This window comes from Rhipicephalus microplus, chromosome 2 (assembly GCF_043290135.1).
Source record: "Rhipicephalus microplus isolate Deutch F79 chromosome 2, USDA_Rmic, whole genome shotgun sequence".
Classification (NCBI taxonomy): Eukaryota; Metazoa; Arthropoda; class Arachnida; order Ixodida; family Ixodidae; genus Rhipicephalus; species Rhipicephalus microplus.
Genome location: NC_134701.1, coordinates 292,663,121 through 292,785,016, shown reverse-complemented (window position 1 = coordinate 292,785,016; position 121,896 = coordinate 292,663,121). Strand labels below are relative to the sequence as shown.

Below are 121,896 nucleotides of genomic sequence, written 5' to 3'. Positions count from 1 at the left end.
AGTTTACCCCATAACAATATATACAACATGTACCGCTGGTAAACCTCAAAGCTTAGCAACTTCGGCGCGTTTTTGTCATCGGTAGCGATATGGCATGACGGTCGCATATTGGGAGCGCGCGCGCCTCCACATGGCGTGGCCGTAGTGCTCACAAGGTCAATCTTGGTGCTCACTCGCGCGTGCGCCTACTTCGGGATTCGGGCGCTTCGTACCTCTTGTGCTTCCAGCGCAAGTTTGCTTTGAAATTACAGTAGCTAAAGAACGCGCGAAGGTCACTTCGCTCGCGGCCGCGGCTATGAAAGGAGCACGCTGCTCAGTCACGAAGAATTAAAAACTGTGACAGTTGTTCGCGCTTGTCCTCTGTATATCGGTGCGTTCATTTCGTGCGTATTTCTGTTTGAGCAGTGTTTTGTCCGTGCTCGTCCCGTGTATGCTCATTTCGTGCATGCTTTCTGCCTGAGGTGTGCTATGTAAGTTTCGTGCTCCTTTCCGTTCTTCGCGTGACATTTCAATTTGTTGCTGTAGCGTTCATCTCTTCGCCCTTGTGGCGAAACAATGCACAGTGAACGCTCATTGCAACTACCTCTGCGAGGACATGTTTCGCTTTAAGAAATCAGCCATGATTTTTTTTTTTATGTACGGACAAACAGGTTTATAAGCGTTAGTATGAACTCCGTGGAGCATGGTATTTATTTTATGAAACTCTAAGCAAGCCAACCAAACTTACAATAGTGCTGGTACACAGCCTCCTAGATTTCCCTTGCCTGCCAGATTACGGGCGCTCAGTACTGCGCTCAGTGCGCTTGGGAAGCGGCCGTCGTCGGAACTGTGGTGGTAGCACTACTTAAGTAGGGTTGGCTTCAAATAAATTTTTACATTTTTGGAGCTTGTATGCAACAAAATAACGTGAAAAAGTTTTTAAAAGGCGTAAACGTAATTATAATTAATCCTACGTAAGTGCCGTCGTCATAAATGACGGGCGTTTTGCGCTCATTCAACAGGCAACCCCTTCAACACAAGGCATAGCCATAGAGAAATAAAAAAAAGTATTCTTCTTTCTCTATGACATAGCCTCTGAATCACGGAGAAAGGAAAGGTGCTCTGAATTTAGCAAACGCCGAAGTTGTTAATCTTGAAAAGGCCAAGTACAAAGACCCCTAACCCTACGTAGGCAGCGCCGCCATAAATAACGAGCGTTTCGCACTGATCCGGCAGGCAAAAAATATACATATATAGGAGGTTATGACTGGTGCTGCCCTCACGTGGCTGCCCACGGCCTGCTCCAGGCTGCCAGTGAGGTGTTCTGTGGTGCTGCGCTATCCATAGCTGCTCTCAGTGCGCTGTTTCGCTTGGCGTATCTTCGTTTGCAGTGTGCCCGTCTGTCAGTCGGCTGTGTTTTTTTGCACCTTGGACGAGCTATTTGAAAGATACAATGCCTGAACGAGGGGAAGGTATGCGCGTTACCATTGCTTTCGGTTCTTGTTGCATATACCGTCCCATCTTCCATGCTCCGTCGTTCAACACTACGTCTTTGCTGCGTAGACCGCGTTTGTGTTGTATTCCTTTGCAGTACGAGTAGCCGTGTTGTGTGAGGTGACCTTAGAGGAATAAATGTAAGCTTAGTTGGCGCGTAATTGTTTACTTTTGCAGGTGGTGAGTCGTACTCGAACCCGATAGCTCCACCGGGCTTAAATGTGTCCTCAACGGAAAGGTATACATTGAAACTGATTATCTGACAGACTAAACAAAATGTTGGATTGACTCAATGGAAGGTACTCTTTTTTTTTTTCCTAGCCATCATCCCATGACCAACGATGACTTTCGGAAACTTATTATGACACCTCGCGCCGCTCCTCAGGCGACACCTACTCCAGCGAAAGAAGAAACATATCGGTGAGACGACGTCCTACATATATTCCCAAGCTTTTGTGATGTTCTCCGTGACACTATGGTCACGTTTGTTTGAACGGTTTGCCCGCGTACCGCAGCGTTAAACTACGGTTTTGCGAGCCGGAGTTTAACAAGCGCGTTGTGTATACATCTTTCTTCACAGCTTCACTAAGTGTAATTCGTCGCTGAAACTGTTCGCGCCGTATCCGAGCGATTGTACGTCGAAGACTGCTCTGCAGGGACATCACTCCTTCCTGCAAGTGGCTTGCCTTTTGGATGAAAGAAAGAAGTCTAAATTTATGGGCTTGTTTTCTTTTTTATGCACAGAAGAAGGCATCATTGTCTGTTAGCTCTCATTGATATTGTCCCTTCTGTAAAGTTAGCTTTATCCGAAGGCACGAACTTTAACGCATGAGCACACTGAGCTGTTGTGATTTGCTTGTGGTGTTTGCCATATTTCAGAGGAAGAAGGACCTACCGTTGTAGAAATAGTGCTGACGATTGCTAAAAAATAGCGCATACTTTACAAAGGAGGACATAGGGGGCACTTAGGCTGTGCCTCATGTTCCTGTGAAGTGTACTCTTTTTCTGCTTTGTGATGAACTACCAATTAGCTCGAGATGCATTAAAATTGATTAGGCAAGTTAGTTTTTGTTACCTGAACTTGTATAGTGTATCATGTGAAGTGAAGAAACAGGCAAGTGGTATCTGAGCTCACAGCCTTCAATTACTGTAGTTTTAAGTCTACTTTAATTCCTTTGTTTAGCTCTCAATAATTACACTATTGTCTGTTGGTTTCATTGGTTGTGTCTAGCAATGCAACAAGCTCCTTGAAACTCCCCATCATTTTTAGATTTAACATGCGAACTTGGTTATTGAATAAGTGATATGTAGCATTGTGCAAGAATGCTTTTCTATACATCTTATAGTCTGGAAGATTTTGCTATTTATTCGAGAATTGTGAATGGCACGCAGGCCTTCGTAGTGCATTGGTTGGGGATCTCGGTTGGGGCGTTTTAAATGCACCGGACAGCGTGCTCAAAGAACTTTTCTTTTTTTAGAAAACCCACAGCTGAGGATGATGACAAAGGTGACCAAAGGCGGAAGAAAAAGATGTAAGAAGAGTCTCTGCGTCTTGCATGCACCAGTGTGTGAGCACTGCCTCAGAAGCTCCCTCTGTCTTCTAGGTTTTATGCCTCACTCAAGAAACAGGAGGAGGACAAGTTGGCTGAGCTGGCTGAAAAATACCGAGACAGAGTAAGGGCGCTTCTGTTCAAGTCAATACGATTGAAAGCAATCACTGTGACCACAAGTTTAACCCGGACTTCTTGGCTGGTGCCAGGCCTTTTCTTGGTGTAAAAAAAAAAAGTGGAGTCGAACCACAGGCTGTTTAAACTGCAGTGCTGGATCTTTTAGAAGCGGCATCTCTTGTGTAATATGCTTTGTTTTCTATAGTGTGTATGTGTATTTGAAATGTGCAGGCTCGGGAGAGAAGAGAAGGCGTCAACCCAGATTACCAAAATGAAGACCCCATTTCATCGACAGCAGGCTACAGAGCCGTTGCTCCTGATGCAAAATCGTACGTTCATGTTGTTCTCTTTAATGCTTACAGAGCCAGTAAAATAAGAATTGCGACAAAACAGTGATGGCAGTGTATTCATCCTGTCTCGTATTAGCAGCAGCGGTTAAAAGTTAAATTGAGGAGCCCGTTTCATAGCTTGCCTATAGCTTTAGTGGGCCAGTAACACTCTCCCTCAAACCATAAGTTCATCGATTTTGCTGTGGTCAATACATTCTTTGTAGATATGAGTTTATTGTACCATAATAGGCAAATGCCTAATTTGTTGCTCGCTTTGATAGCAAGCCTTTTGTATGAATTGAAAGTGCAGGGACACTAAAGGCAAGTAACAATTTATGCTATAGTGAAAGGCTGAAGCTTGAGTAAGTCTAACAGTAAAACTAGTTAATTCGAACTAGAACACAACTATAAAATTGTTTCAATTAAGTGCAGTTCGAATTTAATGGACATCACACCACTGTCCAGTGTGTTGCAACGGAACAAAAACCAAAAATGTGAAACAGAAAAAAAAACAACTATATTTTTGATAGAAACAAAAGTGTACCCAGAACATTATTTATTATTTCGTTCCAGAGTAAAAACCTAATATCTTTTATCATTTTTCGGTTCACGGAAAACTTGGCAAAACAGAAAAACTGAGGTCATGCAACGTGAGCATAAAGGCATAACTCGGGGTACATCGCACACTTACTGGAAATGCTGGACAAGTATGTTTATAATGAATTTTCCAATATAGTGAAGCATTTTCATGGCAGATGTGACTTAGTTATAATGAAATTTGACCGTAAAAAAAAACAAATACAACGTGATGTATTCTTGCATGTGTGTCTGCTGCAGGCACAAAGTTACCAGAGAATGGAAAGCACCGGTATGGCATTGTCCGCAGCTGGGCTTGGGGTGGGGCACGTCCCCATTATGGAGGGGAGTTTTAGGTGTTCCAATAGTATGCAGAACATGAAAATGTGATCTTTCTTTTTTAATTGGATTTTTCCTAGCACGAAACAAGCACTACAAGGTTTCTGGAAACCTATCTCAAGATTTATTGTGACTTAATATTTGCCTTTGGTGTCCCTTTATGTTCTCTTTCCAGCAAGCAGGAGAACTTTACTGTGAAATACACTACTACACAATGGGGAAAGATTCACGTGTTAAACTTGAAGTGGTGTAACAAAAAATATTTGAGTGTCTCGGGTGCAATATGCAGATTGCAGAAAAGCCCATACTGTAATAGTACTTGCATAGCACGCTGTTTTTTGAACATCACCACATCCGTTTGTTGCCATGGAAATGGGCTTTACATGTTCAACACAAAACAAATTATGATTTGTGACTAGTTTAGTGTGCTTATTTACGATTTTCGATGCTTAAAGGAAGCTTTAAGTGACTGCAAATTAGCTCCTCCATTACCACGCCTATTCAAATTAATCACCGGTCATCTATACTTTGAATGCATGATTTTTGCATGTTAATTTTCTCGAGTACCTGGCATTTTCTGGTACTTAGTCCAGCCATTTAACTTTCAGCATCGGTTTGAATTTGGCTGTTTTGACTACATCATGATTTTCGACAGACATTTTTACAAACCAATGTGTATGTGTTAAGAAAATGACTCGAGCTGACGAGCTTGAAAGATATGCGTGCCACTCGTAATTATGCTTCTGTAACATGAAAGTTCTGTAATTAAAAGAACCTTTGCAAGTCAAACATCAAACTATATGACATCAGATTCGGAGTCTCACAGTGTTGAGCGGTAGTAATTGCCTGAAATTTACTCCAGCTATTCACTAGAGAGCTGTTGTTTGGAGTGGGGGAAGACTTTGTATGCAAAAGGTCATTTTATTTTCGAGGGTTCGCTGCATGTATAACGTGTGAAGGTAGCCTTTTTCGCCAGTATGCAGCAGCTATGTTTCGTTTTTATTGTTATATTAGACAAAGGGCTACATCCAGTGTCACTAGTTGCTCCCATGGCATCGGCGCCCATGGATGTGTAACTGCACCATTAGAAACGCGTGCTGCTTGAAACTATCTTGCAACAGCACCTCAATTGAGTGATAACGAGCTTTCAGTCTCAAGATGACAGCACCTCAGCTTCAAGCACCTATTGCGACAGTGTTTTGCGTTAGCCTGGGGCATGCGCTATTCAGGAGTTTTTTTTTTTTATTTTTATTTATTTTAATACTGCCAACTTGCTTTACAAGCCATAGGCAGGAGTGGATTGTACACAAAAGAAAATGATGAACAATCTGTGAGAACGGTTCCAAACAAATCTGTGGAATAAAACTAAAAACAGTGTTGAACAATCTTTTCAGTATGTGAAACAAGAAACAACAGGTTCCAGTAAAACACACACGATAATACAGTTGAAAATACTGGTAAGAAAATACATGGACCACAGGGTGAAAAAAAATGTTTCAGTTTAGGACAAATAAAATAACTACAAGGGGAAAAAAAGAGAAGAATGTGCAAAAGAGCGCATGTTCACGCAGTAGTCTGCTCGACAACGATAAGAAGGGTGTAATGATTTTTGTTTCAATGTCGCACGCCATCTGGAAAGCGACAGACGCCACAGGAAACATCTCGGTCATAGATGAGCGAGAGCGTGCATAAACGACGACATGGTTGGGCTCTGTAATACATTTTCAGGCAATGCGTTCCATTCATGGATTGTACGAGGGAAGAACGATTTTTTGAACATGTTGGTTCGGCACGAGTATTCGATTAGTTTGAACGAATGAGATGAACGGGTTGGGCGCCTACTACACGGTTTAATATACAATTCCCTATCTATTTTGACATGTTGTCGATAAATCAGGTATAACATCTTGAGCCTGTCTCGATAGCGTCGTACCTCTAGAGTTTCGAGGTTCGCGTCCTGTAAAAGAGCACTGACGGATGTATGACGACGGTAAGAATTAAAGATAAATCTGACTGCTTTCCGCTGTATGTTTTCGATTTCGCTTACGTTTGATTGGGTGTAAGGGCCCCAGACAGGAGTAGCGTATTCTAGTAATGGTCTTATGAATGTCTTGTAGGCCAACAATTTTATATTGCTCGTAGATTTAGCCAAGGTTCTTCTCAGGTATCCAAGTTTCTTCATGGCCTTATTTTTAATGTGAGCTACATGGTTACTCCACCTAAGGTCCGACGTGATCACTAAACCGAGGTATTTATATTGCGTGACAGACGATAAGTTATGGCCATTAATGCTGTACACAAAAGGTAATGACTTCTGTTTGCGTGTTATGGTCATCGATACTGTTTTTCTGAGGTTAATGCTCATTTGCCATTCTAAGCACCAAGTAGCTATAACTGATAAAGATGAATTTAGGATAGCCTGATCTGCCTCGCTGTGGATTTCATTGTAGAGTATGCAGTCGTCTGCAAACAACCGAATTTTAACTGGTATGTGTTGCACTATGTCATTAATGAACAGTAGAAAAAACAGGGGACCCAAGACTGATCCCTGTGGTATTCCAGACCGCACATCAGATGAGTCCGACTTTGCGTCGTCGACAACGACTGTTTGCCGCCTGTTTGTCAGATACGCCTCTGTCCATTGAAGTAGCTGGTCGTTTTTGAGAATGGGTTTTAGTTTTAATAGCAACTTTTGATGGGATACACGGTCAAAGGCCTTTTCAAAATCCAAAAATATTATGTCAATTTGACCTTGGCTGTCCAGTGTTGCCGCAATTTCATGTACGGTTTCCAGTAGTTGCGTTACGGTTGACATTCCGCGACGGAAGCCGTGTTGACGTGTGTCGCAGAGGCCATTATTTTCAATGAAGACTGAAATGTGCTTAAATATAATGTGCTCCATCAGTTTCGATGAGGTACAAAGAAGAGAGATAGGGCGGTAGGAGGACAGCAGTGAGCGGTCTTCTGATTTAGGGATGGGAATAATCTTTGCATGCTTCCAGTCGTGTGGTATTTCTGCACGTGAAAGTGATTTGTTGAAAATAATGCACAGATATTTGGCGCACCATTCCGCATATCTCCGGAGGAAAGCATTAGGTATTTCATCGACGCCTGGCGATTTTTTCACGTCAATGCCAAGAAGCAAGGACAGTACTCCCGCTTCGTTTATGTCGAGGGAGCTTATGGGCGGAGTAGCGTCTAGAACAGATATGCGTGGTATCTTGCCATCATCACTCGTGAACGCGGAGCAGAAGTACTCGTTCAGTGCATTTGCAATTCTGAGTTTGTCAGTCAACATGATACCATCAACACAAATATCAGACACGTGGGTCTTCTTTGGCGATAGATATCTCCAGAACTTATCCGGGGATGACTCAAGAAAGTTTTTCAGTGATACATTTTGATAGTGATCTTTAGCTTTTAATATGCCGTTTTTAAGCTGTCGGCGCAGGTTGGTTAGCTTATCAGAGTTTGCTTTTGATGGTCGTACCGTATGCTGCTTTCTCACTTTTTTTAATTTTCGCCCAAGACGCACAAGGTTTCTTGTCATCCACGGATTCGTTTCACACACGTATTTTCGCTTTTTGGGCACAAAATTGTCGATACAGTTGTGAACAAGTTTTTTAAAGAAGCACCATAAGCTATGAACAGAGCCGTCATGTGATTCCGAAAGACATACAAATTTGGAAAACTCATTATCTAAAGCATCAAGTATGTCGACGTCGCTAGCATGTGAGTACACAGGAATTAAGTGTTGGCTTTTAGATGGTTTTAATCGGAAGTTTAACTCTAACGTAAGAGATGCCATTCTGTGATCTGAAATTCCCTCAAATATGTCGACTCTCGGATTGCGCTTGAGGACGTGGTCGTTTACCAGGAAAAGATCTAATATGTTAAGTGCGCGAGTCGGTTGTTTTACTAGTTGCGTCAGCCCATGAAAAAGAACGATATCGGTTAAAGGTTCTGCTGCTGCGCAAAGAGCATTAGGGAAATCAGTTGACCAGTCAACTGACGGGGCGTTGAAATCACCAGCAAGCAAAATGTTCTTACAATGCGTGCCAGCTGTACACAAAAATTCATTCAAATTGTCAAAAAATATGTCACAGTTTGGTGGGCGGTAAAAACCGGCGATTACGAGATGGAAGTCGTTTAAAAAGACTTTCGCAATGACGCATTCGGTGTCTGCTATGTCAGGGGATCTTTGAACATGCATGGACTCTTGAAACAACAGAGCGACTCCGCCCCCTCGGGAATCTCGGTCCTTCCTATATATTTTGTACCCTGGTGGTGTTATCTCGAAGTCTAAGATACCTGAGTGCAGCCAAGTTTCAGATATTATTACGACATGCGGCTCATGCGCCACTATAATACTTTGCAAGTCGCTAACTTTGTTTACGATGCTGCGAGCGTTCAGATTAATGATGCGGAAGTATTTTTGAGTGACCGAAGAAGTTCACTGTTTCTTCCTAGATTTTTTGTTGGCTGCTAAAACGGGAATTCTTTTCATCTCAGCAGCATCCCAAGCATATGTATCTCCATTTATGATGACTTTGTCGTGTACAAGTTTCACTTTCTCGCCCTTTTTCCTGATATTTGCAGTGCTTTCCCATAAGTACCTCCTGGTCTGCCTAGTTTCTGGTGAAAAGTCTTCGGCAACTGAGATATCTTTTCCCTTCAGTTTAGAGCAGTTTCTGAGTACATTAATTTTTTCACGGTGATCAATTAACCGGAGCACTACCGGTCTGTTTTTGTTTCGCCTCTTTTGTCCTATTCGGTGAATTCTTTCGACTGTTGACACCTTTACACCGAGCATGTTTTCAAATATTTCAGAAACCACCGAATTTGTTAGTGACTGGAATGTTTCATCAGGACGTTCCGGTAAACCGAACACAAGAAGATTATTGCGTCTGCTCCTGTCTTCGAGGTCGATCAGTTTGGTTTGTATGGTCTGGATAGTTGCCTCAAGGCTGGAAATTTTGCTTGTGAGTTCTGTAAATGCTGCTGTCGTATTTTCGACCTTGGATTCAATAGTGTCAAGCCTTGCTTGCATGGTTTTTTGACCATCAAGGATTTGGCGCAAAAGCTCCTCTGTGTTCGGCCCAGGGTTCGATTCCACATCACCACACATTATCAGCAATGAGCATACAACATCTTGAACAAAAAAGTACAACTTATTCAGACATGTGGGGCACGTCAGCTGGATGAAACAACGGTTGCTAGTTTTGACAATGGAGTAATTTTTACTAACCTGCATGAAATACAGGAAGGGGTTCATGTTTGCTGGGGAGCAGCCGACGTGCCCACTGAAGAAATTGCAGCTCGGTCCGTCTCTTATAGTCGGCCGCACTGATGACGTCGAACTGGGGGGTGGGTAGATCTGGTCAATGTGGCCGTCGAAGTAACAGTGGCCGTCGAAGCAACAAAGAAACCCATCTGAGTTAGCCTTGTTTACAGCCTCAGGTGAACTCCTGCGCCACATGTGCATAGCTGCTAACCTTTGTGCACAATCTTATAGCTACCCTGGTTACGTGCGAGCTCCACATGTGGCTAGGGTGCGATGTGCCGATACTGGCTGCCGAGGTTCTGCTCATGACAAAAAGGCCACCAAAGCAAATCACGCCCCTGCACTAAAAAGTGGCGCTAGAGGTTATAGGACAGTGTGCAATTTCGTTTTTCTTTGCAATACTATTTGCAAAAGACAAAATAATGTTCTGGATGCATATTTTACAACGCCATCATATGCAGAGAGTGGTGGTGCACGGAAAGAGGTGCCACCTTACGAACAGGCGAAGTTAGGAGGACATTTGAATTACGTAGGCGTTCACGTTGCGGGCATTCATCTGTATTGGAACAAAAGAAGGCTGTTCACGTGAAAAAAGCAAATTTTATGTGAAAAGTGCACAGGTGTGCTTGGTTCTCGTGAAAAACCAGGAAATACTTCCATACATGGCACGAACAACGAAGCAGTACTTTGGTTCAAATAATTATTGTCTATATTAATAGAAACATTGTGTTGAACATTTAATTTTTTTAATACTATTCCTGGAACATTTATCTTCCGAATGTTTATTCTGAATTCTCGTTGTTTTGAATGCTTTTGCCTAAATTATGCTTTTTATTGCACTGTTCATCAGTTAGCAAAAGAAAGTTTCTCACTTTTCAGATTTTACACATATTAGCATACTTTTGTTACTCTACAACATATATCGTTTAAAAATAGCATTTCATTATGCATAATTTGGTATAATACAATGTGTACTGAAGTGATTTGCCAACTGGAAAAAGCATTCTGGAAAAACTGGAAAAAGCATTAACGAAAAAGTTAATGTCCTAAAAATATGTGTTTATGAGTGAACATATATGTCTATTAGATAATGGCCAGTCTGCTCAGCTGTCTAGACAAAAGTGTAGATGCCATGTTTTATTTCATGTGATGTAAGGGAAGGAATTTAATTTAGTATGAAATTTTTCATTGACATTCCATTGAATATGGGTGGTAACAAATTGTCTCCAAACTGGTGTTTGTTCAATTTAAGATCTCTGCTGCTAATTGCCGATATTTACTTTGAATCTCAGTACCCCTAGGAAGCAGATTCTTTCTTGTTAAATTTACTTGCACACTCATTGGTAGCTGTGGGAATTCAGTACCATTTAGGATCACAGTGCTCTGAAAAGGCGTTGCATAGCCATCTTAAGAAAAACAAATGACTCGTCGGCAGGGGTTTGGATGCTGCTGAACGGCGTCGCCAGATGATCCAGGAATCCAAGTTTTTGGGTGGTGACATGGAGCACACTCACTTGGTGAAAGGTCTCGACTATGCTCTTCTGCAAAAGGCAAGAACCGCTCATTATTCTGTGCATGTGTGCATACCATATTGTGGGCATTTCCACTTGTTCATTAAGTAACATTTGTAATCCAGGTCCGCAGTGAAATCTCCAACAAGGAAAAAGAGGACGAGGAGTTAGAGCAGACGCTGACACGACACAAGTAAGGTTCTTGTTTTCTCATAAATACCAGCCATAGAGACCCGACCTGTGCATTGGCTTTGCAGCAAGGATGAACCACAGGAGGAAGAAATGCAGTTCAAGACAGTTTTGGGTAAGCACATTAGATTTCATTTGCTTGCATGTTGTTTCATAGTTTGTGCAATGATGGCCTCATTTTTTGGCAACACGAGTGCATGTTGTAGATGTATGTTTTTTGGTGTTGTAATGTAGTTGCACTGAGTGAAATTCAGGAACAATTAACTTGAAACAAGAGGATAGGACAGGTGGGGCCCAAGCTTTCAACTGTTCATTTTTGCCAAAGCTCGTCACGGATTTACACGAAAACATTGAAGATAACCGAGACTATGTTACAAGATGTTCATAGAAGCAAATGATTTTGGGTCGATGATGTTCCGTGTATGTGGACTTAACTAATCAGGGGGTTATCGATAAAGCTAAAAGCTGTCTCCCTGAGGACGTTGTATACAGAGCTCACATGATTGTGTGATTAAACATGAAATATGCCTCCATAGTTTCGCATGCTGCTTTAGACCTGTAATGCGCCAACTTTTGCATTTGGTTAAACATGGCATCACATCCACATCTTGCACAATGACTTTACTTAGGTGCCCTGATGATTGCAGCATCTCTGTGGCATACCTACCTTCTTTTGACCTTGTATTTATGCAGTTCCCGGTCTGCCCAGTAGAGCATTTTTCACATGTGATATAAATTTGATAGACTATGCCCTCATTGCAATAAATACATTGGCTTGCATGCTTGATGGTGCACTTTTCTGCAGATGTAGTTTTGGGGAAATTGTCTTTTGCAAAGGCCTTTAAGCTTCAAAGAGACACAAACAATTTTCGCACCATGCTTTTCCCCGATCTTCTTGAGAATATTACAAGTCTTGTGCATGTATGGAGAGACACATATGTTCTTAGTTTGCTAGTGTCTAGTGGCTAAGGCACTCGGCTGCTGACTCGCATGTCGCAGGATTGAATCTCAGCCGTGGCGGCTGCATTTCCGATGGAGGCCAAAATGCTTGAGGCTTGTGTGCTTAGATTTAGGTGCATGTTAAAGAATCCCAAGTGGTTTAAATTTCCGGAGCCTTCTACTACGGCGTCTCTCATAATCATGTGGTGGTTTTGGAACATTAAACCCCAACAACATTGTTTTGGTGCTTTCTTACTGCTGTCAAGCAAACTATTTAGCGCCTTTTCAGTGACCGAAGCTATTAAAAATTCTGGGTATCCGCTGTTTTTAAGCTTCGTGGCTTGTTGCTGCATGCTATCACTGACCTTGTTGTCACATGATCATCTGACTGCCAGTTTTAAGCCTGAAGAAGCTGTGGTCTCATAATTAAGGTTCGTATAGCCCGAGTCATACAGAAGCAGGGATTTTTTGCTCCTAGTTCTTTATTCCCAGCAAGTATGGGACGAGGGGAAAGATGGCTGCAAATCTAGAAATCGCATGCAGTCTTGGCATCCGAGACTTCAAGCCTTCGTTTGTCTGTCTGAACAGTTTCAAGCATTTGTCTTATTTATCCTCTGTGAAACATTAATTCGAGGAAAAAACCATGAAATAGTCCACGTAAGCAAAGCATTTCACAGCCTAAGTCCTGCAAAGTTGCAGTGAAATCAGCCACTGCCTGCACCACACTGTATGCCATTTGATTTATGTACATGAAAATTTACGATGGATATGTTTTTATTCTCGCCCCTTTTGAAGCAATATTGCTTCTGGGGTACTCGCTGAACTGCACTCATGCATTCACCGTGATAGTATTCTTTGTACCTGCTCTACTCCTGACCATGCACAGGTACCACAGTTATTGCATTGGGTCAATGTGCTCACAAGCAATTATACGTTTCTACAAACAACGCTCATGCAGCATAACCATTGCCCACACCACAGTCCTGACCAAGGAGGAACCAGCACAGCGAGATGTCTCGTATTGGATGTGTGCTGTACATTTAACCTTTTAAATGCCGCACTAAGAAGCAACTGTAAAAAAAAGTCATAATTTTGTTCATAATATGCATTGGCCTTTTAAAGAACTGTGATAAAAAATTCAGCCACATTCATAATGACTAAGTACGTTTTTTCTCATGTTCCATTTTTGGAACATTGGTGTTTTCCATAGGCAAAACACAAATTCTGTCAAGAAAAACATTTATTGACATTTAGGTAGGGTTTCCTTGCTCAGGATAACTGAAGAATAATATTTAGCGTCAAACAATGTTTCTGGAAAGTGTTCGTATAAATAACAAAACCTTCGAAAATTTCTTCTTTTATAGTGAAGGCTGTACTACAGTGAGCAATTCACAAACTGTGGTAAGCAGCAAAGCATTTCTTGTGCAGCCGCTTCTTGCACTCTTGGCACTGATTGGTTGTGTTCTTGCATTCAGCGCACCTCCCCTGAGTCCCTGAGACGATGTAATGGCCATCAGTCTTTCTGTCCCCACAGCGTGGATGAACCCGAGGTCCCGGCCGCATAGCTAGTTTCTGCTTGAGCTGCAGCAAGGACATGGTGACGTCTCGTCAAAATGGGATGTGTGTCATGGTGGCATCAGTTCCCTTGTGAAGCTCGCAGTGGAGGAGCCATCCTGCAATGGCAGCCATGTTCATACCATTGCTGAAAAGGTTCCACCACCATTTTTTGCTTCTCAATCTTGGTCGATAGCTGCCGAGGAGGCGGTCCATGACATCTACTCCCCCCATGCCCTCATTGTATTTTTTTATCAATTGTGGTTGAGGAATGTCTACCTTCTTGTTTGAGTGTCGTGAAAAGCGTTTCGCACTTCCAACAGGCTCATGGCTGAGGTGGTTTGAAGAAACTGTGACGACTGCGTTGTCGTTCCACCTGCATGTGTAGACTGCCCCATCGCACTTGTAATGAAAAGATCCTCTTTCTTCCTTTTTCTTCCTTTCGACACCTTTCACGCTCTTCAATGGACAGCCACCAGTTCTTGAATCTCGCACAGTCCCCGTCGCTCGAATAACCTGGTCAGCCAGTTTCGTGAAAAGCCTGTGTGAAGTAAAGAAGTTGGCAAAGTAGACCTCGTGCTGTTCAGGTGTTCAAGGGCTTGCTGGACCGATATCATGTTGCTAACAACCCTGATTCCGAGGGGTGTCTTGTCATCCTTTTCATTTCTTCCGCAATATATTTCCATTGCATACGGGTACCCATTCGATGAGCACATCATCCAGATCTTATAGCCAAACTGAATGGGTTTTCCGCTGATAAACATTTTGCACGAGTGGTGGCCATAATAGGGCACCATTGACTCATCGATGCTGAGATTTTCATGGAAAACTCCAAACTGGCGGAAACATTTAGAGATTTCTTCGTAAAACAGCTGAATTTTACCCATCTTTTTGCCTGCTTGCAACTGAGTGTTGTCAACAACATGAAAAACCTTTTCAGCTGCTGGAACCGATTGCGGGCCATCACTGTCGCGACTATAGGCACACAAAGGTCTTCTGCTGTGTTTCAGTACGAGTCCTCTGACAGAACCGAGGGATAACCGCTGAATAGTAAGAGGCCAAAAAATTGACCTATATCCGCTTCTGTGACATCCACCTCCTCCCTCTTTTGGAGTGCGTATCTTGCAGTCAGTTCAGCCAGTGAAGCAAGATATTCTGGAGAAATAATTTTGCTGAAGAGTATAAAGGGACTCATGCTCGCAAGCTCCGGAAATGCTTCCAGCAACAACGGAGGCCTGTCGCTGAGAAGTGTTTTGTTAAACGTAGCATGGTCACCCCATGCTGGCGTATGAGAGTGCTTCAGCCTTTTTGTTTTGCCAGCCTTCGTTGATGCTTTGTGTCCTTTTGCAGTAGTCAGTTGCCTCAATGCCGGTTGCTTCCGCCTTGGCTCAGGGTTCTAAGATCTAGAAGACGAATGAGTCTTCATCGCTGCATTACTTCAACCTGCCCGCAAACATCATCGGGAACAACTTCAGAAAAATCGTTTTCGTTGACGTGCTCCTCGTCAGTAATGTTGCCATCTTCATCGGGTGGCAATTGGCATATAGACGCCCCTTTGCGCTCATCATCGGGGAGGCTGAACAGAAGGTCAATCACTGCCTCCAAAGTTAGGAACCGCTTTGCCATGACCTACAACGAAAGGTATTGCGTTTTTAAATAATTTACTATAAGAATAAAATCCGTCGCAAGGTAATTTTCTACTTACATTTACAGGGACTGATGTGGCTGTGCGCTTCAGTTGAATGCTGCTTCTTCCACGTGCCAGGCTGTCTCATAATGACGCCCAGGATAACAAATGTTTGTTTTTGCAAAGCGCCAGCTAGACGGCGCTATGAACAAGCCATTAAAACAAAAAGAACAAGGTGAAACGCTTGCGCGCGCCTACGCTGTTTTTGACATTGCAAAATGCCAATGTTCCAAAAATGGAACATGTGCATAAAACTCTCGAACCTGACAACTAGAGTGCCTTTGTTTTTGTTTCTTTTTGGCCATCTAATACTCAACTATATTCCTATATTTTAGTTCTCGTTTGCTTACTGCAACGTTACTTTTTCTTGCCAAATAACACAACAAGCACGTGGTGGTGAAGGAGCACAAAATATGCCTGTTGTTAAACATTTTTCCAAAGACTGCACAAGGGTTCATAATAAATATCAACATTGTTCTGTGTTCCAAGCATCAGTGAGTATACCAAAAAAATTTTAAAAGTGTGGTATATGGAGGAAGAAATGAAAGATCGTGTTTTGTATGTTCCAATTTTGGAACATTGGCAAGTAAACATTGGCACGTTCACACTAGAGCGACACGACACCTACGCAGGCAGTTGGTTGACAAGTTGCCCGCCGACGATGTCGCTGAACCATCTGGTCACACTAGACCGACAACGATGCCTCAAAAGATAACATGTCATCGTAGTGCAACATGATGACCGAAAATACCAGCAAAACGTTTAGATGGAAAACTGGGCGAGTTGGTGCTGATCCATTGCATCTAACAGCACGAAAACACAAACATAGAGTAGAAGTGGACAATGCAAAGCGCTGTGCCGGGTCCACATATAGTCTCGATCTGTTTTCGCGCTGTTAGACATAGCAAAACGTGTCGACAGACTTGTCTTCGGCAGATTGTCAGGAGATTCGCTGTCGAGCGAAAATTTGCCCGTGTCATTGAGTTGAATGACGAAGGGGGAGATTCGGGGGGAGATAAAGAAGCCCCGCATGAGACCCTAGAGGCATCTTAAAGGAGCAGTGACATCAACTTGGCGCATGTCTCGTTTTTTGCGTGGACACGTAGTTGTCGCGTAGTTGTCGATCTCCTAGTGACGATTTGGTACTAATAATGCAACAGAGGGATGAATTATTATGCGATATCAATCGGTATGACCACTATTGAACCCGATTCAAAACTGATGCAAAGCCTGCCAATTTTGCAGCACTGCCAGAGCTGCCATATGGTCACCTCCCGCGGTCCCGCCCCATCTGAACACGGGTCCACACGAAATGGTGACACGATTTTCAGTTGACATTTCGTCTGCTCGGCGCGCACTTGTGTAGGCATGTCTTCACCACACCCATTGTTGTCACCTCCATGATCAGCCTTCACCAACGATGATCAAGACACTGAGGAATATGAAATCGCAACAATTAGCTCAGTGGCAAATCATTTTCGTTCGATCCTGAGCAGTGATTCTGAAATTGACGCCAAACTGGGCAGCGACGAGGCAGCTGAAGACACGCTTGGGCCAGGCTGACTGGTAAGACATGTGAATGCTGCGTGCGTATTACTTGTTGGTGATGACCTTAGCGTCCGATAATCGCATTCACGCTCACTTGCCCGCATGAATCCACAACAAATAAACCGATGTGGCGCAACGCAAACACAGGATTCACACAAACGTGCTGTACAAACCAAGCAAAACGAAGCAAGTGAAGCCGTTCCCAGGTAGCCAAGCATCGCCGCCAGATGGCACCTCATGTAGACATTGCGATGACAACACTAAAACTGTCGACATCATCTCTGCTCGCTTATCGTCACTTGGGGCCTGAGGTGTAATGTAGGAGCTTGCTGAACGCGTCAAAATACTGTCGATGTCCCATGGCTGGGGAGGCGCCGATGAGCCTAGTACGCTCTTTGCGCTTGAAATAGAATAAGTTGTATGTAACGGACATGATTCATACTTCGCTAAAAAAAACTTGTGCATACCAAGCAAGCAAATGAAAGCCATATCTCGTGTTTTAAATTTGGTGTCACTACTCCTTTATTGGGTATCTGTGCACTGCACGGATATCTTTTCTTCACTTCACTGTCCACACACTGTGGGGTATGCAGCCTAAGAGGGAGGATGGCTGAAAACAAGTAGAGCAGGTGGTTCCCAGTTTCTTTGGGCAAGTTATGTTGTTGTCTTGCGCCCCTCTAGTGGGACTAGAGAATGGGTCGATGAAAGGCTACGAGCACAACAAGACGGCATCTTCTATAGACCATCGGCATGGGACAAAACGTGTTTCCAAATACAGGCGGCCGACCGAAATCGATGTCCTGTCACGTTGGTGTAAACGTGCCTTTTGTACCACATGCACTTCTAGGAGATTGCCGAAGACTCTTATCGTTATAGGGTTGTTGGTAAACTATAGTGGCACTCTCATGGAGCGTTTCACATTCTCTGCCAGGGCTAGGAGTAGTGGTCAGGAGTAGTAGAGGAGCAGACGACAGATGACAACTTGCCCTAAAGTGTGTTCTTCAGTCTAATGCGGTAGTCTTCGTGCCCCAAATGATAAAAATTTGTTATAAATCGTTTATGAACTCATTCAACATTCAAATCTCTTACGCATTGTGTTGCAAACACATCGCCGTCACAGCAGCTCCATCTGTGTGTCAGTAATTGAGAGGCACCACATATTAGAAGTCTCATCTGCTAAAATTAGAAGTCTCATCTGCACATATTAGAGTTCTATCTGCTAAAACAGCCTTTCTTCACCAAATGCGGTCACGTTTACTCGGGTTTGAAGCTCATTGCCGCTTTTCCGTTCCGATTTCTAGATTTCTCAACTTATCAGCGCATTCTTGAAAAGCTCTGATTTGTACCACGAATATTGTCGCTAAAAACAAAATAATGCAACATGTTTTTCTATATTACTTTATGATGGCCTTCGGTTGTCTATTTACGAGATTTTAAGAAAAATTGAAGATGGGGTTTTTTTATTATTTGAATTTCAGTGGAGTACACTTTTGCCAATATGAGAACCTTGAGGCAATATATAAAAATTTACATTTGCCCTACGGCAGCAATAATTTATGTACCTAATGAACACACTATATCCTTAAAACGTGTCAAGTTTGAAAACGCTGCTTGCATTACTTTCGGGGAAAAGAAAGAATGGAGAACATGTAACTTATTTTAAACTGTCGCAAAATTTGACATTTTAAAAAGCTATTTTCTTAAGGTCTACAAACTTGAAACCGTATGAATTCATTCTTCATTAGACATGCATTTCAGGTAAAAAATATCTTCCTTGAAACAAAAATATTTGTCTTTTTATAGCATCTGCAATTTTCGAAAATGACAGGTGATGAAATTGGTGCCTCCGTGTTGGTGAAGTTTGATATTTTTTTCTTGTAAGTTATGCCGTTAATCATAAAACGAAGTTGACTTTCGGGCTACCTGGTGAGAGGTGCACGAAATATAAAATACTCAATGAAATCTAAAATATCAGTTTTGGGACCCATGTCGATCTCTCGTGGAATCACCCTATGTAAAAGTGTATGAGGGGGCACTATTCATTATAGCTCACATAGTAGAGCACCGAATGCTTCATTCCAAGTTGTGGATCTGGATTCCACCGGCAGAAAGGGTGATTTTTGTCCACGTTGACTTTTTTGAAAATAGGTGAGAATGATTACGATACAGTGAGGAAACCACAAGTAGTGTACCCTACACTTTTCTTGGCTTAATTGCCTATTGATTTCAGTAGTTTGTAACACAAAAATTAGCCCCTCAGACCATTCTTCTAGATCACCTGTGTGGCGTCTTTAGCCTTGCATTATCCCTTTGGGGGCAGTGTAATGTATTGGTGCAACTTATCTGGTCAACATCACTCTGTCCTAGCAGGAATGTAACATCTGCAATGGAATGTTCTTGTGTTGTTGTTACAGACCTTGAAAAATATATAATTTGTTGATGTTTTATTTCGTATTGAGGAAGAACACTAGCACATACTTTCCATTCCCTTTCTATTTGGCACTATGTATTGCTTTTTGTGTTTGTTTGTTTTCCCTTTATTTTAGTCATCTAAAAAAGGAATGATATTTCTCGTGTATATTAGAATCTGTGTACAATATCGTGTCAGAATCTGTGTGCTATCATCCCAGTATGCTACTAGTGTGCGGCATTATCAGCTCTAATCTCGTTTATGCAAAAAGAACTGACATATTAACTGCCATAGCTCACTTGGCAGCTTTCTTCTTTTTTTTTTTTTCCAGCTAGACATGCAGGCTAGAGTGGTGAAATGTAAAAATGAGCAGGATTGCTTTTATCTCGGGCCAGTTATCTACTGCTTATTTGGCAACAGGTACGGGGGATTGTGTTTACTTCTAAAATGTGGTGCTCAGCTTTACTAGTTTGATTTGATTTCCGGCACAAATTCTAGTAGTTCATACATATAGTTCATTTTGCAGCCCATTTTTGACAACCAGCCATCCTTTTAATTGTTTGCTTCTTGAAATGTAAATATATTTCATAATCAACATTAATAATTCACGAAATGCTTAGACAATGCTTTGTACTCCATTTGGTGTATGGCAAATTTTGTATCTGCCCCCGAAGCACTATTACAGCTCCAAACTATCATTTTTTTCACCCTGAAAACACTTATGGCTTTTCCAAAGCAGTACTTTTGCTGCTCCAAGGTATGCTCCAAAAAGTAAGAAGTCACTTCTATCACTGTGTATTGTCAATCTGCTAAAAGCCAGTCTTTCACTCACTACAGCAAAACTTGCCACAGTGTTGTGAAGCAAGCAAACGGCTTGATCGGAACTCCCTTGTTTTTTATGTAAGCACAAACACTGTGTTGGAAACTCATACAGAGGACTTCTAATAGACGGTTTTGTGTACCTATATAGCCATTCTGAAAAAGCAAAGCTTTCAGTCGCAGGAGTCGCGAATATTCACACTATAAGTGGTACTGCACTATAACCAAAACAACCATTTCAATGGCCGAAGTTGTGCAAAACGTGTTGAGCATGCAGGCTCGCGCGTCCTAGAACAAAAACATGCGATGCGTGGTGCTTACAACCACTTAAATTTTTGAATGTTTAAATAGTAATTTATCGTCCAAAGACCTGCATTGCCAACGAAATGAATGCAAAATGCGGGGGGGGGGGGGGGGGGTTATCTTAACAAAAGAAAGCATCATTGCAGGAATTCGCTGACTACTTATCAGACCGCCTTGATTATGTGCATTACACAGAAACTATGTCAAATCGCATCAGAAATTTTGCACGCTGAGAGACACCGTTTGTTTGATTTCACCCAATTTCAAGACATCACAATCAAATTGCAAACCACCATTAGACTGTTGCATGTGCCACCATCGTTTTCATTAACGAGATGTATCCCTTCCCTTTAAGTGCTGCCACCGTAAAGAGTTGATTCCATACGAAACTTAGATTGCATGCGACCGCTACCGTATTGTGACCAACACTGATTAGGCCTAGTCTGCCGTTTGGCATGTTGCGGAAAGTTTGTCCAAGGCATGAAGATTAAACCTCGAAAATATTGCACTGAACTATGAAAAGCGTTTGCAGCCGAGAGATTAAAGACAACGAGAATATAACTGAATATATGCTGCTGCAAGTCAGCGCTGTTTTCTATTTTTGTTTCTTCGCTTCCATAGTTACACTGTAACTACTTTCAAGTTTCGCTGTTCGTATATTCAGTTAATGTCCTACCAACTTGTCCAAGTTTCCACGCTTCATGACAACGAGAACCTGCCAAGTTTATGTAAGACCGCACACTGGCAGCAAAGGTGAAAGCTTTCATTATAAAGCCCTAAAAGTATTAAATTTATGGGCGAGATAGCAAACGCAAATCTGTAGCAAGCCCAATAACGACTGCGCTTTTTCTGACGGGAAACCATTGAAAAAGGGAGTGTATGACGAAACTCTAAGCGCAGTTGAGGACGGGTCGCAGGTGCCATGTTGAGCCGCACGCGGTCGGCAGCAAGTGGCTGGAGCCACACTGGCCACGGTAGTGTACTGTAGTCGCGCCAGTGCAAAGATCATCTGTCGCCTAGGCAACCGCCCTCTCCCTCACTAGGGGAGCCTGCGTAGCGTGCTGCGGTCTTTATAGGAGCTAAGCTCCTTAGGATTGCACTCCGCAGTCACCATTGAAGCTCCGTCCAACATAAATGGGGTGCCGGCGCAAAAAGACAATGAAACGATTCATAATGTCAAACACCTTCTCAGGCACTCGGCCTGCCAAGTAAAACGACAGGTGCACACTCCGGCTGCAGCGAAATGCATTCCTGCACTGAAAGCGGGAGCCCTCTTTCTTTGCCTCTGCCCTCTCCCCTCAAGATGGCCAACGCATGCAACCAATGCTTCGCCCTGTCGTCTGCCCAGTGGTTGGTACGTTGCTTGGGCTGGCTCGCTTGCTCGCGCTGTGCTGTGCGTGAAGGACACTCAGTCGCTGAATCGTTCCCGCCACCGAGCGCCCCACCCTCGCGCCTTCATGTAAGCCAGTAGCGAGATCACGCACATAGTTGTTTGCGTCTAATTTCTGAGGAGCTTCGCTCATTGGTTGTATTCGTACACTGAACAGCTGCTAGTCTTCTCTTTTTTCTCTCCATTCTTCATTTGTTCACTCTGCGTCACCTCCTTCTCTGTAAAGACCTCGTCATGTGCTGCCCAGCGGTGCATCAAGTGCATCTGCTTTCAGAAGAGCACTCGCTATGCACTTGTCACAAAGATTTCCTGGCAAATGCATTGTAACTGGTCTTTCATCTTGGGGTACGGCACAATAAGTGGTATGCATATATGTGGGGTTTTATGGAAGAATAGACGGGAGTTTAAAAAGATCGTATTGTATCCGGTCCTCCACTCTGAGCATTTACACTGTAAGTGGTCTGTCTGCACTGTATATGGGGTCATTCCACATCAAATGTCCCAGTCATTTTGGCGACCATCTCAAATGTACTTAAAAAAAATCGTGCCTGAAAACAGTGAATAGGAGACAGCAAAATTTTTGGTCAAGTAAGTGACTTCTGAACTTCTCAAAATATTGTCTGGATATTGTTTGGGAAAAAATTTATTTTAAAAGTAGTGCTCCTTCTGTATATACCAATTATGGTCTACATATCAAGTGAAGGAGCTTGTGTAAGGTGTTTGAAGCTCAATAATACTAGCACAATTTATCTGCCACATATGCCTCCAAGAATTTACCCAAATTGCGTTTGCATTTTTTTCTATTGCAATACTGCAGTTTGTATGAATATCTGAGCAATGAGCACTTACCACACATAATGTGTACTTACCATAAAAAGTTATTTCTAGACATCTCAAGCGGCTCGATTTCAAAAGAAAAAAAATCACGAATTTCACAAAACTATTATTTTTGTCCACATTTAGACGCAACTTGCACCATGTGGTGGTCCAAATAAAAATTGGCTTTACACCTAAATCAAAAGCAAGTAAACAATTCTTTTTATATGGCAAGTTTTATCATTACAATTTTTGTTTTAGGGATGAAAATAATTTTTGAAGTTTTCCGTTGATGGCAATGGGGGACACCAAGGGGGAAGCTGTCGTATGACCAAATGGGAAGATGACCGTCAATGGAAAACTTCAAATTATTTTCTTCCTTAAAACAAAAATTGTAATGATAAAACTTGCCATACGAAAATAACTGGTTATTTGCTTTCAATGTAAGTGTAAAGCTAATTTATAATTGGACCATCGCATAGTCGGTTCCTACGTGGGAGACGCCCACTAAATGCATCCTGCAGGACTGAAATAAAGTTTTTTCATGCCATTCCATAGTGCGAATTGCATCCCAATCTGTACAAAAATGACAATTTTGTGATTTTTTCTCTTGAATCTGAGCAGCTTGAGGGATTTTGAAGTATTTTTTACGAAAAATATACCTTCTGCGAACTAAGTATTCATTGCTCAGATATTCATGCAAAGTGCAGTATTGCAATAGAAGAAATGCAAACAAAAAACAATTCAGCTAAATTCTCGAAGACGTATGTGCCAGTAAAGTTGCACTGATTTTACTGAGCTTTAAAGACCTTACACAAGCCCCTTCACTTAAAGTGTACACCAAATTTAGAATAAAAAAAAAAGGAGCGGTACTTTTGAACTACATTTTTTGCCGAAAACACCCAGACAACATTTTGAAAAGTTCAGAAGTCATCCACGTAACCAACATTTTTTTTGAACTCTGAAATAATTCTAGCAATTCACTGTTTTCAACACGGTGAATCAACATGATTTTTTTATCATTTGAGATGGTTACCAAATTGGCCGGGTCATTTGCTGTGGAATGACCCTATATGTCAGGCTGGAAACTTATGAAATTACCTGAAGCGAAGTGAGAATACTTTGGGGCATATAGAAAAGTTGATTGCCTAGCAGCAGTCATGTGCGCAGTGCCATTGTTCTGAAAGGTTGTTGTCAGGAAGAACTTTCTGTTTGTGTGCAGGGCGGAACATCTATCGATTGCTTTTCCGGCCACGAGCAGTTGAACGCAATGACCTGTTCTTGCCCAACCGGATGGCGTACGTCATCGAGTTGGATGATGAATATGCCGACAGTGACATTCCCACAACTCTCATTCGCAGCAAGAAGGACTGCCCAAACCTGGAGGCAATTGCTTCTCACTTATTTGTTGTTGACAAATGAGCTTTGGTTTGTCTTTTTAAACAAACCTTCCATGTCACAGATGAGCTGGGTATGCTTGCGCATTTCTGGGGGAAAAAAAAAAATTGTAGTCTTCATGGCCTTGTTGGTATGACATGTTAAAGTTGAGCACAGCCCTGAAACGACGAGGATGAGACAGGGAGGGAAAACACACACAGAAGTGCCAATTTTCAACAGTTGAAAGTCGAATCACTGGATATATACATGAAAATGGCAAACTTTAAGGCATGTGCAAACGTGGTGGCATCAAGAAATCAATTGTTTTCTGAATAACGATAGGGAACTGACGCATTCTTAGCCTATCTTTTGTATTGACTATGATCAACTGCATAGGTAGTTTCATCATGCATACAACCATAGTCGCTTAACAGCTGCCTGCTCCGTTTAATGTAGAGCCTGCCCCACCTCGATAAAAGAAAGGCCACCCAGCGGAGTGGCCACTGCAGGCGATGCTGGAATTTTGTCTTCGCAGTTATGACGCAGCTGAAAGGCCCACTCCTTTTAGACAATACTTGTATTTTCTTTTGTCATACAATTATATAGTATAAATTGACTTAAGCTTGGAACTTTGAGAATGTTTTGGTAACGAAGGCAGGGTGCATACAAAAAGTAAACAATCTCACATTCACCTGGTGGCACAGTGTGCCCGCAGACGACGTGCATAGATTATTTTGTCACTGCAAAGTTTCTTTGGTTGGTCCAACAGGCCTCGTATAAACATTAAGAAAACTGATGTGACTGTGATGTGCTGTAGAGAGACTTAAGATATTAACAGAGTAATACTGAATGGGGTCATTCCAAGTAAAATGTCCCAGCCCAAAATTAGACGACCAACGATTCTGCTGAAAAAAATGACAGCATATTCACAGGGTGAGTGATGAAGAGCGGAGCGAAGCTGGGTCCGCACGCCGCTGCTGCGCTGCTTCAACCTCTTGTTCTCGTACGCCGGGATCTTGTCGGCGCTGCCGCGCAGCTTCACAGCATGCTTCTGCCTCGTGCACTCGCACATCGGGGTTCCGTCTTCAAGCGGGAGCAGCTGCTGCCTTGCGCGAACGCTGCTCTGCAGCCTTGTCGATCTGCCGACAACCTTCTGAACGTGCAGGCAGAATAGCCGGTTCAAGAACTAATGAGAGGTGGCTACATATGATTTCGACGGGACGTTCAGCCCACGCCTTAAAGGGACACTAAAGTGAAATAACAATTTACGTCAGAATTGAAGGTCAATGTATGACGTCTAAAACCACAATATTATCAACAGCAGTGCCATACTTATTGAGAAATTAAAGTAAATGCACAAGAACACAAGCGCCGCAGTAGGACATTTTCATAATAATCCTGATGACATCAGATGGACCACCTACAATTAATCACTAGTAATTGATCTAACTGCACTAAATAAAGATTGTTCTATGCATTAAAAGATGCAATAAAATGCTGCTGGTTCGTTTCTGTTTGATTGTTACTATGGGCAATGGGGCGAGTAATTCAAAAACTTACTTTTCGCGTGGTTACACGAGACAGGTGGTACCATCTAGCCGGGCGCAGTTGAAACAGAAGTACCTGCGATCTCGAAGTTAGTGGTGGGAAATTGATCAATGGCCGTTGCTTCTGCGGTGGTTCCTCTGCTTTCGCTCTGCTGCTACTAGCGCAGTAAAGCCGGCCAACGTTGTGCACGGCAACAGTGACGTGAGACGGTCCAGTCGATCCGCTTCTTAAGGCGGGTAATTTGAAGTGAACTAACCCGATGTGGACTACTAAAACATGATTTTATTTCAAAATAGGCCCTTCCTTGACACAAAAGTAACACTACGAAGTTTCTGGACCACCATTTAAACAATCAACGTCGACTTAATAGTTGACTTCAGTGTCCCTTTAAGGAGCTTCACTTTTAAAAAAAATTTAGCTGAATGGTAACTGCATGGGAGTAATTTTAGTGAAGTTTATTTGTTAAAAAAAAATTGTGTGGTCACGTGACCACTTCTCGAATGTGCTGGTGAAAAGGAAACGTTAGGTGGGATTCAATTATGTATATAAAAACCTTCAAACTGGGTACGGCGAGACATTTGGTTTTAAAGCATCATGTCATTATGATTCTTTCATGTGACGTCGCAACTTTCATCCAAGTAATAAGTAATCATCGAATGGTAGCTACAGTGTTGGAGTATGTAATGGGGCATTCTATGGCTTGTTTTTGACTGCTCAATGAAGTTTGTTGCATTGGTTGCATTCTCTTGTGGTCTGAAGATGGCGTTTCTATTCTTTCAGAGCCACACCACCCTCACCACCAACGACATTGTGATCAATAAGCTGACCCAGATCCTGTCGTACCTGCGCCAAGGAATGCACAATCGTAAGGGCAAAAAGAAAGGCAAGGGGATTGACAAGCCATCTGGCAAAGTGGAAGTGGCACCAGATGATGTGTAAGCACATGCTTCTGCATAACAAGAATGACCGAGAAAAAAAATGTGAAGGCCTCTGTAAGGAAGTTTGAATGACATTGGAGGTGTAGTGCCAGCATTCATTGCTTGTAGCAGCAGCTCTGCAAGCAAGTTATATGTCTGGTGATTCGACACCACGGCTCCTTGTCAGGACTATGGTTCAGTGCTGTGCATGGGCGTATGCAGGAATGGGTTGGCATGTGCAAGTGTTTCTCTCGCGTCGAGAGACAACACAGCTGCCGTGTGTTGCGAGCTGTACAGAGGCAGCTGTGTGAAACTCACTGCGAGCATTCCCATTGCCAGTGTGGGTCAGTGATAGTGAGGGGCAGCACAGCAGGCAACAGGGCCACAAGCCAGGGGTGAATCTGCTTTATATGTGCTGCTTGTACGCTGGTGTGGCGATTTTTGCTTATTGTCATACACTCATATTGACGTATTACTGCTAAAGCAGGGCGAGAGAGAGACACTGTGGGAAATGTCCGCATGTTATAATGTCTGGCATGCTATAGTAAAACTACTGGGCAGCTTTTTTGGTGCCGAGTTCAGATGATGAGAGGTTGGTTTGTTCCATTCTTGGGCAGTGCAAAAACATACAACAGCATGCGTGCACACACACACTCACACACACACACTCTCACACACACACACAAACAAGTGCTGGTTGAACTACTGAAAGGGGTATTTGAAGGAAGGCAGAACTTTTTTCCATGTGTATTTTACGCATGTGCACTGGCCGAAAATGGGTAGGGTCGTACTCACCAGCTTTTTAAATCTGCTACAGTTACCTTTGAGTCAAGCAATGAATTCATGCATGAAATGAACGGAAGTGTTGGAAGAAACTAATATGAAGAGTGAGTTGTGCTTGCCAGACATGTCATGACTTAAGGGGACAGACTGGTCTTTGGGACCAAAAAGTGACAAAAAAGTTCATTTTCCAAAATTGACATATTTAGTTTCCGCAAGTATTATCTCTCTAGAAATTTTAACACACCAGGAAGTGGTAATTTTTTTGTAATGTCATTCTAACTGTCCAGATTCTTGGTGCTGTTAGCATGCATAACTTGCCAAAAAAATGGGGAACAGACTTCAAGGCTTCTTTATAATTTGCCGGCACCTGCATTAGAAGCTCTGCTACAAATTTATAGCCCCTTTATGAGGGTTGCAAAACATGGGCACCATGATTGTTGCTTTTCGAAGAAGCTGTGTGTCTTCAGTTTTTTTCAATTTTCTCAAAAAAAGTAAATTTACGACTGTTCAATTTCAAGGCCTCAATATTTCTGCAGCTAGGGCAGGTACTACTATAATTATTTTTGTAATGGAAACCTGTATGTGTGTAGAGTGCAAGTATGGGAGCAGAATTTAGAGCACAAGCCTTTTTAATTAATTACTCATCAAAATTGTAACACGATTTCAATTGCTTTTGAAAATGTATAGTTAATTTTGCTGTAATATAACCAAGAAAAGCCTAAAACAAATACTTTTGCATAATTTCTATATATAGTCATTAGTCTGTGTAGGGATATCTTAAATATCACTTTTTATTAAGCACTTTTTTTTCTATGGCGTCCTTAAACAATAGGGGGTGAACTTAAGTTATCTCAGGAACAAGAAGAGTTACACGAAAACTAATTAAATATTTGAAATGAGCAGGAAAAACTGCATAATTTTGGGCAGTTTGATCAAGATCACTGAAAAAATAAACAAAAAAATGTCTAAGACCAGTCTGCCCCCTTAATTGGATGGCATAGTAATGCACTAGTGGATCCATAGATTCCCACAGAAGAGAAAACAAGTTACTCTTTCATCCAAAATCATGCACAGGGAGTTCTTGATTAGTGGGAGTCCAGCACGTTAGATGAGAGGGGGAATTCACAGTGAATGTGAAAAAATGAAAATGAAGCATTGACGTGCTGCTCTAAACAGGCTGCTTTTGGTCTGTGGCTTCAAAGGGTGACAAGTGCGACATATCAAGGACCTTGGGCAACTATCATTGTCGAACAGCTGCGCAGTTGTAATTTGGCGAATTAACTGTTTTGCTGCTATAATAAAAAAAGCAAAGCTTGCCAACATTATCGAAATTTTTTCCCACTCAATTCGTAGAGGCCTCCTCTCCCTTATAAAAAAAATGGTGTGATTCTCGCAATTCAGTGGGGTTCCTTTATTTTGCTGATCGTGTAAAAAGAAAGATAACTCGAAGGCAGCTTCACCACTAGGCAACGCCAGTCGAGCCCACATATAACGGCCCCGCTTAAAACGAATAATATTCGCATGACCGTGAAAATATACATTGGTTCAATGGCACAAAATCGCACTTACAAACGTCTCCGAGCGCTGCTGATCGGTTACAGCGAACGGAGTCGGTGCTCTGCCGACATCTCGGGAAACAACTTTCGACCGCCGTTCAGCCATCGGCGAGGTGCCCATACATTCTTATTGTTGAATGCCAACCCTGCCTCCGCACCCCTCTCGTTGCCGCTCTCCCCGACCGCCTTTTGTTACACACCCCTCCGTCCTTTGTCCCCCCACTACTCTGAGCACCTCGCATCGCCAGACGTGGCCCGTGTTTTCACACTGGCACCCATCTTTTGAAGACTGGTCGGCCATCTCCCCTGTTTTTGATCGCTGGTACTGTGTCGTTGGCGTCACCGGCCTGGAGTGACCAGACCATTTTGCAACATCGTCGGCCACCGACTGTATCAGATCGTCTGCGTCTAGTGCACGCGTGTACACTACCCCACTGACTCTGATAATTTGCAATTCGTTTTGTGTTTAGGACTTGTTTTCGCTCACTGCGTACTCAAGTTGGCATGCCTTCCGCGTGCGTGCGGAAGCGCGAAAACGGCTGTTAATTTGGGCGGAATGAATTGTAAAATATCAAAGTTTGTGAGACACTTGCGATCGGCGGCACTTCTTCAAACCCCCAAAATTACCCTGCAGTTTTCAGGACCTGAACAGCTGCTATTCCACGAAAAGCCTTCCTGGTGACAATCAAGACATACATTTAGAATACGAGGACCTGACCACTTCTGCGAGCACATCGTAAGGAGAAACGTGAAACTTTCATGTAGTATGTGGACACCTAAGCCCGGAGCGTTTCCTCAGATTTTCCCGAATATTCTTGCACAGTTGTATAAACCAGCAACATTGAAGAGCTAAAGGAAACCACCGAAACTTGGAGAAACCGCAAATTTCGAGGGCCGTGTGTCTGCAAGTGGTGGCTATGTGTCGAAGTTAACATAAAAAACAGCGATGTTGACGCAGCTACTGCCGTCCCCTCCAATCCTGAGTTGTGTCTAGAGGTAGCAACTTGGTTCCCTGTATTACAAGACCGAACAATGTCCTAATTCTGGAAGGCCGAGCTTATCCAGGCAGAAGTTTTCTTTTTTTCAAATTCGCTCTTTGTGCTGCGCTGAAAGCTTCAAAGCAAAGTCAGCCAGAGAGTTGCGCTATGGAGCCGAGTGACTGATTACTTGCCTGCTCCTTAAAATATCGAGGCCTGCTGCTGCTTATAGGTTGATGTCAAAAGTGAACATGCTGCCTCTGCCGACATTTTCAAGCCTTATACAAATAAATTATCGAGGGAATGCTTTGCAAATTTAGGTTCAGAGAGGTTTCGGTCAGCAACATCAGTTGTTGTGCTGGAGAAAGGCCGGTCATCAGTTAGTCCACTTGACTGTGTGGGAATTGAGGCTAGCCCGCTGCCTTTGCGCGGGCTTTGCCGCCTTTTCTGCTGTTCTCATGTCCCGACATGTCTGCCCTCCTTTGCTGTCTGCCGTGGTGGGTGAGCGGAGTGACGTTTAACTCCCTCACCCGGTAGCGGATGTTGACTGTGGCGCCGCGCGCGGGGACTCCCGAGAGGTTTTCGCGCGCTGCGTTGGGAGCGGTCAGTACTCTCCGGGACAGCAAACGGTGAGCCACGCAATCTTTTCCGTCCGTCGACTCCCGTTGCTCGAGGCTCGTCGGACTTCGCTGACGGCGCCTCGCGCCCGAGGCGAACGCTCACCTTTTGTTGCCCCACTGCGTACTCACGGCCGAAGGGCGGTACGGTGTCCTAGTGCGTGGCCTAGCTATGCCGACCCGTCTCCCTCCGAGGCCAACGCGAGCGCCTTTGCCCTCGCTTGAGCAACCGGGCCGTGGTCCCGGTGTCTCCGTGGATCACCTTTACCGCGGAGACGTGCTCGTGGCACCCTGTGTAGTACTTTGGTGCTCGTGGCGTGGATAAGCCTATTTGCTTTCCCGCCGCGCCTTTGCAACGGGCTGTACTGCGTTTGGTGTTGCCACAATAAAGTGTTGCGACTTTGAGCAGTATCGTGTTCTCGCCACGGCGACGGTTAACGCGTGCCCTGCGGCTCGCTAAGACCGGACCCATGCTGGTGGTCGTACTCCTTCGGGATACGTGTACACCACAACTGGTACAACCTTTGGAAAGCCGTGTTTTCACTTTCCGAATGTCGTTCTACACTCAAAAACTGTGGCCCCATTAACCGTCTTCTTAGTTTTTAGTAGACGAGCGTAATTTTTCGTGAAGCTTCGTTGGTCTTGTAGATTTTACTTTTTTTTTTCTCCTACTGAGCTCACCGGTTCTTCCTTGTGTTCTCGCATGGTGGGTATAAGTCTTTCCTGGACAGCCCAAAAGTGATCCTCCACACGTCCCAAATCTTCAGGGCTGATGTTGCGGTCGAAATCGAAGGGAATTGGCCGCTATGACAGCTGGTGTGTATCTCAGGTGATCAATATAACTGAGAAAAGTTAATATCATCTGCAAGCTCGTGAGTTTCAGCTGGCTTCCCAAACCATGTTCGCTGTATGCACACGAGAGAACAAGCTTCCCCCTAACTGAGCAAGTATTTTGTTACCACCACTGCCTCTTCGATTTCGAGGATACCTTTGTTTTGAACAACTTTAAAAGAAAAAAAAAGAACATCCTGGATAAGCTCGACATTTCTGGATTGAAACTTTCTTCGGTCTTGTACTGCAGGCAACCAAGTACCTACCTCTGAACATAACTCTGGATCGGAGGGCACGCCAGTAGTTTCATCAACATAGCAGTACTCCATGTTAACGTCAGACACATCGCCACCAACGGCCGACACACGGCCCTGGAAATTCACGGTTTTTTCTAGTTTCGGGGGATCCCTTTTGCGCTTTAATCCCATTAATTTAGCCAAGTGTGCAGGAATATTCGAAAAATTTTGAGAAACAGCACTGTGCTCTAATGCCAACGTACCACAATGAATTTTGAGAACGTTTCCTCCTACTATGTGCTCGCAGCAAGACTTTAGGTCCTCGGATTCAAAATGTAGGTCTTGACTGTCACCTGGAAGGCTTCTCGTGGAATAGCTTCGTATCCCGGCTGCGGCGGCTGCATTTACGATGGAGGCGGAAATGTTGTAGGCCCGTGTGCTCAGATTTGGGTGCACGTTAAAGAACCCCAGGTGGTCGAAATTTCCGGAGCCCTCCACTACGGCGTTTCTCATAATCATATGGTGGTTTTGGGACGTTAAACCCCACATATCAGTTCTCGTGGAATAGCAGCTGTCCAAACCTTGAGAACTGCAAAATTGTTTGGAGTTTAAACAGGTGCCGCTGATCACAAGTGTTTTCCTCGGAGGCATAGCAACTTCGACAGCCCAGCGTGCTACAGGTTGGCATGTTTACTATGTTAAACTGCTAATTCACTCAAGCATGCTTGATCGTCGTGTCAAGTGTGAGACACAAAATGTGAAAGAGCTTTTCCAAATAAAAGTTATTTAATTACTGGCTGTATGTCATATATCAAACTGTGTTCTATTTTTTCTTGAATTAGTCTTCCATAACTTAAGAAGCCCTAACTCCTGATAATTTCAGCTGCAATCCAAGGAGTTTGTGTATGAAATGCATCTTTACATAAAATTTATACCATATATGTCAGCTGTCCCAGCATGAGGCTTGCAAGCTCACTGATATAAAGCACAGCAAGATTGTGGCGCTGTGGGGCCTGTCTATTTTTCTATAGCTGTTCAAAAAAAAAAAAAAAGCGTAGCCGTTTCTAAATATGTTCTTACACGCAATTTACACAATGTGTAATTATGACAGGCTCTTTCGCTTAGAATCGTTCGCAACCTGAAGGCGCATATGAACCCCATTTATTGCAGAGGCGCAGGCAGAATTGTTTTTCGGGGGGGTAGGAGCACGTCCTTGATCTGAAGAGCGTGCTGGACAGATAAGTGTGGTCGAGGGTCACTTTTTGCTCTGTAAACAAGAGCGAAAAGATTTTTTGGGGGGTGGGGTGGGGGGGAAAGAACGGCAATGGCGTGCCACCTGCTGGCCAGACCACTAAGTCATTGCAGGCAAAGAAATAATCATACATCTCTTGGGTACAGGCGCGGCTCTTATTTATCACTAAGTAGTATTCCTTCGACCCTCATCAGGCTGCTTTAACTACAATCCACGTATTTGGAAACGAATTTCCTGCTGTTTCGCATGCAGAAGTAGCAGACGATGCTCCTGCGCTAATCCCAAAACGACAGCACCGCCGACGCTGCGCGAGAAACGGAAGGGGGCCGCTCTTCGCGGCTGCAACCACACGCACTTTCCCAACTGACAGTATCCAAAAACACTGGATAAAACACCACAGTACAAAAAAAAATTTTATGGCCCGACATAATAATCTGCTGGCTTGCCATCTGTGGCATCGCACTGCTAAGCAAGAGGTCTCATAAGAGATTCCTGACCACAGTGTCCACATTTCAAAGTAAATGAAGTGCAGTGATATGTGTGTGCGTCTTTAAATTTAGGTGGATGTTCAAGAACTCCCGGTAGTCAGAATAATCTGGTGTCCCACTCTACAGCACAACTGAAAATCATACTTTGTATTTTGGCATGTGAAAGCCCGGAAAGTAGAATGTCTTTACAAGTGCAGAACTTTTATTGTCATTAGCAATGGCATTCAACTTATGAGCTGGCATAGTTTTCCAGGCAGTAATATAACTTAGGAAAAATAAAACTGTGCAGAAAAAGCTGGACACACAAAAAAATGCAAAGGGCTTTATTTGTGCTGCTTGTACGCTGGTGTGGCGACTTCTGCTTATTGTCATGTTTACAGTTTTCTGTGCATTGTAGTTATTTGAATTGTATCAGATGGCATAAAAATTCGAAATAACCATGTTTGGGCATAATTGTCATGTCGCTCACCCTCATGAATCGGTTGTACATGTGGATGACACTTGTCTGTGCTGCAGCATTTTTGAAGACGCTGGCGAGTACGTGCCCGAGGTGAGCACAGAAGGCGGCAAGCATGGCAGCCGGAGGGAGGGCGAGCGTGACCGAGAGCGCAAGCGATCATCCTACTTCGAGAAGCCCAGCTTGGAAGATGAGAGAGCGGCAACACGCAGCAGTGGCAGCAGTGGACACCGCAGTCATGACACACGTTGGTCCAGTGCAATCGACGCAGCCGCCCAGCAGCGGGAGGACAGTGGCCGCCTCAAGGCCAAGTTGACCAGCAAGCTGGAACGGGACTTGCCCGAGAGCTATGCAGAGTGCTACCCAGGGTGAGCATGATTGCTACAGCCATAAAAGTCTTCATGACTCCTGAGTACCAAAAAAAGAAAAAATAGGCTAAAAAAAATAGATGGATTATGCAAAATTTTGTTTAAAAAAAAAACACTGGGACGTAAATTTCATTTTTAATAGGTGGAAAGTTAGGATGAAAAAATACTGATAAATATGCATTCTGATTTTCAATGCGGTGATTAGTTAATAGATGATAACCAAAGACCTACAGCATGAGCTTTGTTCACACAGGTTAATTTAGGAAGAGAAATTGAAAACCATCAGGACCCCCGACAGCCAAATTCTTGTTTTTGACATTTATGCCTAAATCGGTACCTTTATGTCTGATAATCCCAATAGTGATTGTAAAGGCCTGACCAGCTTTTGCAATCGCTTCAAAACGACTACTCGTAAGAAGCTAGCGCCCCCTTCCAATGCTGAGCCATAAGATCACATGCTTTCAAGCTTTGGTGAGGTTGAATATAGGACCTGTTTGTCGGAAAGGATGAGACATGGGTGTTGGTGATGCACCAGGCATGTTCTTTGAAATGGCATGCCTGCCGAACACAGTCTTCTAGACTAATAAGGGTGTATCCTCATAAAGAAAGCAGAAAACGTGCTTTGTTGTGGAACTTAAAAAGCCACTGGCTGAAGTTGCCAGTACCCGAAAACAGGGGGTTGAGGGTGAGGTACTCTAGCCTTGATCAGGCACCAGTTATTGTGACAACACTCGCTTTACTCATGGAACATCACTTGAGGTGCCCAAACCCACTCCATACTAATAGCGATGTCATCATTTGCAGCCAACTCATATGAGCGGTCATATGTATGTTAACGCCAAAATAAATTATCTTTCACATTGCAAAAAATGTCAAAAATCACACTTTCTAACTTCCTTTTCTCATTTCAAAATATTTCTACTGAAAGCTAGAGCTGTGCAAATAGAAAAATTTTGGTTTTGAAGTGAATTTAAATGAGTGAGCATAATTTAAGTGAGCAAAAGTACCGTAAACACCCGCGTATAATACGAACTCGAATGTAATATGAGGCCAATTTTTAGAGGTGCGAAATGACAAAAAAAATTTAACCCGCGTATAAAACGACGTAGGAAAGGTCGCCGAAAACACATTTATTGATCACACATCCGCCATGTCAATCACTGTTGCCTTCAACTGCGCTTTCGTCAAACATTTCATTGTCAGACAAATCTTTAAAAATGTGCTCGTCTTCTGTACCATCGAGGGCATTAGAGATGTTGCAATTCTTTAAGGAACGACGCACAAGGTCCTCTGGGATGCTTGCCCAAGCGTCCACGATCCATTTGCATAGCCACACAGACTTTACCCAGTATAGAACAAAGTCTTCGTTCATCCAGCCTTTATCGTGACATCTCTCGATGACATTCTTTGGCAGCTCTTCTCCATTCAGCATTGTCTTGTGCTTGAGGATGACATAAGGTGGGTGCTTGTGGCTGTCTGCCGTGCATGATAACGTGACTGTGACACGCGTTTTTTCATTGCTGGTGGTACGGACACTAACTTGTTTCGAGCCCTTCTCGTGAACTCTAAGGGGCGATGGCATGTCCAGGTAAAGTGGCATTTGATTGGAATGGCCGATTTGTACCAGCTGGAAGTTCTGCGACCTGCGCAATGTAACCACATGGCGTTGAAATGAGATAAGCTCTTCAAAGGCTTCAGGGAGCTTCTGAGAAACGGAGGTTCGCCGGCGCAGGGAAAATCCGGCTCCGCACATGTAACAGCAGATCTAGTACTTGCTGGCTTCAAAGTCTGAGCTCAACATCCCCTTTCCTCTCGCCAGCTCCTTCGCTTTCATCTGCATCAGCTCCATGTTGACTGGCACGTGCGCCGCCCACTGTTCTTGAATGAACTCTGTCAGTGCAAGTTCAATCTCTGGGAAAGCCCCTTTCTTTGGACTGCGAAAAGTGCTTCTTCCTGTCGTCGCCATCCACGGACACTTTCCTCGGTGATTCCGAATTGTCTTCAGGCCACACTGTTGCCGATTTCCTCGGCAGCTGCGATGACCTTTCTTTCTTTTCAATGCTGCCGAGTAATGGTTTCGGTGCCCTGGCATGTTGCACTTTTGCGAAGCGAGGCACAGAACACAGCGAGGTTCACACATACACATGTCGCTGTCAAGGTACACGCTCTAATAACTCAACAAAGAAAGAAATGGTGCTAGTGCTCACTTTTACCACGCGAGGGCGCGAAGGCAACGAAGCCAAGTCGTAGCCAAGCGACAGTTAGGATACAGAAACTTGAAGCACTAGTTCGTTTTTCAAGCCCCGTCACGGTGGTCTAGTGGCTAAGGTACTCGGCTGCTGACCCGCAGGTCGCGGGATCAAATCCCGGCTGTGGCGGTTGCCTTTCCGATGGAGGCGGAAATGTTGTAGGCCCGTGTACTCAGATTTGGGTGCACGTTAAAGATCCCCAGGTGGTCGAAATTTCCGGAGCCCTCCACTACGACGTCTCTCATAATCATGTGGTGGTTTTGGGACGTTAAACCCCACAAATCAATCAATTAGTTCATTTTTCAAGCAAGTTTTCGTTCCGATTCGCACATAGTACCAAACGGAAATTCGGAACGCTAATATTAGGAAAAAACCTTGCAAATATACCGTATAAACCGGAATATAAGTCGAGATATTTTCAATGAAATATTAACCTAAAGTCGCCCCTCGTCTTATATAGCGGTGTCTAGCCGAAAGTGCACCGCTGTCTGGCAACATGTCGCTTGCATGTGCTTGAGAAGCCGGAGGCTGCCATAACCACATCCAAATCCAATCGCAGGCTGTTTTTTTTCTCTCTGTTTTCTTGTGTTCGTGATTTGCTTCCGATCTGTTCAGAGTTTTTGCTCCGCTTGAAATTGCGCTGCATCTTTAGTGTTTTTTTTTAAATTTCGTTCAGTCAATATGAGTAGCGGTACGAGGAGGCAGTTCTCAGCTTGCTAAACTGAATGTTGTTGAGTTCGCAGTAGCGAACGGGAATATTGCTGCTCAGCGCTGCTTTGGTGTATCGGAAAAAAAGTGTGCGCTATTGGAGGGCGCAGAAAGAGAAGCTGCAGATGTGCGATCTTTGAAAAATGTCGTTTTGTGGACGAAGTGCCATTCATTCGCAGCTGGAGGATAAGCTAGCGCGCTCTGTGCGGGAAGTTCGTGCGCGCTCGCTGCCAGTGACCGTGGATACCATTCGCAAGAAAGCCGTGGAACTCACTCGAGAAGCGAGGCTCACGAAAGAAGAGTTTCGTGCACCAAATTTTTGGGTGCGTCGATTTATGCGATGCAAAGGATTTTCTCTTCGGCGGTGCACATACATTTGTCAGAAGTTGCCCGAGGAGTTCGAGGACAAGCTTATAACTTTCAGCGCTTCGTGAACCGGCTTCTGGAGCAGAACCACTACATGATGGAGTAGATTGGCAACACCGATGAAACCCCCATGTGGTTTGGCATGTCTTCGTCGACCACGATCACGCAGCACGGCGCCAAGGATGTGAAGCTGTTCCACTGGCAACGAGCACTCGCGCTTCACCGTCATGCTGGCATGACTGGCAGATGGTAGAAAGCTTCCGCCCTTCATCATTTTCAAACGCAAAACAATGTTGAAGGAAGTGTTCCCGCCCGGTGTTGTCTTTCGCGTCAACAAAAAGGGACACATGGACGAGGCCATGATGCTCGAATGAATAAGAGTAGTGTGGAACCGTCGGGCAAGTGCACTGCTGCGTCTTCGCAGCATGCTGGTGTTGGATGCGTTTTGTGGTCACTTAACCGACGCTGTGAAATGCGCACTCGGGGACGGGATAATGGACCTCGCCGTGATACCAGGTGGTATGATGTCCACCCTCCAGCCACTCGACGTTGCGCTGAACAAGCCGTTCAAGGACCGGGTGCGGCTGCAGTATCAAGAGTGAATGTCCAGCGACATCCCAGACACCGACGGGCTGCTGCCTACAAAGGCCTCCACTTGTGACTGTTTATGGCTGGGTGCTTTCTGCCTGGCGTTCCTTGCCAGATTCCATGGTGGAAAAGGCTTTCAAGAAATGTTGCTTCAGCAACTCGCTGGATGGCACGGAGGGCGCCACACTGGGAGGCGGCCAGCGACAAACTCTCGTCTTTGGAGGACAGTGGTGCTTCGTCGGATGAATAAGATCCAGTTGCGATGGTGGTTGAGGGGAGCTCCGACGATCGGGGTGAGGTGCACCCAATTCGCGAATAAATGTGGTTCGGCAGTTTTGGGTTGTTTTCCTTTTTTTTCTTTTTTGGTAACCTGAACTTGGGGTGGTCGACCTATATACCCACACGACCTATAGCCCGGTTTATACAGTACGTGGGTGTTTACGGTAATGCTCACAATATTTAGGTTGTAGTGCAAATCGAATAACATATTCTTTGCATAGTTGCTGAATATTCGTTCATGATTTTTCGAATACTTCAAAGTGAAATTAGAGAAAAAAAGGTCGCAGGTGATCCTTAAACACATTATTAAAAGACAGAAACATGGAAGTGTTTCTTTTCACCAGATTAGTGAAGTGCTGGAGGGATGGTGTTCCCTAGCTGTTTTGGTGCAACCTATGTGGTGTCTACTACACTAAACACATGAAAGATAAAGATGCTATTTTCCCCGCCTCAACTTCTGTGGAATCCCAAATGATTTGATGGACAAGGGTATGCTCTCTTTGAATTCTGAGTTGCTAATCTGCCTTGTAGACATAAAAAAACATGAAATTTTGAACGCTGAAAAACCTTAGTTTGATTGCGTCCGACCTTCTGGTTCGAAACTCATTAATTAAAGCCCCACCTCTGCCAGGTACTTCTGAATTTTGAATAGGAGCTTTCGCAAGTCCACGTGTTTACGACTGTATAGAAGCTTTAAAGGCAGCTTTGCCGTAATGCCAGAGTGTGATGCGGTGAAGCATGTGTATCTTCATGTTCGAACCAGTCATGGTTACATTACTAGAAAAAAGTAACTGTGTTACAGTTACTGCATTGACAAAAGTAACTTTTTACAGTTACAGTTACCGAGAAAAAGTAACTTCAACACTTTTCCGTCCCCGAACAAAATAAGGCACGGATTACATGCCAAATGATTGAATTAAGGGCCATACATGTGTTTTCTACCAGGCAGTAAACGCAATCGAAGGGCTTTAGATAGAATTAATTTAATAAAAGTGTACGGTTCAACCATACTTCATGTATGTTTGTGCGTGCATTTGTATGTGTGCATATGTATGCAAGCAAATTCACACCCTAAAACAAGTAACATTGGGGTACCGCAGGGATCAATATTAGGACCTCTCTTATTTTTAATATACATCAATGATCTTTCACAATGCCTAAAATCATCTGACTGTATTCTTTACGCTGACGACACTACTATTTTCTGCTCAGATAACCACCTTGATTCATTAATCTACAAGCTTAACCACGACGCGGACAGCATAGTTACCTGGTGCCGGCAAAATAAACTACAGATAAATGCTACAAAATCTCAGTTCGTCATCTTTTCTTCTAAGCATAGGATTTATTCAGGTTCACCATCTTTAACTTTCGCTTCAAACACACTTTATCCTACTGACAGTGTCATGTTTCTCGGAGTCACATTAGATAAGCACCTAAAATTTGATGAGCATGTTTCATCGTTAACAAAGAAGACAGCTTATGGCATTAGGATATTAATTAAAGTTCGCAATTTTTTCCATATGAACACACTAATATCCCTTTATTACGCTTTCATTCATACGTATATTAATTATTGCATATCATCATGGGGAAACACGTATCCAGTCCATTTATCTCCATTGCAACACACTCAAAATCAGGCTATTCGCATCATGACACATAGCACCTACACATCAGAGGCATTGCCTTTGCTCACCTCTAACGGTATTCTGTCGGTGGGAAAACTACATAAATATTCCCTCGCAATACTAATCCACAAATCCATCAGCGGAAAGCTCCCGTTCCCTATAATCATCAAAAGCCAGTATCCTTACTCTTTGTCAACACGTTTCGCATCCAGCAACAGCTTCTTATTACCGAAACCCAGAACTAATTATGGTAAGTTCACTACTAACTTTTCAGCCACACAGCTATGGAACTCATTACCATGCCATGTTAAAAATATCTCCAATTTCCACGCATTCAAAATCAACCTTCGGAATTATCTGCATTCAGCATAGTCATTTCATCATTTCATCATCTCTGCTTTCTTTTGTAATTTTTAAATAATCCAACGATGTTTCAGTGTTAATTGCTTCTTTTTGAGTGTTTACTTTGTGTACACATCTTTGTTGCGTTAAAGTACTTTTGTTTACTCAGCTCTTATGGGAGGTCCCCTGTACAGTCTCTTGACTTTGGGACCTCCCTCTGTATCAGTAGTAAACCCCATTGTAACCACCATTTGTAACCAATCAATTTCAATAAACTTTCAAACTTTCAAACTTTCAACTTTCAAATTAAAAAATTTCGGGAAGGGTTTGAACTCCCCCTTGCCTCCATGTTAGATGGAGCTTGTTCAATACTGCTGGATGGGGCATAGCTTAGTTCTAAACAGCGCAACAACACTCCTTCAAGTGTGCAGAACAATCTAGCAATGCAAGCATCACTGAGCAAGCTCTCACTACAGATGCTACTCGCCATAATTTCTGTTTGTGTGCAAACCAGCTTCTGCTACACTCTTCGGTGTGGGTGCTCCCAGTGACAGAGGTGAGGGTTTTTAATGAGACTGAGCAGTTTTCTTAAGAACTCATGTTATGGATCATGAATGATGGTCGCGAGTAGGTTAAATTTGAACAGCACATTTATGAAGCAGACTGCTAGTGTCAAGTGTGCTCTCACATGACAAGCCAGCACGTACAACTTGGAAAATGGTGTTCGAACAGGGAGTTTTCAGCCATGCTGAACACTCTGTGCACAAATGGAAGCCTGCAATAATAAGTTAGTTACTTATTTCTCAATACAAGACTAGGAACTTTCCAAGCTGAAAGACCTATAGAGATGCAATGAAAGCAGTGTTCGGGTGTAATATCCAGAGAAGGGCATTTTGTTCGAGGCTGAGGGCATCGCTTTAATAAAGTGCCAGAATGATTCTGGACAAACCACTAAAACAAGTGGGAAACCATCACAAGATTATGACAAAAATGTCTCAAACTCGTGCTGTTATGAAGCGGCCGCACTGAACATCGTGCCGATCACTTGCCCTCCCAATTGAGAAAATGAGCTTAGTGGAGTAAACCATCACATGACTAGCACATCATCGCCAATGTGTCTAGTGGGCAGCTGTTTTCGTTATATGGGGTGACCTGCACATATTTGTTGCTGTTTTCTTCAACATATGAAGTAGCTATCCGTTAGTTAACTGCACATATGGAGCTGTAAGAGAAATAGTGTTGTACGAAGTAGTATTTTCTTTATATTATTCACTGTACAACAAACTTGTGTCTGATAAATGAAGAAAAAAGTTTTATTTCACTAGAGTGAGTAGTTGTACAAGGCATATTTAAATGTATTATTTAAAATTAGGTGATTTGAGGTGCACTTGGTTCTCTATATTTGAAATTCATTTTAAAGTTAAAAATTTCATATTTGTGCACCTAGTTTATTATTGCCTACCTATTCTGCAGTAGGCAAAAGCAGAGAATAGTTGACTGCTCACACAGAAATGTCTTTCATTCACTAGCACCACAGATTCCACCCAAAACTGATTTAACATCTGTTATTTCAAAGTATTCTTTACAAGTAATTTGGAAACGAGTGTGTATGAGCTGCTTATACACACACTGTGTTGAATGTGTGGCAAGCAGCTTGCAGTACATGTCATACAAGTCTACATGTTTTGCAGTGCAGCTGCACTTGATCTATTACACTTTCTAAACTGTTTCATCTATTTCAGCAACAGCTAGTTCATGTCAGGTTATGTAATTTTTGGGCTTCTAGTATGTGGCCCATTATGTGTTTATTGTGAGTGCTAATGATGCACTGGTCACATGAGCATACCCATTTTGCGACACAAGTTCTGCGAGCACCTTCCACTGGTGTTGATGGACTAGACTTTTCTTTTCCAAAAGCATGCTGCTGCTTGCAGGTATTTTGCAAATGATATAAAGTGCAAATATTTATTAAGCTGTGTTTACATAAGTGCATTGTATCAAATTTCAAGCTTACCAAGCCTGTTGTAAAGGAGGCTATTTGCTATGCTGGCGTATTGCACTAAATGCACCAAGCAATGGTTTAAGATTGAGTATGGGCATTTTGAGGGTACGTCCAGATAATGTTGAGATTGTTTTAGGAATTATATGGGAATGTATTCGTAGTGGGTAACTTCAATAGGATCGGTTGAAACACGTTGCTGTGGGACGCTTATACAAACATTAAACTAAAGAAGGAGGCACCTTTTTATTTCCTGCCGTTCTTGAAAAAGAGATGGCATTTGCTTGCCAGAAAATGTCTTCATTATTTGCAATATTCAAACAGTTGCTTGATTTAAGTCGTCAACACCAGCACTTGCAACACTCATAGTAAAGAAGTGCTGTAGCAAAATAGATGACACTCAAACAGTGATGTTCCATGCAGGAAATTTTCCCTTTTTCGGGCAGTTTTCGCCTGTCATTTTAAGCCAAAGGGGAAAAAAATTCTTTGTGATATTGCAGGGAATTTCAGGACTGGTTAAGTTCTCCTATGACAACCGATAATTAGTGGCCACAGTGTGCCTTCATTTGCTGTAATCGGTTCTGCCACATGCACCACGCAAGCATAGCCCTTGAGATTGTTTCTGATATTTACATGGAGCAATATCTAGTTCTCTATTGGTGCTAGACTTGAACCCCACAATGTGCAGTGTACTAACAGGACATGAAATAATAAAAGTCATGCTTTTGTTTTGCCGCAGTGGCGGGGCTAGTCATGATTTCGCCCTGCCGCGGTGGTCTAGTGGCTAAGGTACTTGGCTGCTGACGCGCAGGTCGCAGGATCGAATCCCGGCTGCGGCGGCTGCATTTCCAATGGAGGCATAAATGTTGTAGGCCCGTGTGCTCAGGTTTGGGTGCACGTTAAAGAACCCCAGGTGGTCGAAATTTCCGGAGCCCTCCACTACGGCGTCTCTCATAATAATATGGTGGTTTTGGGACGTTAAACCCCACATATCAATCAATCAATCAGTCATGATTTCAAAAGTCGCCATTACGTCAGATACGTGTAATTATAGTATGAGCATGAGTGAACGGGGGCAGAAATTAGTACTGTTGCGCAGAGAAATATGCTGGGAATTTCGTCGTCTGCTGAGAAAAATCTTCAAAATAGGGAATTTTCATGTCTGGGGGAATTCTTCGGCGTAGTAGGGAACATCATTCGTTCATGCCGACGAAAGACAGAATGTGGAGATTTTCCAGTTCTTTGGCAGTTCAGGTGCAAACATGGGGAACATGTTTGTTGGAAGTAGTCAGCGCTTTCCATTGCACTTCGAGGTTTTAGCTTGCATTCATGCAACACAGTGCTCTTCCTAGCTATGCTGTTGTCATCCACCGCTCCAGTCTACCGCTCACCCGTCACCATATACACCTTTAAGGTTTTACACGCTCAAGTTACTGAAGGTAGTCAACGTCAGATTTTTTGGGCATTGTAGGGACCATGACAACTCATCAAGTGAAAAGTTGTATAGTATGACAAACTGAAGGTAGTCAACGTCAGATTTTTTGGACATTGTAGGGACCATGACAACTCATCAAGTGAAAAGTTATATAGTATGACAAAATTGTGTGTGCTTTCTTACTTCTCTTTTTCACAAATAAAACTGATTGCACAACACACTAACTGGTTGGCAGATCATACAAGCCAATACAGCACAATGGGCAAATACATTAGAGGCTGTGTCAAGAGTTTAGCAGAAGCATGTTTTAATGATTAGTATGTTATAAATGAGTTGGTATAAATTATATTTTGCAGGGACAATGCCGCAAGTGCTTGTAATAAAGTATTTTCTTTTTAGTGTTGGTAAGCTTCAGTGCATAGCAGTGTTGCGTAGTGTCAAATACGTATCTTTGGGCCTACTTCTGCAAATGTATCGTGCGTGAGAGCACTGGGTCAAGTGTGACAGATTATTAGCGTAAAATTCAGTTTTTCAAATCATGTCCACATCTCATTCCTTGTTCGATACGTTTTTGTGGCACTTATGTTTCTTGCAATGCCTCGCTCTTACTTGGGCATCTTCTTTTCCTGCGTAGTGCCCCTGAAAATGAAGATGCTGTAGCAGACAGTGATGATGAAGTGGACTACACAAAGATGGACCTTGTAAGTTGGTTGAATGTCTGTTTTCAAGATGTGCTGTCTTGCATCCACCAGAGTACAAAATGCAGGTGCATTTGTGCATGAAATTTCATCCCAACTAATTGCACTGTGTGCGTACCTTATATTTATTCATTGGAGTAGTAATAAAGAAGTGGAGAATGCTGGGATAAAGAATAGGCACGAGGTAGCAGAAGTGCTTGGTAAACCAACAGAATGCATTGGCGGGCCATTTGGTGTGAATCCATAGTGCTTCTTTAACGCAAAATGACACCACAAGAAACAAGACAGAACAAGGAGCTTGTTCCGTCTTCTTTCTTGTGGTGTTGTTTTGTGCTAGAAAAGTGCTTGGTAAAGCAGTTGGGACAAAATGTGGAACTTGTTCGTGTGTGCAACATGCAGGCATGTTATGAAGTTTGTGTATTTCGTATGAATGGACACATACTGTAGTGCTGGCTGTCTTGTACTGAGCAGTTTGCAGTAGCTTAGTATATGACAAAAAGGAGCCACTTAGGTAGGAGACAAACCCTGCACTTTCTCCAAAAGCACCAGCTATGTTTAATGCGGTTAGTATGTGGTTGCTGAGCAGGTGTCAACCAATGAGAGTCCTAGACACAGATGTATTTGCTTTTGGTCGGCTTGCTTGCTAGATTGTGTGGATGGCGTGAGTGGTGGCCAATGTTGGTGCATGCGTGCGTTGTGCAGGGCAACAAGAAGGGTCCCATTGGACGATGGGACTTTGACACACAGGAGGAGTACAGCGAGTACATGAGCCACAAGGAGGCCTTGCCCAAGTAAGCACTGCATGTAAAGGGACTGCGCATACGTCTGTTATATGGAAGTAGTGCACTGCTAATGTGCGCTGTTCTTTTAGTCAGTTTTCCAGCTGAAACACAGCTGGGTAGATTGGTGTATGATCGCATCTATAGTGCAGTGCACAAAAAAAGAAAATGAAAAAAAAAAAAGAGCAACACGGGAGTTTTTTCTGCAGTGATGTGATGCCATGCAAGTCAGATTTACTATACTGTGGTGTGCGTGGTGCCCACTGGAGAGCTGTGATATGACCTGTTGAAAATGCCATTAAAGTGGGTCGGCAGGTTTACTGTCTGTTGACTAAGACTGAAATGTGCTCGGCAGCGCAGCATGAATGACTCGCCTTGGGCCACTGTTAACTTTTACAAATGTGCTGAACTAGGGCTTCTCTGAAGTAGGTCCCACTAGAAAAGTCATGGAAAAAAAATCTAAGGAAAATAATACTGTGTTAACTTACAGACATCTCTGCAAATACTGGCCAAGTTTCTTGCATCTCGGATTGATATTTTGGCTCCGGCAGCAATGTATGTTATCAAGACAAGCTATATTCTACTGAAAAAAAAAAAAAAAAGGGCACGAAACTAGGCTGTTTAATGCCGTGCTGCTTCTGAATTCTGCAGCAGTAGGACCTGGTAGCTGCTGATTGTCAAACAAAAAATATTTTGATATCATCCGTTATTCGATATTCAAAACGAGCTTCATCTCTTTTCTTGCATTTTCTCAATCTGTACTCACCCTGCTTGTTTCGTACGATAATTTCTCGTGCCCTATGACAGCTACAGCTGTAGTGTTTTTTGCTATGCACTAGTTATGCATGTCACAAAAAAAGCGATAAGGATGGAAAATGACCGTAGCAGTATGAGGCTAAATGCTTAAAGGTTGAAATGATGCCAGCAGAATCTTTTTCTTCTTCCTATATGAGCTTGTTATCTGCTTTTACTCTTGATTGCTAGTAACTGTGCTGTAAATGCTGCACTTCGGAAAGCTGCTGAATTGGTTATTATGTTTGCATATTCATTTCTTGAGAGAAAACAAAAACAAACTTGCCTACAAGAACACAGAGTTCTTACTGTGCCGCTTGTGTGCGTGTCTGCATGTCTCTCTCTTTATTGTTTTTTTTTTTATTTTTGCTTAAGCACTAGCAGGGCATCAAAGTCCAGTATTCCACATAGCCTAGCAGATTTATTTAAATATTGGTAATTGTTCTTATATTTGATAATGGCTTGAAGCATTGCAGTCCTTATAAATTCTGTCTTCCACATTTACAGTAAGAATGACTTTTTCCCCAGTTCATTTTTAGCTGTTGTCTCCCCATCATCATCATCATCAACCTGACTACGTCCACTGCAGGACAAAGGCCTCTCCCATGTTCCACCAGTTAACCCGGTCCTGTGCTTGCTGCTGCCAATTTATACCCGCAAACTTAATCTCATCTGCCCACCTAACCTTCTGCCTCCCCCTAACCCGCTTGCCTTCTCTGGGAATCCAGTCAGTTACCCTTAATGACCACTGGTTATCCTGTCTACGCGCTACATGTCCGGCCCATGTCCATTTCCTCTTTTTGATTTCAGCTATGATGTCCTTAACCCCCGTTTGTTCCCTAATCCACTCTGCTCTCTTCTTGTCTTTTAAGGTTACACCTACCATTTTTCTTTCCATTGCTCGCTGCGTCGTCATCAATTTAAGCTGAACCCTCTTTGTAAGTCTCCAGGTTTCTGCTCCGTAGCTAAGTACCGGCAAGATACAGATTATATACCTTCCTCCTGAGGGATAGTGGCAATCTACCTGTCATAATTTGAGAGTGCTCCCTAAATGTGCTCCACCCCATTTTTATTCTTCTAGTTACTTCAGTCTCGTGGTTTGGCTCCGCGGTTATTACCTGCCCTAGGTAGACACAGTCTTTTACAACTTGAAGTGTACTATTACCTATCTCGAAGTGCTGCTCTTTTCCGAGGTTGTTGTACATTACTTTCGTTTTCTGCAGATTAATTTTAAGACCCACCTTTCTGCTCTTCTTGTCTAACTCCGTAATCATGAGTTGCAATTCGTCCCCTGAGTTACTCAGCAATGCAATGTCATCGGCAAAGCGCAGGTTACTAAGGTATTCTCCATTAACTCTTATCCCTAACTGTTTCCATTCTAGGCTTCTGAAAACCTCCTGTAAGCACGCGGTAAATAGCATTGGAGAAATTGTGTCCCCCTGCCTTACACCCTTCTTGATTGGTATTCTGTTGCTTTCTTTATGAAGCACTATGGTAGCAGTTGATCCCCTGTAGATTTCTTCCAGGATGTTTATGTATACTTCATCAACGCCCTGATTCCGCAGTGTATGCATGACGGCTGATATTTCTACTGAATCAAACGCCTTCTCGTAATCTATGAAGGCTATGTATAGTGGTTGGTTATATTCTGAGCATTTCTCTATTGCCTGATTGATAGTATGAATGTTGAGTAGCCTGTTCGAAATCCTGCTTGTTCCTTTGGTTGATTGAATTCTAATGTTTTCTTCACTCTGTTAGTATTACATTTGTCAATAGCTTGCTTGTATACTACAGAGAGCAAGCTAATCGGCCTGTAATTCTTCAAGTCCTTGTCATTGTTAGCGCTCTTCCACGACTCTGGTACTCTTCCTGTCAGGAGACATCTCGTAAACAGGGTGGCTAGTTTTTCTAACACAATCTGTCCTCCATCTTTCAGCAGATCTGATGTTACCTGATCCTCACCAGCAGCTTTGCCTCTTTGCATGCTCTCCAAAGCTTTCTGACTTCTTCTATCATTAATGGTGGGGTGTCATCTGGGTTACTGCTAGTTCGCATAGCATTAAAGTCGTGGTTGTCCCGGCTACTGTACAGAATTCTGTAAAACTCCTCCGCTATTTTAACTATCCTATCCATATTGGTAGTTATTTTGCCTTCGTTGTCCCTTAGTGCATACATCCAATTTTTACCTATCCCAAGTTTCCTCTTCACTGCTTTGACGCTTCCTCCGTTTTTCAGAGCGTGTTCAATTCTCTCCATGTTATACCTTCTTACATCGGATACCTTACGCCTATTAATCAACTTCGAAAGCTCTGCCAGTCCTATTTTGTCTGTTGTACTTGAGACTTTCATGATTTGACGCTTCTTAATGAGATTCTTCGTTTCCTGGGAAAGCTTCCCAGTGTCCTGTCTAACTACCCTGCCCCCAACTTCCACTGCACACTCCGTAATGATGCTCGTCAGATTATCATTCATTGTATCTACACTAAAGTTGGTTTCCTCACTAAGAGCCGAGCACCTGTTCTGAAGCGGGACTCTGAATTTCTGTACTTTCCCTCTCAGTGCTGGCTCATTGATTGGCTTCTTGCGTATCAGTTTGTGTCGTTTCTTCTTCAAGTCTAGGCGAATTCAAGACCGTACCATTCTATGGTCACTGCATCGTACCTTGCCAACCACTTTCACATCCTGCACGATGCCTGGATGTGCACTCATTATAAAGTCTATTTCGTTTATAAAGCCATTAGGGCTCCTCCATGTCCACTTGCGGTTTTCTCGTTTTCGGTAGAAGGTATTCAAAATCCGTAAATTATTGCGTTCTGCGAATTCTACTAGTAGCTCTCCTCTGGCATTTCTAGTACCAATGCCATAATCTCCTACTGCATGATCTCCAGCCTGCTTCTTTCCTACCTTTGCATAAAAGTCTCCCATCAGTATAGTATACTGTGTTTTCACCTTACTCATTGCCGACTCCACGTCTTCATAGAAGCTTTCAACTGAAGAGTCATCATGGCTGGATGTAGGCGCGTAAGCCTGTACCACCTTCAACTTGTATCTATTATTCAGTTTAATTACGATACCTACCACCCTTTCATTAATGCTATAGTATTCCTCTATGTTGCCAGCTATGTTTCTGTGAATTAGGAACCCCACTCCCAGTTCTCTTCTCTCAGCCAAGTCCCGATAGCAAAGGACGTGCCCATTCTGTAGCACCGTATAGGCCTCATCTGTCCTCCTAACCTCACTGAGCCCTATTATATCCCATTGAACACCCTCTAGCTCCTCGAATAGTACAGCTAGACTTCCCTCACTAGATAAGGTTCTAGCGTTAAACGTTGCCAAGTTCAGGTTCCAATGGCGGCCTGTCCGGATCCAGAGATTCTTAGCACCCTCTGCTGCGTTGCAGATCTGACCGCCGCCGTGGTCAGTTGCTTCGCAGCTGCTGGGGACTGAGGGCCGTGAGTTATTCGACGTATGCATGTGGGAGGTAGTGGCCAGATACTGCACAAGGGTGGCCAGTCCTTCTCTGGTGAGGGAGTGCGTTCCCGGCGGTGGTTACCGGTGAGGCCGCACCCCAGGCCTCTTAATGCACTGCCATCACCACGCGGATTTTTTTTTTATCCGGTTGGGAACTGCGCGGCACCGGGATTTGAACCACAGACCTTTTGCATGCGAGGCGGACGCTCTAACCACTACGTCATCGCTGCCTTTCTACGCCATCGCTGCCTTTCAAACCCCACATATCAATCAAAATTTCTTACAAGTTCAGTGCTCACGATTGAATTTCCAGACCGACATCGACTCACTTGTTATCCAAACTTTTGTTGAAACAAGTTTACAGCATGCAGTTTTTTTTTTTTTCACACAGTGCTCAATTTAGATTATTCTGATACGCTAATTTACTTTGCAACTTTCGCATTTCAGGAAAAAATATTTCTCCCAAAAAAGTACACATAACATTTGATATTCTAAAAATTGCAGAACATACTGTAACAAATCGCAGATTCGAAATTGGCATGGAAATGTTCACAAGCATGGCAAGTTTTATTCATATCGATCAAAAATTTTAAAACAAACATTTATTAATGCCACAGGTATTACATAAAAAAGCTGCACAGCAGATGGAGGTGATGCTCTATTCTGTATGGCCAATTGCTATGCATAAAGCCTTTTCTGAAAATTCACTGCAAGTACTGAAGCCTTAACAATCTCAAGACTAAAGCACGTTTAGATAGATGATGCATGCAATGCATCTAGAAACGTGGATTCAAACACGGTAGAAACGTGGATTCAAACACGGTAACATATAGTAGGTTTTTTTAACACTGTTTGGTCTTCCTTTACCTGCGCCGACATCATACAGTACGTGAGCCTTTAGCATTTTGCCACTGTCTCCCCAAATAATAATAATTAATATTTAATTACTTCTATTATTACATGAGCTATTGAAAAACATGACTGCACTCTAAAATCAGCACAAGGAGATACTAGGTATATATCTGCTTGTAAGGTGAATTTGCCCAAAAAATGAAAAAAAAAAAGTCCTCTCGAAACTATAGCTGATTTTAAGTAGCTCATTTTAATCTTCATAGCTCATTTTAAGTCATCTCGAAACTGAACTTGCTGTGTTTGCTGAGGGCGATCTTTTACTACTTTGGTATAACTTTAAAAATATTTGTGTATACTGCATCGATAATTTTGTACCCAGTAAAGTTAAAAAAACGGCACACATACTACTTGGATGAACAGACACGTTAAAGCTAGGCGTTTGAGAAAACGGTCGCCTTATTTGCATGCGCTATGTAAAGTTTGTACACCACTCTGAGAGGCTGTTCAAAAGGCAAAAACGTTTTATTTCAAGACCACTTTGCCGAACTTGATCAAAGATGACCCACAGAAGTATTAGAATCACATTAAAAAATGCAAGGTGCCAGCCAATACATATACTTTCACATAATATATTTGATAACTTAAAGGTTGTTCTCGACCATTTTGATAACCAATTTCATAGTGTGTTTTCTGTTACTGCTGAGAATCATGCCACTGGCTTTTAATTGAGTTCTTTTGCCGTTGAACTTCTGTCTTATGAGGGAGTCTTTACTATGCTATCGAAACTGAAGGTAAAATCATCACCTGGACCAGACGGAATACTCCGTAGAGCGGCTCCGTGGAACTATGTTTTCCACGTAGAATTGCTGACAGTATATAACCAAGCTTTTATATTGTGCCTTCTCTAGACTGCATTTTTCACCAGCGGATTGATGGTGCACACACGGGTATCGTGGTAAATGACTACACATGTACGCATGCTGAGCGATACTTTTGGGTTTACCTAACCTTAATCACTGCTGATGGTTAGTGTTGTCTGTTTTTCAGGGCAGCCTTTCAGTATGGTGTCAAAATGGCAGATGGCCGTAAGACACGTCGTGCCGCTGGGAAAAAGGATGACAAGGCCAAGTTAGACCGAGAACTTCAGAAAATTAACCAGGTGTGTTACTCATCACAGAATCTCGGCGTTTGTGATGTTCTGTTACTGCACATGAAGCTAAGGGGGCAGACTATTCTTTGGGATCTAAAGGTGACAAAAAGATTCATTCCATAAAATTGACATATTTAGTTTCAGCAGGTATTTTTTTTTTTATCTGCAAATTTTCACACACCAGGATGTGGTATTCTTTTGTAATGTCATTCTGGTTGTCCGGATTCTGGGTGCTACCAAGATGCAGGCAAACAAAAGATGAGAAGCCTACTTCGAGGCTTCTTTATACTTTGCCAGCACCTGTGTTCGAAGCACTGCCACCAATGTATGAACGCCTTTATGAGTTTTACAAAACGTGCACACTGTGATTGTTGTTTGGGAGAAGCTGTGATTTTAGTTTTTTGTATTTTTCTCAGAAAAGTAAACTTGGGACTGTTCTATTTTGAGGCCTCAATATTTCTGCAGCTGGGGCAGCTACAGTAAAACCTCGTTAATTTAAAGTCACTAGGACTGTGAGAAATATTTGAATTAAGCGTGTTTTTGATTTAACGAAACATACAAAAAGTAAAATGCAAGGAACTTGAATATATTCAAAGTAATCAGGGGCTGGTCGTTAGCTGTGCCGGCTAGCTTGCGGCTTCAAGGGTTATGTTTTCCAGCAATACCAGATCACAATTTTGCCGCAAACAAGAAAGAATGTCGGGCTTCGCTGCTGCCACCAAAAAATTTAATAAAAAAGCACGATCAACTGAAATGACACAGTAGTGACACGTGGGTAGTTTGTCGCCTGCTCTTTGCTGTGTCAGTACGTCTTGATGCGGCCATCGCCCATTCTTTCAAGTAAAATGAATTTAATAATGGAAATAAACAGTCACAAAATTCGCGATCTGTTTTGCCTGGAAAACATGGTCATTGAAGCTTTCGAACTGAGTTTTTGAAGTAGGTGTTGCAGGCAAGAACTCCGCCAGCAGCCCAAGTGAGAAAATTGCTGCAGCAACCGGCACTCAGAGGTTCGCATACATTGCAAACTGCTTCAGATTGTCCTCTTATTAATTTCTTTATATTCCTTTATATTCCCAGAAAGAATGGGTAAGCCCCGCCGCGGTGGTCTGGTGGCTAAGGTACTCGGCTGCTGACCCGCAGGGCGCAGGTTCGAATCCCGGCTGCAGCGGCTGCATTTCCGATAGAGGCGGAAATGTTGTAGGCCCGTGTGCTCAGATTTGGGTGCACGTTAAAGAACCCCAGGTGGTCTAAATTTCCAGAGCCCTCCACTACGGCGTCTCTCATAATCATATAGTGGTTTTGGGACGTTAAACCCCACATATCTATCAAAGAATGGGTAAATCATGACCCGCTGACGTTCCGAGAAGCACGTAACGTGCTACCCGTGCATCACCGCTGTGTTGCAGTGAAGCACATCTTGTCTTTCGCATTTTTCGCAGACGCACATTTTAGTTGATCACGCGACCGTTTTCTTTTTATTTATTTACAATTTAATTTTTTGGCTGGAAATATCAAAGTTAAGGTGCTTCAACTCATTAGTATCGCTACAGTACAGTACAGAGCCTAGTGGCTCTTAAAGGCTGTCGTTCTCGGGGTTCTGCAGCAAAACGAGATAGGGAATTGGCACATTGCACCTAAAGTTTTTTTGATTATCCAGACTGGCACTGACTGCCGCTTCAAATTATCCGCTCAGGCTTACATTGCAAGATGCAGGACCGCAGAAATGCTTTGAACTAAGCGGGATTTCGAAATAACTGAGTTCGAGATAATGATGTTTTACTGTGTGGGGTCTCGAACTCGGCGAGCGAGCACCACGCCACGCTCTTGGAGTGAAAGGACACTGTGGACACGGTCGGTACAAACCAAACAACATACACACACATTTATTTAACTAATTTAGACAATATCGTCCGCCAAATCGATACATCAACTGTAATTAACACGCTAGGACATTGTTACACAATGACACGACAAACACACAACATGAGAGCTCACAAAAGGTGGCGTTGCCAATGCTTCACTCACCACGTGGGCCTACCGCAGGCGGCCCGCGGTGCCGTTCACGACAGACCCACCACGAAAGACAACCGTTCGTGGCAACCGCCACGCGCAGAAGAGACTCGCTAAACTCTCGCCCGTCACCAAGGTTTGCTTTCCGCCAGGGGCCACCGCGGGCGCTACCCCATGATGATGATGACGATAGCGGTCCTCAACGCAAACACATCTATCGCCTGGTGGTTGTAGCCTGAAATGCCGCTTTAGGGCGAGACACGTACGTCACGCGGCGCAAACAGCTTTACAGGGGGTGTCAGCACCCCCACAACTGTACAACAACAATTATTTTTATAATAGAAACCTGTACGTGTATACAAGGCAAGTATGGGAGCAAAATTGGAAGCACAAGCCTTCTTAATTAATTACTCATCAAAATTGTAACATAATTTTAACTGCTTTTGTAAATGGGAAGTTCACTTTATTTTAATTTAACCAATAAAGGCCAAAAAACAACTATTTCACACTTTAAATCTTTAGTTATCAGTCTATGTCGGCATATTTTAATCACTTTTAATAAAGTGGATGCAGTCTATCAAACAAATGCATGTGGCTGAAGTAAGAAGCTTGTTAGGAAGTCAGTGGTTGCCTGCACCATACTGGGATGTTGGCTTCACGCAGTGGTCTTGGTGATATTTCCAGCTATTTCAAAACTTCAGTTATCTTTAACTGGTGTTTACTGGTTCAAATGTATCACTGTATGAAGAATGACTCTTTATTTCTTTTGCAGATTATTGCCCGCCGAAAGGCTGAAGGGGACAGTTTCGTGGGAGTGTACGTACATCACCTTTCTACTGTTTCATTCAAGGAGGGGCCCAGTGCTCAGTAAAAAATAACCTAAATTCATGTAATTTTCAAAAAAACGCACATTAGGCATATTTCTATTAATGCTGATTTCACCTAGGAAATAAGATGAAGCATGTTTTCAATTATGCATCGGAGAGGTACTTTTGGTATGGTTGGACGCTATATGACCGATGTTGATGCTCTGGGTAAGGTCGCCACCGGTGGGTGTGTTAAGGCATTGACAACACTGCACTTCTTGAACTTCTCAGCGCAAAAACTTCCGACAAGTAACACAATAGACGAGGACGTGGGCTCGTCCTCGTCTCTTGTGTTACTTGTTGGAAGTTTTTGTGCTGAGAAGTTCAATAATGCACTAGTAACTAGCCCAATCCCACACTTTACTGCACTTCTATTGGAAACGCGCTGAACAGGATGGCTGCTTAGAAAGGACTTGTTGTAAGAATTAATCATGAATGTTACGATCATAATGCATTACTGCACTTTACCAAAAACACTGTGCGAAGACACTGGTAGATATTGTAGTATACAGGTATCCTAAAGGATTACGGCCACGAGCGTGGGTCCGGTCTTAGCGAGCTGCGCATGCATTAACCGTCACCGTGGCGAGAACACGGTACTGCTTAAGGTCGCAACACATTATTGCCTGCGGCAACATCAAAAACGCAGTACAGAGCCTGTTGCAAAAGGCGCAGCGGGAAAGAAAATGGACTTATTTATGCCACGGGCGAGAAGTACTACACAGGGGTGTCGCGAGCACATTTCCATGGGCAAAAGTGATTAACGGTGACACCGGGACAAAGGGCCCGGTTGTTCGAGCGAGGGCAAAATTCGCTCGCGTTGGCTTTGAAAAGATACGAGGCGGCGTAGTCTGACCGCGCACTAGGACACCGCACCACTCTTGGGCCTAGCGTTCGCAAGGGGCAACAAAAGGTGAGCGTTCGACGCGGGCGCAAGGTGCCGTTAGTAAAGTTCGGCGAGCCCCGAACAATAAGAGCTGACGAACGGAAAATAAATGCGTGCTTACCCCATGCTGTCCTGGAGGGGTTCTCACTCACTCTCGACGCACGCACGCGAAACGTCCCGAGAGCCTCCCGAGAAGTAGCAGATGTGACTGTGGCGCATGGCGCCACAGTCCACATCTGCTACTGGGTGAGAGGAGTTCATACTCACTCCCGCTCCCCCAGTGCAACAGACCGTGGAAGAGAGGAGAGCCATGTCAAGACATGAGAATGCAGAAAGAGGCGGCAAATCCCACAGAAAGGCAACGAGCTAGCCTCGATTTCCACAATATAAAAGTATTTTTTAAAGCATACAACGGATGTGGCAGTGACGCAGTGGATAGCGTGCGTGGCATGTGTTGTCGCAGATCAAGAGGTCATGGGTTCAACTCCCTTCCACAGACCATGTTTTCTTTGATTTCTGACGTCATTTCCATGATGGAAATATGTTACTGAAGTTTTGGTGGACCCCGGCATAAAGCACGTTCAACGCGGCGCTTAGAAGTCGAAAATCGGCTCAATAATCGCATTTTCTCTCTCATTATTTTCACGTTCCCGATGCCCTTCCGCACCTATCAGCAAATGCTGGCTTTGAAATTCCACTTATTTCTCAAGTTATAACCTATAAAGAGAGCAACTTTGCCCGAGCGAACTTTTAAATTGAAGTGTAAACTAGCCGTACTTCAACTGCCAACGGTATGCGAAATATACGCTCCACCAGCTCTGGTGTTGTCATAGAAAGGTTGCATTTCTAGCTTTCTTTTTCTTTTCGAGTAGACAACTATGTCCTCTCGCAAAAGCAAAAGAAGCAAAGACAAAATCATCACGTACAATGTGTGATTTCATTCATTGCTTGATGCTCGTAACCAAAATGGCGCTTTCCAATTGGCCAGGAAAACTCGCTGACAGTGTTCGCCGTCATCTTGAAAGGGTATTATTATGGTCCTTAGAATATGCTGGCTAGTCTGCCATCTCCGCTCTTCGCCACCGCCACTCGGTGATGCATGCGGTGGTTGCGCTGTATGCTATCGGAGTTCCTTGAGCAGACGCCTCTACCCCGACTCGTGTCTATGAATGTGCTGGTACAGTTGTTGGCATTTGGAATTAGCGCGCCTTTCCAGGTCAAAGTTCTGCGGTGTTTCTTATTATTAATGGTGACATTGAGTACAAATTAGTAGTGGTGTTTATGCCTTGGGTGCCCACTTTTTTACTTCTTAGTTGGCTTCTAACCTGAGCTAACAGTAAATAAACTAATTTGTTTCTGCTTTCTCACACAAAACTTCTGTTGCTGTCGTTTGTTGAAGAAACGCCTTAGGCTCTTTCTCGGTGGTTTAGCTCTCGTATCTTTTTATTATGCATGTCTTCCTTCTTTCATTACCTAATGATAATGTCTGCGCTTGCGAAATGGAAACTCATACCGGAACCTAAACGGGATAAGCCGAACCAAAAGAAAGGCAAAACGCATTGCGAGTCCGTCATGTATGTGCACTGTTCAGAAAACTAAAACAATGTCGAGTATTTTGTTGAGCACGTACAACATGAATTAAGTGATCCCTGTATGTCAATAAAAAGAAACGTAGCAAAGAAATGACATTATTGCAGTGCGGGAGACTAGTGAGGTGGGCGAGCAATTGATGGATGACATTGAATGGCACCTCTTGTTGAGCATTTTTTAATTATGCCACGAATGTGCCTTTTGTGAGCACGTGAAACAGTGAAAAAAAAAAAAAAAGCATGTGCATGCAGTTGTACACTTATTTTTTCTGCGTTGTGTGTGACTGAAAAGATTGAAATTACCATCAACCATTTGCGCCAATAATGCCCGTGCAAAGCACCTATTTCCTGTTCATTCCTGCAGCCTTTAACAGTTTTAGAGAAGGAGCGCATATAAGGAAGAAGGCAGGTAATATTAACGACAACACGAATCACTAGATCAGTAATATATGCTTCTGATAGCATGTGACAGGCTGATACACATATGCTTTTGATAGCATTTTGTGCAAATGTGCTGGTGTTATCGTATTTACTCGATTTTACCGCGCCCTCGATTGTAACGCGCACTCAGTTTCCACGACGAAAAAAAAGTAAGACATCGATTGCGACGCGCACCCATTTTTCTTATTGGCCCACACGATCACACCACTCGGGAAAAAGACTCCTTTCAAGAGCGTCTTCCGTTTAAATATGAGGTACGGGGGAAGCTTGTGCCTATCTGACGTGCAACGGAGCGTTGCCGTCACTCTTGTTTTACCGTGGCCCGATGTCAGCACGCAAACTTGCTTCGCCCCCTTCTTCTCGACGCTTGTGGTGCCAGGCATGTCGAAGTAAAGAGGCGTCTGATCGGCATTCCCGATTTACCCAAGCAGGGAGCCGTTGTTGTGCCGCAAGTTTAGGACGAACCTCTGAAAACTGAAGCTTTTCTTCGTACTCCTCCGGCAACTTTTGGCATATGCCCGTTCGCCTTCAGAGGGAAAAGCCTTTCCTCTTCACAAAGTTAGTTAGCCAGCACCTGGTCGCTTTAAACTGGCTCCGCATTAGCCCTTTTTCTAAGGCTAACTGCATAGCCTGCACTTGGAACAGTTCTGTCGACACGGGCCGCTGTGCCACTCACTGCTCAGTCACATACTCGCCGAGTAGCTCTTCAATTTGCGGAAACCGACCCTGCTGTGGTCCACTGAAGCCTTTGCGTGAATCTTTGCTGTCTACAGTATTCTGCTTTTGTTTCCGCCAGTCCCGCACGCACGTTTCGGGAACTCCGAATGACCGCGATGCAGCCCGATTTACATTCGTTTCGGCACACGCGTGGACTTTTCTTTTGAAAGCGGCATCGTGGTGCACTCGTCGAGTTTTTGGAGTCGGCCCTTCCATGCCGTCGATGCTAATGCACGCCAAGATGACGAACTCCTCAGCACAGGTACGTAGTGCCGCACATGGGAAACACATAGGCAGAAATGGCCGACGCATGTAGGGGGCGGCCATTTTGGAATGCCGATGGCAATAGAATGACCGTATTAATTTTTGTCGTACTCGATTCTAACGCGCATGCGATTTATGAACTCTCTTAACCGGAAAAAAGGTGCGCGTTAGATTCGAGTAATTACGGTAAACTTTGAGGAACAACTTATTTTTCGCTGTCATTACGTATACTGTCTGGCTGTAAATAGTGTCATTTGAATGAAATATTATGAACTTTGCTAACTGTGCATAGACCGTAACTGAAGCATACTAATGTGTGTGATGAATTTTCCCTCTCATTCTGAAAACATCATTGTGTTTTCTTTTCTCTGTGACACACCGAGAACCAATTTGTATCATTCAGAGACTTAGCCCAGTAAACGTGGTATGATGTTTTCGTTATCGGAAATGTTTACGTACGGGCAGATTGAGCTTAGAGATAGTTCATACGTTTGTGAGAACAATTGAACAGTATTTATACTATAATTTAAGCCTTTCTAAGTGCAAAGAAAAATTCAATATTCTGCCCTTTAGTTTTTCTTTAAGCAGCTGTGTCCTGTTCAATGAGTAGCTGCTTCCACCACTGTGGTCGCGTCAGTGCTCCGAAGAGAAACGACGTTGGATATGTTTGGTCGATTAAAGACGGTTCTTTTGAATGTAAACAATCAACAGAATTCTGTCTGGTTAGGTATGAAACTGGGAGATGACCTTGACTCCAACCGAAAGTTTTTGAAGAAACACTTTGAAGACGCCGCTGCTGCGTAGTCCTGCAGTCACCCCTGAGGAAGAAACCAAGTTGGTTTCGAAATGTCGGGTTTATTCAAAAACTTTAGGTTGGAGTCTAACTCATTTCCCAAAGACGGTTCAGTCTCTGCCCACTCAAACAGAAACAGAATGAGTAGTTCATCCGGGAGTACAATAATTAAAGACACGGTACAACGTGCCACTGATATCCCCCCCCCTCCACCTCTGCGCAGCCTACACGAATGCACCACGAACGCGCTCCGATAGACTGCAGCGGCCCCTTCGCATGCATCAGTGGCGCAGACACGGCCTCACATGGGGAAAGTGCAGAGACGGCGGACTAGCTAGTATATGCTAGGGACCATAGTATCGCCTTTGTGAAGGTGTTGTATCCCTAACAGGCTGCTTGTACGTCTTGCTATGCCCGGCGGTGCGAAAAAGTTCCAATCGCAGCATCATTTTGGCCGTTCACGTAAGGAAGGCAGAGGCAGAAAACCCAATGGTGCTGCTACTGTGTCGCAGGGGTTGTGGGAGCAAGCGCTGCCGTTGTTTGATGACGCCGTCGTAACTGAAGACTGTTCCTCGTGCACGCGCGGCATGGACGCTGGTCGCACATGTTACTGAAGATGTTATCAATGCGGCAGTGTGCTAGATGGCTTCGCCGGAAAGCGGATTCTCTGTGTATTATAACCACACCGATGCTATCGGCAACGGTGAAGTGCGCGTGCAGGGCTTCCCTTACAGCGCTGGGATGGGGAATTTGACCGTGTGTGGATAGACACTGATGGGATCGATGCTAGTGAAGTTCGGGACGCGCACGACTTGTGAGACAACCACCACGCTTGAGGATATTTCGTCGCTGTCGGCAAGAGTGTGAAAAATTGAGCACGTTTCGGAGTCAAGTGGTGCGGCAGCGAGGCAAGATGCCAGTTAGGCAAGACTCAAAATTCACAGGAAATCCTCCAATCCGTGATTTGGAGTTTGTTATCAAAGGAGCAGCACGCTTCTCTTTTTGCTGTGCTGTTGTTGCAGAAGCTGTGCTGCACTTTAACCACCCAGGCAATCTCAATGCATCTGCCGCAATTCTAGAGCAGCTCACCGTATCCAGCAGCACATCCCTTAGGGCTAGGAAGAAGGACTGTGCAAGCCCAAGTAAAAAGAGAAAAGTGTCCTAGAGTCTGAGAAAGCTGGTCAAGAAGAAGCATAAGGATTGGATGCATTCAAATTATGCCTTTGGTGCATTTCATAAGATTTTATTAGTATTTTTTTTTCAACAGAAGAGTTTTGAAACGTTTTTCCTCATTTTTTCAAAATGGCAATTTCGGCACATTTGCCTAGTTGAAAGGAAGTTCTGTTCTATTCGCTCTATCAGCATGATTCTTTTTTTGCCAGAAAGATAAATGCATGCAGTATGCAATATGCCTATTTTAAAGGCAATATACACATCCAAAAATGTTTCTCATTGGGATTTAAATGGGTTATCATTGATCTTCTGTAACTCTTGTTGAAATTGGCCCAGCAAATTGATTTTGTAGCATATTGCACTCCCTAAACATCCTACATTGTTCCTATACTGCAGTCGCCCCGCCGTGGTGGTCTAGTGGCTAAGGTACTCGGCTGCTGACCCGCAGGTCGCGGGTTTGAATCCCGGCTGCGGTGGCTGCATTTCCTATGGAGGCGGAAATGTTGTAGGCCCATGGGCTCAGATTTGGGTGCACGTTAAAGAACCCCAGGTGGTCAAAATTTCCGAAGCCCTCCACTACGGCGTCTCTCATAATCATATGGTGGTTTTGGGACGTTAAACCCCACATATCAATCAATCCTATACTGCAGTCACTGTTTTGGTGCTTCCTTCTTAGATGCTAATTCGGCTTCAAACGAAGGACCCAAGTTATACATTGGTTATGGAGTCTTGGAAACTACTTGACCTATCAAAAGAGTAGTTTCATTTTGAGAATCTGCACATATAAATACACGAACTGTGGAAGTTATATTCAGATCTATACATAAAGTTGCTTATCAAGTGCAGCCTCCCTCCCTCTTAAAAAAAAATTTTTTTAATTTAGGAGAAGCTAAAGCTTCGCCTTGTGAAGTTGAACGCGATAGTGATATCCTGTTCCTAGTGCACACTTCAAACACTTAGTGCATGAAACTTTTTTAAACTTGCTATGCACCCACTACGCGGCCTTGGGGGAATAAGTACAGCAGCGTGTGTGTTTTTTGTAGTGGGTGACTGGCTTTAAACCATGAAGGCATTATGATAATTGCATGTTCTGACATCTGCTGGCAGTGGGCACTTGTACCATGCATTATTACTGCAATCACAGAGAGGTACGCTGTTCTAGCGTTTGGTTGTTCATGGGCACTCGTCTCAAAAGGTTCTGTAAAAGTCCTTGGGCATGCCTTGACTCGCGACAGCCTTAGTGAAAACTGTAGAGCTTCCGTGGTTTCTGTAGAAGGCAGAAAATCGCTGCTGTCAGGTGCGTAGCAGTAAAATAGGTACAAGCATGCATCTAGCCTGGTGTTCAGCAGAACAAATGGAAGTAAAAATCTTGTTAGTTTGGGTTTAACGGGATTGGAAAAACTGTCTGAATTAACTGAATGCCGAATTGTCGAAAGTATCAAAAAAACAACAAATTTATATTACGTCAAAGTGCTTTCATTTTTGTGGTGTATATGTAAATTCGGTGATTATCTGGCATAACAGCAGTGCAAAAAGCCGCAGTTTTTATCATTTGTGACTTTGTTCACTGAGTAAACACGGCTCAATCGACCCTCGTTTCTTAATCTGAAACGTGCCCTGCTTCATTACGTACTACCAACGCAATTGTGGGTGGTGACCACATACTTCTGAAAGGCAGCAGTCATATATCTGTCCACGAAAGCCCTTTTTATTTCTTATCATGGCACTTTTGCGGCTCTTCACAGCCAGCGTCCTCTGAGAGTGATCAGAGTTTTATTTATTTATTTATTTATTTATTCGTTACATCTAGCTTGCTTTGCAAGCCATAAGCAGGAGCGGGTTGCACAAAAGGTACATGTTTCACAAAAGAGACAGAAGAAACGAACTGTATACACCTTGAGCAAAAAAAAAAAGAAAAAAATCTTGGGATTTGTTTTGAACAGCATTCACGGCATGTGAAACATCGACAGCAATATAATAAAAAAAAACACTGAATATTGCAGGGGAAAGTGGGCAAGAAAATAAATGGATCACGCAAAGAAAAAAAAAGATGTCGCTTTAAAAGAAGCAGTAGTAATGACAGACAAATGACAAGAAGGAAAAAAAGTGACAAGAATGGCAATTGAGCACTTGATTGCACAGTGGTCATCTCAATAACGAAAAGAATATTATATTCATTGCTTTTTTTTCTATTGTATCGTACACTGTCTGTTCTCTTTTGGTAGTTTGGGAAACACCTTGAACCATAGCTTAGCAAGAGCGTTGACAAACGATGATATGGTGGGGCTCCGCAGTACATATTCAGGCAAAGCATTTCATTTTTGGATTTCACAAGGAAAAAAAGACTGTTTGGAGAAGTTGGTTCGGCAGGAATATTCAGTTAGTTTGAGCGAGTGAGAGGAACGTGTAGGACGTCTGCTACGCGGTTTAATGCTCAAGGCCCTGTCTACTTTGACGTGTCGCGGTGAATTAGCTATAGAATTTTAAGTCTCTCTCGATAGCGTCGTATCTCTAGAATTTCAAGCTTCGCGTCCTCTAATAAAACAGAAACGGATGTGTGACGACGGTAGGAATGAAAATGAATCTGACGGATTTTCGTTGTATTGTAGCGAAACGTCGGGGTTGTTCAAGTTAGGCGCATCGGACGACCAGGGAGACGAATAAGTGTGGTTGAAACTCCGCGGAGGCAATCGATGAGAAGTCAACATGATGAATTCGGGGAGCACTCATTGGGGGTTTATTTAGCTAACACAACTTCAAGTTACAAAATGCACTGGGTTACAAAGACAAAACATAGAAAATGGTGGCATACCCCTCGGCCCGCATAGCTGGTCTCCGGTGGCGAGATCCGCCGTTGACCCCGACTCCGCTCCCTTTTCAAGTTCAAACATCCTCTTTTTAACCCTTGGTCGAACAAAGAGTCTTCACAAAAACCAATCACATGTTGGGACTCGCAGCATCACAACCAATCACAGAAACACTTTCATAAAAGGCACTACATTTGTAAAAACCTCCTTACCAAAATGAAACACGCAAAGGGAAAGGTCCTCCGCACGTGACACTCTCTCCCATACCAGGCCGTGCTGCTTCCTTCGGCCGACTACCGTCGGCGGCCGTTCCCACGCTCGGGCCCCGTAAGTTCTTTCATTAACTGTTGCTTTCTAGAAGCGTCCTTAAGAGCGATGGGTACACCATTGCTTACCAGGTGTACATGCGACAGCGAGGCGTCCTGACATCCTAACAACAGCGCGAGAGAATATGGTCGTTTACCTGCCGCCACTATCTCTCGGTCAGGCTAAGTGGTCGCGTCCCCATGTCATTCTCAATGACACGCGTGCCTGCCGACAATGGCTTAAACTCAGACGGTGGCGCCGGACCTGCCTCTTGCTAGACGCTTTTCCTAGTAAGCTTTCCCCTTCTAATCCCGAACGGGGCGACCTTGACTGCTCGGTTTGTGAGCCGTAAAATGCAGCGTGTAGGCGCCTGTCCCAGGCTGGAAAACACGATTTATCCCACATTCCATTAAAGTCGAAAGCCGAAGCTCTGTAATGGCCAGAGAAACAAACCCAAAGGTAGAAGAGTACAAAGAAAGACTTAAAAAAGAAGCAGGAGTTGGTTTTGCACAAATTTCCTGAGAAGATACTGGAGCTGGAAACCTTTCTCTCGCGACACCTCCCCCCTACGAAAAAGAGTGCCCCACTCGTTTTATCTGCAAAACACGACAATAAATAGACTAATTATACAAAAAGGTTTTGCATTCAACAAGTGTGTGAGATGTTTTAAAAAAATTACATAAAACAACAGATGAAAAACAAAACAAAATCATTGGACACAGAAATATATGGGTTCACTCATCGGTACTGCAATACAATTCAGTGTCCGTTTCGTAAGCACTGACATTCTGTTGTGCGTTGTTATTACTTGAAAATGTCTTCCAGTCCGAGTAAAGTTCAGTGTCCGTGTCGTAGCTTTCGCACTGCTGTACTGGAACACTGTTCTGTGTCCCGTGCACACAATGTTGCAAACGGAGTTCCTGACCCACTCGCGAACCGCACTCGCGCACATCACCATTGGAGCCGCACTCGCGCACAACACTTTGATGCAATCCGTGGTCATCTCTCCTTGCACTGCACTCGCGCACAACACCACCGAGATCGCGCACCTCATGATTATCATCAGACTCATCGTCCGCGTCGTCGGCATCGGAGCCCAATCGAACGTGGCAGGGCTTTAAACGCGCCACATTCACAACGTCACGTTTTTTCCCAGTTTGGTCTACCACCTCCCAGTTGTTCTCGGCTACCTGGCGCACAAGACGGAAAGGTCCGTGGTATTTGTGAAGAAGCTTTGTCGTCTTCCCTTTCGCCCGGGAGGGAGTCCACAAGTACACCAAGTCGCCCTGATGATAAACAACACTTCGTCGCCTAGCATCATAGCTGCGCTTGTTCTTCTCCTGCTGACGCTTCTCCCATTCATTTACTATTTTTCGAGCCTGCCGCAGCCTGCGGTCCACTTTCATTGCATCCAGGGTGTAGTCGAATCCGCATTGCGCGCCCGACCCTACATCCACCGGTAGTGTCGGTTCATGTCCGTGAAGAAGAAAGAAGGGAGTGAATCCAGTCGTCTCGTGGGTGGAAGAATTGTATGCAAATAGAACGTACGGTAGGAATTCATCCCAGTTGCGGTGGTGTGAGGAAACTTACATGCTGAGCATGTCAGCCAACGTGCGGTTAAAACGCTCGCGCAAGCCGTTGGCCTGTGGGTGGTATGCTGTTGTGGTGGCATGCTCGCTACCCACGAGCCGGAATATTTCTTCGGTCAAGTTGGCGACAAAGTGCTGCCCACGATCGCTTATTACTTTCTCCGGGGCACCATGACGTAGGACGATTTGTTCGACGAAAGCTCTGGCTGCTTCTGCGGCAGTGGCCGCTGGACACGCGACAGCCTCGACCCATTTCGTATGGTAGTCGGTAATCACGACGATGTAGCGGTTCCCTGCTTTGAATTTAGTGAAAGGCCCAATGAAGTTCATGCCCACCTGCTGAAAAGGTCGACCTGCAGGTGGGATCGGTTGGAGGAAACCGACCGGCCTCCCCGGTGGTTGCTTTCGTGTCTGGCAGTCGGGGCAGGAGAGAACGTACTTGCTTACGTACGAGAACATCTTCGGCCAGAAATATCGGCAACGAACTTTCTCCCATGTGCGCTTGACACCTAAGTGGCCTGCCGTGGTGGCGTCATGGCAGTACCTTAAAATCTCAGATCTCAAGCACTTGGGGACAACGAGCGCAGCACGATCCTCCTGAAACCCTTTCGCCCTTCGATACAGTACACCGTCGATCAACCGAAAGCTCCGTGCCGTTCTTTTAGTTTTCCTGACAACGGGCGCATCCGGGTGCTCGAGGTGCTGCATAATTTCTTTCATCCATGGGTCTGTCCTCTGCTTTTTTCCAACATCCACCTGATCCAGAACCAGCAACGGTAAGGGGTTTTCTTCGCTTACAGGCGCGGGATCATGAGGAAGGCGGGAAAGCGTGTCAGCATTTCCATTCTTGAGGCCAGGGCGGTGTCGCAACGTTATGTCGAATTCCTGAAGCAACAGGGACCATCGCATAAGACGACCGTTCGGATTCCTTACTTTCATTAGCCAAGCCAGGCTGGCTTGGTCAGTCACGACCGTGAACTTAGAACCCAAGACGTATGGCCGAAACTGTCCGCAGGCGTACACAACGGCGAGGCATTCTTTCTCGGTGGTACTGTAGTTCATCTCAGCCTTGTTGAGGTGGCGGCTGGCATAGGCGACGACTCTCTCTTGAGTTCCAATTTTCTGTACAAGCACGGTGCCAATGCCGTAATCACAGGCATCAGTGTGCACCTCTATTGGCTTTCCCGGCTCAAACTGACGCAGAATTGGGGCTGTGATCAGCTTCTCTTTGAGGGTTTGCATGGCCACTTCGCATGCCGCATCCCAGACGAAAGGAACATCCTTTTTGGTTAAGTTGGTCAGAGGTCGAGAAATGCGAGAGAAATCTTTGATGAACCGCCGATAGTAGTTACAGATTCCGAGAAAGCTCTGTACACCTTTCTTGTTTCGTGGCTTTGGGAATTTTTCGATCGCTGCTACTTTGTCTGGGTCCGGCCGGATGCTTTCACCTGTGAGAATGTGTCCAAGATATTTGATCTCCTGGCGAGCGAAGCTGCATTTCTCGGACTTCAGTCGTAAGTTTGCCACGTCCAAAGCCGAAAACACACTTTCCAAATCTTGCAAATGAGTTGCCATAGTCTTCGAGAAAATAACGATGTCGTCCAAGTAGGCCAAACAAACTCTCCAGAGAAGACCACTGAGGACTTTTTTAATCATTCTCTGGAATGTGGCAGGGGCGTTGCACAGGCCGAAAGGGACAACATTGAATTCGTACAGGCCGGGTCCACAGGCAAATGCGGTCTTTTGCTTATCTTCCTCCTTGATGCCCACTTGCCAGTAGCCTGATGTTAGATCAAGTGTGGTGAAGTATTTTGACCCCTGTAGCACGTCGAGAATGTCATCAATTCGTGGCAGTGGGTGCACATCTTTTTTAGTGACCTCATTGACTCTGCGGAAATCGACGCAGAAACGCCAAGTCCCATTTGGCTTCTTCACGAGGACGACAGGTGATGACCAAGGACTGTGAGACTCTCTAATTATCCCATCGCGCAGCATTTCTTCTACTTGTTGCTCAATCTGTTGTCTTTCAAAAGGGGAATGACGATATGGGTGCTGATGAATTGGTCGAGAATCACCTGTGTCGATCACATGTTCAGCGACATGAGTCTGCCGGATGGGGTTGTCACTGCTCGTAAATAGATGGCGGTATTTCTCAATGAGCGACAACAGTTCATCCCGCTCAGATGGCTGTAGGTGATCCCCAGTCTCTATGTCAAACTCTTGAGGCACTTGATCGTTCTCGGGGGCCGTGATTGCCAGCTGTGCGTCATGAATAGATGAAGCCCATCCAAGCTTTGTTCCGCTGAGCAGGTTTACTGGCGACATGGTAGGATTAGCTATGCGAATGAGGCCTCTCCCATGCACGATCCTCGTTATTGTGCGTGCAACCTGAAGTCCGTTTTTGAGCGTGCTGTTCGGTTCGACGAGGTGAATTCCGTCCCTTGCGACCTTTACTTCAATAGCGACTTCTGTGCGAGGTTCAATGCGAATTTGCTCGTGGCACCGCACTGCAAGTACATCATTATGTTCGAGGGCACTTGAGTCTATACGTAGCAGGAAAATTTCACCGTTTAGTTGCAGCTCTTTTTTGGGGAAGTCAATGAGAAGCTGGGCTGCTCGACAAAAAGGAAGACCACCGAGTAGCTCGTACGGGCAATCCTTGACCACTAAAAACGTCTCGTGAACTTTGGTGGTGCCAAATTCAAGTTTTATTTCAGCTTCGCCATTGGGGGTCAGCAAGCCTCCGCCAATTCCTCGGATGAACATGTCTTTTCTCGATTTGAATGAAGCACCTATTTTGTTAGCTAATTCTTCTGAGATGACATTTACGACCGAGCCGGTGTCAATTACAAGTTTTGTTTCTGTACCGTTGGCTCGTGTGGGGACTGTGAGAAGCTGACCTTCCGACAATGTGCCGATGGGGCGGCCGTGCTGGCCCCCTAGGCCCGGCCGTTCTCGTTTCCCGAAGGATTAGGCTGTACATTCTGATTGCCTTGGAGCTCCGCCTGATCGTTCCTGCCATCTCGGAATCGCTGCCAGCACTGTTGTGCTATGTGACCTATGCGGCGGCAAATCTGGCATCGGGGATGCCCGTCGTTGGCACGGGAAGTTCTCCGAGGCCACGGCATTGGGGGGCGACGCACCTCGTCTTCGATGCTTTTTAGCCGGTCAGACAGCACGGCGATCGTGTCCGCAATCGCTTTTAGGTCTCTTTCGCTGTCAGCAGCCTCCCGTGGGCAACGCAATTCGGCCGCGGCGCAAGTGGCGACACACGTAGGAGGAGAGTACCCTGTCGCTGCGGCGGGTGCGAACCCTACGGGATGCGCGATGTTTTGCATCCACGACTGTAATCCGGTGGAATACTGGATGCCAATCGGTTGTGGCGCCGACGCACGGCTCATCAAAGCTGCCAGATTTATGCGTTGCAAAATTTGGAGGAATGCAGTGCAGCTCTCCGGGTTTGCGATTATCATCTTCTCCAGAATATCCGGACGTAAACCGCGTATAAGGTGCCGCAACCGATCATCTTCCGTCATAGACGGGTTCAGTCTTGCACACAGCTGTACGACGTCATAGTAGTACTGCTCGGGGGTTTCGGACGGCAATTGAGTGCGGTTTTGTAGCCTCAAATAGGCGATCTCGACTGAGTGGCGACTTGTAAAGGACGTTTTTAGTAGCGTCGCCCATTCTTCCCATGTATTAGGGGCACCGGTTAGAATTTGAGTATTGTGCCACTTTTTCGCATCTCCGTCTAAGGCCAGATATAGAAATTTCACCTTCGTGGCTTGGTCCCAATTATTGAGCGATGCTACATGTTCGTAGCAAAGTAACTCGGAAATAGATTCCTCTGGCGCACCTCTAAAGACTGGTGGTCCGATGAATGGTTTAGCTTGGGGGGTAGACATAGCAGAGAAGAAGGCATGGGGTTCCGTCATAGCGGAGCAGTCAGAGGTAGGTTCCTTATATTTGTTGTTGACACGGGGCATAATTTCAGAGCGGGACTATCGTTACCGAGCAACCTCCACCACTTTGTAGCGAAACGTCGGGGTTGTTCAAGTTAGGCGCATCGGACGACCAGGGAGACGAATAAGTGTGGTTGAAACTCCGCGGAGGCAATCGATGAGAAGTCAACACGATGAATTCGGGGAGCACTCATTGGGGGTTTATTTAGCTAACACAACTTCAAGTTACAAAATGCACTGGGTTACAAAGACAAAACATAGAAAATGGTGGCATACCCCTCGGCCCGCATAGCTGGTCTCCGGTGGCGAGATCCGCCGTTGACCCCGACTCCGCTCCCTTTTCAAGTTCAAACATCCTCTTTTTAACCCTTGGTCGAACAAAGAGTCTTCACAAAAACCAATCACATGTTGGGACTCGCAGCATCACAACCAATCACAGAAACACTTTCATAAAAGGCACTACATTTGTAAAAACCTCCTTACCAAAATGAAACACGCAAAGGGAAAGGTCCTCCGCACGTGACACTCTCTCCCATACCAGGCCGTGCTGCTTCCTTCGGCCGACTACCGTCGGCGGCCGTTCCCACGCTCGGGCCCCGTAAGTTCTTTCATTAACTGTTGCTTTCTAGAAGCGGCCTTAAGAGCGATGGGTACACCATTGCTTACCAGGTGTACATGCGACAGCGAGGCGTCCCGACATCCTAACAACAGCGCGAGAGAATATGGTCGTTTACCTGCCGCCACTATGTCTCGGTCAGGCTAAGTGGTCGCGTCCCCATGTCATTCTCAATGACACGCGTGCCTGCCGACAATGGCTTAAACTCAGACGGTGGCGCCGGACCTGCCTCTTGCTAGACGCTTTTCCTAGTAAGCTTTCCCCTTCTAATCCCGAACGGGGCGACCTTGACTGCTCGGTTTGTGAGCCGTAAAATGCAGCGTGTAGGCGCCTGTCCCAGGCTGGAAAACACGATTTATCCCACATTCCATTAAAGTCGAAAGCCGAAGCTCTGTAATGGCCAGAGAAACAAACCCAAAGGTAGAAGAGTACAAAGAAAGACTTAAAAAAGAAGCAGGAGTTGGTTTTGCACAAATTTCCTGAGAAGATACTGGAGCTGGAAACCTTTCTCTCGCGACAGTATGTTCTCGATTTCACTTGTTGATTGGGTGTAAGGGCCCCAGGACAGGTTGAGTTAAACAGGTTGTGGCCAAATATGACTGAATTAACAATGATTTGATGCCATTCAGCAATGCCTGCGATGGCCAGGACCAAACACATAGGGATGAACAGATTTTCCAAACTAGTGGTGTGGAATTAACGAATTTTTCAAGTTAGTGAGTGTAAAACTAACCAGCTTCTACTGTAGTAGCCTGGGAGGGCTTTTACTCTGTGGCAGCATCGGACTGCTGGACCTAAAATAAAATTATTTTTATTATTAGCATGTTGTTATATGGCAGCATCCTCATTAAAGTGCCTCATTGCCGTCAAAGAACCTATTGAATGAAACATTATGTGCAGTTGTTTCACTTTCTTCCGTAATCAATAAATAAGCTTCCGTGCCTAGAAAGGTAGCCCTTTTCTTTTAATTCAATTTTGAAGTGTGCTTGAAATGCATCGGCAGTCTCTAATGCAACCAGCCCTGCTTTATGCCATAAGTTGTGTAGGTCTATATATGGGCACAGGACTTAAGTCCTGTCCAGTAGCTGAAAATTTTGATTGATTGTGTGTTTTTTTTTAATAAATATGAGTGCTGCGAGTTGCTTAATTGTAAGTTAACAAAGCATGCATCTAAAATATTTTTTCTATTTCTATAAACTGTGCCAGGCCTGCATGCTTATAATTTTTTTTTAATTATGCCTGCTGCTCTTCGTCAATGGTGTCTTCTTTATTTCCAGTGCCACACCGGAATACAAAAGACCAAAATACTAGAGTTTGGCTGCATCACTGCACACAACAAGAGAATCCATGTCCTTTCTGTGTAAAGTCCATGTTTTAGCCCTCATGGTATCTGCTCCTTACCATTTGCAAAGGGTTCTGGCACACATCTGAACCGAAAGTGCAACCCATGCTCACCACACATGTTGACGCAAATTGACACAAGTTTTCTCACTGTGCTTGTTCAAGAGCCCATGTCACAGGCGTATCAGTGTTCTTTATTTCCAGTGCCACACTGGGACACAAAAGACCAGAAGCTTGGCTGCATCTCTGCATGCAACAATTAAAAGCATCCATATTGCCTTATGAACCTTCCTGTGTAAAGTCATGTTTTAGCCTACATGGCATATGCTATATATTATTTGGGAACGCTTATCATCACACATGCTAATGCAGCTTTAACAAGGTACTACTGGTTTGAGAGTCCACGTCACAGCAAAATGCAAGAACTTTTGCATGCTTAGATTTAAGTACAATCGAATCAATAATTCGAACACGCTTAATTCGAACTTCCGTTAAATTAGAACTCACGGTGAGGTCCCGTCAAAGCTATGTGTATTCTTATGGGCGAAAACGCCCAGTAATTCGAACATACTGTGCTCGTAAAATGTTCTCAGCACCCTGCCCAATCCCGCAGCGGCACCTGTGACACCTCAACGCTGCGTGCGAAGGAAATGAAAAGGAAAGGAAAGGCTGTGGTGGGATGTTTGCTCTCTCTCAAATGCCGATCTGCAACACGCCCGTGTCACGCTTCTCTCTTTTCCGTCCCTGCCACGTGAAGATCCTTCTCCTTCCAATTCTGCGTGCATAGAGAGAGAGGAAAAAAAAAGAAAGAAAGCTGTCGCTGGGTTGAATGAATGTGTGGTTGAAGGAAAGGAAAAAGGCACTATCTTCTGCAGCCCTTGCCCCTTGCAGGAGCATGGCCCTGCACCTTAAGAGGGGGGGGGGGGGTTCTCATGCGCTAGTGCCATGCTTCCCCCTTTCCCGTCCCTGCCATGCAACCCTTCTCCTTTTAACGACGCGTGCGAAGAGAGCAAAAAAAAAAAAAGGCTGCCATGGAGTGTTGATTTTCTATCAAATTCCAATCTGCTTCTCTCCGTGTGGAGACACTGCTCCTTTCTCGTCACGTGCTGGCCATGCTGCGGCTGCGTGACGGAGAGGCTCGGCTACGCAGGCGTCGCTTTCGTCGTCTTTAGAAAGTGTCGGCGCTGGACATTTCCGCGCGCAACTTCTCTTGCCAGGAGAATGCTGAAGTTGAAGTATAAGTGCTTTGCAAGCTGCGTGCGAAAGACTCTGCAAGGCAAACGTGTGTAGATGCACATCACCGATTACTTCAATTAATAACGGATGTCCTGTGATTTGTGAATAAATGTGTCTTCCGAAACTCCCCCTCATGTGTTAGCTCAATGCACATGCACCACTGCATGGAGAGTCCTCCACTTATTTAGCTTTCATTAATTTGAATTCCTTTTAATTCATATAAATTTTTGGGCCTTTTCGAGTTCGAATTATCGATATTCGACTGAACATGTTCACAGGGGCATATTCCAGTTTGGTGACTGTATCAGTCGGACCACGTTCAAGGAAATTAACACTCATATCAGGACAGTAGTGAATGAACGCTTGTGTTTATTGTCATTAGTCTTTTATAGCAAAGCGAGGGGAAGGGGTTTAGTAAAAGAAAGGCACGTGTTGTTCAACCAACATAGGTGGCTTGCACTCTTGGGCCTATACGATATAGTCATGCTCATTATTTTATGCGCCTCCAGCCCTTGTGATCTTAATCATCACTGTGTGTAATTAATATTATACCCATTACTAAGTGCACTCCACATGCTTCATCACAACATGCTGTTATTGTTAACATGCTGTTAGTTGAGCTATAAAAAATTATTTATGTACAGTGTTACTCAGCACTGTTTTTTTTCAGTTTCTGAACTGGCCAGAGGAGCTATTGGCGGGGAGATCGGGCTATAGGTGGCAGCACCGTTCCCACGAAAGTGTGGATAGGCGGTCAGCAGTGCATGTACAATACACACAGGGGCGCTTCGTTGCGTGCTGCCTAAGCCGATTGTTGGCAGATAAAATGCGACTACAGTTTACTGTTAATATCTACACTCATCTCTACTGCATCGGTGCACAACGCCTATGCAACGTTAACATTACCAGCGAGTAAAGAGCATTCTGCTTTTCATAGGGATGCTCACCCAGGGCGAGTCTCTTGAGGTTTTCGTGCTAAATAACGCTTTTGCTGTATTGTTTTTACGTGGCTAGCTTGTGTTCTGCCTGTTACGCACTGCTGTAGCGTGACTGAACTACTTATTTACATCTTTGTCATCTGCATACTACAAAAAACTGAGAAAGATTGTAGAAAGCCCGCATATCTGTGTGATTAGTTCAGTACCCCCGTTCGCACCTTATACGCTTATGTTTTTTCTTTCTTTCATTTTGTTCACCATGAAATGTGGACAGTCGATAAGTTTTAGTCAGGAAAGCTTAGTGGCTGACAGCGTTTTGTGCTACACTGCGTTTACCATGTGTACGCACATGTTCTTCCACCAGTAAGAATATAAGTAAAATTTATGTAACAGTTCAGCAGAAAGATTACATCGATGGATTACATGTATGACTGTGCTACAACAAAGGTCTGGTTAATGGTACAAGCATGTTTTTTTTTTTTTCCAGACAAAAAATGACTACCGCCTTCCATCAGTCACTAACAGTGCCACATAAACGCTGAAGACAATGTAACAAAGATGAAATTTTCAGTGAAGTCATGTGACATCATATATATAAGGCATGACGTGTGAATTAATTCTCAACGTCTAAGCTTTTTAGAGCGTTCTTAAATCAAAGCACACGGTTGCGCACGGTATTTCTGTTTTAAGTACAGTTTAAGTAACGATGGCTCACAGTTTGTGATAGTAATATTTCTATGTAGTGGTACTATGGCCAAATAAACACACCTAAGACTCCACGCACGATCGATAAACTACATTGTTGTAGTTGTACACCTACCAGAAGCGTGCAAGTTCATGGCCTAGAGCCTGTCTTTTTTTTGTTTTTTTACAACTGAGTTGCTATAAAACATTGCATTCACTCACAATTTAATAGCCCTCATGTTTGGGAGGATGCCAAGAGCATTTTGCAATGTGCTTGAAACAGAAAGAGGCACCCACTCTGAAATTATTCTGGTAAATAGAGGGTACGACGACAATAAACAGCACTCCGGAAAGTTGCACTTGCCGATCTTATTACAATGAGTTAGCAGCTGAGCAAGACCAAATGCTTTCGTATGTCGTTTCTTGGCATACGTAGAAACAGTTACACTCGCGTTGACATGACCAGACAAACCACACTTTGCGAACGTGCAGGACGTACGCGCATACAGAAACACTACAGGCCCAGCAGACGATGCACGAAGCTATCTACACTTTGCCTCTTCAGCCAGTTGCCGCCAGACGGCAACTCTGTTTGATCTCGCGGCCAATTCTCAATGTGTCAACCTTGTGGACGTGTACACTGCTGTGGAGCACATTCAGTTTGTCGAAAAAGCTGTGGGCTGGAATGTCATGGCACCCTTGATCTCGTTGATACACTGAACCCACCAATTCCTAGTTTAAAGGAGCCCTGAAATACTTTTTTGAGTAACCATGGAAATAATTCTCTGGAAAGGCGTATTGCTTCACAAATTCAATGCCACAAAAATTTCAAAAATCTTTCCAGTATGAGTGGAGTGACAAAGATTTGTCACACGCCGCAGTCGCAGTCTCTCTTCTCTCCTCCCGACAAAAGTGCTGGAAGCTAAGCAGGAAGGGATGGGAGGGGCAAACAAAAACGTCAAGTGCGCTTCGTGACCTTGAGCACTTTTTACTTTTTTTTTTTTCTTCGAATACGTGGCTTTTTCAGTGCGATCTCGCGGGCACGCGTGGACAAGTGACGGCCTTCCACGGTGATCTCTGTAATGACCGAGCGCGCCATGTTCAAATCAGTCAATGGCTGATAGGTGGGCTTACTATGAGTGATTTTTGGGCTTATTGCATGATTTGTTGAGAGAAGAGAAAGCAATTTTTAGTTGACTTTGATAATTTATTGTGAATTCCAGGCAGTGTGCTGTGCTGTAATATTTGGCTTGCGTGCTGTCGGGAGCCTGTACTACGGATCGACAGCATTTCCTGACCATGCTCAAAAAGTGTTGCTGGGCCCCTTTAAAGACAAAGAAAGTGGATTAAATATGCAGTAACAGGTCTCCAAGATGGTAGGCTGGTGACCTTCAAAAGTCAAATTTTTTGCGTGAGATCGATATCTTTATTTTTGTCTTCTCTGCACGGCCGAACGTTCAAAAATATGTAGCAACAAAAATGATCCTCCTATTATCATTAGTTTGCGATTTACGGCTAGATTTCTATACCCCGTGCTCGTGTACTGAAACCGAAACCCCTACCACTTTGAAAGGAAGTGTTTTTTGCCTATATTAATAATATTCAAAATACTTCGTGAATTTTACATTGAATGTTACATAAGAGGATGTTATATATAAGTTTGTGCTTCTAATTGTATTTAAATCTCTAAAAACGGTGACAAAGGCGACACAAGATGCTCGTGGAATGTTTGTTGTTTACCTTGGTCTGTCAGGCATCGTTCTGTATTTCTTTCACGTGTAAACGTTGCAACGTGTGTTCTTAGGCCACCTGGACCATATTGAGACCAGCATGGCTGAGTGTAAAACTCGGAAGACTAGGAATTGCAAGTTTGGTGGAAATCGCTACACGACAAGGCTGCCTCCTGACACGGGCGCAAGTGTTTCGGTGACCGCGAGGAAGCTTGCGGATGTTACAAAAACGTACGAGGCTCCGCTGGAGAATTCTTCGCACCAAGGGAACAGGCTTGTGGACATTGACATTCTTTTTTCGGTGTTTTTATCACCGACATGCTCTGGGTGCATGAACCCAAAGCTTCGAGCAATGCTCTCACCAATGGATATGCTCAACCCGTGCGGTCGTGAGTACTGACTGTGGGTTCGAGCGTCCATTTTATACGTCTAGAAAAGTGGGACGTACTAATGAAAATAATGTTCTTCTCGTTTACGCGACGCACCAGTTGGGAAAAGGGCACGCAGGTGCGGAAACGTTTGCCAAAGTCATGAACAAGCCCGCTTCTCCAGGTCACTCCGCCTACGACAAATTATCGTCTCACCTTTCTTCAGTTGCAGAAGTAGTTGCAACATAATCTATGGCTGATGCTGCTGTGGAACTTCGTCGTGTTGTGGGCAGTGCCGAGTGTGGTGTTTCAGATGATGGCACTTGGCAGAAGCGTGGCCATTCATCTTTGAACGGATGTGTGTGTGATTTCTGTTGACATGGGAAAAATCAGGGATGTTGAGGCCCTTTCTAGCTTGTGTAAGTCTTATAAAACTAAAAGGAAGTTGAGGCCAGAAAGTGCTTCTTATCTGGAATGGAAGGCAAATCACACTTCCTGTCAAGAAAACCATGAAGGAAGTGCTGGCAGTATGGAGACGGTTGGTCTCTACCGAATATTCGAGAGGTCGCAGCCAAAAAGAGTTTTGAAGTGCCTTAAATTCTATGGTGATGGCGATTCCAAAAGCTATGCCACTGTGAAAGACATGTATGGAAAGGACAGTGTCCAGAAATCGTAATGCATTGGGCATGTCCAGAAGCATGTTGGCTGCCGCCTCAGAAAACTGAAGAAGGCTGTGCATGGTCTCGGGGGTGATGGAAAGCTCATCGATGCGTTCATTGACCGCCTACAAAACTACTATAGCGATGCCATAAGGGCTAATGTGGGGAATCTTTCTGCAAAGAAGCAGACTACCCTTGCCAGTCTTTTTCATTGCAGATCTACCAACAAGCACCCGAGACATCGTATGTGTCCAATGGGATCAAAACAGCTGGTGTGGATACAGAAAGGTCAAAGCACTCGGCCAATGAAAGTATGTGCGCAAAGGAGGACTTCCGAATGATGTGCTCAACAAAGTTAAAGCTGTGTATAGCAATTTGTACTTGGATAAACTTCTGATGAAATGTTTGCATGGGAAGACACAAAATGCAAATGAGTGCTTTAATGGTCTGATATGGCAGCGGGCTCCCAAAGAGGTCTACATAAGGTTGCCTACAGTAATGTTTCCCTTGCATTATGCTGTGGCAGACTTCAATACTGGCAGTGTAAACACCCTAGACATTTTGAGGCAAGCTAGCATAAAACCAGGGTACTACACGACAAAAGCTTGCATCGCCAGAAATCACAAGCACATGCAGAATGCCAAATGCAAATCAGCGGATGGTAAGAAACAGGCGAGAAAGAAAAGAAGAGCAGCCACACAAAGAAAAGGATACCATAAGGGCAACCACGACCTTAGTACTATACGAACTAGCAGTAACCCAGAGGTGTTCTGTGACCCCACCAGTAATGATGGAAGTAGTCGGAAAAGCTTTGGAGAGCATGCAAAGAGGCAAAGCTGCTGGTGAGGATCAGGTAACATCAGATCTGCTGAAAGATGGAGGATAGATCAAAACTAGCCACCCTGTTTACGAGGTGTCTCCTGATGGGAAGAGTACCAGAGTTTTGGAAGAATGCTAACATCATCTTAATACATAAGAAAGGAGATGACAAGGACTTGAAGAATTACAGACCGATCAACTTGCTCTCTGTAGTATACAAGCTATTTACAAAGGTAATTGCTAACAGAGTAAAGAAAACATTAGAATTCAATCAACCAAAGGAACAAGCAGGATTTCGAACAGGCTACTCAACAATTGACCACATTCATACTATCAATCAGGTAATAGAGAAATGCGCAGAGTATAACGAACCATAATACATAGCCTTCATAGATTACGAGAAGGCATTTGATTCAGTATAAATATCAGCCGTCATGCAGACACTGCGGAATCAGGGCGTCGATGAAGTATATGTAAGCATCCTGGAAGAAATCTACAGGGGATCAACTGCTACCATAGTGCTTCATAAAGAAAGCAACAGAATATCAATCAAGAAGGGTGTAAGGCAGGGGGACACAATCTCCCCAATGCTATTTAGCGCATGCTTCCAGGAGGTTTTCATAAGCCTAGGATAGGAACAGTTAGGCATAAGAGTTAATGGAGAGTACCTTAGTAACCTGCGCTTCGCCAATGACATTGCATTGCTGAGTAACTCGGAAGACGAATTGCAACTCATGATTACGCAGTTAGACAAGGAGAGCAGAAAGATTGGTCTTAAAATTAATCTGCAGAAAACGAAAGTAATGTACAACGACCTCGGAAAAGAGCAGTGCTTCGAGATAGGTAATAGTGCACTTCAAGTTGTAAAAGACTATGTCTACTTAGTGCAGGTAATAACCGTGGAGCCGAACCACTAGATTGAAGTAACTAGAAGAATAAGAATGGGGTGGAGCACATTTGGCAAGCACTCTCAAATTATGACAGGTAGATTGCCACTATCCCTGAAGAGGAAGGTATATAACACCTGTATCTTGCCGGTACTTAACTACCGCGCAGAAACCTGGAGACTTACAAGAGGGTTCAGCTTAAATGGAAGACGACACAACAAGCAATGGAAAGAAAAAAGGTAGGTGTAACCTTAAGAGACAAGAAGAGAGCAGAGTGGATTAGGGAACAAACGGGTGTTAAGGATAACATAGTTGAAATCAAGAAGAGGTAATGGACATGGACCGGGCATGTAGCGCATAGACAGAATAACCGCTGGTCATTAAGGGTAACTAACTGGATTCTCAAAGAAGGCAAGCGGGTTAGGGAGAGACAGAAGATTAAGTGGGCAGATTAGATTAAGAAGTTTGCGGGTTTAAATTGGCAGCAGCAAGCACAAGACTGGGTTAACTGGTGGAACATGGGAAAGGCCTTTGTCTTGCAGTGGACGTAGTCAGGCTGATGATGATGATGATGAAGAAGCTATTCAAGAAGGACCTACCTATGAATCTGGTGCAATTTGGGACTCTGTGCGAAGTTCTTGACACCTTGTGCCCGCTTTGAAATCTTTGTCTACGTTTTCTTTGTAATAAGATTTTGCTCTAAATCATGTGATGCCAACTTTCATAACTCATTTCTCAGTGCATGCTTTGAACTGAAATTTTGTAGAATGTTTCACCACTTATATATCTGCGCAGTGATTTAAGATGAAAGAAATTGATCGATTAGTTTCAAAATTATGGCTGAGTTTGCAAACAAGTTAAGTCTAAACTTGCATTTTTTCTCTGTCTTTTGGAGTTTTTTAACATAAAATCCTTGTTATTTACTCTATATTATTTATCCTAGTTCACTGCATAGCTCCAACCTTTGGTTACACAAATGCGAAAGCTTTACTGAATTCAGGCACCTGTTAGCGACTAATCGCAGCTGGCATAACTACCACTTTTCATTAACTTTTTGACAAAGATGGCCTCCCAAAAAATAAATTATTAATATTTTGCACGCTAAGTGACTAGGCAAGGTAAATAAGACGCGCGTGTTCTGCCAAAGTAGTAATTTTAACTTTGGCTTCTTGGTATATTTTTTAGGGGCGAAGCTCCTTAGGGCGTGGGCTGTGCGTCCCCTGTAGCCTGTATGTAGCCACCTCTCGTTTAGTTCTTGTAGTGTCCACTAGATGGCGGTACCGTCTCCTGTATGTCGCCTCTTCTCGTTTAGTTCTTGCAGTGTTCACTAGATGGCGGCTCCGTCTCCTGCATGTAGCCACCTCTCGTTTAGTTCTTTCAGTGCTCACTAGATGGCGGGACTTGTAGCTGATGATGAAAAGATGCAAGATGTTATAAACTAGACGGCGGTACTTGTAGTTGATGATGAAAGATGCGAGATGTTATAAAATAGGAATGATGTCACATATGGCACGTGTCATTGGTGGACGGCAATCGTTCGATTTAGTGCGGCGACGTACGCTAGGGGGAGCATTGTAATTAGATCGAGTAGGCAAATTGTACGGAAGATTCATGGTTTACCAGGTTTTCCTCCAGAGCTTCGCCCACTCATCATCATTCACTTCGTGGATATGGCGGCACTTTTTTTTTGGTGGCTGCCATTAAACAAACCTGATAAGTCTGGACATGAATACGAATGAGTACAGGTGTGTCCGAATGAGGCAGAGAACGCGTACCGACCTTCCAGGTACATTAGCCGGGAAGCTGCATTAAACAATTTAAAAAGACCGACAACTGAGTTTTTTCGACCCAGTTTCTTTTGGCAAGACCAAAAGCTTACTCTTTGCAGTGTTCGCAGCTGCGATAGTTACTCTCAAAAGTACGTAGTTATTTTATAAGCAGTATTTTTCGATTTGGAAGGCTCTAAACACAGACGTGCCTTTTTGTCCAGCAATGCTGAGAATTGATAGTGGGGCCGGTAGCCCTTCTAGCGACTTTTGCATGTTGTAATTGTCCTGATTTCGCAAAAGTCTTTGTAGCTAGCTCAACCACGTTTATTCTGAGCTTTACAACTATTTTTGACAATAACAAGCCGTTAATATCAGGCGATGTGGCTTTATATAGCTTCCCTGTATTTGTACCGCATTGCCGCATTGCGTGTGCCTACGCCCAAGGTTGTTGCGCCTGTGTCGTGGTCCCGTGGATGGCTTGTCCAGTGACAATCAATTCGTAAAGACGACTGGACTCCAGTCGTCTTTACACACGAGCGAAACCAAGTCACTGAAATTGCCACTGCGCGTTATTTCTGAGGCAAAGTGTAGGTAAAAAAACCATGTCACTCCAGAATCTTAGCGACCTGGAAACTGTGTGCACGGTTTCATGGACCACAATGAAAAGTTTCACAAGACGCGCTGATGAGCACGGGATCATTACGTCATGCGAAGGCAGCGCCACTTTATTGCACTTTATTATAGCAGGCCTATAAGTACATTTTTATGGAGTAATATCTTTTATTATAAAGAAGCAAACAATATTTCATTACTGACGGGAAAATTGCTGACTGCGTACGCTAGTTTACGGTCACGTAACACAGGGCAGCTCGGATAATTGAACTTTCTGCCATCAGGTGGTATGACAGGCAATTTCGCAATCTTCAATGAAGAAATAAAAATATAACTGCACTTCTCACGGAATAAATAGGGTTGGTTTGAGTCACTATCAGGGACAATCTTTCCATCCGTGCAGTCATCTTATTTCAAGTTTTGGGCAGTTGTCAGTCCCTTTAAGGCCTAATGTGGTTTGAATTCATGCACTTCCTTTGAGATGTGCATCCAAAACTGATCTCAAGGGACAGCATTCATTGATGGGAAACACATTACGTGACGTTAAAATGCTGTTGCAGAAGATGAACCGGAAATAGGGGGCGCTCTGCTCACCGAGCTTCAGGTAGGCTTGCTTTAGGAGCTCACGGGAATACACCAAATCATGGAGTACAAGGTGATATGGGATGGACATCATTTGATGGCAGGGAAACTAGCAGCAAGATAAAATTTGAGAAGCGATTGAGAGAAATGAAGGAGGAGCGTTGGGCTAGGAAGGTTTTCAGCTACTTGTACATGAAGAATGTCGATACAAAATGGAGGAAGCGAACCAGGAAGTTGACTGGTAAATACTTAGAAAACAGCAGGTGGCCAAACCAAAAAGAACTATCGGTTAAGAAGAAAGTGAAGGAAACGGAGACTGACATGTGGAAAATGGGCATGACTAAGAAGTCCGCACTAGAGATCTATCAAACTTTTAAGCAGGAAATTGCCAAGGAAAGGATCTATGATAATACTCGGGGTAGTTCTCTACTGTTTGAGGCAAGGACGGGAGTACTGCGAACCAAGACATATCGGGCCAAATACGAAGGGGTAGACACAGTGTGGAGAGGAAGAGGAAAGTGACGAACACTTGATAATGTTCTGTAAAGGGCTTCACCCTATAGTTCAGGATGATGGCGCAGAGTTTTTCAAAGCACTGGGGTTTAGGGACCGGGAGGGCAAAATAGACTTTAAACAAGTAGACTTAACTAGAAGGAGGTTATCTGATTGGTGGCTAAAGTCAAGGCACGAGTGAAAATTAAACTCTTCACTGCAAAGTACGAATCCTCAAACTCACTTTTTAAGGAAAAAAATAAATATAGTTTTGGGTTCATTAAGTATTACGGCTTGGTGGCGCTAGCCACCGCCCGATCTAAAGGGTACAGCCATATCCATCCATTCATTCAGCCAATCAGTGGAGGCCGAAGTGGACAGTCTGGACACATCGAGAATCACGCGCCAGCTGCCCTCCCCACCACAGTGCTGTAATCGGTTTTTGCCTAAACCATATGCAAGATTACAATAGGGTGAATTTTTCCTTGCTGGTGAAGCATTATGAAGCACATAGAGCAGCATACAATCAGGAAACTGGAAGGGTTGTCGTGTGTTGACTTTCACTTAAAGAGACACTAAAAGCAACTATTAAGTCGACGTTGATTGTTAATATAGTGGTCCAGAAACCCCGTAGTATTACTTTTGTGCCAGGGAAAAACTTATTTTGATATAAAATTGTGTTTTAGCGGTCTGCATTAGGTTATTGCACTTAAAATTACCCACTTCAAGTGGAACGTTTCAAGTCACTGTTTACGTGCACAACGTTGCCAGGCTTTACTGCGTGGATGTCGACACTTGTAGCAGCAGAACGAAAGTAGCGGGAGCCACAGCAGCAACAACGGCCATTTAACCATTTTTAGCCATGTCTTTTGAAATTGCAGGCGTGCTTGGTTGAACTGGGCCCCGCTAGGTGGCACGAGCTGTCATTTCATTTCATTTTATTTCCTTAAAGACCCCTTGCGGGGCATTACATAAGGGGTGGGTACATAAAAATTGAGCAGAAAACAATCGTTTGTTCTAAAGTGAAAGATGATTAGTGATACTGGTTGTGAAGGTAGAAGTACAAGTAGTGACAGGAATGTCGCCTGAAAGGCCATTCCAGGCAACTGCTGTCCAGTTTAACCACACGAAAAATGTATTTTTGAACCACTGACGCCATTCCCCATAGTAACGGCTGGCGGTTGTTTTTTCTATGGATCAAATAAAAATCAAAAAGCAGGAATTTATTATCTGTTGATACATACAAGGTTCTTTATTTAGTGCAGCAGATCAATTACTAGTAATTAACTATAGGCGGTTTTTCTGACGTCATCGGGATTATTTTGAGAATATCTTACTGTGGTGCATGTATTCCTGTACATTTACCTTAATTTCTCATTTAGTATGGCACTGTTGATAATATTGTCGTTTTAAACATTATCAATCATTTAGTTTTCACTCTGATGTAAGTTATTTGACTTTAGTGTCACTTTAAAGCCCCTAGATCTTCGAAAGTAGCGACACTCGTTGATCTTTGCCATCTCACTCTCGTCGCACTGTCGACCTCCTCTTTTTTCATCTTTCTTTCCCGGATCTGGCGCATCCGCAGAGCTGAATGGCTGGTATCAGTGTTGCGGAATGGGCATCTATATTCCAATTTCATTTGATGGAATCGCAACTTACTGTAATTTTATTCCTTTCAATTTCTCGGAATGAAAAAAAACTTAGCCTATTCCCACTCCCGGAATGGCCAGACAGGTCAATTTCATTCCTACAATTCCTCTACAAAGAAAAGGTATATTTTGACAGCTTTATCAAGCTAAGAATGATTGTAACATGAAGCTGGTGTCATCAGATGCATAATAACTGTAAAACTACGCTAAACACATTACCACAGTCGAGAGATAGTAGCTTGTTTACTGACTGCACCGCAGTGGTCTGTCCTGGGATCGCCTGCTTGGCTGCCTGCCTCTACCGTATAGTTCCACAAGACGGATACCATGGCACAGGGATGTGATTATGCAAATATTAGAGAAAAATTTCGGAGCAACGTAGTCTACATAAGCATATATAATTACAGTAGAGGTGTGGTTTAGAAATGTACAATGCTTGCAATTAGCCAAGCCTTTTAAAATTACTCCTTTATTGTTAAACTTGAGGGTCTGACTTACTAATGTTCAAAGTGTGGAAAACAGCACGTGGACAAAAATATGCTCTGTTTTCGGAAAAATATGAATTGCATTCCCATTTTATTCCGTGGAAAATGCTCTTAATTCTATTGTCATTCCATTAATTGAAGCTTTGTCGCCATTCCGTTTCCATTCCATCCTGAGGTCGCGATAATGTGTAACGATTTCGGATTCATCCAAATTCAGGAGTGGCAACTCTGGATGGGATGCACGCTACCAGCTAGTCACGTGAATTTGATGTCATGAAAAACATGCGCAAGTGAACTTGGCATGCTTTCGTTCATCACGCATGCCATGAACCCTCCAGGCTTCCCGCTTCAACGTGCTTCACAGTAGAATCCTGAGCTGCGTGGAAATATTAGACTGCTGCGCACGTCTTCTGTACAGTATTTGAGCAGGTAGACCTCTTTAGTGCATAATTGCTGTTTTGCAGGTGATATTATCTTGGCCATAAACAGCTTGTGTCTTTGTTACTTCGAGTTCCTTACGTTGAGCTGTTCCTTCATTGCTGTGCAAAAATAAAGGTGTTGCAACTGAAATTTTTTCTCTTCTTTTGCTAACTGCACATTCAGCCTACATGCGTTTTTTTTATTCTCTGGCTACAGTAAATTACAAAAGGTAGAACTGCCTATGTGGTACAATCATAGTTACATTCTTTCACATTTGCTTAACATGATAACGTATGTCCCGGAAATTTCCTATAAACAATTAAGTCAAGGCAAAATACTTCATAGCTAAAGTGAAATAATTTTAAAACCCCCTATGTACCAGTCCTGTACGCAACCTACCGCGATCGTTCTGTAGCAAAGTGCTGTCAGTAATGAAACACCGCTAGGTATATTCAGAAAAAAGCTTGTGTAGGGGCTAATTAGAACATACTGTTTTTACAGCAAAAGCTGTTATTAGATCAGAACACTGGTCACGTGCGACGCCGAAGGAGTCCGCCGCCGGTGCCCGTAACCTGTACCGCAAGCATTAAAAAATACTCGGTAAATAAAAAAAACATTAGTGACTTAATGGGATTCGAACCTGGGTCCACTGCGTGGCAGCCCAATATTCTAACGCTCGTTTCCATTCTACAACTACCACTCGTTTCCATTCTACCACTCTAAACTCTTTTCTAAACTGGGATTAGGCAGGCTTGATGTCAGGAAAGCAATCGCGCTAATATGAGTAATAAAGCATGTTAGAACATCTAAAGAACAACCAGGCATCACACAAGGCGAATTACAAAACGAGTAGGTCGTCCTATGCTCCAACCCATTAGATAACTTGTTCTTGATCACCTATTAACTGTGGTGCATACCTATTAACTCGCCTATTAGGGTGCACTGGCCAGCTGTTGCGCATTGTCGTCGGCCACTGCATGAAAATAATGCGCAAAATCTCTAACAAGTTTGTAGCTTCTCCAAAGAATGACGAAGGATAGCATAGTGAGTTCTGGCCAACTACACAAAAATTATGATTATTTATGATGTAGTGGATACCCAGCAAGTGTGCTTGTACCAGTTAACAAAAGAATGTTTAGAAAAGGCTCTCAAAGGCCTCTTGTAGCTTTCGTTATGACTGTGTTACGTGTCCAACGCAGGCCTGGCATCTTTTTGGTCCTTAACATTGCAGCGCAGCCTTTACCTTTATATAAATTATTTTATTGGATCAAACCAAACGAGAATACCCCTCCGTGGATATAAACTCATTAAGCTGCATGGGTCAGGCTAAAGTATAAATTTGCATACCCATAAGTTTCGACTTTAAAGGACCCCTGACACCAAATATGGAAACTCGCGATGATTGTGTTTGACAGTCCACCATGCGGGGGCACTTCTGACCGATTATTAGTGACGAATGTTACCTATAAGATATATTAAATTTGTTTTAAGGTAAGAGTGTATGCTCGTCTGAGTATTCAGTTGCACTTGGCATCTTCTGTTGTTTGACGTAGATAGGGGGTCCCCTCGGGACGTTGCAAAAGTCATGCAAGTACTGTTGATAAAATGCGTTGCAGGGCGAGTTGGTGGCTGTCTAAAAATAAAAGCAGAGCGCAAATAAAGGCAGGACACAGGAAACAAGTAGACAGGAAAGAACACTCTGTCCTGTCTACTTGTTTCCTGTATTGTTGGTGTCAAGAGTTTGTCACCCCTCTTGCTAGGGCTTGTCTCAAGGTGCTTTTGGTGACTTAAGGGGACAGGGTAAGGAAATATATTGGGGAAAAAAAATCATTTTTGTTCTTTTTGCGTTATTCGAAACCTGCCACTTTTCCTGAACCAGAGTCATTCATTTGTCTAAGTGCGTTTTTTTTTTCTCTAAAAATGACATATTTCAACACTTGGGCGGCGGCCTGCCGTGCCCCCATTCTTATGTAGCAAGGCATTTCTCGCAGTTCAAGCATCATAGCCATATGGAGAAGTTACAATTTGCAAGCTGAAGTGCATTTGGCACGTTCAGAAAAAAATGGGCCCAGAAATGCGAAAACTAAAGAAAGCAGATGCGTCGAACTTTCAGCCGGGAAATCTATATCTGGTCGGGGACGTCTTAGTGGTGTCATCATTGGCAAGCACCAAACTGTATTATCGTTGGGTCATTAAACAAAATAGAGCCAACTTGGAGGACATGCGAAAAGCTGTCCAGTCCACATATTTTCACATGGCATCAAAGGCTACCAATCAATGCCACGGCCTTGATTTGCTTGAAGGACGCTGAAACTTCGTGTAAATTCATCAAAGCCCAGTTTAATGGTGAATCATTTTTTTATAAAGAACACCTTCCAGCATGTGTTATTGAGACTGTCAAGCCAAATTATCTGGAACTAGCTCATCCAGAATTACTTCCTGAATGCGTCTGTGGGAAAGCTCAAGACCATAATGAGTCGTTGGATTGGCACATTGGAGCGCACTCGATAACGTCTTCCTCGAGCCCCAAATGCTGTAAATATGCATCCTTGAAGCAGTGCTCACTTTTAATGATGGGAATACAGCTCGTGTGAATGTGCTGTACTCTGTGAATTTCGCCAGGGCAGTGCACAGTGCAGGGCCTTTGCACCCTTGACTTGCGGTGACAGTACATTGATGACAGTGCCGTATAGCAGGTCACAAATGGGGCTAGCTAGGCAAAACGTTTCAATACAAAAATTAAAAAAAATGACATTGGTGATGAGCACCTGGTTGGGGCCTATTAAACGGGTTTTTCAATTTGCTGTTATCTCGTATTTTTGAAAAAATAGACTTTCTACTTTAAATGGGATTATCTCAAAATGTGCTTTTTTTGTATCGTATTCTTTTTTCTCAGCAACCACAGTATTTGCATTTATAGATTTCGGCCAGTATTTAGATCACACAATAGGAAATATGCTGAAGGAGAATTGGTGTGTAAGAAAGCTAGTGCTCTTCTGCAACACTACATCTAAAACCTATTACTGAGTCATAGTTAGGTACCTGAAGTGAATAATTTACAAAGAATTATTAACATTGCAATTTTCATTGCTAAATCTACTTTAGTAAAAAGAAGAATGGCTCATAATCGCACTGATAGTAAGGTAATTACTGTCCCTTTTATGCTTATGGAGAAGAAGGTACATAAACTTTGTCTTGAATACATGGCAGGTAGTGGGCTTACTCTGTTCCCTTAAGCCAGGAATGGTTTTCTTTTTTCTGTGGGAGAAATGCTCGCCTATTTGAAAACAGCTAGCTCGCTCAGCATCACCGAAGCTTGAGCGCATGTAGTTTCGGGCACTGCCTCGCTGTGGGGCGCTAGTTTGTTACGGTATTTACACGGGCATTTCAAAGTGACGCAAAATCGTTCAAACTTAACAACACGATGCATTAGAGAATTTATTAATCAATTTCGGCATTACAATACGCAAAGCTACACGTCACTGTAAAAAATTCGCAAACAACACTTTCGCTGTCGGGGATCCTTTAAGAGTAGTACACCGAAAATGTCCCCCCCTAGCTGCGCGCTAATGTGCGTCGTGCTGGACACCAATAAAATTTCGCACTCGCCCATTATTTCTACATGCGCTTGCCCACATCTATATACACACATGCGAGACCAAAATTTCTGGGGGGAGGAATTACATCAGCTTTATTTTAGAATGGGTAGCAATACAACTTGCGTGGAAAACAATCATACAATAAAAATACACTTACACACATAGCGCAACTAATTCTCTAAAGCGTTAGCTTATATGCCTGCCGTTTCATACTCTCCTCGTTTCATACTCTCTTTCATACGTTGTGTCTGCCGTTTCATACTCTCCAAGTATCACCGAACAAGCAGCGTAACCGCCATGAAATTAAGTTTGTCCCTCCCTCCTCTTTCTCATCGCAGGTCAGTAGCTTCATTATGTCTTTTTCACAAAATTTGTTACAACAGCTATCTGAAACAGAAATTATTAACAAGGCCATCATACATTATCAGCTCGCATTGATCACCGCAATAAAGTTGGAGTTCCATCATGTCACACCAAATGTTTTCGTGACTCATTCATACCCAGAACTTGTGTCCGGTGGAATGATCTTCCCCATGATATCGCTTAAATAACTAATAATAATGTTTTGTAAAACCATTGATCTCTAAATATTTGTGTGTGTATATATATATATGTTTGTATATATGTATAAATACACGTGTGTATATATAAGCTTATTATTGTTAGTATACCTTTTTCCTTATTGAATTGTTGCCATTTATGCCTACTTTATTTCACTTACTTATCTGCTATGAGTTTTTTTTTCCTTGCTGTTTTACATTGCTTCCATTATGTATATCCCCACTCCCCTCTGTAATGCCCTCGGGCCTGGAGGGTACAATAAATAAATAAATAAATAAATAAATAAATAATTAAAAACGAAACTGTACTTTGCACTTAGAGGTGCCCGAATATTGACAAAAATGCCCACACGCTACGCAATGGTGTACTCACCGGGGAGAAAGAAGTTACGAGTCAATTGATTAGAGAAAAACCAGTATAGTGTCCGCCACAAATGCGTAAGTTGTGATCTACGCCGTTCTGCGTTGCACGTAGTCTACATCCTTCGGAAAGTGATAGAACAGTACATCGCCGCGGCACACGGAATGGTCTTTGGGCATTGCTTTCTTATTTTTAGGGCTCGCGTGTACGGCATGGCGAAATTAAAGGAACTATGCGTCCGCTTCTCAACTTGCGCAACGGGATAACATATCTCCTAGGTGAACCCTGTTAGCACAGTTTCTAGACACGGCCGCTAGGTGACGAGTGCTAAGTTGAAATCACGAACAACTATAGTGTTTTTAGGTCTATGACCATTACTTTTATACGAATTTTCTGAAATGAGAACTCTTCTTAAGCATCACGCAGACATATGAATGGTGCTTATTTAATTGTCGAAACAAACAAAAATGTTTTATTTATTGTGGTGTGAAGATGCTTGCCAAAAGGACACTTCCTCTAGGACTGCAGCGTCGATTCGTTGCGCACAGCTGTAAGGAGCCTTTCTTCAGCTGAAAACAAAAGCACAATGAAGACGCCTGAATTAGGGATGCCGTAGTTGTAGCATTTCGTGGAAAAGGTTGTTTCTGCAGCCATGAGGGAGCAGCAAGGCTGCAAGTGAAGTGCAGTGAGAAAGGGGCCACTTCTTCGTGCTCACAGCTCTGCCCACGTGTCCACGGCTGTGGAAAAAGGTCCCAGAGGACCTTTTTCCACGGCCGGTGTAGAGGCGCTTGCTTGCTTACTTTACAGCCTGCGCGTGGGGAACTGTTTCTACCTATCACAGCAATTTCACGGGGATCACCGCCACTTGTTGCTGAGGCTAGCGCGTAGGTTTCTTCCTGCTGTTGCACTTCCTGGTGGTACCAACGCGATAGAAACATGGTAGCAAGCAGAAAGGACGACTCTGGTCTCAGGAGAGCATCAATGCAGTCATAGCAATGCCTTTTTTGTTTTTTGTAACTTCAAGAAATGAGTAAAGTGATAAATATTCCATTCTGCGCGCATCTATCATCGTGTGTCGCGTTCAGAAGGCTCGGCCACATGATTAGTCACCGACCCGCAGAAGAAATGACAGAAAACTTTATTATTATTATTTTTTTGAGAAAAACAGTTTTAGAAACGTCTGCTTCAAATCCACATAGTGGCAGTTACTGTCCTTGAATATAATAAATATTGCACATTTTTGTTTAGGGTATTTAAGTACTTCAAAAAGGTGAAAATCAAAACATAATAAGGATGGCTACTGTTTTTTGCAAGTAGCAGGAGTAATAACACTGTTGTAATAACACTGCTACTGTTGCGATAACAGTAGCAGGAGTAATAACAACAATAAAAATGTTAATAATTGTTCAAAATAAAACAATAAAATCTAAAAACATGAAACTGCACATACTGATATAGTTTTAGAAAGTTATTACAGTGCAAAAAAAAGGCAACCCTGAGTCAAACCACACCACGCTGAGTCCTTGCAAACAGCCTCAGCCCACGCGAGCCCAGATGCAGTCTTCAGAGTGCATATGGAAATATGAGGAACGGTTTCATTTGAAATTAGGCCTGCCAGAGATGGTGGGGACCAATAAAATTTTGGAGAACCAGAAAATGTTTTCCTCAGTACTAGCATATTTTCATTACACCTGAAGAATTGAAAAAAAAAAAAAAAACACGTGGTAAAATACTGCCGTTACGCTTTCAGCTGAAGTAGCCACATTCTTTCCAACCAGAAATGCTTTTGTGTGGGCTTGCCAACAAAGTCAGATGGAGATGGCATGTCATTCTGATTCATTGGCATTTTTGTGTAATTAACTAAAAGAATATGGAGAAACCTTTTAGAAATAGTATGCACCGGCACTCCTTCGTGACCCTTGTTCACACCTTCTAGACAGTCCAGTAGGCAGGAATCTTCACTGTATGGCTCGAAGATCAACTGCAGATTCTCGAGGGTTTTCGTTCGAGGAAAATATTTCACTGATATGATATTGAAGGACGGCACAGTGGAAGGCTCCGGGATTTTCAATCATGTGTGGTTCTTTAATGTGCACCTAAATGATAAATCTAAGCACACGAACCTCAAGCATTTTTTAATTAAGCGAATATAAGGTGTTAGAGCCTTTAAAAATGAGATTTTTGTTCTGTTGCGTGTGCGTATTCACTACCCAACGCATGAGTGCCGAGAAAGCCACACTGTCACCGCATACACCTCTACTACTTTCTCCGCTTCCTTCAAGCGGAAGGAGTAATTAGCACGGGAGAGTGGTCAGGAACTGCTGATTTACAATGCGAAGCGTATGTGGCAAAACGCGCTTTGAAGGGTTGGCTCGTGACACCCTCATGCAGAGCACACTGTAGTCACTGTATAGAAACAGTTCCATTTTACTCACGGCAGCTGCTTAGGCCGTAAAAGGAGGAAGCGAGCGCGTGCATCTAGACCGGCCATGTTCTTTCCATAGAGTTTCCTACTCTTACCCAGAGGGAACTGTGGTGCTGCGATCGTTCGACCACCGTGGAAATGATGGGCAGCACATGGCTTTGCTTTCACTGTAATTTACATCCGGATGTAGGTTCCCCTTGTGAGATAAGCTTTAAAATTTGTCAACAATATTTACCGTCATCGATACACCTATCCCGGCGCACGCCACCCTCTTCCCAACCACCCTTCTCTACACACGGGATATTCAGATAACTAACAGCACTTTATTCGCTGCCCTGAAAACAGAGGGACAATATTTTTAGCCTATAGATTCATCCTCAATGATGGCAGACTTATGTGACTCTGTGACCAACTTGTACCTTCATTCTTGTTGTGACCCAGTTTTAACGCAGGCAGGGACCGGGAAATGCCGGTACTGTATACAGGTCCCTACACGTCTGACACTTCTGTGCCCCGATTGGTAAGTAACAAATCAGACACATTCAAGAATTGCCACAGCAATACGATCCAGACACTGGCCTCCAATATCGGTTTGGTGCTTCATCAAACCTCTGACAAATGATGGTGATTTTGCATCTTGTTTGTTTGTGGTAAGATCGGTTTAATCGAATTAGACAAACCATTAGGATAGACAAAAACATATTTTCCTTTTTTGCCGAGCCTGGCGGCGCACATCTCGCCATTCTGTTATGAAGGTTACGCTCATAGCATCTTACCTGTTGATAAAGTACCTTAATTGTTTTCTGTTTTAATCTCTAGGGACTTTATCGCACACCTCCATAATCATCTCTGGGTTACACTGAGTAAGCATGTCCTCCCAAAAGGGCACTGTCTGGCTGTGACGTCAGCCTTCATACTCCCGCGCACAACCCAGCATGGCAATACATTTTTTATCTGCCGTGAAAAGGTCTTGAGCATATGATTTACTTCAGTGGTGTACACCATGCGTGCGGTATTCTGGGCATGTAGCTCAGATCAGCATTGCCTTAGAGCATGGGCTTATAGAAGACCTCACCTGTTGCATTTTGCGGTCGCTCTTCGTCTTGATAGCCAGTCAGTTCTGCGAAGAATACACACGAGGCACATGTGGCGAATATAAGTTTACACAATAACAAAATCAGTGTTGCTGAGGGCTAGAGGGGAAAGGCAGCTTATAGTGACCGCTTCACCCAAGACGCATTGTAGGAATCGATTTAAAGTGATGCAGCCAATGAACGAGGTAAATTTAGTAATTGTGCACATTTCGTTGGCTTGGCAGGCAGGTCAACGTGTAAATTAAGGGTGGCTCACGCTCTGACGTAAAATTGAAACTCGTGTTCAAGCAATGTCCCTTTCATCATGACGAAGCACAAAGTGCGACATCATGATGTGCATATGTACTTGTCAGCGTATTCCAGCAATGCTTGCGAAGTCAATGTTTATTACATTAATATAAACACAGCTAAACATGCTGCAGTTGGCGTTAATTGTCCCGACATCGCTCTTGCAATCGTAATTAATTAAGCCTGCTTAAGAACCAAAGTTTCATAGTATTGCTTACAGAAAGTATTCGTTACGCATAAAGACGTTTGTTAAGTATTAAAAAAAATTGCTGAAACTTGTGCCGATTTTAAAGACTTATCTCTTTGCTTTTAGGTCGTTTCTAGGCCTTAGCGATGCAGGTTCTTTCTACATTGATTCTCAGCACCGAGAAGTATGCATGTTAAACCACAGACAGTCGCAGCCATGACACAGGCGCTTGGCCGTTGGCTTTGTATCGCCCTGGTGCAGTATTCTTGCAGCCGCCGTTGCTTTCCCTGGTATTCTCGCGTTGCACGTCCCGCGCTCTCTGTTGTCGTTTCGCAGCCATTGGTCGGGCCAACTGTTGCCTAAACCTTTTTTGTAGAAGTTCTCTGTAATGTGATTTACCCAATTTCTGTGGCACATGCCCGATCATAAATATAGCTTTTTGGTTCAAGGTGAACAACGAAAGATTTCGTTAGTATTGCAAGTGCATGCAAATATGTTTCTTCACAACACTAAATAGAGTATATTTACTATTGGGCGGAAATAACAAGATAAAACATTTATTTGGCTCAACTTGATAAGAACTTTGCATCCCTGTAGAGTAATTACAAGAATCTAAGAAACATCCGATTGCGCAGATTCATAATAAATGTGCACTGAAGTATACCGCTAAGACATTTCAACAATAAATTTATATCACAGCCCTATGTTGACAATTTGAAAGCAAGAAAAAAAAATGGAGATAGCAGAATGTTCTTTCAAAAATGAAAAATTCATTCTCCTGGCAGTTCACTTTTTTTCTTTGAGCCTGCTTTGCTGACTATATTCTTAGTCTCTTATGTGTGAGCCACGATCGAGTGCCAACGAAGGCGATATGCACGGAGCTGCTCATAAAGGTGCAAACCTTTCTTCGAAGTCCGGATATTTTATTTATTGGAATCTATTGGAATTGCCCTCAGGGCTAAAGGCATTATAGAGGGAAGTGGTACATTTAAAAAACACTATACTAAGGTTGTTCTGTAAATACAATGCTAGCTAAAAAAATGACAGTTCATGATGTCACTATACAAGCAAGAATCAGACGGTTGGTGTAATAGCGCATTAACATAGTTAAACAAGTAACAGTCTTAACAAACAAACAAGAATCAGACAGTTTGCCAAGAAAACAATCACATAATTGGTTGCACAACAGTGCACTTGAGTTTAAAGCATCATGAAAATGAGAATGATTAACAATAGACGTGATTGATCCTGAAAGATCGTTCCAATGTTCTGGGGTTCGGGGAATGAGTGACTGATAACATGTGTGAGTTGAGCATTGCATGATTCCCATCTTTTGGGGATATTCAGAACGGGAGGAGATGTGTGATGGAGGGAGAATGAGGTAATCATGCAGGGTTTGACTGCAGTATATTTTGTGAAAAAGACGTATATAAGCAAGATAGTTTACGGCGACAAGTGAGTAACGGGAGCTCTAGAGAGTCTTTCACTGAAGTGATACTTTCAATGCCACTGTTGTTTGCAAGGGTAAAGTGGAGAGAATTATTTTGGACTAACTCATGTTAGTACACTTGTACACTGGTCCCAAATGGATGTGGCATATTCTAGTTAACTTCATATTAAAGTTTTGTAGAGAAGGAGTTCTAAGGGACAGGGGCAGAAGAAAAGGTGCATTGGAGATAACCTAACAAATGATTAACAATACTAACGATCTTGTTGATGTGAACAGGCCAGGCAAGAGAGTTATGTGAACACCTAGGTAGCCATATCATGTTACGAGTTCAAGAGTGGAGTTGTCAAGCAGGTAAGTAGTGGAGAAAGATGCGCAGGGAACTCGTAACATTTACTAGTGTTTAGTTCCATTAGCCAGGCTTTACCCCAGTTAGATACAGAGTTAAGGTCATTCTGAAGAATCCTTACGTTGTTTGGGTCAGTAATTTCTCTATGTAATACAAAATCGTCAGTAAATAAATTGATGTTAGAAGTAATACATTCAGACGGCCATTAATATAAATAAGGAGGGGACCGAGTACAGCATGCACGGGAGTTAGTTGGAAATTAAAAGTGTTATTTTCTGAGCAACCGTTAAGAAAATGTTCAATCCAAGAAAGTAGCTTATGATCAATGTTTAACCTGCTTAATTTTATGAGAAGTGAATTGTGGCAAACTTTTTCAAAAGCTTTTGCAAAATCAAGAAAAATGCAATGAGCAGTGGAATTATGATCACGGATGGTGTGTAATTGGACCATAGTAACTTTTATGATCGACGTGCAGCTGAAGATCTCCGTTCGTACTATTCACAGTCAAAATTAAGCCCCGGGCACACGCAAAAGACGCAACTCGGCTGCTATTCGGTGAGTAAAATAACCTTCCTTTGTCGTGTGCTTTCATAATGAAAGAGGCGTGTCGAGCGCAAAATGCGAAGGTGTCGAGTGTATCCCCGATGCCTCATTAGTCCAAGTTGCTGCCTTGTGATGAGTGCTGCAAATAGGTAATTTCTTTTGTACAATGTCCCAAAAGATTTTGTCTTTTGCCACTTTCCATAACTAGTAGTAATTTTGTCCTTACTTTTTATATGTTATTAAGCTAGCCGTACCTGTAGTTGTAAATAGTTTGTAAAGAAAGAACAGTAAGCTGATCAACCTGTAATTTTTCAGTCCTTCATGTCTCCTTTGGATTATGATGATGTTGGCATTCTTCCAAGATTCTGGTACCCTTCCCATCAGGAGACACTTCGTGTATAAGGTGGCCACTTTTCTAGCACAATTTCTCCACCATCTTTCAGAAGATCCGTTGTTACTTTATCCTCACCAGTGGCTTTGCCTCTTTGCTTTCCTTCTAGGGCTTTCCTTACTTCCCCTGTCATTACTGGTAGGATGCCGATTTCCTCTGGGCTATTATTGCTTCTCATGATATCCTGGTTATTTCGGCTTCCGTACAGCTCTCTGTCGAACTCCTCTGCCATCTCATTTATCTTATCTATATTGGTTATGACATATCCTTCCTTGTCCCTTAATTCATTCATCCAATTTTTCTCTATGCACAAGTTTGCCTTCGCAGCTTTAAGGCTTCTGCCACTTCTTACAGCCTGCTCGATTTTCTCCTTGTTATAACTTCTGATGTCGGCTACCTTATGCCTATTGATCAACTTCAAAAGCTCTAATAGTTCTATTTTGTTGGTTGCATTTGAGACTTTCATGGTTTGTCGCCTCTTAATGAGATTCTTCATCTCTTGATATAGTTTGCCAGTGTTCTGTCTAGTGATTGTACCTCCGACTTCCATTGCACACTGTTTGGTGATATCAGTTAAGGTTATGGTTCGTGGTGTCAATGCTAACAACAATTACCTCGGTTTATCAGTTTATGGCTTTGCAATTCAGGTGAATACAAGCTCTTATCATTCTATGGTCACTGCATCGGATCTTGCCAAGTACTTCTACATCCTGTACAATGCCTTGGTGTCCAAACAAAATGAATTAAGTTCATTTCATTTTTAGTTTCATCGTTAGGACTTTGCTACGTCCAATTACAGTTAGCCTGTTTTCTGAAGAAGGTATATAACATCCAAAAATTATTACGTTCTGCGAACTCTTCTAATAACTCCCCTCTGGCATTTGTAGGGCCGATGCTATATTCCCCACTGCGTAGTCTCCAGCCTTTTCCATGCCTACTTTAGCATTAAAGTTGCCCAACAAAACAGTATACTGTGTCTTTGCTTTATTAAAAGCAGACTCTACGTCTTTATAGAAGTGTTCAACCAAATGATGATCATGGCTCGATGTAGGTGCGTAGGCTTGCACCACCTTCATTTCGTTCCTTTTGTTAAACTTAATTATGATACTTGCCACCTTCTCGCTGATGGTATAGTATTCCTCTATGTTGCCAGTGATATTCTTGTATATAAGAAAACCCTCCCCTAGTTCTTTTCTGTCAACTAATCCACAGTAGCATATAATGTGTCCGTTCTTGTATAAGCCTCACATGTCCTCCTAACTTCGCTGAGCCCTATTGTGTTCCACTTCACACCCTCTAATTCCTCGAATAGCACAGCTAAACTAGGCTCACTAGATAGCGTTCTAGCGTTGAACGTAGCCAAGTTCAGATTCCAATAGCTATAATAGAATAAAGGCGACATTAAAGTTCAATCAACCAAAGGACCAAGCAGGATTCCGTACAAGCTACTCCACAATAGACCATATTCACACTATCGATCAAGTAATAGAGATGCGCGGAATACGACCAACCCCTATCATAGCCTTCATAGATTACGAGAAGGAGTTTGACTCAGTCGAGACATCAGCAGTAACGCAGGCAATACAGAATCAGGGCATCGAACAACCCTACATAAACATATTGGAAGAAATCTACAGTGGATCCACAGCCACTATAGTACTCCATAAAGAAAGCGACAAAATACCAATAAAGAAGGGTGCAAGGAAAGGAGACACGATCTCTCCAACGCTATTCACCGTGTGCTTACAGGAGGCTTTTGGGGCCCTAGATTGGGAAGAGTTAGGGACAAGAGGTAATGGAGAGTATCTTAGTAACCTGCGATTCGCTGATGACATTGCTTTGGTAACTCAGGGGAGAAATTGCCACTAATGATTACTGAACTGGACACGGAAAGCAGAGGAATAGATCTGAAAATTAATATGCACAAAGTTAAAGTAATGTGCAACCGTCTCGGCATAAAACGGCACCTTGTGTTGGCTGAAGAGACACTGGGAGTTCTAAAAGACTATGTGTACTTAGGACAGGTAGTAACCGCAGAGCTGAACCATGAGAGTGAAATAACTGGAAGAATAAGGATGGAGTGGACCACATTCGGCAAGCATTCTCAAATCATGAATGGTAATCTGCCACTAACCCTCAAGAAAAAGGTATATAACAGCTGTGTCTTGCCGGTACTTACCTACGGAACAGAAACCTTGAGGTTTACAAAGAAGGTTCAGCCTATATTGGGGACGACGCAGCGAGTGATGGAAAAATTATAGGTGTAACCTTAAAAGATAATCTTTATTGTTAGGTAAGAAAAACAAATCCTCGGCCTGCACCATAAACAAATATAGCAGGCAAACCTTAAGGTAGGTCACCACCTAAGATAAATGTTTTCACAGTTATGGTCTGAAAGCTACAACTGCACTTTTGTTGTATAAAGCTTAGTTATTTAGAATGTTTAAAATCAGAAAATTGCGGAAAATGAAAATACTTTTTTTATAAAAATCAAAATGTGTTGAAATATGAGTGTTGCGCCAACAATCATAAGTTAAAAATGGTCGATGCAGTTCAAATGTGACTTGACAGGCATGTAGTGAGGAGAACAGCCTGTGCATCTAAGCACCATAATCACCTTATCTCAAAGCCGAGGTGCGGTATCACAAAAAAACTAATAAAAACAATATTCGGCATAGTTTTTTTATGCACTTTGACATAGCATAATAAGTTACTGATCGTTTTTATTAATTCTGCTTAAATGCACAGTTCTAGATATAACAAAACAGCACACAAAGCTTTATGCAAATATATATATTACACGGTGAGTTATCACTTCACGCAATTGTACAAAGCAAAAAAACATGTTTTGAGAAAAAAGGATTTGAAGATTTCAAATAAATGTTTGTGTAATAAAAAAACATCAGAAATGCCTAAAATCCACCAGGCTCATAGCTTGGGCCCTCCTTGGAAGCGGCACTGTCTCCTTTTGAACGAGCTGATGCACGGATTTTTTTTTCTTGCCTGCTTTGTGTCTCCACCTGAGTTGCGTGCGGCCTTCACACGGCAGGAGTCACTGGTCTGGCACGCCATCGGCGTGTAGTTGCCATGTTCAATGCCGTTCTCTTTCAAAATGCCCAGTATGCTCCTATTTCCGTCATTGAACTGTGCTACAGCATCATTCTATCCAAACAAAACAATGGGTAGGCTTATATATACGCTACCTAAATAGTGTGCTGTCACAGAACACTGCTGTATCATCCCGTATTCCTCTAGTAGAATTCTTCAATGAATTCAGAAAAACTTGCCTCAAAAGGCTTACGAAAGCTTAAAGATAATCTAAAGCATACTAAAATGGCATAATATTTATTCTGAAAAACATTTATGACGAGGTAGTAGATGCTGTGGTATCAGAAACCTTCAGTTTCGGTTTCGGATGCATCTAGGAGGGGTTGTAAAAACCGCCAGAACTTTTTAACCGCTTGAGCTCCCAGTGACAAAAATGGCATCAGCAGGACGTCCACTGGACAACCTTGACTGGATATCGGATATCCACTGCATTTTCGAAACCACAGCGGTGGACATCCCTTGCCGGTCGGTTTGGCTGCACTTTCTATAACCTTGCAAGTCCCAAACAAGTCCCGAAGAACACACTGTGTACATGACAGGGAGATTAAGGGATGTATTTTATTCAGGGTGCTTTCTAAAAGCAGTCTCTTATAGTCCTTTTTTTTACGGTCTGAAATTAAAATTTCGGAAGCTCAAATCATGAATAAGTTTTCCTGTGCTTTCAGCTGCTAATTTAGTTCTTCTTGGCACGCACTAAAATTACTGAAATTAGACTAAAGCTAACACAATTTTTTTACCAAAACGCATTTTTGAAAAGAACTAATCATATTAGCACCTGCAAGCATAAGAAAACTTATGCATGATTTGAACTTCTGAAATCGCAAAACCTTTATGAAATAAAATTTGACAGATGGCAATATATAATGCTAAATGTCCGCTTGTTCCAGAGAAACACTTAGCGAAGTGTATTTCATACACATTTTTTATTTAGGAAAAAGCACAAAACACATGCATTATGCACAGTGACTAGATCTTGCTTACATACATAAGCATGTTTAAGTTTACACATAAACAGGAATTGAATATTGAAGAAATATGAATAGACAAGTACGGCAGATACTACAAACGAGAGAAAAAGAAGCTGTGATATAACAAAACAGTACATGACACACCCATTGGATACGTATCAGGTGATTATCATATTCAGTAGGGTCGTGCTCATCCATGTCTAACTGATGCCCTGACGTCTTCGTGTTGCCTTGGAGGTGACCTGTTAAATTAGGAGGTTTCCTTTAAGCAAATGCAAAGAAAGCAAACGCCTCTATAAAATGCTCCCATTGACGAGGAAACTGTCAGAGAAAGCAAAAATGATTAAAAATAACTGAGAAAAACAAAATCCAAACTTGCCGTCAGTTGTACACACTGAGAAAGTGAAGTGAAGAACACAAAAACATATTCTCACGTGGTGCACTGGCTCAGACAGCCAAGGTGTTCTGGGACTGAGCTTGAGAAGGTGGGATTAAATCAGAGCTGATGGAGCCACATTTTGAAGGAGGCATAATAACAACTACAATAATATTAACCCTACACCATGATATGAATATGAGGTTGCCGTAGTGGAAGGCTCTGGCAATTTTTACCATTTGGTGGTGTTCAAGGTGCACAGATATTGCACATGTGCCTTAAGCATTTTACCTCCAGCCGAATGGTACAGCCTCTGTGAGGATCGCACCCAAGACCTTGAGGTTAGCAGCAAAGTGCTGTAGTTGCTACAGCATCGCAGCAAACACACATAGTTCCATTGTGCCTATGTGCTTTCGTATTAAAGCATATCATACTACCCCAGGGGGTAAAAGTTAATATAAAGGCCTCCATTATGGCACCTCATTCATTATAGTTTTTGAAAGTGAAACTCCAGAATATAATGTTCAAAATTATGTTATTTGACAAAGGTGAAGAGCAGTAAATAATGTGGCTCTGGACAGTGGGGGCAGGCAGCAGAAATTTCTGCACTAAGTTTAAGAAGCCTACTAATAATGGCACAAAAGCAGAATATTTGTACTATTAACAAAAAAAAAACACAAAGATGACCCTCCCTCGTTAGAGGTAGTACACGTAGTTGATCACATGAAGCATGTTTTGCTCACTGAAATGGGGTAACAATATAAACACATTAGCAATATTATAAATATGTGAAACAACAGATCTGGTTTTGTACAACTGTAAGAGGAACAGGTTGATAGTTCAGCACTCTGTTCTCATCTCTTCTATCCTCTCCTGTCGTTTACGCTGTTAAGCACTTTCTTTGTCTACCATTCAGCACCAACCAGTCTAATCAAGCACTTTGTTAACGAGGAAACCAATTGCAACACACAAAAACATTCAACAATGTCATAGGTAATTGCAAAGGGTTAGAACACATCTCTGTTGTGCACAGAGCAGAAGGAAAACCCCAACACAACACTAAAATCCTGTAATGCTGCAAAGGTGAGATATAGATTAATTTGCATGACTTATCTTTCTTTTCATACAAAGGTGAAGTACACCATTATGGCTATATATATATATATATATATATAGAGAGAGAGAGAGAGAGAGAGAGAGAGAGAGAGAAAGAGAGAGAGAGAATGATGTGTCTCATGCATCCTATTTTGCTTGAAAATTTCCACTGTACTTTCTCTCAATCATAAAAACAGTTCAAGAGCAGCAGATGAACAACAAGCATTTGTCTCAACAACCAACTTGTCCGATTTACTGATGTTATGAGCTTTCTCTGCAAGTCAAATGTCAAAACTACTGAGTGACAAAGCACTCTTGTTTCTATGTCTGATTGTAGCTCACGTAAGCCATCATAATCGGATCTCAATATTCAGTTGTTGAGCAGTTAAATATGCTGTCCAAATAATATGCCTGTAACAATGCAATGGGTGATAGAGAGATTTTTTTTTGAAGAAATAAAGAAGTACAGAAAGAATCATACCAAGCAGGATTTGGCAGTATGCTGTCTTCTGAAGTGCAATTTCCCTTTGGCACCAAGTCAAATGTAATTTGTAGCCAGCTTATCTGAAAGCACGTCTCTTTTCATTCTCTCGACCGTGTCTGGCAAGCTAAAATCACCAAATGTTTTCCAACGTGTTTTCTGTAATAGCAACAAAACACAACTTTTGCAGATAGAAGTGACATGTCAGTACATAAACTTATCCAGCCAGAAAATTACACAAATGGATTTCAGAGCTAAAATTTTTAAATGATTTAGATCCGCACGCCTCTTTGTCATTATAGGATTGTGCCCTGAAAATCGCAGCAGTTTGAGACTTATTAGTTTGTGCAACTTTATCCATTACTTGACAGAAACAGTACCCTCCCTTACTTCCCTTAACCGGCAAAAAGTGATATTAGGTTTTCTTACTTTTTTTAAAACTCTTCTCCACACCTTTCTTAGTGCCAGTCACGAAAAACATTAAAGTAAAAGCCTGTAAAATTGAGTGTCATGGTACCAGCAAAATTATCCGAATCAAACGAATGCTGAATTACCCAAAAGACCAAGAACCCAACAAAGAATTCTACTACAGATTTTTATTTCCTCGATGAACACGTAAATCGAGTGCCTACTTTGCATAAGAGCAATGTAAAAGCTGCCACTTTCATCATTCACAACATTTGGCTGAAGACAGCTGTCTACCGCCAAAACGTGATCTAACCTACACCACAATCAAATGCATGGAACACTTTTTCGCCGCAATGATAGCTGCACACGTATTATTCGTCGAGGTTCTGTTTGGCGTTGCATGAACTGTTGCCAGACTTGAGTGGTCAGTGTTGCCAGATTGTTGCCAAATTTGGCGGAAAATTTTGCCCCTTCAGTTGTGATTTCTCCGTAAGGGTTTTGTGTCATCCGCGATGCATTTCGCGAGTGCGTGAGTGAAGATGGCCGTTTTAATTACCGGAACGCGTTGCAGAAGTCGGGACGCCTTCTCTTTCTGTGTGCGCAGCTGTGCAAATAAGAGATCGTGTCTCAGGCCGCGTTCACACTGGCATTCCGGCCGCCGAAAGTGCTCCGAATCCGGTTCGGCGGCGGCGAGATCCACCGAAAGGGCCCTCTCCGCGCCGATCGCTCTCGGACCGATTTTTGCGGCGTCTGCCGCCGAATCGGTGGTCACAGTGGACCAATAGGAGCGCTAGTCAAGGAATTTCGAAAAATGGCGGCCAAGCCCTACTCACTTGTTATGCCGCAGTGCACGTAACTGAATGTTGAAACCAACGGGAGTTTAACCTACTCTGTGCCTACTTCGCTTCCGTATTTCGTGAAAGAGGTGACCGAGCTTGCTGTTGGCGTGACCGAGCTTGTTGCGGTCTTGCAGAGCGAAACGAACCCACCAACGCCGCTGGCGTCGGTGGTTTTTTCTGCTCTTCGTGCATTACAAGACAGCCACTTGCCAGCAAAGTAAGCAGTACTGTCTTTTCTTGCTTCCTGCGTACGAGCATCATCGAAGTATGCACCACCGGATATCGTAGTGACGTTTGCGAGCCGTGACAACAACCGGGTGACAGCGCATCCATCCTGCGTTCGTCCGGTGGTAGATGGCATATTCGGCGGCTCGGGGCGTGTCCAGTGCGAGCAACGCTGCGTTTCGGCGGCAGGGGAATTTCGGTCGCTGTAGAAAGCGGATGTTTCAGTGTGAAATAGGCATCAGAGTTAGGGAAACGACGCATCGTCTGCCGTGCATTTCGCGAGTGTGTGTGCGATGAACTTGTTCGCGAGTGCGTGTGCGGCGTTGGCCGTTTTAATTAACGAAATGAACCGAGCGTTGTAGAAGTCGGGGCGCATTCTCTTGCTGTGTGCGCAGCTGTGTAATTAAGAGATCGTGTCTCGATCAGTATTAGGGACGCCGCGTATGAATGCGGGGAAGTGATTTTGTGAGCCGCGTCGCCGAAGCACGGAGTATCTCCGTAGCTGTGCGTACCTAGTTGACTGCGCACAACGACGCGTTTTCGGAGGAATCTGAATTGATTCCGAACGGTATGTCTTGTGCTGACACAGCTAGGGGAAGCGTATAGCGTCCCCGTCGTCCCGCGTGGTCGACGCGGCACGATCAGCTTTGCAGAGGGCCTACTTCTGAGATATGATCGTCGGACATGATCAGAACAGGGAAGCGCACCGCCTGCTGCGACTCTATTCCCTTTCCCCAGAGGATGCGTCGTTGTGCGCATTCGACTGTAGGTACGCACCGCTACGGAGATATTCTTTGCTTCGGCGACACGAGTGCGACGTATATTGAAGCGCGGCTCACAAATTCGCTTCCCCTTAAGCATTCATACGCGGCGTCCCTAATACTGAGACGTGATCTCTTATTTGCACAGCTGCGCACACAGCAAGAGAACACGCCCCGAACTCTGCAACACGCGGTTCATTCCGTTAATTAAAACGGCCAACGTCGCACACATGAACCAGTTCATCGCACACGCACTCGCAAAATGCACGGCAGGCGACATGCACCACGGATTAAATGAAGCCCTCACGATGAAGTCACTACAGGGGCAAATTTCTCTGCCAAATCTGGCAGCAGTCTGGCAACAACCACCCCAAGGTCTGGCAACTGAGATATGCAACGCCAAACAGAACCTTGCTATTATCCATCCAGATGAATTTCCTACAACAGCAGAGAACAAACACCTACCACTTGACAACAGCCGAAGAGCCTGTGGAGAGCGACAATATCGCGATGCCGGCTGCAACACCTCTAACATGGCACCGAAACGAACAGGCCCACGAAACACCTGCGGTATCCCGTTTCGGTGCATTTTAAACAGTGTACCACAAGTTGGAAGATGATTAACTTACCTCTGTATCCGCTATGAGACCTTTCAGAGTTCTCAACGTCCACAGTATCGCTGTACAGAAGCTAAACCACGGATATCGGGCCATGAATGGGGTAGGAATTACGCGCGTCACTCGCGCGCACACAACTGCTTAGAATAAAAAAGGCGAAACAACACAACTATGACAAATTATTTTGCTAATGTTTAGTATGTGCGAAGTTCATATGTTTTACTTAACAACAAAAATCTTGAGAGTTATTTACTAAAAGCAAGTAATACTTGCATTTTTTTGCAATGTTTCAGGTTTTGAAAGACTTACGAAATGGCGCGGTGTTTAAACAAAGTTGATCGAAATTTCTGTCATTCACTAATGCGCACAACTTTCCCGTTTTCAAGACGTGAAATTTCAAATAAATACATAATCTGTACGCTGAAAATATACCTCGTCGTTATTGTTTATTCATTTTTACGATATTTATATTTTCTCACTTTTTTTTGCTTTACTCGATGATCCATCTCTGAGTGAAGCAAAATGTGGCTAGTTTTAATTTGTGGGCGATGGGCGCCAAGCCGCAGCCAGAATTACCAAAGCAGGTTGAGAACGCAAAATGTGTACAGAACTACATTTTTTTACGGACGTCTAAGAAGGATATCTTTAGGATATACCTTGTAAGAAATTATAAACTCAAACAGTAATGAATGTCCATTTGCTATCCATCACAGGTTCGTTGATGTCCGCGGATGTTTTTGAATTGTTTCGGATATCCAACGAATATTGTGTTTTCATTGGGCTATCAAAATAAGTTTTTGTGCTAAATATTCTAGAATAGACAGTAAACTTAACAATATGGATTAAAAAAAATACTTTTTTCAAAAAAATTGTTTTTCGAAGGTGGTGACCTACCTTAAGAGACAAGAAGAGAGCCGAGTTGGTCAGGGAACAAACCGGGTATAAGGATATCATAGTTAAAATCAAGAAGAACAAATGGACATGGGCCGGGTACTTAGCGCGTAGACAGGATAACAGCGAGTCATTGAAAGTAACTGGCTGGATTTTCAGAGAAGGCAAACGTACGAAGGGAAGACAGAAAGTTAGGTGGGTCGATGAGATTAAAAAATTCGCAGGTATAACGTGGCAACAGCAAGTAAAAAACTGGGTTGATTCGCGAATCATGGGAGAGGCCTTCGCCCTGCAGTGGGCGGGGTCAGGCTGATGATGATGATTATGACCTGTAGTTATTAGTGCGTAGACGCGGCTCCCGATTGATGACTTCTATTTACTGCTATATTACTAGAGTGCTCGTCCAGAGGGTAGCTCTGGTGGCACAAGCTATCTAGCCAGGGGCCTGTACAAGCCACAAACATATGACTGTTTTTGAGCGAGGAAAAAACTTTCGGCTGTTTATTATATCCTGCATCCAAATTTACAGGCACAGACTCGTGCTGCAAGCCAGGCACATATCAAACGCAAATAACAACCTGCGATAAAAGAACTTGCTTTCTGCTTGCGAGAGACACCGACGTATTACTGATACAAAAACGTGCTCTATGTGGAATGCTTCCTACAACTATCGAGCCGTGGTCCCCCTGTTTCTGCCGATAACCCGAATCTTACTCAGACACGGTTCACACTTATGAAAAGTGCAGACTGCGCCGGCAAATGTTCACCTTTTAGTGAAATTGTAATAGTAAGTGCGGTTTACGTCTCAAAACCACGATATGCTTATGAGAGATACCCTAGTTGAGGGCTTCGGAAATTCCCACCATCTGGTGTGCTTTAACGTGCAGTGACATCACACAGTACTCGGACCATTTCGTTGGGATCGAGTAAGCAGCCGAGCACCCTAGTCGCCGAGGCGGACGCCTTTTTGTGAAATGAACTGATTAGCCTGGCAAGGAGTGCTTCTAGTCAGGAGCCGTATTCTAGAAACACTCTGTATTCCAATTTCTGCAATGGCGTCAGCCTGCGGCACTCTCGGAGCCGACCACATGGCAGAATCCGAAAGTGCCCGGAGTGCAGGTCTACTTTCGAGCATGGTGCCGCCGTTTATGCCAGAGCTCCACCGAACGGTCTCGTCAGTCGAAATCGATGCGTACCAAAGAGGGCGACGCACTTGTTCTCCTGCCACAGCGTGCCGGCCATGCAGTCGCAGCGCGGTGGCTTGAGGAACTGGTCGCACACCATGTTGGTGCGCTTGGCGCAGCGCATGCGGCCGTCGCACGGCTCTCCGGGCTGCGCGGGGCTCTCCGAGCAGCCGCTGCCTTCTTCCACGTAGCCGCTGTCGCAGAGGCAGACGCGGTCGAAGCCGTCCGAGCCGCACACCAGGTTCGCCTCGTCCTGGCAGTCACCGTCCTCCACGCAGGCCATTCGGAGGCCCATCCCTGCACCCATTAGTTGCAGCTACGTCACTGGACGTCACTGCTCGAAGCGAATCGGCCATACTGGTGAACAGCGGTTGCATCTTTGCTACCTCGTTGCACTGGCGAGTTTCTTGCACCAGTGTGGTTATATGCGCAGTTGTCGGCTGCTATAATGTAGCGACTGATGTGGTAGAAAGAAGCAGCTTCTTTCAAATACCAAAGGTTAGTGAAGGTCAGTGCGATCGTACGAAAATGCTCAGCGCTAACTGTTGGAGGAACAAGCCGTCCAGTTTTCGATGCAGAAAGCGCCAAAGATCGTGTGTGTGGAGCGCATGTTGTAGTAGGATGGATGGACCGGTGGACAGACCGACCGACCGACCGATTGACCGACCGACCGACTGTACACTTTAGATCGGGTGGCGGCTGACGTCACCTAGTCATAATACTTAGTGAACAAAAACTAGATTCATCTTTTTTGCATAGTGAAGGTAAGTACTGGTACTTTGCAGTGAATAATTTAATTTTCCCTCGTGCCATGATTTTAGCTTTTAGCCCTGTTCCTAAACCTCAGTTTTTTAAAAAACTCTGCGCCATCATGCTGAACTATAGGGTGAAGCCCTTTTGCAGAACATTATCAAGTGTTCAGCAGTTTCCTCTTCCTCTCCGCACCCACTGCATATTGTGTCCGCCCCTTCGTATTTGGCCCGACAAGTCTTGGTTCGCAAGACTCTGGTCCTGGCCTCAAACCGTACAGAACTACCCCGAGTATTATCATAGATACTTTCCTGAGCGATTGCGTGCATAAATGTTCGATATATCTCCAGTGCCGACTTCTTAACCATGCCTATTCTCCACATGTCGGTCTCCATTTCCTTCTTCTTAACCGATAGTTCTTTTTGGTTTGGCCCCTGCTGTTTTCTAAGTATTTACCCATCAATTTCCTGGTTCGCTTCCTCCATTTTGTATCAACATCCCTCATGTACAAGTAGCTGAAAACCTTCCTAGCCTAACGCTCCTCCATCATTTCTCTCAATCGCTTCTCAAATTTTATCTTGCTGCTAGCTTCCCTGCCCTCGAATGATGTCCATCCCCTGTCACCTTGTACTCCATAATTTGGTGTATTCCCATGAGCTCCTAAAGCAAGCCTACCCATTTCACGTTGTTTTAATTCTAATCTTGCTTGAACTTCTGATCTCATGCACAAAACCGCATTGCCGAACGTCAGACCGGGAACCATGACCCCTTTCCAAATTCCTCTCACATCATACCTATTGTAATTCCACAGTGCCCCATTTTTCATCACCGCTGTATTCCTGCACCTTTGGTCGTTACGTATATTTTGTGTTCTCTTAAGTACTCGGTCCGATTGCTTATCCATACGTCCAGATATTTGTATTTATATGTTATCTCTAGCATAACCTCCTGTATCCTAAGCACACTACCTTCATTCTCATTAAAAGTCATGATCGCTGCATTACCGCTGTCCATCAATTTGTGGACATAGTATGAGCAGCTCCCTCATTACTGCAGATGTCCATCTGCGGTAATGAGGGAACTGTTCATACCATGCCCACAAATGAATGGATCGATAAAGCTGTACCCTGTAGATCGGGCGGTGGCTAACGCCACCTAGCTGTAATACTTAGTGAACAAAAACTAGGTTTATGTGTTTTTCTTTAAATGGTGAAGTTAAGCACTGACACTTTCTAGTGAAAGATTTAATTTTCACTCGTGCCTTGATTCATTGATATGTGGGGTTTAACGTCCCGAAACCACCATATGATTATGAGAGACGCCGTAGTGGTGGGCTCCTGAAATTTCGACTTCCTGGGGTTCTTTAACGTGCATACAAATCTGAGCACACGGCCGGGCCTACAACTTTTCCGCCTCCATCGGAAATGCAGCCTGCACAGCCGGGATTCGAACCCGCGACCTGCGGGTCAGCAGCCGAGTAGCCACTAGACCACCGCGGTGGGGCCTCGTGCTTTGATTGCAGCCACCAATCACATAACCTCCTTCTAGTTATTTCTAGCCGCTTAATGTCTCCCTCACTGTCCCTAAACGCCAGTGCTTTGAAAAAATCTGCGCCATCATCGTGAACTATAGGGTGAAGCTATTTACAGAACATTATCAAGTTTCCTCCTCCTCTCTACGCGCACTGCATACTGTGTCTACCCCTTCGTATTTCGGAGAGAGGGGTACAGCACCATCTAGAATATCCCGATTAATTGATAAGGGGGGTTTGACGTTCCAAAACCACCATATGATTATGAGAGACTCCGTAGTCTGTGGGGGACTTCGGCAATTTCGATCAGCAGGGGTTAATCATCATCATCATCATCATCATCATAATCATCATAATCATCATCCTCATCACCATCAGCCTGACTACGTCCACTACAGGACAAAGGCCTCTCCCATGTTTTGCCAGTTAGTATACTGCGCCATCTAGTGTACTGCTTGGGACGTACTGCTGGTTAAGCCTGACGCGAGACAAGCTTAGACTATGAGAAGCTTGGCTCCTAAATTTTCTCGGGGGGGGGGGGGGGGAACACGGGCCTGGTGTACCACGCCCTGGCTACGCTACGGGTGAATTGTTTCAGCCCTGACCAAATGGGGATGTTCTTATGTTTTATAGGTAACTCCCTATAAACTTTCTTCTTAGAGCTCGAGTACTATCAGTGCCTTAGCTGTTTGCCATCACGCAGTCATTGTACCAAATACAAACCAATATACTTACGCTGCTTCTCGTAAGGCACCGTTATGGGGCTGACTGCAAGAGCAGAAACACTAAGCCAAGTTCACAGCGCAGCGGTCTTCATAATCAAGACTACGATTTTAGCTAGTAATGAACTTACCGGCAAAGTTTTCATCTGTGTACTCTGTGGGATTGCAACAAAAGAAGTGACCTTTGTACATCTCATCGAAAAAATTGCATTGAAGTCATGCACAGAAAAAGCGCCTGGCCTGTGTGCAACGTGCAGCACATGTCGCAGCGAAGCCTATTTTGAGCACTCGGTGTAACTGCTTTAAGCGCACTTGCAGAGAGTACCCCCTACACCATACGTCATCATTTTTGTGTAGAGCACTGATAAAAATGACTACAAGAACACGCGTGGTGGTGAAACAAACATTTATTTATGGAAGTTATGTTCAAGGAAGATGGGGATCAGTCCTTAAGGGGCCACCCCGTACAAAAACTAGGAGGGCTTCCTTTTACGGGATCCCATTGGCGTCGGCCGTGGCCCTGGCTCGCTCAACCAAGACCCGTTGGGCCGTCGGGTCAGAGCAGCCGAGCACGGCTGCCTCCTAGTCCTCCCGGATAGGGTGGGGTATAGGGGTTAGGTTTAGGGTTTTTTTGGCATGCCCACGCACACCACATGGAAAATATTAGAGTAATTTTCCTCGCAGTGCGGGCCCGTAAAACCGGGGTTGAAGTGGTTTAGGATTGCCAGGCACAATAATGTTTTGGTGTAAAGGTGAAGGAGGATTCATCGAGCTTTCGCGATTGCCGTTGTAGACTGATTTCAAAAACCGGTCGCTTGTGCGTCTCTTCCTAATTCGACTTAATCCCTGGAAGGAGAAGAGGCGGCAATTGCCTTAGCCATTGTTCACTCCTCCGCTGAGTATATTTTTTCCGATTCAAAAATTGCAATTCGTAATTTCGCCTTTTTCTAAATTCATTCTCCGGCTGCTCAAATTCTTGAATCATCTCCTCCGCGTGATCGCCTCATCACCATCCTCTGGGTCCTTGCGCACTGCGGACACCCAGGAGCAACAGTGCCGCTCACACCCAAGCCCAAGCACTCGCCAACCGGAATCACAACGACCTGCCCTCGCTTCGAGGTGCCAAGGATCTACTCCTCAGCTATCACGATGTCACGCTATTTTACCGATATTCCCGCCTAACGTATCCCCCACCACATAAATCACTTCCCAGAAGTGACCAGGCTTTGTGGTGCAGACTTCAAACGGCCACAGTGACGATTCCTTTCCTTTTCTCTATTTTTACACATAGCGAAACGGCTTTAAATAACTTATGTCCTAGTAAGCACTCGTGCTGTGTGCCTCCTCTTTGCTTTGTGTCTGTGTTTACCCCCGCGCTCCCAGTTCGCTGAACCATCATGAATTACCAACTAGCCCACCTTTCCATCCTATTGTTATGTCCTGGTACCGGTCGACTTCCATCACATATTTCTGAATTGTCCGAACAAACCTAAGCCCCAGTGTCAAGGGTCAGAACACCAGGAGCGATGGAGGCTGCTCTGCGCAGCTCGCAACCGCGGTTACAGCTCCGAACAGTGAGCTTGGCCAGAAGGCTCGCCGAAGCACAGCAGTGTCCGGCCACCTAGAGCGGCCCGAGAGCCCGTCGTCATCCTGCTTCCACTTCCCCTGCCACACCCTCCCTCAAATGATTCCTTCGTGAATCAATAAAGTTGCTTACTTACCTACCTTCAATCCTACGCCTTCGTGAGGACCTTACAGAGTTTTCGATAGATGGTGAATTTCCCGCACTCATCGCATAATAATAAGAAGAATAAACTGCAGGCGAGCGAGCTAGTGAGCTCGTTCGAAGAAGACGACGAGTCATCCTTCTTTGTACGTTCTGGGCTAATGCAGATGCAAAAAGCGTCGGTTTGAGCTTTTAAGTCTGTGTCGGCTGTTCAGTTGGCCACATATTTTACAATTTGGTGCCGTTCAACCAGGGAGGTGACAGCCGGGAGCTACCATCAAGGGACATCGCTGGTGGCTACCCACGGGAACAACAGCAACGAACCACGGAAGCATACCTAACAGCTGACCGCATGTAGCTCGGCTAATCCGCATGTAGCCGAGCTTCAGAGTGAATGCCGATGGTACAGCGATACTTCTGTGGTTTCACCACTCGTCGAAGTTCACGACGTGCGTGCGGCTATTGGACCAGCTGAAAGGCCAGGAGCCAAGTTGCCAAAGTTGACAATTATACCTTTCGCCGGTGACTTGTGCACGTGGAACGCGTTTTGGAAGCAAATCGATCAGCTCATCAACAAGAACGGAAATGACAGCTCGACAGAACAGTTCAATTATCTCACGCTCTTCTTGAAAGTCGACGCGGCGAATACAATAGCGGAGCTTCCTACTACCGAAGCATGTTACGAAGACGCGTTGGCATTGTTGAAACGACGCTTCCCTGACAAGAAGCGCTTAGAACAAGAGTACTTTTAGAGGTTGTGAAGGCTTACTCCTGTACGCTCTTCTAAGGTAGTGGTACAACTCCGCAAGCTCTACGATCAAGCGCTCATTAATACGAGGAGTCTTGAGGCGCTTGGCGTTAGCAAAGCGTCTTTTTCATCGATGTCATGCGACGTTTTGCTGGGGCCTTTGCTGCATGACATCGTCGTAGCATATCATCGATCCTGCGCCACCCAACATGAAAGTGCCAACAACGTTCAGCATGCCACAGAACTTGAGCGTCTCCTTGACTTTGTCTGTATCAAACCGGAAAGCCCCGAGAAAAGTGATTTTGGGGAACAGAAAGGATGCGATGAAATGGCCTATTCCAGAGATAAAGGTTGCCGCTTCAACAACGCGAACCAAACGTCCTCGGTTCTTCATAATTAAGCTCCAAAGCTACTTTCAGAGAGAGGCTGTATACTGCAAGTCTACACAGCACTTCACGGACTCTTGCCGCAGTGACCTGCCACTATCAGAAAAGAAAAAGCTTCTCTCCAGCGACATGAGGTGCTTTCGCTGCATTACAAAAGGTCACCGAGCAAGGTATTGCAGGCGTAGGATCTCATGCTCGGGATGCAGAGGTCGTCAGGCGTCAAGTATGTGCGATCCAGAAAAGCTGAACCGACAAGTGCGTGAAGACGTCATAGGCGGTTGTACGACCGTATGTGCAGCTACCACCAAGCACAGCACACGGGGTGACACTTTGACGTGCGTGCTCCTACGAACTTTTCGCGCGTGGGCTGTGACCGATTATTCGTGTCGCTACATCAGAGGCGTGTTTGACGGAGGAAGTGAATGCACATTCGAGCTTTCAAGGCGGTTGAAGTTAAAGTGTCTTGGCTTTGCTACTATTGCAATCAACACGTTTGCCAACGTCAGCAGTTGCACACCGAAAATACTTCGCATCGTAGAGCTTCACCTCAGAAGTCAGCACTCCTACGTGGAAGTGACACTGAAAGCCATCGAGATACCCCACATTTGCCAAGACATATCAGACAGCACGATGACTTCGGTGTTCGTCGCATCTTTCAAGAAAACCAGACATGATATTGCCAACGAACGAGATGCTCCCCTCTTCCATTGAGAAGGAAAACGAAATAAGTGTGCTGATTGGCTCGGGCCAGATGTGGGTGGTGATGACAGGTGAAATACACACACCGGAAAGCGAAGAAAAACTCATTGCCATGAACTCGAAGTTCGGATGGGCTTTTCAAGGGAGCACAGAACACTCGTCGTCAAAGGCAGTTGACCCCCGAGTCATGGTATGCGTGCTGAAGACTCAAGTAGATGTTGATGAAGAACTAATCTGGTCATTTTGGGAACTAGAGAGTATCGGTGTATCTGATCCCGCAAACAAGGAGATCGAGATAAGCTCAACTATGCAACACTTCGAGGAAACAATAGCGCTTCGGGGAGGCAGATACGAAGTGTCATTGCCGTGCACGAAAAACTGGGTTGGAACTACGTGACAACAAGGAAGTCGCTACTACCAGACGGAGGAAACTTTTTATCCGCTTATCTAGCAGAGAGGGGCTTCTGCAGACTTACGACGCCACGATACGTGATTATCTGCTATCAGGGCATGCAGAAGTAGTGAAGGACCCACCTACAAATCCGGTAAAGGTTTACTACATGCATGCCACACAAAGAAGTTATACGAGAACAGGCTTTGACAACAAAGGTGCGAGTCGTCTTCGACGCATCGTCGAGGGAATGAGGATGCAATTCTCTCAACGAGTGATTAGAGAAAGGGAACAACCTGTACCAAAACCTCGTAAGAATATTGCTACGCTTCAAAACGCACCCCATCGCCGTAATAGTGGGTATCGGGAAGGCTTTTCTTCAGATTTCGATAAAAGAAAATGACCGAGATGCCTTTCGGTTTCTCTGATTCAAAAAAGGCGGTGTTGCCGATTTTCAACAGAAGCAACCGCAAGAATGAAGAATGACCAGAGCACCTTTTGGAGCGACCTGCAGCCCATTTCTGCTGACAGCAATCATTCTTCATCATGTTTGAACAACACCACCGAGTATGGGCTTGACTGCCAGGACATTGAGCGAATAGTTCTACGTGGACGACTTAGTCACAGGAGCTGATACAGAAGACTAAGCTGCCGAGTTTTGTAAAGAGGCGCGACAGCTCATGCTCTCAGCAGGCATGAATCTCCGAAAATAGACGACTAACTCCGCGAAGCTTATGAACCTATCGAAAGACGAAAATCGATCAACCAGCCAAGAAATGATTTTACTTCACGGAGCTTCAGTTAAAGTACTGGGAATTTCGTGGAGACCCCAGAGCGACGAATTCACCTTCTCAGTGGCCAATCTGCTTGTCTTTTTTAAAGCAAAAAAAAAAGACACTGAAAGGTTTGTCCTACAAGCAGCGTCAAGAGTGTTCGACCCGATGGGATTCGTTGCGCTATACACGGTGTCCATATGAATATTGGTTAAGAAAGTCTGGACAAGTGCAATCAACTGGGACGATTGCTTGCCTAAAGATTTTTTATAAGAATGGCAATATTGGGTGAACCAGCTGACTAAGCTTCAGTCGATTAAGGTTCCGCGCTGCGTCAACAGAAACAGAGTGAAGCTGCCCCATGAACTGGAAGTGAACGTTTTTAGCTATGCAAGTCCGTTAGCGTACGGCGCAGTGGCCTATGTCGTGGCGGACAAAGCAAGACGACCGCATTTTCATATCCAGCGCACTTACGGTCTTCCAGCTGCGTTACACAATGTGGACGGATTCGACAATAACGCTTTCATGGCTTAAAAGGGATGCACAGAAGTGAAAACAGTTCTTTCGCAACACAGTAATTGAAATACAAGAGTGAACCGAACCTTCCGCTTGGAAGTATAGCCCTGGTAACAACAATCCTGCGGACCTGCTAACACGAGGAGTATATGTCGATCAGGTAGCTAAGAGCCCATTGTGGTGGAACGGGCCTAGCTGGCTTCAAGAACCGGAATACATGTGGGCATCCCAACCAGTGCGAACAGCCGATGACGTACTCGTGAAGTTTGAGAAAGTCATCCTTCAAGTATCCCTTACCATTCAAGCCTCGCCTCCTCTAGTTGTAGTGGAGTGCTACAGTAGACTTGACAAGCTTCTGAGAGTTACAGCATGGGTGCAGAGGTTCGTCCATAGCTGCAAGCATCAAGGCTACGACAAACAAACTGGTACCATCACTGCACAGGAGTTATCGATGGCGGAGCAGTACTGGATTCGACACGTACAAGACACATTTTTCAGCGCAGAAATCAAAGCTGTCTCAGAAGAGCATTTTATAGACACAGCATCGTCTATCGCAGGCCTCAACCCATTCCAAAACGAAAATCGGATACTTCGGGTTGGTGAGCGCTTGATGGGGATGGAATTTCCTGAAGGTGTTAAGCACCCGATTATACTGACAAGTGATCATCACTTTTCAAGGCTACTATAGCAATCCGAGCCCACTGCGAAGTTCTACACGGAGGCGTGCGTGATACCCTTACTCAGTTACGAGAGCGCTTCTGGGTGTGCAAAGCACTAAGCCTAGTCAAAAAAGTCACGAGAGAATGTTACTTGTGCAAACGATATACCATTGCACAGAAAACGCTCCCATAGCTCCTCTCGGAAAGCATCATGTGACACCAGCGCAGGCATTCGAGATGGTTAGAATAGATTTCGTGGGAAGCTCTCTTCGTGAAAACACCGTTAGAAAGCATTCTTGGTGACCTTACGTCGCTTTTGTGCCAGAAGGGGACTTCCCCAGGTCATTTATTCAGATAATGCGAAGGCCTTTAAGAAAACGTCAGGGGACTTGCGAAAGCTTTACAGCATGCCGTTACAAGAAGATATTGCCAGACACCTGACCAGTAAAGGCATAAATTGGAAGTTTATTGTGCCTAACGCTCCTTAGTGGGGTGGATGGTGGGAGTGGTTAGTAAGAACTATGAAGACACCGCTTCGCAAGATTATCCGAAAAGCCTGCCTCGATTCCGAAGAGCTTATGACAGTGATCACGGAAGTTGAAGCCGTCGTCAATTCAACACCTCCCACATTTATTGAACCCGAAGACGGCTAACCGTGCACTTTGACGCCGACTGATTGGTTAATTGGCCGAAGTTTTATAGCGATACCACAAGGCAGCATCGCGGAAACTGATATTTCGACGCGTAAGGAGGCCATGCGAATATTTCAGTACAGAAGGCGCCTGATAAAAAATTTTTGGAAGCGATGGACCAAAGAGTACTTGCTCCAACTAAGATCGGCGTACTTCTGCGGCAAATGAAGTGCGAAGAAAGTTAAGGAAGGTGATTTTGTATTCGTACATGCTAAAAACCTTCCACGTCAAATGTGGCAACTCGCAAGGGTGATCGAAGTCTACGAAGGACGATGTTCACGTAGATAAAACGACAAATGAAGGGCAACACAAAGACTGTCTTTGCTAGAACTACAGGCGTGATACCACTGCGTGGTCGGTAATGTTGAATTTTCCGCGCTCATCGCATAAGAAGAAGAAGAAAAACTGTAGGCGAGCGAGCTGGTGAGCTCATTTGAAGGAGACGGTGACTCATCATTCTTTTTACGTTTTGGGATCATCCAGACGCTAATAAACGTCGGTTTGAACTTTTAACTCTGTGTCGGCTGTTGGCCACATATTTTACAGATGTGATGGCCGGATTGGTAATATTTCATGATTTCCTTAAAGGTGTAAACAGGATTGGTTTCGAGGTCCGGATTGGTAAGATATGAGGATGATGCCCGGAGAGTAAGCGCGCGGGCTGCGGCATCGGCTGCCTCATTACCGTCGAGGCCCGTGTGAGCCGGAGCCCATACGATTGTTCGGTGCGCGGGGGCACCATGGTAGTCGCTGTTTTGCAGAATTTTGTAGGCCAAGAACGGAACGTAGCCGTGTTCAATGTTTCGGCAGGCGCCCCTTGAATCGGTGTTAATGACCCTGCAGGCCTGATTTGCGGCGGCTATAGTGCGATGGCGATCTCCTCCGCGTGTGTGATAAGTGCACGGAAGGTGAGTCCATTTACTGGGTTGTTTTGGTTGGAGACCACAGCCGTGTACCAGCCTCCGTGGTGCGGGCCGGAAGCGTCCACGTTGACCATAGTGGCGAGCCAAAGCTTCTGCCCGTGCGAGGTGTCGGGCACTGTGGCCGTCTCGGGTCATGGTAGCCGGAAGAGAGTACACATGCAGGAAGTGTTTCCAAATTTCAGGAACGTGTACGCACTCCTCCGTATGTACTGTATGATGGATGTGTAGTCGGGCAAGGAGGCGGCAACTCGATGGTGGCTGAGAGCCTGGTATATTGGGTTATCAAGTGCGCCTCTCACAGCTCTTTGAAAGTGTTCACCGTTCCCAGGCCCAGAAGGCGCTGATTAAAGGTGTTCATTGAAAGGTCGAGGGCGCGCTTGTAGATTTTGTGGAGAATGACTTCAAGTGCATTCTCGTCGAACTTGTGTGCATGGTATGAAGCCGAGTAGAGGACTCGGCTGGTTACGAAGGCGTGCGCCAGCAACAAGGCATCTTTGCATCGTAACCGCCCCACCCGCGCTTATTGGAAACCCGGTGGACCATTCGGCCCACCTGGTTCCTCACCTTACGCAACTTAGGCAATACTGTGTCTGCTCTGCGATTTTTGTGTATGGAGAGCCCCAGTATTCTGATTTCGTCGCGTTCGGGTATGGGTCCACTGTGAAGTAATAGGTCAATTTTGGTGGTGCATTTTGGCGATGGGCGTATGTGCGCGAATTCTGATTTGGTCAGTCTGAAGGCCACAGCGACAGGCGTAGTCGTCCACGGTGACCGCTGCTTGCTATATGTTGGCCTCCATGTCTCCAGCCGAGCCGTGTAACGCCCATATGGTGATGTCCGCATTCAGCGCATGCTGTATGCTTTTGACTTTCGCCAGCTGAACGGGGGAAGTCTTAACATTGTCAGAATAAATAGGAGTGGCGAGAGGACCGCTCCCTGCGGGGTCCCTTTCGTGCTTAATCTGTAAGGGCCTTGTTCAATGTTTTGAATCCGAATGTATAATTGTCGGTCGTTTAGGAATTGCTTAATATAGTTGAAGGTGTTTTTTTTCGCGATCCACCTGTGAGAGATCGTGGGTCACATTATCGAAGGCCCCCTTCAGATCCAAAGCGAGCACAACTTTGTCATTTTGGAGATGCTCGCCTGAATTTAGGATCTCACGATCGAGCTGAACCAAGACATCCTGCGCGGACCGGTGTGGGCAGAACGTGAACACGGTGTCTGCAAGTCCATTTTTGACTTCCAGAAACTTGGACAAGCTGTCGCGCACCATCGTCTCCATTAATTTTCCCACACAAGAAGTAAGGGAGATGGTGCGGAGGTGGTCTGTGCTAATGGCTTTGCCCGATGTGGGTATAGGTGACCATGCAGGGTGGTCTTCCACTCAATTGGAAGGGGTCTTTCTCCGATCCAGATGGAGTTCATGTATGGAAGGAGCATGGTGTAGGCAGCGTCAGGAAGGTTAGGAAGTAATTTAACTGTGATTTTATCCCTTCTCGGTGTAGTTTCTCGCCTCAATTTTGCTAGAGCCGCCTTCAGGTCGTGTAGCTGGAACAGTTGATCCAGCTCTGCGTTTTTGGTACCTGCATACGAGTAGGCGGGCTCCTGCTGTGTGCATAGGTATTGGTCTCCAAGTAAACATGCCAATTTTACCGTGTCTCCATCGAAGCTTTGAAACGCTCATCGGAGATGCTTTTGTGTCCCTGCTCGAATTTGGGTCGAATCGATCAAGGCGCTGAAAAATTGCCAGGTACTCCGGCTGGACATTTGTCGAGCAGCCGTGTTGCACTAGCGAGCTGGGCCGCGTACTCTGCCGCTCGCTGGGGGAGCGCGGTGATGCGAATTTTGATCCTTCTATTGTGTTATTGTACTGAGGCTGTGCCGGGCCGTCTAGGGGTGAAAGAGGTCGTTATCCACCACCGGAGCCGCCTTCGGGAGGGAGTTTAATGTGTGTATGTGTGGAGCGAAGGGTGGAAAGCAGTTGCTCAGACCAAGCATGGTACTCTTGCACCTTCATGGGGGTAGAATCAGTGTGCCGTTTTCCAAACTTTGTCCAATCAGGTAATTTTGCCTGTCCGTGAGGTCTTGCCAAAGGATATGTGCGAATAGTGGTATTGAGTATGTGTGAGTGAGTTATCTTAAATGAAGAGAAACGTGAGCCTCATAACTGTTTCTCAGGGGGAGGACACCACAACAGTAGCTCACAAGGGGGGGGGGGTAAATGAGGGATTAAAAGGTTAAGAATAAAAGGTAAAGAGATAAAGGTGGGAAGGAGAGAGCGAGGCACAGGGACAGCGAATGGTAGGAAACGATGTAAGTAAAGATGAGATAGGACGGTTGCAGGAGTACGAGGACGGGGCACCACTCGGCGGGAGCTCTTGTCGGCGTCAGGAGACGGCGTAGGGCGAGCCTAGTCGTCCAGAGCTGCGCTGTCGTCGTCGTCGGTCGTCGGGGACCGGCGTCAGGAGATGGCATACACCAGCCCAGTTGGCCAGAGCTGCACTGTCGTCGGAGATCGCGAGGGCACAACCGGTCGGCACAGAATCCATCGAGCGAGTGCCAGGGAAGCTAAGGGAGGGGGGGCTGTTTCAATCTATTCGTGCAAGTTTAGTCGGTGTCGCCGCGTGTAGGTCCTGACGAAAGGCTGTGAGCCCGACAAAGCGTGCACGGAGTCTTGCACATGTGTTGGCGTTGTTGCATTGTTAATAGGATGACAAAAGACGCTCCAAGGACAGTCGACAGGCCAAATCGGTATTGTGTCGCTCTAGTGTGAACAAGCCTTAACCCGTCAACGAGTTTCTACTGCATGTGGTGCAAACAAAATGCCTTATACCACTGTCGTGCGTGCAAGATCTGTACGTATATCTTACCTGGTGCGGATGTGCCAAATTTTACGAGAGAGCGTACCGCTATAATGGGCGAGAAAAAAGAAAGATAAAATGCATCACCGGCTTGTTTGAACGTTACCGAAAGTGCTCCATCACATCGCGAATAGTTTTCGCAGAAGGCATGCATGAACAGCTTTCACTTTCTTAGTTGATGTGCGCCCTAAACATTAAAATCGATTCCCCCCAAAACTACAAAGGTTAGCTTTATCGACACAATCATCAGAGACAGGTGAAAGCTGCTATATTAAAAAAGAAGCATGCTACCGTACTCACTCATCTTTGTTGCAGAGGAAATCAAAGCTAAATGTTTATGATAAATGAAAAAAGCTCCCTAGTCGCAATTTTGCTGCTGTTGTGTTTTTCATAATACGATAGTAGTGGCTCTACAATAATTTTAACCTGTTTGTGTCACTTGGAAATTACACATTTCGGGTGGATATTTGAAGCTTGCTATTGTAAGTGTGTTTGTAATCTTCAGCTCTGAAATGCATGTACAATACAATTATATACGAACACTGACAAAGCAAAACTACAACAAAAAACACCGTGACACCAAAGCGTTATCGACACGCAGTCTCGGCGCATTGAAGTGCTGCTTCTACAGGTGATTCTGAATGGCTTTATTTAAATGCGAAGCATTTCTCAGTGAACTTTGCCGACTTGGAGCGTATCTATCTATCTATCTATCTATCTATCTATCTATCTATCTATCTATCTATCTATCTATCTATCTATCTATCTATCTATCTATCTATCTATCTATCTATCTATCTATCTATCTATCTATCTATCTATCTATCTATCTATCTATCTATCTATCTATCTATCTATCTATCTATCTATCTATCTATCTATCCATCTATCTATCTATCTATCTATCTATCCGCCTACAACATTTAGCTCTCCTCGTCGTTTGCATAATTGGATCTATACCGAAATTGGTATGGCATAACATGACTGTACGACGACCATAAGTGACTCGTCATAACATGAAAATTATGACATGAATGTCATGATTTAGATGTCATGGAGGGTCTTGCTACTCCTGTGGTGGTTTCTTTCACATGACATATCGCAAAACTGGTATTGTATGACATGGTTGCGAATTTAAATGACAGACCCACACGTGGAAATTATGACATGCATGTCACGCAAGAACATGACTACATGCCACGCTCATGATGCGTTCGCAATCGTTTCGCTAGCGTTACATATACCATATTTGGCATTACGTAACGTGAACGCATGATGATGGTATATGACTTGGAAACATTATAACTATGGTATGCGTGCTATGTAAGAACATGACTACATGTCACGCTTATGATGTGCTCGTGGCTGTTTCGCTAACTTCATATATATCAAATTTGGTATTAGGTGACGTAAACGAATGTCAAAGGTATATGATTGGTTCAAACATGATAATCAAGAAATGTGTGTCATGTAAGAACATGACTACATGCCACGCCTGTGATGCGCTCGCGGTCATTTCGCTGGCCTCACATATACCAAATTTGGTATTACTTGACGTGAATGAAGATGAAGGTATGTGACTGGTGCAAACATTATAATCACGCCATGCTCATGATGCGCTTGCGGTCGTTTGACCAGCTTCACATATATCAAAATTTGGTATTAAATGGAGCGAACGGACGACGAAGGTAAACGACATTTCCAAACGTGATAATCATGACATGCCTGTCCTGTAAAACATGACTACAATCTCCGCTCACAGTGTGCTCGTGGCTATATCGCTAGCTTCACATATAACAAGTTTGGCGTTACGTGACGTGAGTGGATGACGAAGATATATGACTGGTGCAAACATGATAATCATGATATACGTGTTATGTATAAGAACATGACTACATACCACGTTCATGATGCGCTCGCGACCGTTTGGCTATATCTTCACATATAACAAATTCGCTATTACGTGACGCGAATGGATGACGAAAGCATGTCACTGCATGGTGAAAACATTGTAATCATGACATACGTGTCATGTAGGAACATGAC

General features: G+C 44.0%; 1 protein-coding gene and 1 long non-coding RNA gene across 3 annotated transcripts; both read left to right on the top strand.

Annotated features, from left to right (window-relative positions):
- Window positions 1–1,279: 1,279 nt before the first annotated feature.
- On the top strand, window positions 1,280–73,896 carry beag (IC cytokine homolog beag). Of its 2 annotated transcripts, none has more exons than XM_075882259.1 (17): window positions 1,280–1,451; window positions 1,651–1,711; window positions 1,795–1,893; window positions 2,952–3,005; window positions 3,078–3,147; window positions 3,372–3,469; window positions 11,104–11,218; window positions 11,305–11,372; window positions 11,437–11,483; window positions 24,057–24,220; window positions 26,540–26,694; window positions 33,933–34,241; window positions 44,473–44,539; window positions 45,239–45,327; window positions 51,478–51,589; window positions 54,366–54,409; window positions 73,605–73,896. In XM_075882259.1, exons 1-17 carry the CDS (start codon window positions 1,433–1,435, stop codon window positions 73,657–73,659), a joined length of 1,626 nt encoding a protein of 541 aa, XP_075738374.1. In that variant the 5' UTR covers window positions 1,280–1,432; the 3' UTR covers window positions 73,660–73,896. The 2 variants fall into 2 exon arrangements, with proteins under 2 accessions (XP_075738374.1, XP_075738375.1); XM_075882260.1 differs by lacking the exon at window positions 73,605–73,896 and adding an exon at window positions 70,880–71,229.
- On the top strand, window positions 15,367–15,729 carry LOC142782750 (uncharacterized). The gene is made up of 2 exons (XR_012888409.1): window positions 15,367–15,502; window positions 15,575–15,729. It is a non-coding gene; the product is annotated as an uncharacterized LOC142782750 (long non-coding RNA).
- Window positions 73,897–121,896: the final 48,000 nt, after the last annotated feature.

Coding starts and splice junctions, on each gene's coding strand:
- beag (XM_075882259.1), top strand. Junction 24,221..26,539: donor AGGACTGCCCAAACCTGGAG/GCAATTGCTTCT, acceptor CTATTCTTTCAG/AGCCACACCACCCTCACCAC. Junction 34,242..44,472: donor TATGCAGAGTGCTACCCAGG/GTGAGCATGATT, acceptor TTTCCTGCGTAG/TGCCCCTGAAAATGAAGATG.